Genomic DNA, 114,097 nt, shown 5'->3' on the forward strand with positions numbered 1-114,097 from the left:
AGCGGAGGCCGCGCGGTTTCATCATTAATGCTCCTGAAGGACAATAGCTCATCAAGCCCCACCGAAAGCCCCGGACCCGTCGCGGAGCCTGGGCTGGCGGGGGATGAGGCTGAGCGACTCCTCCTAGAGGTGGTTATGTGGAGAAGGAGCAATCCCTTCTCCCTCCTCCTCCTCCCCCCGCTACTATCCGCGGCCCGGAGAACTGCCGCTTGCCGCCATTGACACGCACAGATAGAACCCAAAGAAAGGCAAAGAGTCCTGCCCGGCACCGGCGCCGCGCCGGCCGAACCTGCGCCCGGGGAGCGGCGCGCGGAGGGCACCGGGCGCCCGGAGCAGGCGCCGCAGCACCAGGTGAGCCCGCCATGGCGGTGGCATTATTGTTCAGGGGGCTTCGGGGTCTGGAAACAAAACGCGCCGCGGGGGCAGCGCAGGGGCCGGAGAAATCCCCCTGCCCCTCCCCGCTGCCCAGCCCCTGCGGGCACTCCCCGGAGAGCCGACCCTTCCCGCAAAAAAAAAAAAAAGAAAAAGAAAAATTAATAAATCAAGCTGCCCAACTTGCCTTCTCGGGAAATAAAGGGGGGGGTTGCTAAAGAAGCGGTAAAATTCCTGGGGCCGGCGAGGAGCCGGGGGGTGGGGGGCATCTTGGGCGATGAGGGAGGGAGGAGGGATGCGGGGTCCAGTCGCCGGCCCCGGGCGACGCTGGACCCGAGGGAGCGGAGGGCTCCTGGGGATGCGGAGTTGGGGCGCAGAGGGGGAAAAGGGAGGCGCCCGGCCGCAGAGGAGGGTTAGTCCGGGGGCGGTGGTCTGCGCAGGGGCCGAGAGAGCCCGGGCAGGGCCGCTCTGGGGGCCTCCAAGGGTGCCCAGGTCGGGCGCCGGCTGCTCCGGGCTGACAATGGAAGGGGCGCAGAGGCGCCGGGTGGAGGGAAGAGACCGGGGTCCGGGGGCGGGCCGCGCCAGAGAAGGTCAGGCCGGGGACGCGGGCCCCGGGAGCTAGGGTCGGGGGCTGCCGCGCGGTGAGCGGGGCGCCGCGGGCGGCTGCGAGCCCCGGGCCGGTGCGGAGGAGGGTTCGGGGCCGGGCACTCCCCTCCGGTTTCCTTTCCGGGGCGCCCGGTGCCGACGCGCGCTGCGCTTTCCCCGGGAAATGGCGGCCCCTCCGCCGCTCGCTTGGGCAGTCCCAGGTTCCCGCTTTGCGCGGGAAAATAATAATAATAATAATATTTAGGGTGAAAAGGAATAAAAGTAAAGTGTCTACGACTCAGGAAAGGGCTGCGCCGGGCGCCAGATGCGGAGCGAATCGCGCGCGGGGCGGGGACCAGCCCTGCCTCCCCGGGCGCCCAGCCCGCTCTCCAGGAGCACCCTAGTTCCAGCCTCGCCCGCCTCCAGAATTCCGCCCGCGGGTGTCCTTCCCCACCTTTCCTCCTGGGGGCGCCCTCCGCTCCTGCCCTCTTTGTTCCACACAACAACGGCCAGAAGGGCCCTGAGCCTCTGAAGGGCCAAACGCGGCTGCGGTTCAGTCGTTTCCAGACCCTGATTATTCCGGGCCTGAAATGGGCCGCCACGGACTTGAGTTAGGCCTGGTCACTGCTGGGTTTATTGGCACTGGCCCCAGGGTGGGCGAAGGGATAAAAGGGACGAGGATAGGCTGAGAAACCACAGCGCGGGTCCCTGTGTATTTTAAGGGGGAGCATCAGCGACCACAGCCCCGAGGCCCTGATGATAAACTAAGGGCAGTTTGGGTTTTCCAACAGCGCTAATGAACTAAAGTATTAGCCTTTCCAGCCTTTTTCCAGCCCAGGGGAATTCAAAACCTGGCCTAGGTCTAAGCCCCCTGAGACCTCAGGGACCCATTCCCCAATCGGTCCAGCACAGCAAACGACTTCCTCATTTTTTTTTCATTTGTTTTTGTGTCAAAATGCAATTGTACCCTCACTGGGCTGCACAGTTGCTATTGAAACGGTTCATTAGGTGAGAGAAAAAGAAACACATTAAGAGCGAACATGTGTCTTCTTTTGTGTTGTTTCTTATTTAGGAGCAGTTCCTTTGTGAAACACAAACCAAGTTACATGTGATTCTCAATGAGTTCACCTTTAGCTGAAAGCTCTCTCTTAACCCTTTGGAAAACTCTTCTTATTTTCAAATTAATGTTCAGAACACCAAGATTTGGAACTTCACTAGTCGATTTTTAGAATTGCTTTAGCTCAAGATTATCATATAAATAAATATAGGCACTGCTTGGAGGGAAGTTTCTCTTGCATCACGTAATTCACACCTTTAAAACCCTTATTTCCTGTATCCACAATTTCCTTTAAAAATATGCCCAGTTCTCACTCTGGTTTTTCCTACCCTTTCACAGTTCCTCCTCACCCAGATCCATTTACTGCCATGCTTTGGACATTATTAATGGTTTCCTCTATTTCAAAACCCTATAAAAGAATTTACCTTCTTGGATCCAGAATGTTCCAAAGACTGTGACCCTGCTCCCTCACCATTCCATCTTGTCTAGTTCCCAGGGGTTTTGAGGCGCCTTTGGTCTCCTGTTTCCCAGCGGGTGGGACACCCTGCTAGCTATTGTCTGAGATAACCAGGTCTGTTTTCACTGCTTCCTGCCAGCAAGGCTGGAGAGAAGCCTGTCTTAGACAACTTTAAATGAAAGATATCTGTAACTTGTTCAGGGAGGAGGTATGTGCAAAAAAAAAAAAATCAACCAACTTTCTTAGAATTTTTTTCATTCTCAAAGTTAGATGCTAACTTGGTAAATGCTTTTGAAAAGTGTGTATTGCCCAGAGGTGAACAGAAAACTTATGGTTAGAGAGCATTCAACAAGCATTTGTGAAGTACCAGTTATTAAACCCCACTGGATGGGGGAAGAATTCCAAATATGAGGAGATCCTAGACCCTGCTTTCAGGGCACTTATACCCCCAAACCTAGGAAATAAACTATATATGAAGGTAAAAGAAGGGGAAAGGAGATTAAGATTGGCAAATTAATGGGAAAATGGGTACGTTTATATTCTGCTGACAGGTATATAAATTGATATAGCCTATTTGGAGGGAAGTTTGGCAGTGTTAATAATGTGCACATTCTATGACCCAGCAATTCCATTTCTCAGTATATATCGTAGAGAAGCAGGCAGGCGTGTACACATATTATGTTATTCCCTTCCATGGCAGAGTTTTGGTAATTTTGAAATTGAAAAAAACCTAATGGCCAGCAGTAGAGAATGGCTGAATAAACTCTGTACATCTTCTTGGAAATTAGTAAACAGTTAAAAGAATGAAGTATACCTATATATACTGAGACAGAAAGGTCATTGAGACTTATTATTAATGGAAAAAGCAAATTGCAAAACAATATATACTGAATGGTACCACTTTCATAAAAACAAAATAAAACCATGAATTTGTATAGGTAAAAATGCATACATAAATGGATAGGAAAGGTGTAGAACGAGACACCCACTAAAAGACAAGAATTAAGGCATTGTGGAGGAGTTTAGTCATATTAATCATACCCATCCGTAACTGTTGTTATAATATTTGAAATTTTACAACTTGGATTAATTTGTATGTTGCTTGGATAGCTAAACACAATTAATTTCAAAGTGATTGATAATATGTAATAAAAGCCATAATTAAAATGCTACAACAATTTTTAAAGGAAGAAGAGAATTCTAAGCTGGAAGGGAGGGCTTGGGCAAGGCTTCATAGATAATGTAGCAGGATTGGAGGGAAAGAGGGAGAAGAAACAACGCAGGAGACAGACCTAATGCAGATGCCAGGCTCTAGCTAGCACCTCCTCTTTCTTCTGCGTGATGATGTACATTCCCTCACAGGCTGAATCCTGGCCTGTCCTGCCTGCCCAGGTTCAGGCTGGGGCGTGAACTAAATGAACAGGTCACACTTGCTTTCATCGCTATGATTCTAGGAATACCTTAAGTTAGATGTAGAAGGAAAAAATGAGGACATGAGTCCTAACAGTGGTATTGGCATTTTGAAAAGGAATGTAGGGGGGACTTCCCTGGCGGTCCAGTAGTTAAGACTTCGCCTTCCAACCCAGGGGGGTGTGGGTTCAATCCCTGGTCTGGGAGCTAAGATCGCACATGCCTCAGGGCAAAAAAATAAAAAATTAAAAAAAATAAAACAGAAGCAATATTGTAACAAATTCAATAAAGACTTTTAAAAAATGCCCCACATAAAAATAAATAAATAAATAAAAATGGAAAGGAATGTGGTAGAAAGGAGGATGGGGATTGGTTTTCCTCTGGATACTCCATGAGATATGAACTGGGAAGTAACTGGAGGGGAAAGTGTCTGAGAAGGTGATCCATTCCCTCTCCCCAAATATCACAAAAGGAACCGCAAAATAGTTTGAAAACAAATAGTTAAGGTTGGTTTCACTCTCTCATTGAAGGAATATTTTTTTGAATATCAGATGTGTAGATAATACTATGCAAGGTGCCAGTGGGGATGAAACACACAACAAAGAGTATGAGAAACAGCCCCAGACCAGGGTTCCAGAAGCGGGGGTGAGGGGACCTGGTCTGGTCTCACACAGACTGTGTAGCCATGGTCAAGTCGTTCAGTGACCACCACCCTTCATTTTATTGTGGCGAAAATTGGGGAGGGGGTCTAAATGACTGATCACTCAGGTCCTTTTCAGTCTTAGGTTATGATGTTGTGAGATCTTATGGGTCTAACATTGTGATGATTGTGAATTCCCAGGCAGATGGGAATATGAGGTTAGTACAGGTTGGGCCCAAGGTGCCTTGAGGGAAACAAAAGCATTCCCTGCAGAGCATGTGGCTTTTGGTGTTCTCCCAGGACTAACGTTTCTTTTCCACCCCTTCACATTGCCTCCTAAAAGCAATGAAAGAAGCAGAAAGACATCACTGAGTTTTAAGCCTCATGTTATACATACATCCAGCACTGTACTATTATAATAGTCGCTTTTGAATCCAAATGTTAGCCTGCATTCTATGAAAATAGTCTCTAAACCTTTCTTTTGTGGAAATAAGTCATAATAGCTAATGCCTTCCTGCCTGCCAGGTACTATTCCAAGCATTTTGTATGTATCGGTAAGTTTCATTCTTACAACAGCCCTAAAGACAGGTACTGTTGTTATACCCATCTTGCAGAAAAGAAAAGAGAGGTTAAAATGTGTCCAAGGTCACCGCACAACTGATGGGTGGTAGACTTAGGACTCCCACGCCAGCAGTCTCACTCCACCAACCACATCCTCATGTGTGCCTAGCGAGAACAGGAGGTACCAGCACTCCACTGATTCTCAGAGTATGTTCTTTTTAAAGTTTTTTAACGTTATTGTATGCAGATTTTCTTTTAAAACTCTTCTTTATGTCACTATTTTACCTGACTGTGTCAATAAAAGATAAAGAGCATCAGATTGAACCACATCACACTGTACTGTAAACTGTCTTTGTCACGAAGTATTAAATAAGATAAATTTGGTGGTTTCTCTGAAGCCCTTACTGTTCATTTATCCATCTCACCATCCATCATACTTTGCCCGATTTATTTGACTGGCATTGCCAATTTGGACTTGGAATGGAGTAAGTGATTCAAGTCAAAATTCCCCTGTTTGACAGAACATGTATGGAAACAGGCATAGGACCACCAGCCTCGTACAGGGATGTTTATTTCAGCTGATTCTGTGATGCCACAAGAATTAAGTACGGCAACGGTATAGTTTAGGTCAAAATTGCAACACATGGTCTGACCAGAGGTTTGAAGGTCATTTCTGGATATGAGAGGTAGTCCTGATGATATAGTTTCGATGCCTAAATGTGGTTATTTCCATGACAACAGGGTAAAAATCTAACAGAATGAAATCAAACTTTCCGGGAAAACCCAGGCCCTGTGTTCTGGCCTCGGCAATGGTTCATACACAGAACTGGGTAACTTGTATTTTTGCTGCCTTCGCTGCTCAACAAAACCGTAACAGTAAATAGTGGTAGTAGACTACAATAAGGTAAGTTCCAGTAGCTCATACCATATACAACATAAACTTTTAGATCAGACGATAATTCACTGGGTTCCCCACCAGAGTGCTGAACTTCCAAATCGACCGGTCTTCCAGAATTTCAGTAAGGTGGTCATCCACTCAAGCATTGCCCCCTGCTTCTAAACTGGATTTTCACCCCTGGCTATTCTTTAGTAAACAATATAGATCATTGTCTTGGGGTGGAAAAGAAACAAGCCATAAACTCAGTAAGGTTTTTCAGGTCTGCTTTTTCTTCTCTGTGGTTATCATGGGTGATGCAATAGTGACTTCAAAGAAAAGATCACCGGCATATGATTTAATTCTACCTGACTGTTCCATTTCTAGGAATAAAGTAACAGATGGGGGTGGGGGGTCAGAAGGAGTGACATTTTAAGCATCTTCCTAGAGTAGCAACAACTTTTAGGTCAGAAAGGACCTCGGAGGTCCGCTAGTGCCATTGTTCTCCAGTGGAATCCCCTGTATCCTCAGTTGCCCAGCAGTACTGAATGTCTGGAAGCCCTTGATGGGTCAGGCAGCACAAGGGGCTGCAGACCACTCACTGATGGACTGGTCCACTCACCCACCCCCAAAGGAGGCTACATCCCCTTCCCTCCCACTGAGCAGCTCATCTGGGTTCAAAGCTAGTCCCCCTGCAAGGGCAGGTCACTGTTACAATACACCTCACTATTAATTTGAAACTATTCAATTTTAAGGAAACAGGATAGTATGCCCACTGTTCTGATTTGTTAATTCTCAAAAGAGCAAAAAGACAAAACCAGGCTGGACCCAGTGAAGGGTTTTCTTTTATTATGTTTTCCGTGAGTAAATAGATTCAGGAAGGCAAACTGGTTCATTTTCTTCTGGGATGTGTTACTAACTCAGAATCAAAGAGAATTCATGGTATTTTTATTCATTCATGTATACTCATTTCTCATCTAATTAATACCATAGGTGGCCAAATATATTTATATTAGAAAGTAACAGAAGGCTAATAACAAGGAATCCAAAAAAAAAAAAATTCTTAACTCTGGTTCAATGAAGACAAAATGTTTTAAGAGTCACTAGAGATAATTGAGGAATATAAAATTTCTTATCCAGAGATTGTATAAAACTCGGGGCTTCCTGGTGGTCTGGTGGTTAAAACTTCGCCTTCCAATGCAGGGGGTGCAGGTTCCATCCCTGGTTAAGGAGCTAGGATCCCACATGCCTCATGACCAAAAAACCAGAAACAATGTTGTAACAGATTTTTGCTTTAAAAATGGTCCACATCAAAAAAAAAAAAATCTTAAAAAATAAAAAAGTCACCATGTACTACAGTAGCAGCAGATAACCTAAGTCCACTCCACATCGGCTCCATCCCACGCTCTGTTCTCCTTCCCTTCTAAAACGTCTCAGACAGCCGCATATCTTCTGCCTCTGAATTATAAAGAATGTGCTGGCAGTTGATTTTCCTGCCAGATTATTCCAGGACATGACTTGAAATGCTTTTTTAAACGGGACTGATTTGTAATCCAATAGTATAATTTAAATAAATTGGGTTAATGCTTGGTTCTAACTTTCGTGGTTGGTTAATTTAGTTAATTTGATCCGTGTCATCTTGATGAAATTGCATTTGATATAGCTCTGTACATTATAAATTGTTAATGCGCTTTAACATATATGACGATAAAATTATTGACTCTTCTCATTCACTTAAAGGTGGCCTTGGAAGAAAATGGTTTGGAAAGTATTACTTGTGCAATAATGATTTGCCCTTGGAGTTCATAAATGGAAGTGTAATAGAGCAAGTGATTTAGCCAGCACTACTGAAAATGGTTTTTACAGCTACAAAATAATACTAATAAACTACTATTATTTTAATACAGTACTTATGGTAACACACCGAAATATGTTAGAATTTTATCAAGTATGAGACTGGGATGTTTTTTTCCTACCCTTTAAAAACATTTCTACATACAGTTAATGTATTTACATTGAATTCCCTTATGTCCTACCTAATTTTATTTCATCTCATTGTATTCTCCCAAAGGATAGTTTTGAAATGACAAAGTAAAGATGCTTATTGCAGGATCTGCTTTGTTTTTTCATAAATATTTACAATAGAAACTATTCTGAAGCACAGTACGACAGATTAGGGAAATATCATGGGAACTGAAGATGAATAAATTGAATAAATTTCAGCAATTTTAAAACGAATCCATTAGGGGATGACACTATGAATTTCATGTTTATAAACATTACAGAAGTTTGTTTTTAAATTTATTTCTGTCTTTCAAAAGCGAGAAGACCTTTTAGTTCTAGATTTAAAATAATGTATGGACAAAAACCACTACAATATTGTAAAGTAATTAGCCTCCAACTAATAAAAGTAAATGGAAAAAAAAATAATGTATGTATAAAAGTATTTTGATTTATATACTTCTGAAGGGAATGACCTCAAAAGAGTATTTAAAATAAACTATCTTGACAGTCTAGATCCTTCGTCAAAGTGGCTCATCAGCCCAATCAGACTACACCTGTAACACACTGGCCTGTAATTATTGCTGCCAATCTCAAGTGCTGACTGCTGTCTCTTTTTTATTTATTTATTTATTTTTTTGCTGTCTCTTTTTAAAAGACGGTTTGCTGAAGCTAAGGGAAAAAAAAGTTGTCATTTAAATCAGAATTGCTGGCGGCTGCTAACAGGCCATCTTGCCAGTTGGCTACTTTGTCTTGTTCCTCATCAGTTTGTATATAACAAAAACTTCAAGAAGTTGGGGCATAAAACTTAGTTTACTCTCGATCGGCTATTTATGCTTGAGAAAGAACTTATTTAAATTAAAGGAAGATACTGGTCTAAAAAGAGCTTCCCTGGTAGCTCAGCTGGTAAAAAAAAATCCCCCTGCAATGCGGGAGACCTGAATTCCATCCCTGGGTTGGGAAGATCCCCTGTAGGAGGGCATGGCAACCCACTCCAGTATTCTTGCCTGGAGAATCCCATGGACAGAGTGTTGCAAAGAGTCGGACACAACTGAGTGAATAAGCACACAGCACATACATTGTTCTAAAGAAACCAGATTATTTTATCTTTTCATGAAGGCAGTCAGTGTATTAAGTAAAGTTTGCTCTTTCTCACCAAGAGCAATTCACTCAATAAGGGCAAATGCTTGCTTAGGATGTTTTCTTTCCTTCCACTCCTCCCATCTGGGATTACAGTATAGTTTTAAATATTGTTTATAGGAATTCCATATGCTATAATTATGCAAATACAGACACACTGAATCTGATTCTACTAGTGAGTCTTATAATCTTTCTTTTTGATGTGGACCATTTTTAAAATCTTTACTGAATTTACTGGGCTTCCCAGGTGGCCCTAGTGATAAAGAACCTACCTGCCTGTGCAGGAGACATAAGAGACACGGGTTCGATCCCTGGGTTGGGAAGATCCCCTGGAGGAGGGCATGGCAACCCACTCCAGTATTCTTGCCTAGAGCATGCCATGGACAGAGGAGCCTGGTGGACTACAGTCCATGGGGTCAAAAGAGTTGAACGTGACTGAAGTGACTTAACACACTGAATTTATTACAGTATTGCTTCTGTTTTATGTTTTGAGGTTTTGGCCGAGAGGCATGTGGGATCTGAGCTCCCTGACCAGGGATCAAACCCAAGCCCCTTGCGACAGAAAGCAAAGTCTTAACCACTGGACTACTAGGGAAGTCCGAGTCTCCTACAATGTCTTGATAAGAAATTTTATATTCCTCAATTGTCTCAGGGCCAGTTAGTTTCCACTGACTCACCTGGTGATGAAAGTAAATCTGAATTTTTCAATATGCCATTCTTATTCAATCACAAAACTCTTGAGCCTTTCCTCTTTACTGGTATACTCATTTCTAGGCTAATTCCCAAGTGATGTTTGTTAAGATGTTAAATTAAAATGACACTTTTGATTTCCGGTCCTAAGTGATGAACTCTGAGCACCTGAGCTTTCCTAGAGCACATGCGCTTTTCCTCTGGAGCCCACAGAAATAATGGTAAAAGACGTACAAAGAAAATAAGCCCTTCACAGCCAAGCAGTGGAGGCTGGTGATGGTCATCAGCAAACGGGAGGGAGATTTCAGCAAGTTTCTTTCTGTGACTGAAAGCACATAGAAACGTGGATGACATCACAGAAAGAGCCACAGCTAAGAATAAAAGCAGGAGGGACCTGCCCTGAAGTTGGGCAGGGTGAAAAATGGAAAGTCATTGAAGGTCTGTCTCCAGAACAGTTAGGTGAATGGGTCTCTCTCCCTCCTCTACTTCTAATAGGGCTTCTGTCAACCTGGCATTTATCCTCCAAACTGACGATCTGAGGTTTCTTCTCTAAAGAAACTGAACAACTACAGAGCAGGTCTAGAATCTGGAGGATGGGTATGGCTCTACCAAGTAAAACTCTCATTCTGGCATTTGAGGGCTCTCAGTTCCTAACCAGGCACCCTAAGATGATGCCTGCTAATTGGCATGCCCCATGCATGTACCCTGAGTTACCAAACAGGAACAATGCCTACCAAACAGTAGTGTGGAAAGCTTTTCTGTCTGCTTGTAGTAAGCCTCCGTGCCCTCTGTGTCTTTCATTCTTAAATATGAATGCATGCCCAAAGATCACCAGACATGGTTGGAAAGCCAACATGAAAAAGAAATAAATGGGACAACTGAGTCGATAACCTCAGATATGCGGATGACACCACACTTATGGCAGAAAGTGAAGAGGAACTAAAGAATCTCTTGATGAAAGTGAAAGAGGAGAGTGAAAAAGTTGGCTTTAAAGCTCAACATTCAGAAAACTAAGATCATGGCATCTGGTCCCATCACTTCATGGGAAATAGATGGGGAAACAATGGAAACAGTGTCAGACTTTTTTTTGGGGGTGGGCTCCAAAATCACTGCAGATGGTGACTGCAGCTATGAAATTAAAAGACGCTTACTCCTTGGAAGGAAAGTTATGACCAACCTAGACAGCGTGTTAAAAAACAGAGACATTACTTTGCCAACAAAGTTCCATCTAGTCAAGGCTATGGTTTTTCCACTAGTCATATATGGATATGAGAGTTGGACTATAAAGAAGGCTGAGCACCGAAGAATTGATTCTTTTGAACTGTGGTATTGGAGAAGACTTGAGAGTCCCTTGGACTGCAAGGAGATCCAATCGGTCCATCCTAAAGGAGATCAGTCCTGGGTGTTCATTGGAAGGACTGATGCTGAAGCTGAAACTGCAGTTGCAAAGAACAACTGAACCGAGTCGATAAAATAATTTAGAGAAAGAAGATGATGTAAACACACCCCATAGTTTCAGAGAGATTGGAAGACATGGTGCATTCATTAAAAAAAAAAAAAAACAAGATGCTATGAAAAAGGAACAATCAAAGAACAAGAAAGAACGCTCGGAAATTAGCAATATGACTACCAAAATTAGAAATTAAAAAGATGGGACTTCCCTGGCAGCCCAGTGGTTAGGACTCCACACTTCCTGCAGAGGACATGGGTTCAATCCCTGGAGGGAACTAAGATCCTGCATGGGAAGAAAAGGAGTGGGGAGAGAAATTTAAAAGACCGAGAATCAGAAGGAAAAGGCTGAGACTTGGGGGAGCAATCTAGGAGATCCAAGACCTGGTTTACCGACATCCCATTAAGAGACAAGTAAAGGGAGAAGTGGGAGAAATGAAAGAGATGGGGGAAATAAGCAAATACATAACAGGAAAAATTCCAAGAGTTTTGAAAAATTTTCACATTGGACAGGCTTATCATCAAGTGCTGACACCTAGACACATCCTTGTAAAATTTTAGAACATGCAGAGAAAATTTAAAAGCTTGGGGGATTGGAGTCTACCAAACTTCTCTGTAAAACTGAATGCCAGAAATGATGACTCAATGGCTTCAAAACGTTGAAGCAAAATGACTTTGATGCTAGAAACTCCACCAAATAATAGTCCAAAGATCATAAGGACAATTTCATTTGTGTAAGAAAAAGTTTACCTCTTAGCACTGTCTCTGAACAGCAACATGAGGCAGATAAAAGGAAAACAAGGGAGAAAGCCAGTAAGGAGGAAGTCATGGCATCCAGGATGAGCTGGGGAGACAGCCCCAGGATGACCACTGGGTAAAACAACCACTCCACACTGGAGCCCAGGGCAGAGGGCTCCAGGAACAATGTCTCTGGGGGGAAAGTGCCCCCTGCAAACAACAGTGTGACCTAAAAGCTGGGTGACGCCCCAACCAGGGATCAAACCCAAACCCCCTGCAGTGAAGGCTTCCCCAAGGGCTCAGCAGTAAAGAATCCATCTGCAATGCAGGGGATGCAGGTTCAATCCCTGGGTCTGGAAGATCCCCTGGAGGAGGAAATGGCAACCCACTCCAGTATGCTTGCCTGGAAAATCTCATGGACAGAGGAGCCTGGTGGGCCACAGTCCGTAGGATCACAGTCAGACACAACTGAGCCATAGAGCACTAGTCAGTTGCAGTGAAAGCCCAGAGTCCTAACCACTCGGCCACCGGGGAACTCCCAAGGCACGTTTCTTTTCTGTCAACAAGAGCAAGATAAGTACCGTCAACCCTCATCATTCATGGATTCCATATGTATAACTCGCCCACTCACTAAAATTTATTGGTAACCCAAAAATCAATACTTGTGGCACTTTTGCAGTCATTCAAAGACATGCACAGAGCAGAAAAGGCTGACCTGTCCACTGCACACCTTCCCAGCTGAGATCAAACAAGGCCACACTCTGCCTTCTTCTTTCATCTTCCACCTTGTACACGAGTCTTCATCGTGGTCTATTTAGTGCCATGTTTTTCACTTTTGTGCTTTCTGTTAGTAACCTCACTGCTCAAAATACCCCCAAGTGTAGTCTTGAAGTGATGTCTAGTGTTCCTAAGGGCAGGGAGGCTGAGATGTGCCTTATGTAGAAAATATGTGTGTTAGATAAGCTCTGTTCAAGCAAGAGTTATTGATGCTGGCCATTTCAGTGTTAGTGAATCAACAATTCATATTACATAAGGTGTCTTTGAACAGAAACATACATCAGACAAGGTTGTGTGTTGATCCGTTGATGAAAATGTTGTGATCAGAGGCTCACAGCAACCCAACCCCGTTTCCCCAGAACAGTTGTTCACCACTCACTAATGCAGTGTCTTACCTACTTTATAGAACACGTTATAGCACATGGAACTCTGCTCAATGTTATCTGGCAGCCTGGATGGGAGGGGAGTTTGGGGGAGGATGGGGACATGTGTATGTATGGCTGAGTCCCTTTGCAGTCCACCTGAAACAATCACAACATTGTTAACTGGCTATACTCAGTATAAAATAAAGTTTGTTTGTTTGTTTTTTAAAGAACTACTGCACATAACAAGGATCAACTGTAATTACACAAATACCTCATTTTATTGTGCTTCACGAATATTGCAGTTTTTTACAAATTAAAAATTTATGGCAACCCTGCCTTGAACAAGTCTACCGGAGCCATTTTTCCAACAGGATTGACTCACTTAGTGTCTCTGTATCACTTTTGGTAATTCTCACAGTATTTCCAACGTTTTCATGATTATTATTTTTGTTATGGTGATTTGTGATCAGTGATCTTACTGATGTTACTGTTGTAGCTGTTTTGGCATCTTTTTAGCAGTAAAGTATTTTTTAATTAAGGTATGTACTTTTTTTTAGACATACTGCAGTGCTGTGTGCTTGGTCACTCAGTTGGGTCTGACTCTTTGTGACCCCATGGACTGTAGCCCGCCAGGCTCTTCTGTCCATGGGGATTCTCCAGGCAAGAATTTTGGAATGGGTTGCCCTGCCTTCCTCCAGGGGATCTTCCCAACCCGGGGATCGAACCCAGGTCTCCCACATTGAAGGCAGATGATTTTTCACTGTCTGAGCCAACAGGGACGCCCAAGACATACTGCTATTGCATGCTTAACAGACCACAGTGAAGGGAAAACATAACTTTTATATGTGCTGGGAAGCCAAAAAATCCGTGTGACTCACTTTATGGGGTTATTCTGGAGCTACACCTAAAGGAGATCAGTCCCGGTTGTTCATTGGAAGGACTGATGCTGAAGCTGAAACTCCAATACTTTGGCCACCTCATGCGAAGAGTTGACTCATTGGAAAAGACCCTGATGCTGGGAGGGATTGGGGGCAGGAGGAGAAGGGGACAACAGAGGATGAGATGGCTGGATGGCATCACCAACTCGATGGACATGAGTTTGAGTAAACTCCGGGAGTTGGTGATGGACAGGGAGGTCTGGCGTGCTGCGATTCATGGGGTCGAAAAGAGTCGGACACGACTGAGCGACTGAACTGAACTGAACTGAACTGAACACCTACAATATCTCTGAGGTATGCCCGTAGTAACTTGGGTGGGTGTATGGAGTGTCCTAGCGTTGGACCACAGAGAAGGAAGTGTGATGCTGGCATCCCACTCAGGTCTGACGGAAATGATATTTACAAAGCCTTCATCATGTAAATGCTGTTCATTGGCATTTATTTTTAAAATTTCACCTAGGGACAAAATTGTGATTACAGAACAAAATAGAAATGTAATTCAGAATAGTGGAAAATACAGAAGAGAGAGGTAGAAATAGGAAAGTAAAGTCGGGAGGTGAGGGCCAAGGAAAGATTGGGGGCCCCACATCCTCATTTTACATTGGGAAGGCTTAGGAATTAGTACCTAAACTTGTGTGTGTGAAAGTTGCTCAGTCATGTTCAACTCTTTGAGACCCCATGGATTATACAGTCCATGGAATTCTCCAGGCCAGAATACTGGAGTGGGTAGCCTTTCCCTTCCCCAGGGGATCTTCCCAACCCAGGGATCAAACCCAGGTCTCCCACACTGCAGGTAGATTGTTTACCAGCTGAGCCACAAGGGAAGCCCAGCAATACTGGAGTGGGTACCCTATTCCTTCTCCAGTGGATCTTCCAACACAGGAATCGAACTGGAGTCTCCTGCATTGCAGGCAGATTCTTTACCATCTGAGTTGTCAGAGAAGCCCTAAAGTTGATGGAGTCAGAAACGGGGATTGAAACATATTATTTAAAGTTTTCAGTGCAATCAGTGGTGGAAATAAAATTATAAACTTCTTTACCTTTTCGATTTATTTTTTTGTTGTGTGCAAGTATTATAGATTTAAAGATAAATTCAAAATTTTAAATAACTTCTTTAACTTTCTTGTTTTCCCTGCTTTAGGGAGACCCTGAGCAAGTCCTAATTATATGTTTCAGCTTATATAAGCTCACAGAGAATTTAGGGTCTCTGCCATTTTTTCACAGAGCCCAGAAAAGCCTTCCATTCCATTTATTAAGTGGTTCCATCTCAACAACTAATAAGTATTTCTGTCCTAACAATTTAGTCGGAGAAGGCAATGGCAACCCACTCCAGTACTCTTGCCTGGAAAACCCCATGGACGAAGGAACCTGGTAGGCTGCAGTCCATGGGATCGCTAAGAGTCAGACACGACTGAGTGACTTCATTTTCACTTTTCACTTTCATGCATTGGAGAAGGAAATGGCAACCCACTCTAGTGTTCTTGCCTGGAGAATCCCAGGGACGGGGGAGCCTGGTGGGCTGCCGTCTATGGGGTCGCACAGAGTCAGACACGACTGAAGCAACTTAGCAGCAGCAGCAATTTAGTAGCCATTTGAAAAACTAGTAACACATGAATTAGAAGAACAATTGCATCCCATTCTTAAATAACCAGGGATGAGTTAGAAAGAGGGGGTGTACACCTGTTGGACACTACATGATTTCTCACACCTTGGAATCAGATTGAACACCCCATTCTCATTCACATTCATTTTCACCCCACACTTGCTTATAATCACAACAGCCAATAACTCACCTTTGCAAAGATACAGAATCACCAAAAGGAAGATAGTACAATCTACCCTGAAGCACTGGTGGAACTACAATAAGCTGGTAGTTGTGGAGTCAACCAGAGTTTGACTATCACCGTAGTCCGCTTGAAAGCTGAGACATTCGCTGTTTTGTCCCAGGATCCCTTGGCACACAGTTTGAGAACCATGGCTCTAGCATCTTTAGAACTTTATTATCATCTGTCATGCAACTTCATTGGAAAATATTTGAGGCCAAAGGCCATGTATATTTTACAATATCTAATGTAGTTTCTTGTTCAATAATAAGTGCTCCATAAATACTTTCATTGAATCGATGATCTCATAGATTGTAAGATGCATGCTGACTTCTAGAGATTAAAAAAAAAATTTTAAGTGCATCATAAAATCAGTGAAATACAATAGCTATTCAAATAGGCTGGTGTGAGTTTATTGCCCACGTCTGAGTCAGTGCTGCAATTTAATATTTATCCTTGTGATACCTGTAAAGTCTAACCCATCGGTGTTCTTATGGACTTAAAACACAAACATAAAAATAAATCCTAAAACAACAGAATCTGATATGCCCTCGTCCCCAGCACAAACAAAACCAGTGGTGTCCTCCCAACCGCTGTGCTCCCAGAGGTGAAAGGCAGTGAGCAGGCAACACTCATGTTCCCTGCCTCTTCCATGAGTTTTATATTCCTCCCCTCCCTCAACTTAACATGCTTACAACTCTTCTATTCACTTTGCAAGTCATTATGAGACTTTATACAGTAGTCGTACCCTAGTCTTTCAGATGTGGAAGGAAGATATGATGCGGATCTGGCTTGTACCTGATCTGCTTTCCCATTCCTCTCTCGTCCCCCGCATAGTGTGTATAAGCACTGGAAGAGCTTCGTCCAGCCGTCTTCCTCCTTCAGTCCTATAAACAAACATCACACTGTAGTCCTTAAGCTCTGCCTAGATCTCATAGACAGAATGCCTGATGAACTATGGATGGAGGTTCGTGACACTGTACAGGAGACAGGGATCAAGACCATCCCCATGGAAAAGAAATGCAAAATGGTTGTCTGAGGAGGCCTTACAAATAGCTGTGAAAAGATGAGAAGTGAAAAGCAAAGGAGAAAAGGGAAGATATACCCATTTGAATGCAGAGTTCCAAAGAATAGCCAGGAGAGATAAGAAAGACTTCCTCAGCGATCAATGCAAAGAAATAGAGGAAAACAACAGAATGGGAAAGACTAGAGATCTCTTCAAGAAAATTAGAGATACCAAGGGAACATTCCATGCAAAGATGGGTTCAATAAAGGACAGAAATGGTATGGACCTAACAGAAGCAGAAGATATTAAGAAGAGGTGGCAAGAATACACAGAAGAACTGTACAAAAAAGATCTTCACAACCCAGATAATCACGGTGGTGTGATCAGTCACCTAGAGCCAGACATCCTGGAATGTGAAGTCAAGTGGGCCTTATAAAGCATCACTATGAACAAAGCTAGTGGATATGATGGAATTCCAGTTGAGCTATTTCAGATCTTGAAAGATGGTGCTGTGAAGGTGTTGCACTCAATATGCCAGCAAATTTGGAAAACTCAGCAGTGGCCACAGGACTGGAAAAGGTCAGTTTTCATTCCAATTCCAAAGAAAGGCAATCCCAAAGAATGCTCAAACTACCGCACAATTGCACTCATCTCACACACTAATAAAGTAATGCTCAAAATTCTCCAAGCCAGGCTTCAGCAATACGTGAACCGTGAACTTCCAGATGTTCAAGCTGGTTTTAGAAAAGGCAGAGGAACCAGAGCTCAAATTGCCAACATCCTCTGGATCATCAAAAAAGCAAGAGAGTTCCAGAAAAAAATGTCTATTTCTGCTTTATTGACTATGCCAAAGCCTTTGATGGTGTGGATCACAATAAACTGTGGAAAATTCTGAAAGAGATGGGAATACCAGACCACCTGACCTGCCTCTTGAGAAATCTGTATGCAGGTCAGGAAGCAACAGTCAGAACTAGACATGGAACAACAGACTGGTTCCAATAGGAAAAGGAGTATATCAAGGCTGTATATTGTCACCCTGCTTGTTTAACTTATATTCAGAGTTCATCATGAGAAATGCTGGACTGGAATAAGCACAAGCTGGAATCAAGGTTGCCGGGAGAAATATCAATAACCTCAGATATGCAGATGACACCACCCTTATGGCAGAAAGTGAAAAGGAACTAAAAAGCCTCTTGATGAAAGTGAAAGAGGAGAGTGGAAAAGTTGGGTTAAAGCTCAACATTCAGAAAACTAAGATCATGGCATCCAGTCCCTTCACTTCATGGGAAATAGATGGGGAAACAGTGGCTGACTTTATTTTTCTGGGCTCCAAAATCACTGCAGATGGTGATTGCAGCCATGAAATTAAAAGACGCTTACTCCTTGGAAGGAAAGTTATGACCAACCTAGATAGCATATTAAAAAGCAGAGACATTACATTGCCAACAAAGGTCCATCTAGTCAAGGCTATAGTTTTTCCAGTGGTCATGTATAGATGTGAGAGTTGGACTGTGAAGAAAGTTGAGTGCCGAAAAATTGACGCTTTTGAACTGTGGTGTTGGAGAAGACTTGAGAGTCCCTTGACTGCAAGGAGATCCAGCCAGTCCATCCTAAAGGAGATCAGTCCTGGGTGTTCATTGGAAGGACTGATGCTGAAGCTGAAACTCCAGTACTTTGGCCACCTCATGCGAAGAGTTGACTCATTGGAAAAGACCCTGATGCTGGGAGGGATTGGGGGCAGGAGGAGAAGGGGATGACAGAGGATGAGATGGATGGTGGCATCACCAACTCGGTGGACATGAGTCTGAGTAAACTCCGGGAGTTGGTGATGGACAGGGAGGCCTGGCGTGCTGCGATTCATGGGGTCGCAATGAGTCAGACACGACGGAGCGACTGAAATGAACTGAATTAGAACTTGTTTTCAAGGAGAAGGTAAGTAAATGTAAACATTTAATTATCAGTCTAGTGAAACAAGTTTCCCATTGCTGTAGTTCTTTTCTCTTTCCAGGAGTGGCCCTCCACAGAGATTCATATTCACAAGAGTAAGGAAACCTGTGTTCAAGTTTTTTAACTCCTGTATTACCAAGCCTGCATAGAGTCTAGGGTGGTCTGGAAAAGAAGGAAGTTAAAGGTTATCTTTTCTCACCACTCCAGGTAGAGTCCAGTGCAGGCTGGGGGACAGGGGGGATTTGGAAAGTAGGGTCTTCTCTCAAGTGGGCTGAGGAGGTTCTACCCTTCCTTCCATTTATGGGTCCCGGCAGGTGTGACCTATTAGCTCCCATGAGCCTACTGTCTGCTTCCCGAAGGATTCCTGGACGCCGTCTGATTCTTTCAACGTGCAGGGGCCTCCCAGCCCTCGAGGCCAGGAGTTAGGCACCTGGCTGCCAGCACAATGCAACTGGAGGGAGACCCCTTCCAGGGCCCGAGAGTGAGCTGTCATCTAACACTTGGAAATGAATTGTCCAAGGAGACACACACACTGACAAAACAAAAGACTTCACTGGCAAGGGGGTGGAGAACACAGTGTAAGGGAACCCAGGAGGGCTGCTCTGCACATGGCTCGCTGTCTCAGGGTTTTTGGTGGTGGGGGGTTAGTTTTTGGGTTGACTCTGGCCAGGCATCTTGCTTGTGCTCATACTTGGTCTGATCAGGGTTCTTTCTAGTGGGGCGGGCATCTCTCAGCCAAGATGGGTTCCAGCGTGAGGGTTTCTGGGAGGTTGGCAGAATATATCTCCCTCCTGATCAGGACCTCCTGTAGTGGGACTCGTAGTTCATGCAAATGGTTATTATTGTGCCTGGCCACAGCGAGTGGTTTTGGTCACTAGTTCCCTATCAAAAAGACAGGGCCTCAGACACAAAGATTCTCCAGTCCTAATAAAGCATGTGCAACAGTCAGCCTCACATTTAGACTTCAAATAGCGCTGCATCCCTAGCTCTAAGGCCCTTTTGTTGTTCAGTGTCCTCTTTTGCGACCCCATGGCTACATGGACTGTAGCCACCAGGCTTCTCGGTCCATGAGGTTCTTCAGGCAAGAATACTGGAGTGGGTTGCCATATCTGGAAGTCAAAGGAAGAAATACCCGATACAATGTTTGGGGTGATCCCTACATTTTATAGTGTTCAGCTTGTACGTTACTTCATTTGATCTAACCCTTGTTTTCCTTTTTGGCTATTTTATCTTCATGAATGTGTTAGGCATCAATTCCCTAAAGTCCCCTATTTCTCTTCTACTGCCAGTCCTCATTTCCAACTTATATGGCAATTTGTGACTCCACTTGGCTAATTCTGGGAGAGTCCCTGGGTGGCTTTATCCTGCACACATAGTCATTCCCTGTCTGTTTCCATTTGAGAAAATGTCCTGGGGGTGGGGGATGAAGGGGTCCTGCCCTTGTGGTGTTTGTGCTTCATGGGTTTTGCTCTCTGTCAGAGAGATCATGACCATCCAGCACATCTACTGTAGCCATAGAGTATATCCATCCTGCGATGGGCTTTTCAGGTGGTTTCCTTGGCAACCAGACCTACTAATCCTCCCCCTCCCCCAACTTACCAGTAACTGGAAAAAGCACATAATTGGTTTAGTGGAGTTACAAACACTAACACATCTTTATGCACCTGCACAGACTTTTAACTCTTTAGAACTCATTTCTTAAAGAGACTAAGCTTCTTTTCCAGAGCCACTGGAAAGTGCATTTCCAAAGATTGGAATGTTTTAAGATCAGAGGGACCTTCAGGATCAGTCAGTCACCTCCCTGTTTTACAGAGGAGGCCCACATGAATGACACATAGAGCTCCCATAGCTGGTCATGAAGAAGTGGGACCACACCCAGGGACTCCTGCCTGGTCCCCGGCTCTTTCCACTACACCAGGGGCCACCCCCATTCTGAATGTCACAAAGCTGTCCCTGAGAACAGCAACTGTTTAATATTATTTGGAGTGTTCCCTGTCCCCCAGGACAGTGCTGACCAGTAGGTGCTTCATACACTTACTAATGCCTGGCCTAAGTTTCTTTAATATGAATTGATGGTCATAATCCTGATATGCAGCTACTTGCTCCATCACAGGGAGGACAGCTGTAAGTGGATTTGTGAGAGTTTGCAGCAAATGCACAGAAATGTGGAAGTTCTAAAAACATTGATGCTGTCTTATCCTTGCACCTTCCTGGGAAAGAGATAATGTTCTTAGGCTATTTGCTAATCTTTCTCGTACTTAACTTTGATGAATACCTACATTTCTCGGTGGCAAAATGGCACATAAAATAGGAGTGCAGTAAGTACGTAAGAACATATGAAAAGAATGTATGTAAAGTATGTAATGAAAAATGCCTCTAACTTACATCATTTACCTCTGAGATAAGAGGGTGCTGAGAATGGGGTTTGTTGCTAATTCCATGGTTTTTATATAAAAACCCTCAGTCATACAGAGTAATCAGATACTTTAGAAAATTGAGCTCCATGTTCAGTCTTCCGTCTGGATTAAATAAATACCAGTTCTGTGTCTTTCATATTAGCCATGAGTTTATTTATCTAGCACTTTCCTTTTTTTTTTGTTTGTTTGTTTTTTGTTTTTTATTTATCTAGCACTTTCTTCTATCCTTGTTTTTTTCTTTCATTGACATCTTGGTTGTTGGCAAACCGACCGAGCCAAAATTTGTGTTGCCCCAACAGGTAGAACCAATTTTAATTTATTTTTGACCTTCTCATTATCCATCCCCAAAGAAAGGGGCCACTGGTTGCCCTTGGGCCAGAGAGGTTTGATTAACATTTTTCCTAGAAAACTTTCGTTTCCTTTTCTTTGGTCCTTCTTTTTTGTAATTTGCCTTTACTTATTCTAGCTTATATTCCTTTTTTTGGTTATAATACTCTCTCCACCAACAGGTTAAGCTGTATTACAATTCTCTGAATTAGTTTTAGCCTTACAAAGACTTCTTCAGAAGTATACAATTATTTTTCATCTTTGCACTAAAGATAGCTTCCTGAAATAACAGTGAATCATATACATATCTCTCCATGCATTGTACCGGAGTCACCTCTTTGTGCTGATTCTGAAGTTCCTCCCCCAATCACCCTGGGTTCCCCATTCCAAAGAGCAGGAGTCTGAGTTGCGCTATGGTTTTTCATTTGCTGTGTTACTCTGGATTAGCATATTCAATAAAACGGTCGAACAATGATTCTGGCCCGAGGCCCGGCCTCTTCTGGCATGTTTCTGTTTGCAAGGATACTACATTACTAGAGAATTTAGAAAAGTGTTTCCATCTAAAAGGTGCACATCAGCTCTGAGTTGTGGGTCAAAGCTAACCATTATGATAGGCATGGCCATATTAACTTTGTACTATTTATTAACAAGAGGCAGAAGCAAATCAGGGCAAAGAGGAACCATATTGGTTTGCTTGTTGCTGCTGTAACAAGTTGTCCCCCAAATTTAGTGGCTTTGAACAATACAAATTTATTCTATTACAGTTCTAGAAGTCAGAAGTCCAAAATCATTTTCTTTTTTAAACTTATTTAATTTTATTATTTCTTTGCTACGGTGGGGCTTCGTTGCTGCACATGGGCTTTCTCTAGTTGCGGTGAGCAGGGGCTGCTCTGTAGCTTGGGTGAGCTGGCTTCTCTGCGGTGGCCTGTCAGGTTTCAGAGCACTCGTTCTAGGAACGTGGGCTCAGTAGTTGTGGCGCATGGGCTTCGCTGCTCCTCTGCATGTGGTATCTTCTCGGACCAGGGAGCGAACCTATAGCCCCTGCATTGACAGACATACTCTTATCCAGTGGACCACCAGGGGAGTCCCAAAATCATTTCCAGTGAGTAAAATGAGGGTGTCAGCAGGGCTGGTTCTTTGGGATGCTCTGAGGGGAGAATCCATCTCCTGCTGTCATCCTGTCACTCCTCTCATCTCCCTCCCTTCTTAGAAAGACCCTTGCAATTACATTAGACCCACCCAGATAATCCAGGATAACCTCTCCCACTTAATCACATCTCCAGAGGGTCTTTGGCCATATGAGTGAGTGATAGTCGCTCAGTTGTGTCCGCCTCTTTGCGACCCCATGGACTGTAACCCGCTAGGCTCCTCTGTCCATGGGATTCTCCAGGCAAGAATACTGGAGTGGGTTGCCGTTTCCTTCTACAGGGGATCTTCCCAACCCAGGGATAGAACACGCGTCTCCTACGTTGCAGGCAGATTCTTTACCATCTGAGCCACCAGTGAAGCCTACTATGAAAAGACATTTCTGAGTATAAAGACAGAGCCACTTAAAAAGTATCAGCAGATACATGCCTGATAGCCAATTCACAGTTTCTGGAGATGAAGTGGATTTCGTTGGAGACTGACCACAGGACCACCGGGTGTCCCTCTCCTGAGTTTCTGTGGCCTCTCCTGCGGAGGCTGGGCTGGCTGGGTGGGATGGGGAGTTGTTTGTGGGTGGGCGTGCGGACACCCAGCTCCCATCTGCAGCACCCTGCAGTGGCGGCCAGGACTCAGCTACCTCCCCGGGGCTCTCAGGTGGGTCGCAGGTGCCCTGGGGCCACACCAGTCGCCCTTCCTCACCCTGCCATCTCTCCTTTCCAGCATCGAGTCAGTGCCCGGAGGCCACCTTGTAAAGCAAGCTGAGAGGGAAACTAAGGCAAGATGTCGGGCCGGAGCGGGAAGAAGAAAATGTCGAAGCTCTCGCGTTCAGCCAGGGCCGGGGTCATCTTCCCGGTGGGCAGGCTGATGCGGTACCTGAAGAAAGGGACGTTCAAGTACCGGATCAGCGTGGGTGCTCCCGTCTACATGGCCGCAGTCATCGAGTACCTGGCAGGTAATGTGAACACGCTGGGCAGGTAACCCTCCCCCCGACCCCTACACCCAGGCTGGGCAGGGGAGCCTTCATTCATCCTGTGGCTGTCTCAGGGTGGCTGTGGGCAGTATTGGGGTTTGGCTTGCCTCATTGACTAAAACTGACTCCTGCAGGCTTTACGGAAAAGGACAGAGAATCCACATGAAGGGAAGAGAAACAAAGGGACTTTTCTAGGCCACCCCAAGAGAGGTGTGTCTTGCTGTACACAAATGTAATACGTAAATTTCTGGGTTCCCACAGAAGACAAACTACAGGGAAGATAGGGGGTTGCTATTCATTTTGCAGGCGAGTTTTTCACTTTTACTTCAGGGTCCTCACTAAATGTCAGTTCTCCTGCTGTACTGAACTCAATGTCCAAAAATAATGGACTCAATGTCCATAAGTAATGCTGACCCCAGCATTGAAAGCATCTTCAGTTGGTTCTATAAAGCCAACAATATTTTAATTTTACTCTCCATTACAGAGGTAGTCCTCTGTCTACAGATATATTGGAAATAGTTTCCCATGTTGGTTGCTAAAATTATTATTATTTTTTTTTTTAGTGAAAGATGACATTCTTGTTGTGTGTGGTCTCTATCTATTTGAGGACTTTATATTTAGCTTTTTTGTTGTGGCTCTCTTATGTCTTAAACAGAAACCAAACTTCACAGTATCAAAGCATATATACATATATAAAATATATAAGTATAAAAATAGGTATGAAGAAATGTGATTAGTTCCTTGAGAGGTCATTTTAGCCATGAGCAACAATATCCCTGACTTTGCCCAAAGTTAACAGATTCTCCAGATACCAGGGTTAAATCCTGGTTAAGTCCATAGGGTTACAGAACAAACCTCCCCAAACTGTCTACCCGGGAAGCCGAGCTCCCTACAGCGGCAGCATGACCCAGCTTCTGTCACCAGATCCCTCTTTCCCTCCTGCTTCCCCTTCAAAAGGAGCCTCTTCCTTCTCTTTATCTACTCAGTCCTGTTCTGCCCTCTTGGTCCCCACTGCTCACCAAGGAACACTTACTGGCAGGAGGTTTGCTGTGATCCACCCATGGAAACTTCCTCCCCCTGGAGCTTCCATCAGGCAGACCTTGGCGTCTTGAGTCTTTATCTTCTCATGAAAAGAAACGCTGGTTCCTGAGCTGGACGTGTTTTGGGAGGATCCTTTAGGAGGTTGGAGAGAAGGGCAGGAGGGATCTGAAAGGCAAATCAATCAAGTGTGATACAGCAGTGCTTCTCAAAGTGGGGGTCACTCTGGGAATCTTGTGGACAAGGTCAGGGGTAAGGCCTGAGACTCTGCATTTCTGACACGCTACAATGATGCTGATGCTGCTGGTCTGGGGACCACTCAGAGGAGTGATTTTAGCCAGTCTTTCAGCAGCATGAATGCTTGTTTAAATGCAGGTTCCCGGCTGCACAGCCCGCACCCCCAGGGGTCTGATTCACTGGATCTGGAGTGGGACCCAGGAATTTGATAGGAAAAAATCTCCTGACTCAGAGGGAGAGGAGGGACTTTGAAAGTGCTGACTGAAGCTTTAAAACAACCTGTCAGGTCCGTATCACCCACTGATGCGGGAAGACCCTGAGTAACCCAGAGATGCCATAGCCTCCAAGCAGGGAGCCAGGGTTCCCTGAGGTTCTTCAATCCCAAGCCATGCATTTTCTACTTCAATACACTGCCCCATTGCAATGTTTGTATAATCAAAATAATTAGTACTTCCAGCGCCTCCATGTAGCCAAAGACTAAACTGTGCATAACAGAACAAAATTTGGCCTTTTCAATCACCAGTGACTCTCTTCTTTGGTTCACATGTGTTTGATGAGAAAGCTTATGTTTTCCTCTCCACTCATTCAACAAATATTGGCCAAGCTTCTACCTGTCAGTGCACACAGTAAGTCCTTAGACTTTTTCCTGGTAATAGCATTGGGCTGTTCATATGATTTTTCATTTATTTTGGCTTACAGCCACGAGACCCCATAGCAATGCATATTATAGCCTGAATGTCACACTCTGGACTTTGAGACAGCACATCCATGAAGAATGATGGTGTCTCAGAATATCACCCATTTTCTCATAGCCCTTCATTCACTCAACAGACATTTATTGAGCACCTTCTATATGCCAGGTGTGGTTCTAGATGCTGAAGATACAGCAGAGACCAAGGCAGACAGGAGTCCCTGCCTTGGAGCAGAGTGCATTCTGGAGAGAGAAACGGTCAACAAATGAGTGAGGTGCATGTGCTCTATTAGATGGTGATACATGCTCCAGGATGAATGAAGCAGTAAAGGAGTGAGGCTGTTCCAGGAAGCTGGGAGCTGAAGGGAGACCCACTGAGGAGCTGGCACCTGAAGGAGGCCAGGAAGGGGTGTGTGGGGTGGGCCCTCGGGGCAGGGGGAAGCAGGTCCTGGGAGTGTCTAAGATGAAGCAGTGTGGACAGAAGGCTGGGACTGCGGGAGGGGCTTGAAGGGTAAAAGAGGCCCGAGGGACAGTAGCTGGCCGGGGAAGAAGAGCTTGTCATGAAGGGTTTGAGCAGAGGTGGAGGGATCTGACCTTGCAGGCAGAGGAATATAAGGCCAAAGCAGGGAAAATGGAAGGAAGTTAGTTAGTTGCAGAGATCCAGGTTAGAGATGCGAGGCTGGGGAGCGGCCGGTGAAGCTTCTAAAGAGGGGTCAGAGTACTAAGGGATTTTGAAGGCAGAGTCAACAGGATCTGCTGACAGGTTGGACATGAAGTGTGAGAGACAGGAGGAGGAGCACCCGGAAGGATGGTGTTTCCAGTAACACTCCTTCCCAGGGCCAGCCTCCAGCCATCCTGGGTCAAATGGAGAAGATGAAGCGGGTCTTCTGGCTTCTCTGTGTCCTTTCCATCCCTTCCTTTTGTGCTTTTTTCCTCCTCTCCAAGCTCAGGCTGGAGTTGAGAGCAGGGGTTTAGATGTCAGTTTAAATCTGATTTCTCAATTTACCAGCTCCATTACCTTGCACTAATTCCTTAACCTCTCTGGTCTTTGGGTATTTTCAGAGCTAAGCTCCTTTAACTCTATTAATGAGCCACAATATATGTAAAATGTCTGATGCATAGGATGCACTCAATTAATGCTTATCCTTCTCCTTTCTCTTCTATAAAGAGCTGATGAAATCATTCAGGGTAAAGTGTAATGAATAATTCCATAAAGGTGGTTTATTTGGGGGCTGTATTGCATTTTAATGAGAAGGAGTGTAAGCCAAAGGAATGAATCATTACTGCAAGCCATTGGTGAATAAGTAAAAGGAGGATTTCTGTTGGCTGTTGTTTTGTTTTGTTTGGGAGAGGGGCATGAATTGACTTTGTTTAGAAAGGAGTTGAAAGTGTGAGAGTCTCCCGTCACCCTTGAAACGACCTTCAAAGTTCATGACAATACTGACTGAGTTTCTCCTTTGGATCAGGCCTTGAAAATACAAAGGAAAACAGACAGATGTGGTCCTGGGTTTACGTTCTAGCAGGGCCAACCAAATAAACACAACAAAAAAGGGACTTCTCTCGTGGTCCAGTGGTTAAGACTCTACACTCCCAATGCAGAGGGCTCGAGTTCAATTCCTAGTCAGGGAACTAGATCCCACATGCCTCAACTAAAGATCCCGCATATTGCAACTAAGACCTGGTGCGGCTAAAACAACAAAAACAAAAAACAACACATTAAGATGACATGCCTGTGGGCAGGGAAGCTAGAGAAGCTTTGGAAAGCAGGGGGAGGCTGCCTAATATCAAGCAAGGGCTGTAAAGACCTAAATCAGGTTCTCAATCCTGGTTTTTTAACAAATTGATTGATTTAAAATCCTGATGCCTAGATCTTACTCCAAAGATTCTGGGATAATTCTGGGCATCAGAATTTTTTTAAATTTCCCCAAAAGATTCTGATGGGCAGCCGTGGTGAGTAATTAGTAGGAGCTGGATAGACTCAGATGGGTTGATTATGAGGATGGGAAGAAATGAGAGGGAAAATCGAAGTTTAGAGGAAGTATATGGCCCCTTGCAGGACCTAGAGGCATTTCTGTGTATGTGGAGCAGAGCCGGGGAATGGGAAGGGTGAGGGATGAGATGGGGGAACAGGGGACAGGGCTTTTAGGCCACATGACAATGTGCACATTTTGCACACTCATGCCCCGGAAAGGCATTGAAGGCAGGAGGTGGCATACTGGGGCCCTTCAATATCCATAATATTGGATATTTGGATTGGAATATTGGATATTGGAATATTGGAAAAAGAATGTACAAGAAGCTGATAGGAACCTGAAACATCTTGTAGTTGTCTGAAGATTCTTCCATCACTACGTCAAGTAACACAGATGTTTCTCTTTCTTCATTTTATGAAGATCAGGGATCTAAACTTACCCTAAAAGCTAGAGGCACCATTTGTCCCCACTGGAATGGCAGGTTTTGCACCAGTTGTTGCATATGGATTATACAGATTGGAAAGCAGGGGAAATACTAAAATGTCTGTTCACCTGATCCACATGCGTGTGGCCATCCAAGACTTTGTTGTGGGGGCAATGACTCTTGGTATGTGCTGTTCCCTGTATCAAGAATTCTGGGCAGAATCTAAACCTTAGAAAAGGAGATGCCGTCTTGGTCTTGTTGGTGGTGCTTGCTTTAGTTAGATATCTCATATTGAGGTTATATGTTTATATTGAAAATAAATTGTTTGGGTCAGACAAGAACATGGTAATTTGAATATTGGCTTCCTTTCTTGCAGGCTTGATTTGTCTGGTGACCAAGTTACTGGTGACTAGTTCCCTAGCTAGGTCATTCAGGGGAGTCAGATCAGCACAAAAGAAACACGTCACTTTTAAATACACTTGATAGCAGTACCTGTCCACCTTCTTAAACTCTTCTGTTGAAATTAGTTCTAAAGAAGACAACATGCCAATCCTGAAAATGCTCCCAGTTGCTGCAGAATATCATATGCTTTTGATGTAATGAAGTAATCCTATTTACCCCAGTTAATTTAACTTTCTGACTGCCTTGTAGACTGAGTACTGTTTTTTTTTGTTGTTTTGGTTTGGTTTTTTTTTTTTGAGTACTGTTTTAAGGGCTGGTTGGCTCTTGAGGAACCCTTTCAGAACAGTGCATGGAGTACATTATAAACCTCCCTGCAAGTCTATGTTTTTAAACCAAACCTAAAAAGCTGGTAACAGAGCCACTTTGAAATAGTATTTATTTTAGAATCATAGTTGTAAACATGAGAATAATTTAAATTGTAGATCCCTTTTAGCTCTTTTGTAATTGCAGAATTATATCTTGCTGCTGTTATATTAGAATAATTTTAACTGTTATTTTGAAACAAATGTGTATTTTAAGTGCTAATGCAATGGTAAATGAAAAACACTTTTTAAATGTGTGCAGTATGTTTATTTTCTCCAAAAGAACCACCAAATAAAATGCCTATAATGGAAGTGATTGAGGAGCAAGCTGGTTTGGTCAGACATTATACGAACTTTGGTATATCACAGAATGCTTTTCTGTACTTGTGAAATTCTCTTGTCTAACTTGAATTTACATTCCATGGTGATAACATGGTAAATGTAGTGTTATTAAGTAAATGAACACACACACACACAAAGAATGTACAGCAGTAATTAACACACGTTGTAAATCAACTATACTTCAATAAAAAATTTTTTAAAGAAAAAGAAAAGGGTTTTTAAAATAGCATGTAAATTGGTGGGAATGTAAATTGATACAGCCACTATGAAGAACAGTATGAAGATACTTAACTAGTAATAAAACTACCATATGACCCAGCAATCCCACTTCTGGGCATATACCCTGAAAAAAACTATATTTGAAAAATAAACATGTACCCCAATGTTCATTGCAGTACTATTTACAATAGCCAGGACATGGAAGCAACCTAGATGTCCATCGGCAGATGAATGGATATAGAAGTTGTGGTACATATATACAATGGAATGTTATTTGGCCATAAAAAAGAACAAATTGGAGTCAGTTCCAGTGAAGCAGATGAACCCAGAGCCTGTTATACAGAGTGAAGTAAGTCAGAAGAGAAAAACAAATATTGTATATTAACACATATATCTGAAATCTAGAAAAAGGAGCTGATGAACCTATTTACAGGGCAGGAATGGAGACACAGACGTAGAGAACAGACTTTGGACACAGCAAGGGAAGCAGAGGGTGGGATGAACTAAGATAGTAGCACTGACATATATACATTACCATGTGTGAGATAGATAGTTAGTGGGAAGTTGCTGTTAGCGCAGGGGACTCAGCCTGGTGCTCTGTGACAACCTAGATGCGTGGGATGGGGGTGGTGGTGGGAGGGAGGTTCAAGAGGGAAGAGACGTGTATACCTATGGCTGATTTATGTTGATGTATGGCAAAAACTAACATAATCTTGTAACGCAAGTATCCTCCAATTAAAAATAAACTTTTTAAAAATAGCATGTAAAAATGCAAAGTCATATTTCACAAATCTTTGAAATTCATGAACCATTCTTTCTATTAAGTTAAATTATACCAAGAAATTATCTGTATTTTAAAGTCCATTTTAATTTTTCCTGGAGCAGATCCCCCAATTTAATAAAATCTATTAAAAATTTAAATATTTAACAAATAAAAATAAAATCTACACCACATGGGAAAAAAACAAAAGAGTAGGTGCTACTTAGCCAAAAAGAAGGTTGCACAAATTTTCAGGTGCTTGGGGAAAAATAGTAGTTGGCCTTCCCCAATTTCTCTGAAGTGGCTGCCTGGCCAACCCCAGGTTCACACATCATTATGAGTTTAGAGCCATATGCCATTTCTGGTCCCAACCTATGGGGGAGGTTGAACACTCTGGCAGCAAGTGCACGTTGGACTGCTTATCTAGAAGGTCCCTTCCACCAGAAACACCCACTAGCCTCTGAGAACGGACATCACATTCATAGTTCAGTTTATCAATCTGTACATCTCTGATGTAAGTGAGGAAAATGGACTGAAAAAGCAAGCCCAAATTCTGGAAAAGAATTTTGTATCCATCAACAATAGTTATCATGTAAATCTAAGGTATTGAGAATGAGTAATTTATAATCATCTTATGGTGAGAAAATATTCTGTAATATATTTTTAATTGACTGGACAAATAGGCCTTAAAACAGGGTTGAGTGACTTCCCTGGCAGTTCAGTAGTTAAGACTTCATGCTTTCACTGCAGAGAGCATGGGTTCGATCCCTGGTCGGAGAACTAAGATCCCACATGCCACTCAGCATGGACAAAAAAAAAAAAAAAAACAAGGTTGAATTTGAGGGAACTTCATGTAACCGAGAAACCTATCATTTACACATCATTTCCAGACAATTGGGTTTATCCATTTAACACCAATGGGTGAATTTAGTTCATAGCAGGAGAGATAAGAAAGCCTTCCTCAGTGATCAGTGCAAAGAAATAGAGGATAACAATGGGATGGGAAAGAAAAATTTCTCTTCAAGAAAATTAGAGATACCAAGGGAACATTTCATGCAAAGATGCGCACATTAAAGGACAGAAAATGTATGGACCTAACAGAAGTAGAAGGTATTAAGAATACATGGAAGAACTATACAAAAAAGATCTTCATGACCCAGATAATCATGATGGTATGATTACTCTCCTAGAGCCAGACATCCTGGAATGCGAGGTCAAGTGGGCCTTAGGAAGCATCACTACGAACAAAGCTAGTGGAGGTGATGGAATCACAGTTGAGCTATTTCAAATCCTAAACAATGATGCTGTTAACAGGCTTCACTCAATATGCCAGTAAATTTGGAAAACTCAGCAGTGGCCACAGGACTGGAAAAGGTCAGTTTTCAACCCAATCCCAAAGAACGGCAATGCCAAAGAATGTTCAAACTACCACACAATTGCACTCACACACTAGCAAAGTAATGCTCAAAATTCTCCAAGTCAGGCTTCAACAGTACATGAACCGAGAACTTCCAGATGTTCAAGCTGCGTTTAGAAAAGGCAGAGGAACCAGAGATCAAATTGCCAAAATCCGTTGGATCATAGAAAAAGCATGAGAATTCAAGAAAAACATCTGCTTTATTGACTACACCAAAGTCTTTTTGTGGATCACAACAAACTGTGGAAAATTCTGAAGGAGATGGGACTACCAGACCACCTGACCTGCCTCCTGAGAAATCTGTATGCAGGTCAAGAAGCAACAGTTAGAACCAGACATGGAACAAGGGACTGGTTCCAAATTGGGAAAGGAGTACATCAAGGCATATTGTCACCCTGCTTATTTAACTTACATGCAGAGTACATCATGCGAAGTGCCAGGCTGGATGAAGCACAAGCTGGAATCAAGATTGCTGGGAGAAATACCAATTACCTCAGATACACAGATGACACCACCCTTATAGCAGAAAGCGAAGGACTAAAGAGCCTCTTGATGAAAGTGAAAGAGGAGAGTGAAACAGCTGGTTTAAACTCAACATCCAAAAAACGAAGATCCTGGCATCAGGTCCCATCACTTCATGGCAAATAGATGGGGAAACAATGGAAACAGTGAGAGACTTTATTTTCTTGGGCTCCAAAATCACTGCAGATAGTGACTGGAGCCATGAAATTAAAAGACGCTTGCTCCTGGGAAGAAAAGCTATGACCAACCTAGACAGCATATTAACAAACAGAGACATTACTTTGCCAACAAAGGTCCATCTGGTCAAAGCTATGGTTTTTCCAGTAGTCATGTATGGATGTGAGTTGGACTATAAAGAAAGCTGAGCACCAAAAAATTGATGCTTTTGAACTGTGGTGTTGGAGAAGACTCTTGAGAGTCCCTTGGACTGCAAGATCGAGCCGTCAATCCTAAAGGAAATCAGTCCTGAATATTTATTGGAAGGACTGATGCTGAAGCAGAAGCTCCAATACTTTGGCCACCTGATGCGAAGAACTGACTCATTAGAAAAGACCCTGATAATGGAAAAGACTGAAGGCAGCAGGAGAAGGGGATGACAGAGGATGAGGTGGTTGGATGGCGTCACTGACTCAATGGACTTGAGTTTGCGCAAGCTCCGGGTGATGGTGATGGACAGGAAAGCCTGGCGTGCTGCAGTCCATGGGATCGCAAAGAGTCGGACACAACCGAGTGACTGAATTGAACTGAACTGATTTAGCACCAAACTTTTTTTTTTAATTTAATGATTTTTTAGTTTTTACATTTGGATTTTGAAAAGATCACTGTGGCAGCCAGGATCACACCTGTGGTTGTGCAGGTTGTACACTGCACAAGGACACACATTTAAGGTGGTAGCATTCACATCATAGACCTCAAAGAACTGTAACTTATTATGAACAATTCCAGCAGATGGCAGTAAAGGGTCTTGTCCTAATAAAATCAGGGAAGTCAAGCATCTTGAGGAAGGGGCATCTTTTTCTAGTTTGCACAAAGACGCCATCGGCCATTGGTGGACTTTTGGACATGGGTCTAGACGAAGAGAAAACTGGGGACAGAAAAACCACTCAGACAGCCACTACAATTATCGGGGCTGGAAGAGAAGAGAACTTTAACTCAGGTAATGGCAATAAGCTTGGGGAAGAGGGGCAAAGGTGTGTAAGACTGATGAGGCCAAGTGAAGAGAGGAAGGAGAGGTAGGGATGGAGAATGACTCCAGGTCTGTGTGGATGGAACTGCTAGTCCCAGGGGTGATGGGAAGAGCCTGTTTCTGGGAATGATTTAGATTTGGGGATGCAGTGAGTTGGATTTACCTGCAGAACAGCCAGGTGGCATCATGGCAGGGCTGGAGGTACAGAGCTGGTGATATGAGAAGAAGGATGGAAGTGGGCGCTGTGACTGAATGAGGTTTCCCCAGAAGACTGCGCAGGCTGAGCAGAGCAGAGCACCCAGACTGAGCCCAGGGACACCGCCACTTCGTGGGCAGGCGGACAGACGTGCAGAGGCGAGGGCAGGAGATAGTCCTGTGTTCCGTCTCAGATGTACTGTGGTATCTCCCATCTCCTGTGAGCTGAGCTGTCCATTGTTGGTTTAGATTGTGTACAGAATGAGAGGACACAGGCTCTTCCAAGAATAATGTGCGTGATGAGCTTTCCTGCATCCTTTTTGGCTATAGAAATCATTCTTTTTACTATCGGATACTCAGTTGTATTCCAGATGGTTACTGTGACTGGAAGTGTGTCTTGCGAGAAGTGAGAGGTTTGCTGTAGAAATTTCCAGACTTTGTTGGAAGTCTCCACCACTTAACAAATTATGATCTCCCCACAAAATTTGCAGTGAAACATTGTGTGCCATATAAATTCAGTTTTCCTATTGATTGCCAGTTCACACAAGGATACTTGTGTTCCCAAGATCAATAAAATCACTCAGGAGTGTAGCAAACTTATAGTTGACATGAATATATTTGTCATAACAACATTTGAAAATATTAATAATGATTAACGTTATTTCAAATATTTAAATGGTGAAATCTGGCCCCAGGAATGTTTAGGCTAAACATCCAGCAGAGAAAAGAACTTGTAGGTCCAGATTTTCTGCTGTGTATTGTTTTTTTTCTCTTTAAAGAAAAATTGTTCTACCTCTGCTTTTGCACTAGAGCACACAATCAAGCTTTTCCTTCCTATAAATTATTTCCGAAGAGTTAGTCCAAGAGCCCGGCTGCACACGGGCCAGCTTCACCTGTGGGCCTGCATTGCGCCTCCTGACAAATTGCTGCCTTTAGCCTCTTCCTGTGGCCACGTGCAACGAGGGCAGATTTTCCTTTTGAGAATCCAGTCTTTGCATCTGTCTGTCAAGCTGAAAATAACCTGACCTTTAGGGGCTTCCTGAAGGCTGCAAGCATGGGCTGCAAGCTTCCCATTAGCCCCGCCTCTTATACCGATGGTTAATTTGATGAACCCTGGAGAGGATCCTTAGCTGCTTCCTCTAAATGCTGCTGACAGAGGCAGGACAGTTATGGTCCATGATGCTAAACGAAATTCACCTGTTCAGAAGCTTAAAACTCAGAGGCCCATTTCCACCCATCTGGACAAAGGGGTGAGTGGAGTGCTCCTTCCTCCCAGGAATGGGGCCCCTAGGATCAACAGGTATAGGAAAGTCCTTTTAATTGTGCTCAGTGGGGCGTTATACATTTCAACCTAGAGTCATAACACAAGCCTATTTGTGAAGACGTTACAATGACACCTCTTTTGATGGGTTCCCTTTTGTATCACTTGATTGACTGACTGATTTTTTGGCTGTGCTGAGTCTTCTGAGTGGGCTTTTCTCTAGTTGCGGCGAGCAGGAACTACACTTCTTGCAGCGCACGGGCTTCTCCTTGTGGTGGCTCCTCGTGTTTTGGAGCACAGGCTCTGAGGCACTCGAGCTTCAGGGTTGTAGCACATGAGCTCAGTAGTAGTGGTTCTCAGGCTCTAGAGCCCAGGCTTAAGAGTTATGGTGCACGGGCTTAGTTGCTCTGCAGCATGTGGAATCTTCCCTGACCAGGGTTCAAACCAGTGTCTCCTGAATTGGCAGAAAGATTCTTTACCACTGAGCCACCAGGGAAGCCCCACTGGGTACCCTTCTTAAAGAAAAGTTGGGCAACAATCTGAAGGCAGCAAACCAGATATCTAATATGGCATTCATTCCAAATGCTCTTGTGTTCCAGTCCCAACAAGCCTGTTCATATTTTTCAAACTGCAGTGCCTCAATCTTTGATTCAGAAAATGCCATGACTGTGTAAATGAATTGTTGGTAAACACCATATTCCTTGCTTAATAACCTGGAAAAGATGTTGTGAGAATGAATTTGCAGTGATTTAGCGCTTTTCATTATGGAAATGCCATATAAATATTTAACTCTAATGCTTATTTTATTCTAATTTTTTGTTAATCACATTTACTTAGTTAATATGGCATATTTATGCCAAGTTTTTATTTTATTGCCATAGATTTTATGAATGATGGCAATTGCATGTGTTGTTCTATTTGAAATTAGGTTGATTGTATAAACTCATGCAAAATCGTCTGTTAATTTTAGGGCTTAGTATATATGCCATTGTACCAGCAAATCCCCTCAACACACACGCGTACACACACACACCTGCACACATACATACATATAACACATTCATGCACATACAGTTACCCCCACCCCCACATATAACACATTGGCACTTTGCCTCTTCCTCTAGGGAAGGAATTCTTTCTAGGAAAGGAATTTTTTTACATGCTCATTCATACTTTTGAAGGCAGACAAATTTGATTTAGCAAAACATTCTTCTAAAATTGAGAGAGAATGAAAAAAATAAATAAAACAAATGTGGAAGGAGAAAGCATTCAGGAGTATAAACCAATTCTATGGATTTTTAAAAAAAAATTTGACCCCCAAATTTTGATAGTATGTGAAATACTTTTGGGAATATTATTTTCTTTAGACTTTTTCATATTTTTCAAATGATATGTTTGCTAAAGTCAGAGCCATGGTTAGGTCCTGAGGGATATGTGAAAAATCCCTGGGGCCCAACAAACCTCCCTTCCTAGGTCTCAAAGGTATTCCCGGTAGGAATTCACCTTTTGGGTTGAGCAGTTCCTCACCCGCTGAGTATAAATCAGTTCTTTCTATCCACTTTCCTTTAGGACATAAGGGACCAGGGGCATCAAGTGAAGAGGAAGGAGATTCTGAAAGGGGTCTCAGCTCTCCTCAGAAATGGCCGCACACTGAAAGAAACTTGGGTTTTACGTTAGCGTCATGCTTTAATAAGGGTTAACTTCTGCTGAATGTGGCTTAAACAGGAGAGTTTCTTCTTCTTTCATACAGAAGAAGTCTATGGAAGACAAGGAGGCTCCGTAATCATAAGAGATTCTGGTTCCTTCTACCTTGTTGCTCTGTCACCCACAACTTCTTACTCTTGGACAAAGGTGGCTGCTCAAATTCCAGCCATCGTGTCCTCAGTCTGCCAATAAAGAGGGAAGAAGAGCACTGTCCTTGCATTGACAGATACTTCCCAGAAGTACCATACAACACGACTGCTTGCCTCTCATTGGACAGATCTTTGTCACATGACCACATTTATCAACAAGGGAGGTTGGGGAATAGTGTCTTCATTCCTGTAATTATGGGCTCAGCAAAAAATCAGAGGTCTATCTGCTAAGAAAGATGGGGGAGAATTAATGTCAAGGGACAATCTAGAAGACTTTGTCACTGGATCATATATCCGGTCTTGCTAAAATATCTTACATGTCTGTGACCTGAGTACTCTTCAGTTTTCTGGATTTCTTTCCAGGCCCAGACATAAAAATCGCAAATGAGTAAAAGTGATCAAACTCAAAGACCATTTCCAAAGAAAAGCTTGGAAAGCTGTGACCCCTTTCTAGATTGCCTATTAACCCTCCCTTGAAATTTCAGCGGAAATTCTAGAATTGGCTGGGAATGCAGCAAGGGACAACAAGAAGGCCCGGATAGCCCCAAGACACATCCTGCTGGCTGTTGCCAATGACGAGGAGCTCAACCAGGTACGTCTGAAACATTGACACCAGCCACCAAATGGGTTTGCCAAACACATTATTGCTTCTGGACCCAGCTGGTTAGAAATCCTTCCTGCTGTAGTGCCCAGTCACATTTACACTGAAACATTCAGATAGTATAGGATTGAGATTCAAAATAAAATTGTCTCTGGAATAGACTCCATTATACATTCTGAATCTTGCCAGAGCTTCGCTTCCTCTTTAAAAGCAAGCTCTGCATGTTGCTAGAGGAGATGCAGTACACACGTGTTCTCTTTACAGGTTCTTCACCTAAACTTTGTTGATGGTTTATTCTGATGAGGGCAGAAATGTCCTTCTTTCTATATCAAAACTAATCCTTTATACTTTAAAACTGATTCCAAAATCAAGTAAATTCCCACCCTCATCCCCCAACCAAAGATGTGTGAGGTAGCCGGTGGATAGTATAAGAACTTTCATTTATATTTATTTTCTGGTCTTATCTTTTCAACCTGTTTGTGGCTAAGAATCAGTTCCTGTTTCCAATCCAACATGAACTGATATTTTCCTAAAATAAAAAGTAATTACTAGAAAAATTAAGACAAAAATACACAAACTACCAGCCACAATTTTGTTGTTACTAGATCTAATAGATATAAAATAACTCTATCAACTTATTAGACACTTCCTCATGATTTCTGTACTGCTTTTGCCACAGATGGGTAACTAATAGCTTGTGGATGGGCCCTGGTTGCAGACCACACTTGGAGTAGCGCTGCTATAGAATGTGCAGAATGTATTAGTGTGGTAGTTCATGTTGATTAGTTAGAGTAAACAGATATCCATTGGGAGGTGCATGGTCAAACATATTTTACTGATGGAATGCATGATCAAAGGAGTGAGGAAGGTTGTTAACTGAGTCTAGCCCTTGCATTAACCTTTGAACCCCACTTTGTCAAGCTGTGCTCCTATGTCTGAAGCTCTTTATCCTCTGTTATGTCTGGAATTTCCGAGCTCTGGGCAATATCCCTGGTTCCACCCTGTCTATGCTTTCATTTCACTTTGCTTGTTTTGTTTTCTGTACAAAATTGTGGATTGCCTTGATACCTACAGAGAAAAGCCCTACCCGTGAGGCAGGGAAAACCAGTTAAATCGTGTATCGTGCACTTTCTTTGGAAAGCAGAGACCAGATTTAACACTTTCTTTGCCAACAGTTAGAATCGTTTTAAATCCAGAACCAACGTGCTCTTTGCTGTCTGAGCTCACACATCGTCTCTCTTCAGCTGCTAAAAGGAGTGACCATCGCCAGCGGAGGCGTCCTGCCCAGAATCCACCCTGAACTGCTGGCCAAAAAGCGAGGGACCAAAGGCAAGTCAGAAACTATCCTCTCCCCTCCCCCAGAGAAAAGAGGAAGGAAGGCCGCGTCAGGAAAGAAGGGGGGAAAGAAATCAAAGGCTGCCAAACCACGGACATCCAAAAAGGTAAGCCTACTGGTATCTGTGAGCCCCGGACACTCACAGAACAGGAGGGAAATTGAACCCTCCAAAGAGGAGGATGTGGCCAGCATCCCCAAAGGACTTGAGACTTGCCTCAGCTTGGTACCAGGGGTGGGTGGGGGGAAGAAATGATAGGAATGTCTGTGAAAAAGAATAAAGGTAGGAAGTTCTTGGCAGCCCAGTGGTTAAGACTTCACCTTCCACTGCAGGGGAGTATGGGTTTGACCCATCCCTGGCCGGGAAGCTAAGATCCCACATGCCTGGAAGCCAAAAAACCAAAACGTAAAAGCAGAAGCAATATTGTAACAAATTCAATAAAGAATTTAAAAATTAGCTACATCCAAAAAATCTTAAAAAAAAAAAAAAAGAGTCTTTGAGACCAGCTTAGATAATCATGCAGGGTCTACTGGAGATTTCCAACCCCCAAACATGGTGGTTTTCACGTTTCCAGACCCCTTCCACTGCCCCCACCAAAATCTTCAGTGAGAGATGCTGGCCTGGCACCCTACTTCCCACCTCCCCCATGTGGCATACTGACACATCTCTAGCCTTCCACAGAGAGTCATCCAAGTTCAGCCACTGGCATTTCAGGTGTTTGGATAACCTGATATGCTAAGTAGCTATAACTCAGAGATACCATTTGTGGAGTCATATTTTTCATATGCTGCCCAGTACAGCAACTACTAGCAACATATGGCTATTTAAATTTGTATTTAAATTAATTAAAATGAAATAAACCTCAGTCCCTTGGTTGTTCCAGCCACATTTCACATGCTTGACAGTACCGAGCAGCACAAAGGTAGAACATTCCCATGAGGGAAGGAAGTTCTGTTGGACAGCACTGCCCTGCGGGTTGCAAGTTTTCATTCCTCGGACCTCTGTGATGACTAAAAAGATGACAAAAGAGTTCATTTCTCGGCTGCTGTGCCCCAGGGAGTCCTGGGGAGAAGGGAGATTGAACAGTGTACTATGAATGACCCCAGCCTCCATAAGGTGCAGGTGTTGAAAAGAGCAAGAATAACATACCTGTGTCCAGGTTTGAGTAAGGACTGTGGATGCATAAGAATCCCTTAAATATACTTTATTTCTTGCAGTATGCTTTTTTTCCCCATATTGGTATCCCTTGCTTCCCTCCATCAAAAACACCTGGCCACTTCCTTTTATATCCAGTGGGGTGGTAACCAAGGGGAAGACTTAAAAGCTACTTTGGGCTTTTTCCGGATGATTTCTCATCTGTCCTTCTGATTTCTACCAACAGTCCAAACCAAAGGACAGCGATAAAGAAGGGACTTCAAATTCCACCTCTGAAGATGGGCCAGGGGATGGATTCACTATCCTGTCTTCTAAGAGCCTTGTTCTAGGGCAGAAGGTAATAAAGAAAGTTGTAATATGCTGTCATAAAGCACTACTGTTTACAAGCAATGATGCCACCTTCATCCATTCCTTCCCTGATACAACTTTCACTCTGGTCTTGTATTCATTTTTAAACTAAAAGGCTATGGCAATGTCTGCATTGTGAGGATAAACAAGCTCTTTAGTGCTGAGAATTCTTTATGCTGACATTGGCCAGCCAGTGGATCTTTCTGCTCAGTATCTTCCTGCTTCCCATGTCCCAGTTATTCCTGTGCTCACTGAAAAAATCCATAGCTAACTTTCTCAACCAGCCTTTGGGAGGCCTGCTTTACATGGTGTGATGTAATTTATCATAGAAAGAAAATAGAAAGATATGTCCCCTGAATATCCCTGGTGTTAGAAGTGAATTATTTGCCAATAATTCAGTCTGCTTGCCTTTCTAGGCTGCAGAAAGAAAACAAACTGGGTTATACATTTGAATAGTTTTCAGCAGCACAACAGCAGCCCCTGCCAAACATGCAGATAATTCATTCCCACAAGCATAACAGACAATTTATCTACTAAGTCAACTGGGGCTGCAATAAGACACGTGTGGAAAGAGTCAGTTAATCATATCTCAGGTAGCGAATGTTTGCAGCCTGACAGTGGTGGAACCTCTTTTGAAGCCATTGGCAAGAGCATGTTTTGAGAAGCGCATCAAAGTGGCGGGTTCCTAATTTATCACTGATGAAAGCAGGGGAGCAAAAGGTGGAAGTTATGTCTGCTCTAGGGGCTATCCGTGGTTATGAGATGATTCGCTTTCTCTCACTTAAATAGGGGAGCAAGAAGTTCTTGCTCAGGTGGGGAGATGATGGAGAATGGTTTCCATTCCACTCAGTTCATGCCCCTAGGACAGCATTTCACAAGTGTGGCTCCAGGGTCCCCAAAAGACAAGGTGGCCATATGTAGGCAGGTCAGAATCCCGGAGCCCATCACTTCTCTCCCACAGAAGTGGTTGGCTTTGCGTCCCTGCCCCCAGAGGTCTGTGCTGCTCTGAAAAGAATGCCGGGAACTGGGTAGCTTCTTGCAGGAGCTACTCAGAAACTACACCATCAAACACCAAGACCACCCAGACGAGAAATGAGGGCATAATCTATAGGGAGAAGAAAAGGAAGGGAGGTCCCATTCCTGTTCCTGGAAGGGGAGGCAGATTTGTTGCATGCTGCTAACCTCAGGGTGGACATCAAATCCTCTGAGCTCAAAAGAGCCTACTGAAACCACACACCCGGGAAACTTGAGATGGTCGCTCCATGTAGAGCCCTTTCTGTTGGCAGCCAGTGAAAGAATGCACAGATGTGAAGGTTTTCCATAGGACTTATCTCACCCAACTCTCCATCTTCTCTTCCCAATGCAGCTGTCTTTGACCCAGAGTGACATCAGCCATATTGGCTCCATGAGAGTGGAGGGCATCGTCCACCCAACCACAGCCGAAATTGACCTCAAGGAAGATATAGGTAAGACTTCTGAGACTTCAGGAGAAGTGCCTTAGAATAGCCACTGTTCTGGCAAGTTCTCGTGAGGCCAGTCTCTGCTTGGTGGACCCTGTCAATCAAACTCTGCCTTTGTGTTTAACTGAACAGCATTAAAGTATTGGGACGTCCCTGGGGCCTCAGACGGTAAAGAATCTGCCTGCAATGCCGGAGACTGAAGTTTGACCCAGGGATCAAAAATTAATTTTTTTAATATGCACATATTTTTTAAATTTTTATTGAAGTGTTATACAAAAACAGATCATTAGTGCACAGCTTGATGAATAAAACTGTGTGACCAGCATCGTGATCATGAAACAGAACCTTGCCAGCACCCCTCAAGGCCCCTTCATCCCTCGTCCCAGGACCATTCTCTCCGAGGGTAACCACTGTAATGTCCTGTTTTATTTTGTTTTGTTTTGTTTTTTTGTGGCTGCGCTGTACGGCATGCAGGATCTTAGTTCCCCCACCAGGGATTGAACCCATGCCCCCTACAGTGGAAGCACAGAGTCTTAACCACTGGGCCACCAGGGAAGTCCCTACCACTCTCCTGTCTTCTAATAGCATAGAGGGGTCTCATCTGTTTTAGATTTTATGTAAGTCATGCAGTATGTCTCCTTTTGTGTCTGGCTCCTTTAGCTCAACTTTGTGAAATCCAAGCATGTTGTTGAGCATGGTTGTAGTTCATTCATTTTCTTTACTGTGCAGTGTTCCGTTGTAGGAATATAAGAGTTTGTTGATCCAGTGTAGCCCTGGTGGCGTTGGGGCCGTTTCCAATGTGGGCTGTAATGAGTAGTGTTACTCTAAATGTTGTTGTGCTTGTTTTGGGTAAACCTGTACATATATTTTAAGCTGCAGTATTGAGAACACCACTGGTAAAAAGGAAATTGACATCTGGAGCAAGTTAGGCTGTCTGTAAGGCTATACACTGAATTATTTCACCAGTGGATTGCCACGTGTCCCACCAGTGGTACCAGGCTAGGTGGAGGAACCTGGGAAGGTAAGCTTCCAGACACTAGAAATAATAAGGTGGCAACTAAATGGTTACCATCTCACCCATTTTTACAAGACAGAAATGAGTAAAGAAAGGGTTTTGTTCCTGGGATACAGGGCTTGCTCCTGAGGTAGGTGATTTGGTGTGAATACTAGTAGCTCAGCCCTGGATGGCGGCACCAGGGGCCCCAGGCTGCCAGGCTCACCTGTGTGTCCCCCTTGGCATCAGAGGCCACTTGCTTTGCTGAAATGGAGATACGATAGCACTGCGTGGGGGAAAACACAAAAAACAAACAACAAAAGCTAGTATTACAGAGAAACAGGATTTCTCTTGCACACAGAGATGGTGAAAACTCCTCCACTCCCCAAACCCAGCCCAGGCTCTACCAAGGGCCCTCAACTCACTGCATTTGGAAAGACTCCCCCTAGTGGCTTAATCTTGAGCTCTGCCTTAAGTGTGTTCTAGTGGCTCAGTTGGTAAAGAATCTCCCTGCAATGCAGGAGACCCTGGTTTGATCCCTGAGTTGGGAAGATCCCCTGGAGAAGGGAATGGCAACCCACTCCAGGATTCTTGCCCGGAGAATTCCATGAACCGAGGAGCCTAGCGGGCTACTGTCCATGGTGTCACAAAGAATCAGACACAACTGGGCGATTAACACTTTCACTCTAAGTGTGTCCTAGCTTCTCACAAACAAAATAAGTTTATGTTTTAAAGTTTTACCTTCTTTTTCATTTCTACAGTATTTGCATTTTTATATCAGGAAAACAATAAAGATAGCTCTATTTTTTAAGTGGTGGGTAATAGTAGAATAGAAAAAACACTAGAATTGGAACAAAAACTCAAGGTCAGGTCCCAAACCCAGTAGAGGTTCTGAGTCCTTAATTTTTTAAAAAGATCATTAAGAGTTCATGTCACTGAGACTGCTTAATGAACAAATCAACCCCTAAAAAGGTCCTTTGAAGAGTTTGTGTCAATTGCCAACAATATAACTTGTACCACTGACTTACTTTGATAGTACTCGTAAAGGTATAACTTCTTCTCCCATTTTATTCCTCTCCTGTTTTTTCTTATGCTTCCTTTTTGCTTTCAAGAGGGATCAGTCTTTTATATCTCCAGTATGCTTTTCCTCTACAGTGGAGACTTCTTATTCTAAATGAAATACCAAGTTAAGAAATAAAGACCTAAGTTGAAAAAAAGAAAACCTTATTTATCAAACCCTAAACCTTAAAGTTATAAATACCTTTGTTTTCTTTGCAGACTTTTTTTCTTTTTTTTTTTTTTTGGCCACACCATGGGCCTCGGCAGTGAAAGTGCCAAGCCCTAACCACGGGACCACCGTGTAATTCCCTCTTTGCAAACTTCTGAGGCTTCTTTTTTATTGTTGTCTTTCTGGGCCATTTTTTAAATTTCTAATTTGGGAGTGAAGCATTCTGCATCTTCAGAGAAGCTTCTTTTCCTCTTCCCTGTTCTGACTAAAGGTCCTAGACCTACCTCAATAGCTTCTGCTTCTTGTGCTCTTGTTTCACATTCCACAAAGGCAAACCCCTTTGACTCTCCAGGAGACTTATAATGTGGTACAGTTACGGAAACAACATTACTGTATTTATTCTTTCAATCCAGCTGTGACTAACATTTTGGGGAAATAATTCCTATGATACATTAGAAGCAATAGTAAGTGAAATAAAATATTAAGTAATTCTTTAAAAGAAAAAAGTTTGCTAGAATCTAAGGAATGTTGGATAGAAGCACAGGGACCCCTGCCACCAGTGATCACTGGCAACCAGGATTTAATTTTTTAATTTTTAAGGTTTATTTATTTATTTTTGGCTGTTCGAGGTCTTTGTTGCTGCATGAGAGCTTTCTCTAGTTGCAGAGAGTGGTGGCTACCCTCTAGCTGGGGCACACGGAGTTCTCACTGCAGTGGCTCTCTTGTTACAGAGCACAGGTTCTAGACGCACAGGCTTCAGCAGTTGCGGCTCACCACCTCTAGAGCACTGGCTCAGTAGTTGTGGCTCATAAGTTTAGTTGTCACGCAGCATGTGGGATCTTCCCGGACCAGGGACTGAACCCTTGTCCCCTGCTTTGGCAGGCAGGATTTTAAGTGCTGGACCACCAGGGAAGCCCCATAACCAGGATTTAATTGCAAAAGTTGATTCCTACTTTCTGAGCACTTTTTTAAGACCTAGCAAAACTGTCAACCAGTGTAAATTAATGGCTTTGAAAAGGACAACCACAATGGCTTTCCGCTATTGTCCTTCACAGGTAAGGCCTTGGAAAAGGCTGGGGGCAAGGAGTTCTTGGAAACAGTAAAGGAGCTTCGCAAGTCCCAGGGCCCTTTGGAAGTAGCTGAAGGTAAGTGTGGAATTGGGTCATGTCCCCAACCACCTTCCCCTCTAGCAGGGCATGCTTCACACACATTCACTTCACAGAGCAAAACAGGCCACAACCAATCAGGAAGGTATTTTAGCATCTCTCAGATAATCAGAGCAGGCCCACATAGATCATTTCATACACCATGGGGACTATAAAGTGTCTGGATAGTTCGGGCCAATTTGCATCATCAGCTCACCCAAAAATGGTCTAGAATGGTTGGGTAACTTTCTGTGTGTGCAGAAAATACATGACAGAATTTACCATTGTGACCTTTAAACCTGTACAGTGCGGTGGCATTAAGTATCCTCAGTGCTGCTTCTCTGTCATCACTACCTAGTTCCCAGAACTTTTTATCACCTTCTGTAGAAACTCCACTTGGATTAAGTAGTCACATCCCTCCCCCAGACACTGACAACTACCAGTCTGCCTTCTCTTTCTATAGATTTGCCTCTTCTGGATATTTTATATAAATTGAATCGTATAATATGTGATCTTTTGAGTCTGGCTTCTTTCACTTAAAATGTTTCGAGTCTCATCCATACTGTAACTTGTATCAGTGCTTCATTCCTTTTTAGGGCTGAATTCATTTGTTTATCCATTCATCACTTGTGTTATTTCCACCTTTGGCTTCTGTGACTAGTTCCTCTGAACACCTGTGCACAGGTTTTTGTTTGTTTGAACACTTACTTTCAAAGGTAACTTTTTGACAAGTGGGTCCGACTTCAGATCCGTGTTCACACCTACCTCCAGGGACATCTAGTTGGTGCCAAGTTCTGCCCTGGGGTGGGGGCTCCAAGGACAAAGAAAACCCACTCCTGTCCTCCAGCACTGGACAGTCGAGAAGGAGAGACAGACACATAAGTGGGGTACAGAGAGAGAGCCATACTCTCTGCTTGGGGAGTTGGGGGAGTACCAGTGAGGATGCAAGATCTACTTGGGGGCAAGGACATTGTGGGCAGTAGGGAACAGTGTGTGAGAAGGCAAGGTCAGGAGCTGCAGGGAGGAGATGAGCAGCAGCCAGAGGTGAGCCTGGCCCTCGAGCTGTGCTAATGGTGTGGATTTGACTCTATGTAGACTAAGAGAGGTAACTTTGAAAATAGAAGCTGGGGAATGTCATGATCAGATTTGACTGCAAGAAAAGTTATAGGGCTACTGATCAAGAAAGAATGTGTGTCCTCACTTTACAGTCTGCACATACCTCTCGTCATATAATAGATAGAATTTCCTTTTTAAAATTTTGAGACATTGGACTTCCCTCATAGTCCAGTGGCTAAGAATCTGCCTCCAGTGCAAGAGGCATGGGTTCAATCCCTAGTCCGGGAGGATCCCACATGCCATGGAGCAACTAAGCCCTAGTGCTACAACTATCGAGCCTGTGCGCTGCAACAAGAGAAGCCACTGCAGTGAGAAGCAGGTGCACCATAATGAAGCATAGCCCTTGCTCACCACAACTAGAGAAAGCCCTCACACAGCAACAAAGACCCAGCACAGCCAAAAAGAAATAAAAATTTTAAGACAGAGGCACGCTGACATAAAACATAAGCATCCATGTAGACAGAGATAGGAGAGCTGCAAGCAGCAGCAGTGAGGGGACGTGGGAGCTGGGCTGCAGTTCTGGTAATATGGAGAGAAATCAGGAGGTCGCCTCTTAACTGCTGATGGAACCAGAGTCACCTCACACTTGGAAGGGATGCGAGCCAGGCTCCCTGGTGAGAGAAAGGGCTGGATGAAACTTCCAGCCCTTACAGGAAGCCAAGGTTCTGACCAACACCTTGGGCTCTGGCTTGTGTGAAATCCATTTTCTAGAGTAGCAGAAGTGCAGAGAGCCCCTCACCCAAGCCCAGGACCACGTCACCCACCAGCTGAGTGCCTGCATCTACCCCATCCCTTGTATAACCCTGAGACAGAGCCCTGAATCGTCTGTGTAAGAAAGGATCCTAACTGGGGTCTTGGGGAAGCACCTGCAAACTGCCTGATAGGATGGGAAGGAGAGAGAAACAGCTTCTCTACATAAAACGAGAGCCTCCAACATGCTTCTAACCAGTTCCAGAGGTAAGAAATAGGAGGTAGAGAAGCAGTATGTAAAAAGATGAAGGGACTTCCCTAGCAGTCCAGTGGTTAAGACTCCATGCTTCCACTGCAAGGTCACAGGTTCAATCTCTGGTCAGGGAACTAGGATCTTGTATCACGGGCCAAAAAGTTTAGAAAAATTAATAATTAATAAAAAGATGAAGAGTTACAAACTACTATGTGTGAAATAAATAAACTACAAGGATATATTGTACAGCACAGGGAATACAGCTAATATAGCCAGTATTTTATCATAATGTTAAATGAAGTATAATCTATAAAAATTCTAAAGGACTATGTTGCACAACTGAAGCTAGTATGTTATAAATCAACTATACCTCAATTTAAAAGAAAAAAAAAGAAAAAAGATCTTGACTGAGAATTTTCCAGAATGAAACCCTTGAGTCTTCAGGTTGAAAACATTGAGTATATTTAAAAAATCAAAATAAATCCAAAATCTGGCCTATCCTGGTAGCATTTCCAAAAATCAAGAGAAACCTGAAAAGCAGCCTAAGGACAGGCAGGGCATTTGTAAAGATGGTTCTCCTGCCAGCAGACTTGTCAGCAACAAAAGATGCTTGGAGACAGAAGTGTCTTCAGAGCACCAAGGGGGAAAACTGTGCACTAAGAAGTTCACATGTTATTTGTTATTATTCAACAGGGAGGGTAAAAGGTGCGGAATTTCAGATAGCAAAAGTTGAGAGTCAGAGGTCCACAGACTCTTGCTGAAAGGACCCCAGAAGCCTCAGAAGCCTCACAGGGAGAAACAGAAGTGAATCCAGAAGGAAGGAGAGGGGTGCGGGAAACAAGCTTGAGCTAAGAAAGCAGACACATCTGTACATGGCCCCGGGGCCAAACAGGAGTTATCTCCCTGGGAATAAGAGTTTCGTGTGGGTGCATCTGGAAAAGGGGAGATAGTTCATCAGGGTCTAAATTAGGCCATATTTCATTCAGTTTCAAAACACCATCACTTGTAAGATATGTCCTTATTGTAAGAAAGAATACATTTCCAAGATGGAGTGGCCAGTGGGAGACCCCACACAAAGCCTGGGCACCTTCAGTGTAACAGAAAGCAAAACATGGACCCACCATGCAGAAAGGGCAGCCAATACCTGTCTTGACCTTGGCATTGGGTAGACCAATGGGGAAAAGCCTCACTAGGGAATTTAAGCCACATGCTGGTACTCCTGTGGATTTGCGCGGTGGCCCCAAAACCTCAATTGGAAAGGTTAGTGGGACGTGACCCGGGTATGGTAGAGTCCCCAGATGACATAGAAGCAAATGCAACTTCCCTGTGGAAGAACTCATCTCGGTCCAAGCCCACAGCGATTATAAATGCGTCCAGATTCCAGCCGGGAAGCTGGATGGGAGAGGGGTGGGACATGGTGGTGGAAGTCAAGCAGATGAGCCTAGGGTGAGGCAAGTCAGAGGAAGCCAACAGGTGGTTCCAGCGACAGAGACAGAGGAAGGGGGATTGGCTTTGGGCGTGAGCAATGGCTCATGGGCACCTGTTGGACCTGGGGCTCCAGCAAGGTCACTGGCAAGCAGCTGATGAAAACTGCGGACAAAAATGGCTTGTGGGAGCCAGGGCCAAGCGGCAGCACAGAGAAGAGTACCAGGCCTGGGTGGACAGGAGGAGGAGGGGCTGCTGCAGGAAACTGAGGCAGGAGGGAAAGCACAGAGTCATGGAGACCAAGGATTAGCTGTCGCAGCAGCCTCCCAGCAGGACAAGGGGCCACCCTGCCATCCGCTTGATGGTGGTGACTCTGAAAAGGTGTTGGGCTCCCCTAAGGAAGGTCCTAGAGGCTCCTTGCAGCCGCTCTGCCATCTCAGAGCATGGTCCTCACCAAGTGAAGGTGATTCACCAGGGGACATCACATCTCATAAAAAGTATTAGTAGATGTTTCTACCAAATATCAGGGTCCCAAGCCCCAAGATCACTTGACCTTCACCTTGGCACCTCTAGAGAACACTAAACATTACAACTACAAGCGGAGGTTTCCATTTCCAGTTGCCATGGAAATGCTTTGTTTTGGGCTGACCTGCTATCATGGACTACCTTCAAAATCTAGTGTAGAGACTTCTCTGACGGTCCCCACTGCAGCGAGCCTGGGTTCAATCCCTGGTGGGGGAACTAAGATCCCACATGCCATATAGCACGGACCAAAAACACCAAAGAAACAAACAACAATAACAAAAAAAAAAAACGTGTAAATAGAGAGTGTCAGAGAGGATGAGAAGGCATGCCATTTTTTCTTGTTTCACTTAACACTACCATTAGGGGTACATTTCTCTTATTTAAAATGACTTTTAACATTAAAAAGAGTATTATTCAGCTGGTAACATGATCATATTTTAAACATATAGAAAATAAATCAACCTTTATTTTGTAAGGAGCTGGTTTGTAAGGAACTGAAATCTCCCCAGCATATAAGAACAGTGAGGGCCTCAGGGAAGTTGCCCCAAGCAGGCAGTGCCAATCCCCATGATACTGGGTTCCCTTGAACCACAAGGCCAATGGGAACATTCTGCTTCTGGTGTACAAATGTACATGGTCGGAGAGTCAACCAGTCATGCCCGCTGCTGCCTCAGTATTTATATCGACTGATTCCTTAACTCACTCCTTCACTAATCAGACGCTTGGCACCAGCCTGGGCACTGGGAAGGCAGGGCGTTCACAGCTGTAGCCGACAGGCGGGGGACACCCCTTGCGTTTGTCGCCACCCACCCTGGCCTCTGCAGCACTGTGAATGGACATCACTAGGAAACACAGCTCGTGTACTGGGTGTGCATCATACATTCCAAATAAGTCTTTCAAACCAACCCCACACGCTGCTCTGGAATGTAGCAGGCATATATTTGTTAGAAACGCTGCCATAGCAGCGTGACCTGCCCGAAGTCCCCCAGTCTCCCAGAGCCTGGCCACTGCAGGAGGGTGGAGGACCTTTGCTAAATCTGGTTCCTTGAGTGGCACAGAGCCCCAGCTCCACAAGGTGGGTGGCTTAGAGGCAAGCAGCAGGTGGCTATAGCCACGGACACCACCAAGGGGCCAGAGAGTGGCCAGTGGATCAGACCCAGCCACTCCTTTGGAGATTAGTGGCCACAGGGACTTAACCTGGAACTCCTCAATATCAGCTCTGGCCCTGACAGGAAAGAGGTTATAGGGAGTATGACCTGAAATTATGAGACCAAGCAGGCGTAATCTAACTTCACAACCTGTTGTGAACACCTGCTCCCTGCAGGCTCCTCAGGTATACAGAGATGATCAAAAGACAGTCCCTGTCCAAGGAGCTGTACAACATAGTAGAGTGGTTCTCAGTTTATGGAGGGTCCTCAAATCACCAAGCACAAGGCCTGCATGAGACTTACCAAGTCAGGATCTCAGATGGGGAGAAGAGAGAGGGCTTGTCCATTTTTAATAAGCCATTGTATTAGTTTCCTATCACTAGAAACTATTACAGACCTGCACAAATTAGCACAAACTTGGTAGCATCAAACAACACAAATGTATTGTCTTAGCTCTCTGGACATCAGAAGGCTGCAGTGAGTCTTAAGAAACTAAATTCAAGGTGCTGGCAGGGCTGGCTCCTTCTTAAAGCAGCTGTTCCTTGCCCCTTCCAGCTTCCGTTTGTACTAAGTTATTTCAGTCATGTCTGACACTGTGACTCTATGGACTGTAGCCCGCCAGGCTCCTCTGTCCTTGGGATTCTCCAGGCAAGAATACTGAAGTGGGTTGCCATTTCCTCCTCCAGAGGATCTTCCCGACTTAGGGATCGAACCCACGTCTCCTGCATTGGCAGGCAGATTCTCTACCACTGCACACTACTACCTGAGAAGCCCCATAGCTTTGATTAGGAGGCCAGAAGGCAGACCATGTGAACATCTGTGGCACATTGTCACATCTGTTTTCACTGTTTACCCGAAGCTTGTGCCAACTGTCAAAAGCAATTCTGACACGGCTCTTCCTCTCCTAAGGAGGACACAGGAGATTCAGCCTAACCCCCTGGCTTAAGGTGAAGACATAGGAAATAACCTATGGCATTTCTTTCTCCTGTCCCAGCCGCCGTCAGCCAGTCGAGCGGACTTGCAGCCAAATTTGTCATCCACTGTCACATCCCGCAGTGGGGCTCTGACAAATGTGAAGAACAGCTTGAAGAGACCATCAAAAATTGCCTCTCGGCAGCAGAGGACAAGAAGCTGAAGTCAGTGGCATTCCCGCCCTTCCCCAGTGGCAGGTGAGATGTTCTCTTCTGGGCAGGCAGCGGGGATGCTGGGTCACTTCATGCAGCCTTCTTCCTGGGAGCCAGCTAGCCCCCACATGGTCACATCCAGCGTGGCCATCCCAGAGGACAAAACCAAGGACTGCCAGTGGACGCCAAGCACTTTGACCAGGCGACAGAGTAAGAAACAGTTTCCCTCGTTCGAAACACACAGAGAAAGGTAGCTTCCAGGAGGAATGGGGGGCAGAGTTCCTTTTTGAGAGCTGGGTTCAAAGTCCACGTGCTCACCAGCTGTCCCCGTCTAGAACACAAACTGGGAAACACCAGGCTCAAAGGCGCTTGCTTCTCAAAGCGTGGTCCACCGACCAGCAGCAGGGAGCCCACAGAGTTAGGATGCAGATCTCAGAACCCCCAGGGGACCCCATGCTGCCCTGGGGCTGGGCGAGCCCTGCAGCAGAGGCTGGAGAAGTGAGAGGTCCTCATCAAGAACTTGCTTTCAGGGGTTGGAGAAATGATTGCTGTCTCTGCCACAGACCCCAACGGGGCGTGGGAGCAATATTTCAGGTAAATAATGAGGCTGTCTGTCCTCACATGTAGCATGGCCTCTCCCCTCACACTTACAGCCAGAGGGAGTTATTGCTTTAATTTTGAACACCCTCTCGAGAGAGAGTCCTCCATAGCGAAGATAATGATTTACAGTCTGAAGATGTTACAGCCGAGTCACAGCGGAAGGTGGAGAGGGAAGGAATGAGGCTTAGCTTCCTGACACAATTCTATCTCAACCTAAGCGGGCAGTGCTGGGTCTCCATAGCCTGGCCCGGAGGCGCTGCGGATGGAATTCTCTGCATACAACTGCAACCACTCACCGGGAAGTCCTGGGCTGGGACGTGACAGCTGACGGAGAAGAATTTTTATTAGGCCAGCCCATCCCAGACCCACCCAAGGGGGCCAAGGTTTCACCACGATGGTTGTGTCCCTGGCAGACAGCTCTCCTGTGGCATGCTTGACAGCTTGACAGCTCTCCTGGGGCTTGGGGCCCTGCCCAGAATCGTCACTGCTGAAATTGCATTGGCATATCCACATGGGTTAGTGAGAGGAAGGTGAAATGCATGAAACAGGAATTAATGAAGATGTGCCTCTTTTGAGCATACATTTGTGCCCTTTAATAAACAATCTGTTTAGCATGGAAACCAGTTTTGAGGGAGCTAATAAAAACTATACAGGCTTTCTGCAAGATCAGGTATTTTAAATCCTGAGTTTGTATTCTTTAAAGCTAAGCCAGACTTGAGTCAGGCCACATAGATTCAACCACGGGGCTCCTCACCAGCCAGCCCTAAAACCATGGTGCCTCTCTGAGCCAAGGTGGCACCTGTAAAGTGGGGACAGTGACCCCTGCCTGTCTCCTTCCCAGGCTGTCCCTCTTCTGGGGTCAAAAGAGATTGTGTGTGGACCCCCCTGCACACAGTAAGACCTTGAGTGACAGGAACAAGGGCCTGGTGCCGAGATAAGAAGGAATCACGTCGCCCCGACCCCGGGCTGAGGGCAGAGTTCCTTCATGGGCCCCAGAACCAAAGTGACATTGGCTCCTCTTTCCCTTTGGCACAGAAACTGCTTCCCCAAACAGACAGCAGCCCAGGTGACCCTCAAAGCCATCTCGGCCCACTTTGATGACTCGAGCGCATCCTCGCTGAAGAACGTCTACTTCCTCCTCTTCGACAGCGAGAGCATCGGTATCTACGTACAGGAGATGGCCAAGCTTGATGCCAAGTAGCCGCCCTGCGCCCACAGGCGGCCACCACACTCACCAACGGGAATCAGGAGGATCAGAGTCACAGGAGCGGGGTTTTATCTTTACAAGGAGAGAGGAAGGGTGACGGCAGGGGAGCAGAGGGCAGCTGAAAGGGAAGCGGGTAGCAGGAGCTGCAGGAGCAGGCCCTGCCCGTGGGAAGAGCCCTCTGCATTTCTATTATTTTATATTCTCGTTAAAAAAGAGCCTCAGTCCATAATTAACCAGGTCTCCACCAGGGTTTTCTTTCTATGTGTTTTCTTCCTGTTGTTTTAGAACTTTTTAAAAAAAAAAAACAAAAAAAAAAAAACAGACTTTGTTTAGATTTATAGCATTGACTTTTACACACACACAAAATCTTTTCAAAATTCTTAAAATCTTCTGTTTCTCCTTTTTTTGCAAGGGAAGAGGGCAGAAAAAAAAAAGTGACTTGGGCTTTGTTGGCTGTCTGTATTCAGTGATGGGAGAGAAGAAAATTAGAAAGGCATCTCACTGGTGCTTTTCTTTTCTGTCTTAGTGCCCCCACCTTTAACCCTATAATATCTGTAACTACTCTTAAAAAGATTTTGCTTCAGGCTTTTTTTTTGTTTTGTTTTGTTTTTTAAAGAAAATGAAAGGAAAAAAAAAAAAATAAAAGATCCAGTGTCTTTCTTACAATATATTCTTTTATTGCAACGTTGTCCTCAGTCTGAAGAACTGTGTCCCCATGGATGGACACTTCTAGAATGTTATAAATACAACAAGGTCTGTCACTACAGGACCGAGGCTCCCACCATGCCAGGCCCCAGGGCAGACGGCACACAATGGCTTGTGTTTCTCAGGCAGCAGGTCCCGCTTGCAGGAAGGGAGTCTGGTTGGTTGTGGTCCGCAGGAATGGAGGCCTGGGTGAGCCTCCATGGGGTGGCCATCCTTTGGGAGAGAGGCACAGTCTCTCTTAGGCATGGGCAATAGCATGGAACAGACCTGGGCCACAGCCCAGACAGGATAGACCACGAGACCCCAGTGAGGCTGGTATCCTAAGAATTCTGGTCAAGTACCCAGAGGTTAGCAGTAAAAGTAGGCAGCAAGAGACAGGGCAGGCCAGGACAGGGCCTGAATTTATTCAGATGAACTCGTCAGGCTCTTCTCATTAGGCTTATGGTCCCAAATAGGCTTATTCTGATTAGAAGTCCTCTCTCTAATAGAAGAGTCAACTTTTTATTTGTTATACCTTAACATCATTGGTGGCAGGCATTATTGCCACAAGGCTGAGCCTCCAGATAAGTGACATTGGGGTTGGTCAGGAAATCAGAGGAACAAAACCACAGGGTTCCCACAGGGTACCCCTGCTCCAGCATCAGCTAGAGATTTGTCACAAATTTGCCCATGATGCTAGCCTGGAAGCATTCAGGGGTTCCCCTGCTGAACCCCAATCTGTTCCCTGAATGTTAGCCAGATTGCAACCCATGAAAATGGTCACGCTAGCTTGGCTGCCTTTCCTTAAACACCCCCAGCAGCTGGCAGACCAGGCTTCTGTCTTAACCCTTTGGGTCTATAAAAACTCGCTGTCTGGTAGAATGGACTAACCAGGAGGGAAATTTCATCTAATGCTTCTTAAATATAACCTATGGTATATAATCAGGATCTAAAAATATAAATATATGTTTCATGAAGAATAAAGATGGTATGGACTAACAGTTTAAAAATCAGGCTCCTATTAACCTGACTGTTGCAGGATATACAGGCTTCCCCAGCCCCCATGTGATGGGAGAGGTTGGGATCCAGACCATCTCTCCATCCCAGCCCTCTTTCCTTAGCTGGTCTTGTTCAGGCCCTCTTTCCTGCCCTTACAGACAGGGAGATGCTTCCTGCCACCAGGAGAGGGAGCTCTCTCCCCTACTCAGAGCTCTGAATGCCACATACCGCGCGCGCAGGCACACACACACACACACACACACACACAAGCACACACACACACAAGCACGCACACACACACACACACACACCCAAGCCACATACCACACACACACACCCAAGCCACATACCACACACACACACACACACACACCCCCAAGCCACATACCACACACACACACACACCCCAAGCCACATACCACACACACACACACACACCCAAGCCACATACCACACACACACGCGCACGCCACATACCACACACACACACACACACACACACACACACACACACACCCAAGCCACATACCACACACACACGCGCCACATACCACACACACACACACACACACACACACACACCCAAGAGGAGACTGGGGTAGAGAAGGCAGGCTATGCCCTCCTCAGGACCAAGTGAACCCTTCAGCCAGCATGAGTGCAAGAACACCTTTCCAAACCCAGAAAGAGTTCCTTAGGGGGTGTCTTTTTAAACATTAATATCCCTCCCCCTCTCCCAGTTTCTGGTTTTCTATAAATTATGTTTCTGGTCGGTACGTCACAGGAAAAGAGCTTTTGCCCTTAGGCATTTGTCAAGTGGATACCATCTGTCAAGAAATCTGATCCCCAGGCGGCGGTGGTACCTGTCTCTTGCCCGGCTTCCCCATCAGGGTGGAGACTGTTTCATGGTTTTCCAGCTTGTGGAGACCAACAGGTCCCGGCTCTTGGCCAGCCGAACCATGAGCCGCCCCACGTAGAAGCCGCTGATCTGGCCCACGCCATCATTTCTCCCCATGGCCAGGAGGAACGTCAGTGAACCTGTGGAGCAGACATGCACACAATCTAGAATCCTGCTCACCGTTCATGGGCCTTCAACTCCCTGGGCACAAAGCCATCCCGGGGCCTTCAGTGTCCAGGCGGGGAAATGCATATGGCTTTCAGGAAGGTGGCCAAGTCCCCGACATATCTTCCTAGAGCTCTGGGTTGGGATTGGGGGTGTGGGGGCGGGTTCTATCCCCAACTTTCAGAGTGTGTTCTAGCGCTCAGGCATCCTAAAGTCCACAAAGGCTTCTCCGCATCTAACCCAAACTCTCTTAAGACTGTGCCACGTGTGGGGCTTCCTGACCTGGCTTGTAGGTTTTGAGGGGTCTCTGTTTCATGGAGTTGACAATGTTGGCCACGGCAACGTTGGCGTGGAGGCTGGCGTGATAGGCCATCTTGGGCTCCCTCACGTCAGCGCAGTCTCCGATGGCGTAGATGTGGCTGTAACCTTCCACCTGAAGGTACTCGTTCACTCTCAGAGCACCGTTGCCAGCCAGCCGATCACCTGCCAGGAAGAACCAGGCCGAAACCAAGATCCTGAGCTGCCGTGGCCACCTGAACCACAGTGAGGACTGGCCGTGGTGCTGGTCCAGCCACCCTCTAAAGGCACATCCTCAAGAGGCAAGTCTCCTTCCTGGTTTATTTTTGCCTGACCTCCCCACCTCAGAAGGCTTCGTGCAAAGGTGAGGTTACAATTCTAGGGTGGAAACTGGTCAGAAATATCAGAAAGGGTCACTTCTTACAAAGCACACGAGTCTCTATAAGTTACCATGATTAACAAGAATTCACTTACGATGATTAAGTCACAACCTAGGCAAGTCTTGGATTTCCTTCTGAATGAGGATCAGATTTTTTAAATAAATGCAGGACTTTAATAAATGATAAACTTTTCTTTATAAGGGACTTTAAACAATTTATCTTTGGAAATATAACATTAGGTGTTAAGTCCTGGGATCTCTGTACATTTTAAACCCTTGATCCCACCCCCAAACAGCCAGGACTAGTTTCTTTCTGGATCATTCTTTTCTGCTAGACACACAACAGGAGCTTCTTATCTAGGAAAGGTACTGGGGAGCATATGACGGGGACCTGGGGACACACCCACAGTGGGGCCTGAGAAGGAACCACTGCGTCTCCAGCTCACAGATGGAGCCGTGGGTCCAGCTCCCTCATCTCCATTTTAGTTCAATAGGTCAATGCTGAGCTTTAAGAACAAGAGGTTTCATTATCGCCCCCGTTCCTCAAGATGGTTCCAAGCTCAAGTGGCCAAATGTCTGGGTCAGGATTTGGGGAGAGCGGCACCTATGGACAGAGAAAGGCCTGACCCTGGAATTTCCCCTGCATCTGCAGAGAAAAGTTAACAGAAAGCAAACCCTTCTCTCGGAAACCTGTTTCCATCTCTCACCACTAGGGGGCGGGATCCGATTTTGGAAGAATCTGGTCACTTTGGGCACCTTGAGCTAAGTCACCATCAAAACAGCAGAGGGAAGCACAGCAGGAGTGGACCTGAACTTGAAGTTTGATGTCACCATTCAGAAGAAACCAAATGAGCTGTTGAGACAAGGTAGGGGTGGGGGGCAGAGTCCTGCAGGACCTTTCCAGGGGCTGGAGAGAGAAGAGGCAGCCTGCGGAGGGGCCCACCACTGAGCCTCCCACTTACCAAACGCGCTGCGGTAGGCTGCACTGTTGATCTTGATACCGTTGCAGACAATCACCAGGTTGGCGGCCACCTCCGTGCCTTTGTCCGTCTGCACCTTGATGCACTCGCAATACTCGTTGACGGGCAGTGCCTCCAGGTTGCTCACCCGCTCACCTGTCAGGGGAGGCTGGTTGACCAGGAGGCTGGCAGAGGGCAGGTGTGTCTCCGAGGCTGAGGCCCAAGCCAGGGCTGGCCTAACAGCTGGAGACTAGGGCGCTTTGCAGCCCCGAGAAGCACCAGCGGGACCCAAGGGGAGGCAGGTTCCAAGAAGCAACTTGGGGAAATGAGGTTGAGTTTCCCAAGAGGTTCTGCGAAAAGCTATTTGAGGAAACTGACCTCCTGAATGTGTACTCCACTAGCCCAGCCAGGCAGGACGAGCCCTCCAGGCTCACCCCCGTGAGGGGCAAGGTAAGTCGAGGGGCCCACTGTCCTTGCTGCCTGGAGGAGGGCTGTACAGCCACTTTCATGAAGCCCAGGAGCCAGGAGGGCTCTCACGGAGCAGACACCTCACCCTCCCAGCAAAAGGTGAGCGGGTTGGGCAGTGAACTGGGGGGTCACACCCCCAGAACAAGAGCCCCACCCTAACATGCTGGGTAGATCTCTCCCCTCCTGCTCTGGACAAAAGCCACACTCTTCACCACTCTCAAAAAGTGAAATTATTAGTCACTCAGTTATGTCTGACTCTTTGTGACCCCATGGACTGTAGCCTGCCAGATTTCCTCTGTCCATAGAATTCTCCAGGCAAGAATACTGGAGTGGGTTGCTGTTCCCTTCTCCAGGCAATCTTCCCGACCCAGGGATAGAACCTGGGTCTAGATTCTTTACCATCTGAGTCACAGAGAAGTCCCACCACCCTCAAAATACAAACCAAAAACACCTCTTCTCTCCACCAAAGAGATATCATAATTGAGGTCGAATCTTTTACGTGATTTTTAAACCATTCAACAAATGGGTCCCACCTGTACTCCGTCCAAAGCAACAGCCAGGACGGTGCTGCCTCCACGACACGGAAATCTGTCAGGACTGGGGCCTCGGCCCTGCCCAGACACACGTCCAGCAGGACAACGCGGCTAAACGGGCACGGAACAGAGAGCCTGGGGCTGAGCGCAGCCACCCTCACTCGGACTGTGGGCAGAAGAAACCAAGCCTCTGCCGGGGAGAGGGGCCGGGCAGGAGGGGCCTTGCACGTACTCAGCAGCAGCTGCACGCCTTTCCGGAGCAGGATCTCCTTCACTTCCTGCCGGACACAGGGCAGGAGCTCTGTGTCTGCGAGGGCCATCTGGGAGTGAATGAGAGTGACCTGGGGGCAAAGAACCACAGGGCAGAGAGAAACCACTGAGTCTCCCGCTCACACAGAGAGGACTGAAAACGCAACAGCGCTTCTCCCGCACCTCCTCCCAGCTTCCAGTTTACAGGTGAGGAATCTGAGGCCCCAGCGAAGTAAGTGGCCCACTGGCAGACCAGTTACAAGACAGTAAAGAATCCACCTGCTATGCAGGAGACCCAGGTTCGATCTCTGGGTCAGGAAGGCCCCCTGGAGAAGGGAATGGCTATCCAGTCCAGTGTTCTTGCCTGGAGAATCCCATGGACAGAAGAGCCTGGCGGGCTACATTCCATGGGGTCGCACAGAGTTGGACACAACTGAACAACTAGCACATTCACTTTCAGACCAGTTAATGGTGAGCTGGGCTGGAACCCATATCTCCTAGACTGGAATTCTTTCAGATGTGCCAATGCTTCTTGACACATACCTCACTGAGGGCCATGTGGAAAATGATTTTCAAGCATCCTTGGGCACTTACACAGTCTCTATGTAAGCCATCGACACTCTGTAAATCAGGCTGACATTTACACTAAAGCTGGTTCTAAAACTGGTGCTTCCAGACATGTCTGTCTGCTGCCTGGGTCAGTGCAGTGAAGTGGAAGGCAGCTTGTAGAGATGTTCAGAGCTTGGACTTTGAAATCAGACTGGCTGGGTTGAAATCCCATCTCAGATATCTACTCAGACACCTCCCAAAAACTTCGTAAGGTGGACAGTCCCACTCAGAGGGATTTTGTAATGATGAAATGACAAAGGAAGTAGGAAGCCCATAGCTCAGCACATGTACGTGTGTACTCAGTCATGTCTCTTTGGGTCCCTATGGACTGTAGCCCACCAGGCTCCTCTGTCCAGGGGATTTCCCAGACAAGAATACTGGAGCAGGTTCTCATTTCCACCTCAAAAGGATCTTCCTGACCCAAGGATTGAACCCTCATCTCCTGCATTGGCAGGTGGGTTCTTTACTGCTGAACCACCTGGGAAGCCCCAACTCAGCACATACTGACTCCTTAACAAAGGGTAACTACTATTACTCTTACCTGTCTACTAATTATAAACACATAAGAATTATACTGAGTTATTTACTACTTCAGACCAGTCTGTACCCCATAAATCAAAATTAATCAACTTCTACCTCAGTCACTCATAATAATTTCCAATAAATCATCAGAGAATAGCCATATAATTAAATGAGCCTATATTGATCTTACTTTTCAAAACCAACCTGCCTTTCCCTAGGGAAAAAGAACCAGCCATAGGCTCCACATGGCTCCCAGAAGCTGATCTGGCATCAGCTACAGGCAAGCTCTCGCCTCATGAATCCATAATCACTGATCATCACTCAGCCCTCGGAGAAGGCAATGGCAACCCACTCCAGTACTCTTGCCTGGAAAATCCCATGGACGGAGGAGCCTGGTAGGCTGCAGTCCATAGGGTCGTGAAGAGTTGGACACAACTGAGTGACTTCACTTTCACTTTCCACTTTCATGCATTGGAGAAGGAAATAGCAACCCACTCCAGTGTCCTTGCCTGGAGAATCCCAGGGACAGTGGAGCCTGGTGGGCTGCCATCAATGGGGTCGCAGAGAGTCGGACACGACCGAAGCGACTTAGCAGCAGCAGCAGCAGCACTCAGACCTACGTTGAGCCTTTAGAGCCTGCTCCCTTTCTCTCCAAGATGCCAGCAAGTTCTCTATCCCTCCATAAACAGGAGCAGAGCCACCCTCTCACAGGCAGGAAACAGTGCTGGCCAGTCCTTCCCCAGCAGGGGCTGTGAGGGGTGCACTGCAGGGTCCCCCTATCTGTCCAGGAAGAAGACTACTGTCTCTTATCCAGAAAAAGTGAAAGTGTTAGTCACTCAGTCACATCTCACTCTTGCAACCCTATGGACTGTAGCCTGCCGGTCTCCCCTGTCTGTAGGATTCTCCAGGCAAGAATACTGGAGTGGGTTGCTGTTTCCTCCTCCAGGGGATCTTCCTGACCCAGCAATCAAACCTGGGTCTGCTGCATTGCAGGCAGATTCTTTACCGTCTGAGTCACCAGGGAAACTCAGCTCTTTCCCAGACAAGACACCAATGAGGATATCTTTGACCAAGCTGGTTGTCAGCAAAAAGAGGTAATCAAAGTTTCTATCACAAAGGAGAAATTGCTGCAGGGTACACGGGAGTTAATCCTTTGTAATATTCCCCCCCTGGGCTTGATCCTCCAGGTTGGCCTAGAGAGCAGAACCTCTCACTGAACGATGGCATACCCTAGCTCTCCAGGAAGAATTCCCAGCAGAATGGGACTTTAGGGGGGGTCCAGTACAGAGAGCAGGAGATAAGAAACACGTGCTCCCACTTTATGTTAATGGGACTCCCTTCCCAGGCCCTGAGCAAATTCTGATGTTCATTAGACAAAAAAAGAAGCCCACTTTGGGGAGTTCAAAGCCAAGGTCACTGGCCTACCTCTTTCTCCGGGTATTCCGTTTTAATCTCTGCAGCCATCTCCACTCCTGCAGAGCCTCCTCCCACCACCACAATGGACTGTGAGCGCTGGACCTGGAGAAGCAAGAAATGTAAGCACACCCTCAAGTCCACCCCACCTCTGGGTCCAGACTAGGAAGTGGGTACCTTGACCAAGGAAGCATAGAGAACCCTTTCCAAGTTCAGGGTCCAAATATGCTTCCTGGGGGTCAGGCTTTTGCTGGGTGTCTCCCTGCATTTCTTACTAAGCTCTCACTACCTGCCCACCTTGCAGATGAGCGGATCTGTCTGAGATCATAGGCTAGGTTCTTAACTTCAAGTCTAACGTCTGCTCATGACTATGTGAGAAGTTCCCCAGGCCTCTCAGTGGCTTTGCAGAGAGGGAAAGGCCTGACCTCGGTCACACGGCTGCATGACCTTCTCCGGGTCCCCATGCCTCATCTATTCAATGGGGACAGACCCATTCCACCCACCTCTCAGGATCCCCGTGAGAACCAAGAGCATGGATCCAAGCCCGCTCTGTAAAACACATGCCCTGTACAAACAGGAGCCAACAGCTACATGAGCAGGTCTAGATGCCCATGTCCAGACTTCATGACAGGTCCAAAGGTCTTCTCCCAGGAGCCTCTTTCTGGTAACTCTGCATCTCTACAGTGCCTCTGCAGCCCCAGACACCTCCTGGGGGCTCCCTGCTGCAGCCCCTGGTGTCCCACAGCTGTTTCAGTCTCCAGGGCCCCCCCGGCTCTGTCCTCAATCCCCACCCCTGGCAGTGGGCAGCTCACCTGCGTCACCATGTCCTCATAGGCCTGAATGGCCATCTGCTGGCTGGAAACCTGGTTAAACTTGCCCGGGAAGAGCCCAGTGCTGCCCGTGGCCAGGATGAGATGTGAAAAGGATAGGGCCTAGGAGGAGCAAGGGAAAAAAAGGTGAGGGTAGAGCCTGGGCTTTGGTATCCAATCCCAGGCTCCACCAGGCAAAAAACTATTTCTGGGGAATAAGTAGGATTCTAGCTTCCAATGTGGAGTTAGTCTAGAATCTCCCTATTACTACCATTATTTTAGAAGAAACTTCCCCCATCCTGGCCAAAAGAAGAAAAAAAAAAAAAAGGGGGGGGGGGAGGAAATCCTGTTTGGAACGTAAATATTGGGCTGGCCAAAAAGTTCATTCATTCAGGTTTTTCCATAAGATGTTACAGATATAAAATTGACAAAGGCAGAGCTGCTCTGATGGGAGGGAGACTGGAGGGTCTGTATCCCACTCAGCTCCCCACTCCCCCATGGAGGCCTGATATGCCCTCAGGGACCCAAAACCACAGGATAAGGAGGTTCTCTATCACCATGCCAAGCAGAGGTTCTATAGTCTTAAAATTGATTCAAGGAGGACTGATTCACAAGAAACCACACACTCACTAAAGACAGGAATTGGAGCCCCTTTGTCCAACCCCCACTTAGCTTTGACTAGAGCAGAGGGCCAGGCTGGAGGGGACCCTCCAGCGGGTGGGCAGGTGGCAGCTCACTGATAGATTTCTGGTCCGTTGGGGATCCACCAGGCCCTGAACTTACGCCATGCTGAGGAGCCCAAACTCCAGGAGGAAAACCTCTGCACCCCTCCCCCACTGGGTGATGTGGGATCATGGCACCTACCCTTTGATTCCAGACAGCGAGGGGGCCTCTGGGCTGGGCAAAAAAACTGCCTGGGTCCACATGCTGGTGGAGTCTTTCCAGCTGTGGGGTCTCGGGCAAGCCTCTTAAGTTCGGGGTGAGCTGAGACTACTCCACCTCCCTCGCAGGGTCACGGTGGGCATTAAAGGAGAACACATGAGGCTTGAGACAGTGCCTGGCATACAGGGAGGGCTCCAAAAATGTCTGCGCCACTCTCCTGTGGCCGCTGGGGTCTGGCCTCGGCTCAGGAGGCATCTGCTATCTTCCAGGCACAGGGCAGGGATGGGGGTGCCTCGTCCCTGAGGAGACCAGCCCAGGTATCCTCCCACCAGCAACCACATCCCAGGGGCCTCCTGAAGTCAGCTGAGAACTGCCAGCCCCCGCTGGACTCACCTGGCCATCCTCCAGCAGCACCGTCTGATTCTTCAGGTCTATCCCGACCACCAGGCCCTGCCTGAAGTTTTCCTTGAAGGTCACCGAGTAGGAAATGAATGTCTTTTTGGCAAACCCTGAGGAAAGGATAGAAAGGAGGTCGTGGTATAAAGCTGGGCTGCCCACAGGAGGCCAGAATAACTCAGAACCCATCCTGAGCTGCATGACAACAGCGACACCCTTGGTTAAACGACCCCTGGGTAGCCACTACCCCTTAAAGCACTCAGTCTGAGCCCCAGGTCCTCAAGGAAGCTCACACTCTGACTTCTGGGGCCTTCATGTGGTAGCTGCTTAAGTGGGCAGGGACTTAAGATTCCCCAGAACTTGTCAATGGTGGAATTTGGGCAGCTTTCTGTAAAGGCAGAAAACCACGCTCTGACCCAGTAGTGAGGAGGCCACTATCACAAAGAAAGCCCCAGAGAGGGCCCCTTACCGCTCTCCACAGAGGCCCGGAGGGCTGCCACGTTGTGGTGGAAGGAGTCCTTCATGTCCACCAGCACAAAGGGGATGTTCAGCGCCTGCAGCTGGCTGGCGGCAGCAATGCCACCAAAGCCCCCACCCACGATCACAACGTGCACGGCTCCTGTGTCCATCGAGACCTGGGACCCCATCTTGGACTGGGCACTACTGGGATAGGAGGAAAGACCACATCAGATTCAGGGGGGCTCACGGCTGAGAAGGCAGAGGTGGGCCCACAGCAAAAAAGGCCTCAAATGCCAAGACTTGATCTTCTGAAAGCATGCAATCACCTTTCAGTGAAACTCCAATTTTTGTAAAATTTGAATTAAATTCGAAAGGAACAAAGGGTTTCCTAATTCCATCTCATCCTCCCAGCCCCCTAGTTCCCTTCTCCAAGGCATCTACTACCAAGTTTATATGAATCCTTCCAGAGACATTCTGTGCACCTACAACCATGATTATTTTTTTTTTTGCACACATTAAACAACTATTTTGCACTTATTTTCACTCATTAATATATTTATTCACTCACTTATATAAGTTAATGAACCTCTTGCTCTTCAATGTGTTCTGTGCTGAGGATGCCGTAGTCAGAGACAGACAGAAAGATAAGGCTTAGCCCTTGTAAGGGAGGATTTCAAACTCAAAGGGCCAGTGGACGATGTAGGAAGCTGGGTAGGTGCACAGTAATGAGAAACAGTGGGTATACCTCTGGGGAACTGGTAAGCAGAGGTCACATTAAAGGAACTAACAAAATTCTTTAAGGACCGCACTAAGCCGACAGGGGCCAGATTCCACCCAGCTCACAGGTCACCAGCTTCAGCCCCAGGTCTATGGAGATCAGTTAGCCAGTAAGACAACCAGCCTATAAAATAGGCTGCAGTGAGAGGCCATGACAGTGGGATCAGGAGGAGGGGGCTGCTGGAACAGAACGGGTACAAAGGAACTGCAGGGTGACATCCCCCAGGAGAGAGGGGACAGGAAGAAATCTCTGCTGAGAGAACAAACAGTGCTGGTTAAGGACCAAGAAGGAAGTCTGCGGGTGAGAAAGAGGCTGGAGATGTGCTGATCTTGAGGGCTCCAGGGAGAGGGGCAGGCGATACAAGGTCCTACTTGATGTCCAAGAAAGGGGACCTGCAATCAAAGAGAACATCTGCGAGGAAAGAAGGCCAGGTTTGCAGGCCAAGTGTGGCCCAGGCTCACACACACACACGTGAGTGCAGTGAGGAAGCAGACAGCAAGCTGCCAATAAGCGATGCAGAAGCACGTTCCAGCCCGCCTGGTACCCTCTCAGGCAGCACTGCAGGTAACTGGAAGGCCACCACTCTGTCCTGCATCATCTGTGTGGTCTGGGGCACAACACCTCCCCTCTCTGGGCCTTCATTTACCCTCTGTAATGGGAGGGGCCAGCCCGCAATGTCCTTAAACAGTAGTTTTCCAAGATACAGTGGCCCCCAGATCTTCCCACACTTATGGGGGCAGCTTATGGTTGGACCTCCAGGCACTGTTGCCACTGGTATTCAAATACACACTAATATCTCCTCTGGGGAAGTAAAAACCTGGGTGAGGGAGGGCAGATCTGGCATAGGAGATTGGAGGGAGTTTAACTTTGCCTCTCATTGACTAAACGGTCCCCAATGTATTGAAACTTATGCATTCTACCATTTTTCTTAATTACGACTTTTTTTTATTGAAGGAGAAATATCAATAACCTCAGATATGCAGATGACACCACCCTTATGGCAGAAAGTGAAGAACTAAAGAACTAAAGAGATGAAAATGAAAGAGGAGTGAAAAAGTTGGCTTAAAGCTCAACATTCAGAAAACTAAGATCATGGTATCTGGTCCCATCACTTCATGGGAAATAGATGGGGAAACAGCAGAAACAGTGGCTGACTTTATTTTTCTGGGCTCCAAAATCACTGCAGATGGTGATTTCAGCCATGAAATCAAAAGATGCTTACTCCTTGGAAGGAAAGTTATGACCAACCTAGATAGTATATTAAAAAGCAGAGACATTACTTTGTCAACACAGGTCCATCTAGTCAAGGCTATGGTTTTTCCAGTGGTCATGGATGGATGTGAGAGTTGGACTACGAAGAAAGCTGAGCGCAGAAGAATTGATGCTTTTGAACTGTAGTGTTGGAAGACTCTTTAGAGTCCCTTGGACTGCAAGGAGAACCAACCAGTCCATCCTAAAGGAGATCAGTCCTGGGTGTTCACTGGAAGGACTGATGTTGAAGCTGAAACTCCAATACTTTGGCCACCTGATGCGAAGAGCTGACTCATTTGAAAAGACCCTGATGCTGGGAAAGATTGAGGGCAGAAGGAGAAGAGGACGACAGAGGATGAAATGGTTGAATGGCATCACCGACTCAATGGACATGAGTTTGGGGAAACTGCGGGAGTTGGTGATAGACAGGGAGGCCTGGCGTGTTGCAGTTCATGGGGTCGCAAAGAGTTGGACACAATTGAGCGACTGAACTGAAATGAATTGCTTTACAATATTTTATTGGCCTCTGCCATATGTCAACATGAATCAGTTTTACAAATGAGAAACTGACAGGGCTGGGACCAAAACAAGCCCCCCAGCAGGTATTGTCACTTTTGTGGTCCCAGGCCCTCAGACAGGTTGTCCAGATATAGCCCGAGGAGTGTTCATCAGGCTGAATCTACCAACTGGGCCAGGACCCAAGAGGCCCCCAGGGACCAGCCAGGGACAGAAGCAGACCCCAGGAACTGAACAGGGCCGGGGAATGTGGCAGGTGGTCAGGCAGGCTATGGAAGGGGCACATTTCATCTGCCCCCTTCAACATGGCCCCCCTCTGTGCCAGCCTGCCCTTGGGGCCAGCAGTCAGTGAGGTCAGAGAACCACCCAGAGAGCTCTGCTTCCAAAGCCAGGAGGGCCATAGGACTAAGAGAGGCTACCAGCTTGTTGGGGAGAGGGGTCCACCATGGGCCACCCAGGGAAGCTTGAGCTGGAGCCTTGAAAAACAGCTGGGGCCAGGGGCCTTCATCATAGAGGAAATAGCTTAGGCCAAGAAGTCCAGTGGCAGGAAGGGAGGGAGTATGAAGGGTTCAAGGAACAGGTTTGGGCAGCCAGGAAAGCAGGTGACAGGGGCCAGCACACACAGAGGACTGTCATGTCAGACCGGTGTCTGGGCCTACAGGCTTCCCTGAGGTCCTCACAGGGAAGAAAGCCCCGTGAGCCCAACACAGGCTGGACGGGCAATGGGTTAGTCAAAGGAGTTGAACTCCTGCTCCCTCAGCGCCCCTGGGATCATTCACTGATTCCCCAGAGAGCAAACCCTGGCCTCACCCAACTAGGCACAGCCCTCGATAAACGTGAACTGATTCTCTAGTTGTCCAGGTGCAGAGTTTGGGGCCTGAGCACATACCCAGGCCCCAGCAGGGCTGCTGGAGCCGGGTTGGGGAGGGGAGGGGAGGCGTTTCTTAGCCACAAGCTGCCTGAGGCCCCTCTCCTGGAATCCGCCCTCCTCTCTCCTCCACTGACCCCTGACACACCCACTCGCGGACTGGGGGCCTGGCGGTGCTCCAGCCCATTCCACCCTTTCTCCTCAGCAGCCTCCCTTGCCCAACACTCTTGGACACCCGCCTCTCCCTTGGCTCGTCTGATGCCAATTCTCACCTGGCATCGGGGTGCCAAGGACAACTGGACTCCCCTCTGATCAGCCCTGACCTACTTCACCAGACACCTAAACCCTTGGCTTAAGCTACGGATCTACACTCCCAGACATACACCCTGTAGGTGCTCAGAAAGCAAGTGTGCAATTGGTGATGTTGAATTATAGGTTCTAACATAGTAGCAGTGCTGGGCAAACAGCCTCAACCAATGGGCAACTCCATCAATGGAAACCTCCACCAATGGGAGATGATAGGCTACGCTATTATATACCCATACAGTGGAATATTCTGGAGGCAATTTTACACTGGAAGAATTTTTACATGAAAAGTTTGTTCGTGGTTCATCCACACCCACAGATTACACAAGACCCAGAGAGAACCATAGCATAAACTATGTTCTGTGGGTGATTATGTCAATGTAGGTTCATCAGATGTGACAAACGCAGCACTCTGGTGTTGCATGTGTCAGACAGAGGGCGTATAGGAAATTTCTGTGCCTTCCACTCAGCTTTGCTGTGAACCTACAACTACTCTAGAAACATCATAAAGTCTTAAAAAAAAAAGCTTGTCCATGAAAAAGTCAGACAATAGAACAGCACATAGAGCCTGATCTCACTTGTGGACCACCAAGCACAGGCACCTAACTACACCTACACACATACACGTAACGATGACAACAGCAGGCATCCACGGAGCTTTCAACAACATCTTTGCATTTAGGAGAGGGGGTTCCTCTTCATTTTGGCAAGAACTTCAGGAACGTGCCCAAGATTAATCCTCGGCAGTCTGACCACATCTGCACTCTAAACCTAAATGCTAATAGTGCTTGCCAGATGATGTTTTTTTTACTTTCTTCTTTGAGCTTTTTTCCTCTTTTTTTTGTACTGTTTGAATATTTTTAAGTGAGTATAACACTTTACAGAAATAATAAAGTTTTAAAGGCAGGGCAGGCCTCCTACTACAATTTTCTAAATTGAGATATTTGGGGGATTTCTCTGGCAGTCCAGTGGTAGGACTCTGCACTTTCACTGCCAAGGGCCCAGATTCAATCCCTGGTCAGGGAACCAAGATTCCGTAAGCCATGCGGTGCAGTGAGATGTTTTTCATATATTATGAAACTCACTATCTCAGAGTGTACAACCCAGTGGATTCTAGTACATTCGTAAAGTTGTACAACAGTCACCACAATCTAATACCAGAACATGTTCATCACTACTCCCCCTAAAAAAGACTCCATATTCATTAGCATTCATTTCTCATTCCTTCCTCCCTCCAACCCCGAAATCATTAATCTTTCTGTCACTATAGATGTGCCTATTCCATACCTTTTGCCTCTGGTTTCTTTCACTTGGCATGATATTTTCAATATTCATCCAAGCTGTAACTTGTATCAGTATTTCTTTTTTTTTTTTAATGGCTGAGTAATATTCTATTGTGTGGAGAAACCACAATGTGTTTATTGTTTAGTCCACTGATGGACATTTGGGTTGTTTCCCCCTTTTGGCTAAAGTGAACAATGCTGCTATGAAAGTACAACTCTTTGTGTGAACAAAAAATTCTCTTGAGTATATACCTGTGAGTGGAATTGCTGGGTCCCATGGTAACTCTAGACTTCACTTTTTGAGGAATTGCAAACCCACCATCTGATTTTACTGATCATCAAGCCAAGAGAATGAGCACAGAGGATCTTAACTGAATCTTCCCAGATGCAGAAATGTTAGCATAAAAGAAGGTCCAAGAGAACAAATCTTAAGTGTCCAGTAACTCCTAAGTAATGCTATCTTTGCCCCTTCCCCAACACACACACACACAATCTGGTTTAGACTCAGATTTTCTCAGTAAATCCTGTTTCCTCTGCCAAGGACACCCAGCCTGATCCCAATGGGACTCTTCTCTAATAAAACAAAGGGCTTTCAGGAATCTACTGAAAAACACGGAAGTTAATTTAGGCCAAAGCTGTGAAGAGGTCATGCTTCAGAAGCCACACAGTGGGAAACACGTGGGCTCTGATCAAAGGGTGGATATCACCCCAGAATTGTTTCATAGAGATTACAAATAAAACCCACTGCTTTCTGAGCTCACTGGTTATGCCCAAGGTAGATTCCACAGCCATTTCCAGAGTGGCTGACCTGGATGAGAGGGCCTAGTGTGCCTGCATGCGTGAGTGTGTGCGTGCGTGCGTGAGTGTGTGCGTGCGTGCTAAGTTGCTTCATTCGTGTCCAACTCTTTGCAACTCCATGGACTGTAGCCTGCCAGGCTCCTCTCTCCAGGGAATTCTCCAGGCAATAATACTGGAGTGGGCTGCCATTTCCTTCTCCAGGGGATCTTCCTGACCCAGGGATCGAATCCGCGTCTCCTGCATTGCAGGTGGATTCTTTACCACTGAGCCACCGGGGAAGACCTGAGAGGGCCTAGAGAGTGACTCAACACACCATGAATATACCCCTCCCCACGGGGGAAGGCAAAGGGGTGGGTGGCCTCCCTCGCTGGACACCAGGGCCCAGGCTGAGAGTGGGTGCTCCACAGCCAGCTCCTCAGGAAACATATGCAGAACAAAACCCCAAAAGACCAGTTTCCGAAAAGGACTCAAAGTCTGAAGAGGGGGTTGTCGTTTCATGTCCCAGGAGAGGGCATTTTTGGACAGACAGGTTCCTTCATGTGTCGTATAGCCTCTGGTGCTGAAACGCAGGCCACACAACTTGTACAGTCTCCTGGGAGCCAGTCACTTTGTGGTTCCCTTAACATCCCCCCAGTCTGTGCCTGGACCCTGGCTTCCTCATTTCACCACCAGACACAGAGATCAGGCTGGCCCTGGAGCACACCTGCTCTGCCCAGCTCCTCACTTACCTGCTGGATAGTCCTGAGCAAAGGCCCGTCCACCTGGGCCTCATCTCCCACTCTGAAACGGACCCTCCAGATGAGAGGTTACTCACCTCTCCTTGGAGTTATTCACGCGCTCCTTGGAGGCCTCTGAGAGCTTGGGGCACTTACATACCCAAGGAGGCCTCCTTGATGTTTTAACACGTTTACATATTTTGAACACAAGGTGCAGAGCTGGGACACGCGGAAGCCCCTTCCCAAACTATGTCTGAACCTCTGCCCTGTGCCTGCCCTGCTGTGGGACCATCAACTCCCAAGGGCCTTGCCCCTCCCCATCTCATGGTACAATCAAGGGCCAGAGAGAGTGTAACCAGAGGGGAAAGACAGGGTGTATTTAATGGGTGCTTTGAAAGAAAAATGCCAGACATCAGGCACCAAAAGCCCCTCCCACCCGATCAGGAGTTCCTGGACCCCGCCGGCCCATCCGAGTTACTTGAGTCACCTCTGGCCTTAGTTTCCGGGAAAGCTGGAGCTCCGTGGAGAAGCGGACCTCCCAGTGCACCCTGGAGCCTATGGGCACTGGGTAATCCCCGCATTTTCCTCCTGACCCTGAGGCTTTGCTCCTGCCTTGTGACACCGGCTTCAATCCGCCCACGGCGGCTTCCACCATCTAGTTGCGACCCTCGCAGCCCTCCCGGGACGGGGGTTGGGGGAGGGTGTCTGTCTTACTTGGGAAGACTTAGGACGGATCTCCAGGGTAGGGGGTGAACGGGGTGACAGGCAAGTTTGCTCCATCCTCGCTGGGGCAAACTTCCCCCTTGACTTTTAGGGGACCTGGGGGCGGTGCAGGCCTGAACCCCGCTTCCCATACAGCTCGCCCTCTCCTCCCAAGGCCACATCGGGCACCCCGGCCCCCGACGCTGTTCCGGGCATCATGGGGCCCAGCAGGCGCGAGGGTCCCAGAGAGCTCGCCCGGCGCGCCCCTTACCTACCGGCGGCCTCTCGCCGCTCCGGCTCCCGCCAGCAGCTCCCGTTGTCGCCGCCCGGCCCGAGGCCCCGCCCGGGCCGGCGTGACTCGGCGCGTCCTCCCTCCAGCCTGGGCTGTGCCCCCGGCGGCCCCCCAGGGAACTGCAGCCGCCGGGAGTCACCTGGCCCAACCGTGTGCCCTTGGCCCCTGCGGCCGAGGCCGCCCGCGCTGCGCCGGCCCGGCTCCCCTGCCGGACCCGCTACCAGGCGTCGTTCCTTGGAGCGCGGGCTCCGACGCGGGCTGTGGGACCCCGGCGGCGCGATCACCAGTCTTCTGCCCTCGCTTAGGTAACAAGTTGAGCACCTAATCCATGCCTGGTATTGTGCTAGGCGCCTGTAAAACAGACAGGTATGGTTTCTGCTTTCCTCGAGGTTGATACTCTGGGGAAAGATACTAAACTGCAAAAAAAAAAAAAAACAACAACAACAACAACTATATATATCACTAGTTGCAGTAAGAAAGATTGGGGGCAAGAGAAGGGTGCCAAGGCCTCTCTCCAAGGATAAGTTAGCCCTGGGCAGAGGGGAGGCAAGTGTACTCCGGGTGTGCAAAGAGGCAGGATAAAGAACTGCCAATGGGAGCATTGCAGGGGAGGTTGGGGACAGAGCAGCCCAGCATGGCAGGATGGCACAAGCTTCCAGGCCCTGGTGAAGACTGTCCAGGACAATGGGGAGGCACTGCCGGGTTTGTTTGTTTGTTGGGTTTGTTGTTTGGGGTTTTTTTGGGGGGTGGGGAGGGATTGTTTTGGTTTTGGTTTATTTTTGGCCACAGCATGAGGGATCTTAGGAACTCATGCCCCTGCAGTGGAAGCGTGGAGTCCTAACCACTGGACCACCAGGGAAGTCCCACTGCTGGGTTTTATGCAGAAGAGTGAAGTCTGAGTTATGTTGGGGGGTGAAAAGATGGGGGAATAGAGGGCTGCTTGAAACTGGGGGAACTAGGTAGGACGAGAGTCCAGGGGGAAGAAGAAAGCGGTTGGACTCAGATCTGTCAAGAAATGTACTGAAGCAAACTGGAGGTAGGATCGAGCCAAATTGGTGACAGATAAGCCATCTTCTGGAGAAGGAAATGGCAACCCACTCCAGTGTTCCTGCCTGGAGAATCCCACAGCCAGAGGAGCCTGGCAGGCCACAGTCCACAGGGTCACCAACAGTCAGACACAACTTAGTGAAACGATTAAGCCATCTTCATCTATTTGATGCAAATAGCACTTACACGAAGTGTTGTAGAAAAGAGTCGATGGAAACAAAAATAAAGAAAAGATTCAGTGAGATCATTTGTGTGAAGCGTGTTCGTATGTTGCCTGGCACGCAGCAGCAGTGAGTACAGAGCAGCCATTTATTACAGCTTTTTGATATAAGGAAATGAGGTTGCCCAAGGCTATGACACAAAACATTGGCAGCTTCCTCTCTCCCAGCCAGGTGCTCTTTTGAATAGTGCCCTTTATTGCCTTGGTTTTCATGACTGTTTATGCTAGAAGTAAGCATTTCTGTACCTTTTCCAAAAGCTGTGGTCAGAGGTCTTGTTTTCAATATTCCTGGAATAGGGAGTGTTGTGAGCAATTCCATCTAGAAGATGCTGATACCCAGAACCATCTCAAGCTGGAGAAGGAGCTGGCATCCTCCTATGAGCATCCCATGCTCATTATTAGCCCACACACCTCAGGCTGCATCTGCTGGTCCTTTGGAATCCTCACATCTCTTCCCATACAGCTGGCACCCTGCCCAGTGAGAACATGGGCTGAAGAAAAGAATACAGGCAGAGGCATGGGAGTCTGTGTCTTCTTCTCTCAGGCCTTAAGGTCACAGAAGAGCAACTGTGCCAGAGTGTGGGGTGCAGAGAACCCATAAGCCCTGCCTATCCCACCCCTGCCTCTTAGGGATGCATCAGAGAGCCCTGAGTTGGCTTTGATGTTCTGGGCTCAGTGAGCCTTCGTTTGTCCTGGGCTTTGCAAACTTCCAAAAAGCTTGTATCTCCTCGTAGTCCTCCTGAAATCCCTAAAGTGGTGCGTGTGTATGTGTGTGTGCACACATGTGTGCATGCACAGTCATGCCCAACTCTTTTCGACCCAATGGACTATGGCCCGCCAGGCTCCTCTGTCCATGGGGATTCTCCAGGCAAGAATACTGGAGTGGATTGTCATTTCCTACTCCAGGGGATCTTCCTGACCCAGGGATCAAACCCATGTCTCTTGTGTCTCCTACACTGGTGGGCAGATTCTTTACCACTAGCACCACCTAGGAAGACCTAGAGGAAAGTGGGGTCGGGGGGTGGTTAAACTCTGACACTGAGGATAACAACCACCATTGACTAGCTCTTTGGGGCAGAAACCTGGCTTTGCTGGACTTTGAGTCCCCAGCGTCTGGCACTGACCCCAGCACTTGGTTCCCTCAGAGTTCACTAATGTTTGCTTAAATGATTTAAAAACAAGTTTACTTATTTGGCTGCACTGGGGCTCAGTTGTGGTATGCGGAACATGGTGCACACACTCTCTGGCCATGGAACTCCTGCTCAGTAGTTGTGGTGCACAGGCTTAGTTACTCTGAGGTATGTGGGATCTTAGTTCCCCAACCAGGAATCGAACCCAAGTCCCCCACATTGCAAGGCAAATTCTTAACCTCTAGACTACCAGGGAAGTCCCTGCTTAAATGATTCTTTTTAATTAAGATATAATTCACATACCATAAAATTCACTTTTAAAATGTAAAACAATGGGGTGAAGGCTATGCAAACCTCACCATTATCTAACTCCAGGATATTCCATTGTTTAGTTGCTAAGTCGTGTCTGACTCTTGGCGACCCCATGGACTGTGGCCTGCCAGGTTCCTCTGTCCATGGAATTCTCCAGGCAGGAATACTGGAGTGGGTTGCCATTTCCTTCTCCAGGGGATTTCCAAACCCAGGAATCAAACCTGGGTCTCCTGCATTGCAGGCAGATTCTTTACCTACTAAGCTATGAGGGAAGCCCAAAATGTTAGTTGCTCACTCATGTCTGACTCTTTGTGACCCCAAGGACCCATAGCTGTCCATGGGATTCTCCAGGCAAGAACACTGGAGTGTCATTGTCATCCCCTTCTCCAGGGGATATTCCTGACCCAGGGATCAAACCCGCATCTCCTGCACTGCAGGTGGATTCTATACTGCCTGAGCCACCAGGGAAGCCCAGGATATTTGCATCACTCCAAAAAGAAACCCCATACTCAACGAGCAGTCCCTCTCTACCCCTGCCTCCATCCGGCCCCTGACAACCAGAATGATTCATATCTGATGAAACAACCCTACCAGTACTCCTAGAAACATAGTAACTAATATTTGTTGAATACAAACTAAGTGCTTTGGATAGCTTCTCAAATTTACAAGTGGGTCCTCCAAGGTAAGTCTTATTCATCTCCACTTCACAGATGAGGAAACTGAAACTCAAGCTAATAAATCAGCAAAATCACACAGTTAGTAAAGGAGAGGAGCTGGGTCTTAGACCCTAAAATCAGGGTATTATCCCTAAGGGAGCCAGAGGTCACTGAGCAGGCATAGGAGAGACTCAATGGTGAGTCACACAGGCATCAGAAATTCACTGGGCACATGCCCCGGCACTGTGGGAAAGAGAGAGGTGAAGAAAACCACCACAGCCTGCCCAGGGCAGGGACACAGCCCTGGGGCTTGGGAAGGTCAAGGAGAGTTTTGTGGAAGGACTGGACCGAAAAGGGTGAAGTGAATTCCAATTGGCAGGGTACAAGGAAAGGACTTATTAAATTTGCAGCACAAACCTGAAGCTGGGAGGGAGGAGAGAGAGGCATGCAGTGGCCCATGCTGGGTTTGGGGCGTGGCTTGCAGAGCTGGTATGGCCCATCTCCGAGGACCTGACCCACACCAGGAAAACTAGGGAAAGTGTCATTGTCATTCAACACCTTCTTGGCAACCAGGGAACACCTTGATTCAAGAGAGGGGAGGGGGTCCCACTGGAACCCTCTTGTCCCCACATCACTCCTCTCTTCCCACTCAACGGTGTACATATCTTTGGTGCTGAAAATCAAGGCTCCTTGCCTAACAAGGGACTTTTGTCTTTAAATTTCCAGGTGCCGGAGGGACCAGGGAGATACAATTCAGATGACCTAACGTTGGTAGTTCGATGGAACCTTAATGATTAATAGGGGGACTTCCCTGGCAGCCCAGTGATTAAGAATATGAGCTCCCAATGCCAGGGACACGGGTTCAATCCCTGATCAGGGAACTGAGATCCCACATGTTTCATAGCACTGCCAAAATAATTAGAAAAAAATGAAAGATGGGAACCTTGAATTAAAAAAAAAAAAAAAGAATTAGTAGGAGCATCAGGCAGGTTGTCTAATATCCCAGAACCTAAGAGGAGGACGCACTGCTGGCTCTCAGCAAGGCCTGAAGGCATACATTCCCTGACAGCACCAGGTGTCTCTACTGCTGACTCCCAGGGCTGGGAGGAGCGCCATGGTACTGGGAACAACTCAAGGGCCCAGAGAAACAGAAGCAGTATTCCCACTTGAGGAAGGGACAACTCTTAACTTTATCTGAAGAGCCTGGTTAGTTTTAGTGAAATTCACAGCCCTCAAACAACGGGGGGAGTCCCCCAGTTTCTTCTCTCCCTCGAAATGTGGTTTGGCAGAGTGCTCACAGCTAGGGGAAGGCTATATTCATGAAGCTAGGTTCTACCACTGTGACAAGCAGACCCCCCAGTCTAATGGCTCAAATACAACAGAAGTGCATTACTTGCCTGGGCTTCAGTACCAGGCCGGTGGACTGGTTAGTGAGGCTGCCCATTCCACACCATCATCCAGGGACCAGCTAAAGGGGCTGTCTTCACCAAGTGGCCGCCAAGGTGTCTTTTAAGGGGTGTCTCCATCCCAGCGGGTGGGGTAAGGGCACAGAAAAGGCCAGGCCTGGCAGCAGCGTCCCTCCCTTCTGTGCTTTGGAACTCATGGACACACCCGACTATGGGGATGGCCAGGAGACGCCGCCAGTGTATGGGCAGAAAGAAGAGAGGAAACAGATCCCGGTGTCTGCCCTGCTGGCCAAGTCTTAGCCTCTCTGGTTTACTTCCTGTGATTCTTCTTGTCCTTTCTCAGGCTCCTGCAGGTTCCTGCTCTTAATCACTGGTAGCCTCAGGCTCTTCACTGCACCTGCTCCCAGAGAAGTCCCAGATGAGAAAACGATGGGCTCAAGCAGATATTTGCTCTCTTGGACATTTATTGAGGAAATCTGATGATGGGGCATGTGACAAGGAAATCTAGAGGTAAAAGGTCATGGAGAGAAGGGCGATAAAGACCAAATTGTACTAACACGGGAGGAGAGACTCAGTGCCCAGAAGGCCAGAAGAGAGGAAACAGAGCAGAGAGGGATGCTGAGTCATCACTCATACCGAGTGGGCCCTAGAGCTTCCCCAGGTCAAGCAGCTTTCCAGCACCTGTGCCGGAGCGTCTAACACTAAACTGACTTGTATTTCGGTAATATGAGTGAGTCTTTGTTCCTAAAGCAGCACTAAAACAAGATGCAGCTTGGCAGGGCCAGCCAGCTCTCCACAAAGGTTGTTCTCCCCTTCTGTGGCACAGGGGGCCTGCCGAGGAGCATCTGCCAGCCAGGGACTATAGTGCCCATCTCCCCCACACCACTTTGCTGCTGGCTGGGGCCAGATTCTCATGGAAGGAATGTGAGCAGGAGTGATTATAATGTCACTTCTGGGCTGAAGCAGTTAAGAAGCGAGGGTGACTTTCTTCCCTTTTTACTAATGAAGTAAAAAAATCACGAGGCAGGCTTGTGCAAAGCAGTAATGGTGGCCTGTTTAAGAGCAGCATCAGAGCAGAGTGGCAGGGACAGCCTGATGGGGTCAGAGGACTGGCTACATGCAGGGGGTGGAACAAACAAGTCAATATATTGAGGATAACGGAGCTGTGTTTCTCACTGAAAGGAGGGAGGTACCAATATGAAAAGGGGACAGCTAGAATGAACCTTGTGGTATTGAGCTTGTCGTTTCAAACTGCAACTGTCGGTGTTAACTCATGGCTTACAATGTATAGAGACAGAAATAAATACAGATGTAAGTTCTGTCTACTGAGAGGGCCTGGGAGCAGCAATACCTGAGGGAGAAGCACACTTAGTACCTAGATATTTGTTTCTAAATACCATTCTCTAACTTGAAAAAGGACCTGAGAGAAGTGACTGATTCCAGGGAAAGTACAAGGTGAGTCTAGAACATTATGCTTTGAAGGAAGTTCTCAAAAAATGATGGAAAGGGGACTTCCTTGGTGGTCCACTGGTTAAGACTTCTTGCTCCCACTGCAGGAGGCCGAGGATTAATCCCTGGTCAGGGAACTAGATCCCACATGCCACAACTAAGTGTTCATATGCCACAAGTAAGACCTGGCACAGCCAACTAAATTAATTTAAAAAAAAAAATGATGAGGAGAGGCCAAAAGAACACAGAAGTTAGTTTGAGGGAGTTCCCACCAGCCAATAGGGACAATTTGAGCATCAAAATAATGACAATAATAGATTATAATCCACTGATTAAAATACAAATCCATGATTCTACAAAAACGTAGTTAAACAGAGAGAAGGGAAAGCTTTTACTTCAATAGAATGCCAACGAATAAATGTAGGAGGAAAAATGAAAACAAAAGATTACCATTTGGTAAACATTAAAGTTATTTAGTCAAGGGACATCAGGAGGTGATAAGCATAGTAGATGAAACTGGGTGAGGAACAATATTTTTACATAGTCTTCAAATATTCCCACGCAAATATCTACTAATTACAAAGGAAAAAGAAAATGTATAGTGGAGAAACCTAGCAGGCATCATCTTAGTCAAAGGATCGATATTATCATCTGTAATTTGACAAATAAAGATCATGTGACACCCAGTAGGAGACAATGACAAGACATCACTAATGTGATATCCCAAAGATGTACATCCTGAATTTAACCATGTGGAAGTAAGGACAAACCCACACTAAGACACGTTCTACAAAATAACTTCAGGAAGGTCAAGGGCATCAAACTCAAGGAAAGACTTGGGAGCTGCTCCACGTCAGGGTAGGGAGAGAGCCATGGCAAGTGAGTACAATTCATGATCCCAGATGAAGTCTTTTTGTCACAGAGATCACTGGGGCATTTGGCACAGGTGGTAAGGGGTATCTGGGGGAAGGGTGTGTCGGGAATCTTGCTACTCTTCTGTAAGTCTGAAACTGTTTCAAAAGAAAAAAAAAATTTTTTTTAAAGAAGCCGGAATATCTTCTCCACTCTCTCTTGCCCCATCCACTAGCAGAATACAGACGACCTGCTAGAGTCTGAGGTCCAAGGCCCAGTGATAGAGCTGTAGGAGGGAAGGAGTTTGGGTCCCTTAACCCCAAATGCATGACAGCTACCCATCCCCAACCTTCCTGGTCAGGTGCATGACTTTGGACTTTCTATGAGCAATAAACAAACTTCTATTGCCTTTAGCCACTGAGCTGGGGGAAAGGGGACCTTTTCCTGCATTATCCTAACTCATAGGACTTACTCAACAGCCTGCTCTGCTCTCCACTTGAGGTCCCACAGACACCCCAGGGAAACATCTTGTCCCTAAACTTGCCAGCCGCTCATCACTTTCCTGGCCGGAGACCCAGCACTGCTTGACCCTTCTCGTTCTCTGCATCGCCCCACCTCGTTCTCTGTATCGCCCCACATCCAGTCAAGCCCACTTCCTGTGTCACGCGGGAGTTTCTCCACGCCCACCAGGCCTGCCTCAGCCATCTTCCCCTCACCAGGGCCAGTCACTGGTTCCCTAGCCTCCATTCCAATCTTTTCTGCATTAAGCATGGCAAGACATATGTGTGGTTCCACAATTCCTTGTCCCAGCCCCTGCTGCCCTCAGCCTGGACACCCTCCCTGTTTGCAGCCCGTCTGGTAAACACCTAGTCTCCCCTCAGGGTTCAACTCGTGAGTCACCTGGATGAACCCTTGCTCGATCCTCCATCCTTGGGGCCCCTGGACAGTCTTCCATCTGAACAGGGCAGACAGGCCCTGCTTGCTCCACTAATTGGGGTGGTGGTTGGGGGGGCACACACTGTCTCCCCAGCATAGCCTGAGCTCCTTGGCACCCACACATGCTGGAATAAATCCTCTCCCCTCCCACTCGCAGCCAAGTCAGACCCCAGCCCTCCCTTGCCACCCTGTTAATTCACTACAGGCTTTCATTCAAGCTATTAAAACATTTGCCCTCTGGCCCCATTCCTAATCCACACAGAGAATGACTGTCTCCGGAGTGTTCTGTGGTTGCCCAGAGCTGGCATTCAACAGATATTGAAACAAAGTACTCAGAGCAATTCTCTCCGCTTAGATTAGAGCCCCACCCCATTTCACTCCTGCCCCATTTGTTCCCAAATCGCATTCAACCTGTCAATGATTTAACAATTATTTCTTGATGGCTGGCACACACAAGACCCAGGGCACGCAGTACATGTTCCTGACCCCAGGGGTTGGTCTTAGCTCCTAGGGGCCACCGTGGCCTTGTTCAGTTTTGAACTCCCCAACTCCTGCCCGTCCCTGGGCCTGGCACAGCTAGGCACCCTGTAAACATCTGCTACCAGGCCAAGACCACTACTAACCCAGGTCTGCAAGCCCATCCAGGGTTGACTGGCACTACAACCAGCTACAGGACTAGTCTGACAAAAGATTGTCCTGTGAGATCAAACCCCACTGAGACAGCAAGACAGAAAGTGTGTACTTTTGTGCCTGGAGCTTTCCTATTCCCCATTCAACTCTTGAAACAAAGAAAGAAAAAAGAATCTGACATATAAGGACCCACCCCTTGGGGGTCCTGTTTATTCCTGAACCCCAACCAGACAGCCCAGCAAGACACATTCCACCCCTCCACCCCACCCCAGATCCCTGAGGCCCATTTCACGGGCTGGAAAACTAAGGCACTGTGTCTGAGTGCCCCAGAGGTCAGGGCACCTGACATACGAAAAGCTGGGAGTCCTGGCTTTCAGGGATGCCACCGCAGGTCCACGAAACAGGACGATGCTCTTTTTCTTGCACCTCTGGTCTTTGGAGCAGAGCCCCTCTGCTGAGGTTTTCCGAGGAAGCCCCAGCACTCTATCAGCCCCATTCTGACCGAGGGCAGAGAGGAGCCAAGGCCCCAGGGAAGACGCTGCTCCAGGTGGCCAGCGATCATCAGGTAACAGGGGACAGACTCGAAACCAGGACTGGGCCTGTCTTCCAGCCAGCATCTGTCTGTCAGGATCAGGGCTGTTGTACGGCTGTCCTGGGCTCCCCTGAAGGGAAGGAACAGAAGTGAGTCTACTGTCAGGGGCAGAGAGAGAAAGCACCCCCAAACGGGCTGCCCGGTAAGAAATCCCTGGAGGCTAAAGAGAAGTGTGGTCCAGACTCCAGAGCTGAGCAAGGCGGGTAGTGAAGGGGAGGCAACTGGGCTCTGGGGGGTCCCGTCGGGATCCCGAGGCCGCCAGCATCAGCACCCCCCACGGCATCAGAGGGCTGCTCTCCCCGCGAGGGGACGCAGCTTCAGAGCTTGCTCCGCGGGGCCTCCGCTGGGGGCCGCTGCAGCCTCCACACCACCCCCACTGGCGCGGAGGCGCGGTCCAGCTGGCGGAAGCCGCCCAGGCCGCCTGTCCGGCTGTACTGCCGCAGGGCCGGCTGCAGCACCGTGATGGGGACGCTGAAGTTCAGGTGGGGGTATGTGGCCCCCGTGTTATTGTCCCGGGTGTTGCTGGCGACGATGCCTGTTCAGGAGACAGAGAGGAAAAGAAGGTATGAGCGAAGGCGCAGGGAAGCGGGGGAGACCCACCTCTATCCTGGAGGCCCTAGGCCTGTGGGGGCGGGGTGGGGGCGGGGGGGGGGCGGTGCTGAATGCCCCTCATAGTAACAGACACCAGGCTTTGACATAGGCCCCTCACGCCCCAGTCCTCCTTCCTGGCTTTACTTTCTCCCTAACACTATCAGTATCTGACACACTATGTCTCACTTATTTTGTTATTTTTCTCTCCAACTTCTGTTATCTTTCAGCTCCATGAGGGCCAGGCTGCTGTGTTTTGTTCATAACCTCCCCAGGACCTGGAAGAGTGCCTGGCAGAGTGGGACCTCAACACATACTTGTTGAGTGAATGAATAAATGAATCAGACTCACACATAAGACTTGGGGGGCCGGCTCAGTGCATGTGTATGAATTTTTTGAAGACAATTTTAGGCTTACAGAAGTCTTGCCCAAATAGTGCAGAGTTCCTGCACATCTTGCACCCAGCTTTTCCTTATGTCACCACACCACATTGATCAAAGTCAAGAAATCAAGCTTCGTGAAATGCTATTAACTGAAGTACAGAACTCACTTGGATGGACCAGGGTTTGCACTAATGCTGTTTTTCTGATCCAGGATCTCACATGGCATTTAGTCATCATGTCTCCTAGGTCTCCTCCTATCTGAGTCACTTCCAGTCTCTCTTTATCTTTCACAGCCTTGACACTTTGAAGAGTACAGGTCAGTTATTCTGTAGAATGTCCCTCAATTTGGGTTGACCTGATGTTTTCTCACAATTAAGACTGAGGTGATAGGGCGTGTCCGGTAGTCCAGTGGTTAAAAATCTGGCTTACAAAACAAGGGACACCAGTTTGATCCCTGGTCTGGGAAGATCCCCTATGCTATGGGGTACCTAGGCCCATGTGCTACAACTACTGAGCCTCATTTCTCCTACACTTATTAATAGAAATTCTTCCATAAGGGAAAGCTATACTTTGTCTCCTTTTTTAAATTCATTCAACATTAACTTATATTAGTATAGACTCACAAGTATGCATTCTTTTCTTGGGTTACAATTCAATACTACTGCTATTTGTTTTGTTGCTCAAATTGTTCCAACAGGAGCTCCTTCACATCAGCTCTTGGGTTTTTCAACATTTGACATGCTCATCATTTTGTTTTTCTTAGTTTCCTTCCTTTCCAGCACCACAAAGCAGCCCTGGAATCAGTCAGTTCCTGGTGCTTTTTATTAGAGAATGACTCTTAGAAACCAAGATCTGGACTCTCAGCATGCTCATTGCAACTGGAGTGTCACCGGCATCTAGCCCCTCTCAGCAGACCGAGAGAAGAGACCTATGTACATACACACACACACAAACTCATGCATACACACATGTATATTTATCTCTGTATCCACTTATCTGTATACATCTTTTAGAAGGTCAACCAGTATATGGGAGAAAGATGGAAAGCAGACTAGGATGAATGTACCTAACTGTATTTCAAATGAATCACATAACCATTCTGAAGGGGAAGGAGCTAATCTAAGAAACTTTGGCAAACAGCCTTTTGACTGGACACTTTAAGGCTAAAGAATGGTACTCGCTCAAATATTGTCTTCTAGTTGGTAAATCTGTTTCTCACAGGGATGCGGTGAGGAATTCTGAAAGTACTTTTTTTGTACACTACAGTTGAAGAAATAAGTAAATCCACTGCAGCTAGCAGCAGAAAGGCAACGTTTCTCACTGTGGGAGAAAGCAGTCAGAAACAAGGGAAGGGGAAGGCTTGCATGGACCCTGTGTGCTGGACTGTGGGTGGAGGTATCCATATAGACTCATGGTTGGCTTTTTTCTAAACAGATAAACAGATTAAAAAAAAAAAAAAACTTGAGTTAACAAAATTTTTAAATTGAAAGATTTAACAAACACATTTATTAAAAAAAAAAAAAGAGTTCATACTTCCTTGTGAAAAACTGTAAAGTCAGCCAGTGTTAGGCCCACATATCTTTGTAATGAGGCAAGAATGTGCTAGAGTTGAGTGGTATTCACCCCGTTTCTCCTTTGCCCTCCACTCACTGAAGATATTCACTCACTCACTCATTCATTCACTCTTTCACTTTACCTGCCCAACCTCTGTAGGTTTTTCAGTTTGTGACCCTTGGACTCATCCAACTACTGAGTTTCACAGATCAAATGATATTAAGTGACTTACCTAAGGTCGTGGAGTGCCTTAGTGGCAGAGAAAGGACCAGAACTCAGATCTCTTCCCTCCAAGCCCATCATCCATCCTTTCCAACCTCAGAAGCATAACAGTCTGAAAACCTTGGCTAATTACCCCTGGGCATAAGGCCCATCATCTTTCCAGACAGTGGGTGGCTCCCAGGGCTGGCCAATGAGCACTCGTGGGTGGGACTGAGGCTCTGGCCAGGGGAAGGCTGGGAGAGAGGCAAGGAGCTGGTTACCCAGGAGGTCCCCGGAGCAGGCAGAGAAGAGAGGTCCCCCGCTGGAGCCACCATGCACGGCACACGTGGTCTGCAGCATCACCGGTGTGTCATCCACCTGCACCACAGCCGACAGGATGCCCGAGGTCACCGAGGGCCCGCAAGCCTGGCCGAAGACACCGAAGCCCACTACACTGACCGCCTCACCTGCCAGGGAAGGAAGGAGGGTTAAGCTGGGGAGCCTCCTCCGTCCGGCAGGACTCACACACTCACCAAGCACCCCCGCTGGTCCTCTCCAAATTTCCAAACCCTGTCTGCCTTTCTAGTTTCTGCTCAGATGCCTGTTGCCTCCATGAGAAGTTTCCCCAGGCCCCTACAGAAAGAGGTCAGGACCTCCACTGAGCTCCCAGCCCTGTATCTGCTCCATCGTTTCTCTTCAGCCCTCATTCCCCTTCTGGACTGGGTAGTCACTTTTTAAGATTCCTAGCATCTAGCCAGGGGCTCAACACATGTTTGTGGAATTAACACCCAACTCCTGGGACTACAAAGTCTATTGGTGAAAATAAAATGCTGACAATGACCACAAAATGGGCACCACCGTCCTTCACCAAGTGCTTTACAGGCAATATCTCAGCCAGTCCTCACAAGACCTAGGAGTAAGTAGCATTATCCCCGTTTTACAAATGTGGAAACCAAGACAAAGAATGTTAAGTTGCCTGTCCAAGGACACAGGGCTAGTAAGCGGCAGAAGAGATGCCAATGCAGTGAGCTAATAATCCTTGTTACGTTCTAACAAATCACATCCACAAACCAAAACATCTGGCACTTCTGTGGCAGCATCACAAGGCCTTTTACTCAGATCACGCCACTGGAGCCTCACAGACCAGCCTGCAGTGTTATGAGGAGTCCTCAAGGTTCAGCACCTCCACACCACACTGCTGCAGGGCCTCAGGAAAAAGACATGCTTTACCTTTCACTGGGAATTCCACCTCCCCCCCCAGCACCACGGGCATGCTGAGCACAGCAGGGAGGCCTCTAAGAGCAACTCCAGCCAAAGCACTGTGACCAGGATGCAACAAGGTGCCAACTTGACTCGTTACTCCAGCAGGGGTGGGCAAGGAAGCTGACCTGGGGGGCTGGCCCCTGATCTGTAGGTGCCCAACACCGATTTTCCAAGGTCCTTTCCAGACCAAAGGGACACTTTCTTCATACCTTCATGGAAATGCTCAGCAGGCACAGGTATAGGGACACCATCTAGGTCCTCCTCCAGGCTCACAACTGCTATGTCATAGGGAGACGTCTCCTGGGTGGCAAACACCACATGTCCCCAGATTACGGCACTCCTGGATACAAGAGAAACAAAATGACAGGTTAGTTCTCCCAACCTTTAGCACTGAGTGGAAGCAAAATAATGAGTAACAGTAAAAATCATGAACTTGGGACTCAAAAGATTTGGGGTCAGCCCTGGAACATACCCGCAAGCAACCCTGGGCACATCTCTTAGCTGTGTTGTGGAATTTCCAAACACGCTTTACCAAGTGCAGAGTACCTCTACATACAGATTCCTGCACGTTATCATGATCACAGACACCCAGCACCCAGGGAGCACTGCGGGCCAGGCCTGGTGTTAATGTTCTATGGACATCATTTCATTTAGTCCTCAGAGCAGTCCCATGAACTAGGCACTGGTATTATCTCCATTTCAGATGGTGCTTTTGAGGCCCAGAGAGGTTGAGTAAATAAATATATCTCACAGTCACACAGTTAGTGGGAGGAGCCAGGGCTGATTTTCCCAGGGTCTTCCTTTTCTGCCTCATTTGATACCAACAATCCTGTCATTTAGTGGGACAGACATGATACAATTTCATCCTCTGGGTCCGTGTTTATACAGATGCTAGCACTTCTACAGCTCTTACTATGTGGCAGTAAGAAGACTTTATATGTCAATTCCTGGGAAAGCAGCTTAGACAGATTAAGCACATTGCCCAAGATTATGCATGGCTGCCTGATACACATGCTGCAGGAATAGCTTCCGGTAGACCTGGTGGGTTCCCTAGGACCAGAGTATGTTGGGGTGGGGGGTGGTGGGAGGGGGGAGGAATTGAGGACCACACACAGAGGAAAATTCTCAGCATCAGTCTTCCCTATACAGTCATGGCCATGCTGTTGATTGTCAGAGGGGATTCCTATGCAAAGCCAGGCTGGGTTAACCTTGGAAGTTCAGTAGAGGCATTTGGGAAGATCTGGGCTGAGAAGTTGGGTTGGACCCCATACAGGAGAACAACAAGCATTAACACCAAGGTGCTACAGTGCTTTGCTTTGGCCTAGCTAAAGCACCTGGAGTTACAGAAGAAACAGAAAGAACATGTATTAGAAAGTCAAGCCAAGAACCCGAGGCTGCCAACTCCACTGTCAAAGCAAGTGAAACTACATGACAGCAAGAGTGCTTTCCTTGCAGAGAGGGGACAAATGACTGTCTGAAGTCCTAAACTGGCAGCCAAGACCACCCCACAACTGTTCAAAATATACCTATTTGCCTGGGCCCCACTCGAACATTCTTTTTTTTTTTTTTCCCATTTATTTTTATTAGTTGGAGGCTAATTACTTTACAATATTGTAGTGATTTTTGCCATACATTGACATGAATCAGCCATGGATTTACATGTCGAACATTCCAATTAGGTGGAACCCCATATCTGTCATTCTGATCCAGAAGGGATGTTCTGGTTAAGATCTAAGAGATAAACCAAGTAAGAGTAACAGGCTCCTCTCCTACTCCAGGAGGATGGCACCCTGGGCGCCTGGCACTTCACTAGGCATTCAGGGGAAAGAGAACAGGGTTAGGAAGACTCCATTCAAGGGCCTCTGGTGTGTGGGTGCAAGGCTGAGACAGGGCAGTTGCCCAGAAGGAATTCAGACTGGGAGTGGGAGCTCAATGATGCTTAGCCAGGGATGCTGAACACCACCACAGACCTCCAGAGTTATTTGGCATCTTGCCCAAGTCACATTCACCCTCTGCCAGGAGGCACAAAACTCCCTACTCTGGGGTTCTGAGTAGCAAGGATGAGAGGAGGGTCCCAGGTCCCTACACATAGTGCACCACCAAGGCATAAGCCTGAGACCAGAAGGCCTCCGTAATCCTCAGGATTGTGACCTGAGGCCTGGGATCTAGACCTGACAGCTGGTGAGGGAGTGGCGTGCTGGCAACCTTGAGAGCCTTACTTGGGGGTGGTGGAGCGCACCAGGACCCTGGCCGTCTCCCGGGGGGCCACATGCCGGCAGGTTACCACGAGACCGGGTGCCACGACCACTCCGGAGCCCCAGACAGAACCACACTCCACCAGCACGGCCGCAGCTACCCAAGGGGGCCCGGGGTCTCGGTATCGGAGGGGCAGGCCCCACGGGGCGCCCATCTCAGGCGGTAGGAGGGTGGCCAGGGCGGCAGTGTCGGGGTGAAGGCCGCGGAGGGCGGCTCGGGCGACGTTGAGCAGTGGGGCGGCGGCGCAGAGCAGCGTGAGGCCCACCCACTCGCGGGCCTTCCAGCAGAGAGGTGCAGCCACCAGCGCCACCAACGCCGCCGAGGGCCGTGATGTGAACACGCCTCCGCCCTCCGTGCCTGGCAGGCAGCGGGCATCAGTGAGCAGCAGCGGGCCGGCCGAGTTGCTGAGCACGCCGCGGCTGAGCGTATTGAGAAAGATGTCCGGGCAGAAGGCCCCGAACGGGGAGCCGCAAGCCAGGAGCGGTGCGCCCTTTGGCACGTCCCCGAGAGGCGCCACGGCCAATACCGGCCCTCGCTCCTCCACCTCCTTCTCCGGCTCCGGCCGCACGCGAAGCAGCGCGAACCACCCCAGTGCTCTCAGCTGGCCCTCTTCCTCCTCCTCCGACACCTCGTCATCCGGTGCGGCGTTTGCGAAGCGCCACTGCTCGGCCTCCTCGCCGCCGAAGAGGTGCGAGAAGTGGCCCCGGAAGGCCGGGCAGCTCAACAGCAGCAGAAGCTCGGCGGGGCGCGGGGGTTGCAGTGGTCGCCCGTGGGGCCGGGCGGGCGGGCCGGGCTCCAGGCCGGCGCACTGGGGCGTGCACAACCCCGGGCGACCCCGCTCCGCGCGGCCTGCCGGACTTGCGGCGGTTGGACCCCACTGCACGTGCAGGCGCAGGTCGTCGCCGCAACTGTCGCCGGGCAGGAAGGAGGCGCTCGCCGCGGTCAGCGCCCCGCTGCCGGCCCGCAGGAAGGGGGTGAAGATGCCCCCATGGCACAGCACCAGGCCCGGGCGACGGTTCAGGATCACCCCGCTGCAGCTCCACGAGCCTGCCTCGGGCTGCCCTGCCCGGGAGGCGCTCACCACGCAGCCCGCCTGCTCAGCTGCCCTCATGGCGGGCCCCCACTGCCGCCCCATGGCCTCCGGGACGGCACACCGAAGGCTTCCCGGAGAGTTAGCGAGCGAGCGAGCAAGGACCACGACCGGAACCAGCTGACCCCACGTAAAGCTGGAAGCGAGAGGTGCAAGCACTGTCCCAGGGCTTCCTCGTCAGGCCGGATTGGCTAAACCCCATTGGCTGGGCAAGGGGCCGAGTCCTGATTGGCTGCTGAGATTGACCCCGCCTCTCCCCGCCCTAGACCGTTCAAGTCACCTGCGCAACGCAAGCGGAAGCTGTAGGACCGGAGGACAAGCCCCGGAGGACGAGCCCCGGGAGAGTGACTGGAATGTGGCTTTTACCGGGAGATAAGGGCGTGCTGGTCCCTCAGAGCCTAGTCTCGTCTCTGTTCGCTGAGCTGCAAGAAAGGGAATACAAATACGTGCTGCCGTGCGTAGACTTGCCCAGTCCCTAATAGGTCCTGTCAGTATCTGCCCAGGTGTAGGAGACATCTGACCTCTGATCCCTGGGATAAGACGGGCAAAGAAGCCGTTCAGTACTTTGAAATTTTGTAAGTAAATCGTACAGCAATCCACTAGGAGATAATAGAGCTCGTAAGATTACAACTCGGGTCTTTTGATGCCAAAGTCCACACTACCAATCTCATGGAAACTGGATTTGCTCAAAATAAAACTGGCCTTCAAAACTTTGATAAACAGTTGTTGTTTAGTTGCTAAGTAGTGACCGACTTTTTGTGAACCCATGGACTGTAGCCCGCCTGGCTCCTCTCTCCATGGGATTTCCCAGGCAAGAATACTGGAGTGAGTTGCCATTTCCTCCTCCAGGGGATCTTCCCCACCCAGGTCTCTTGCATCTCCTGCATTGGCAGGCAGATTCTTTACCATTGAGCCACCAGGGAAGCCCAGGATAAACAGTAGCTGAAGTCAAAGTTTTAAATTACACAACCCTGTAGTTGGCAGTATACACATTTCATATAAAGACATTTATATGGTTTATAGGATTTACCTAGGTTAGGGGTTCCTTTTTCTGTAAAGGGTCAGAGTGTAAATAGATCAGGGTTTGTGAGCCATATATGTGTCTCAAATACTACGCTCTGCTGCTGTAGCGTGCAAAAGCTAAAGGAGTGGGATGGCTGTGTTCCAATAAAATTTAATTCAAAGAGTTTGAATTATTTGTAACTGTAGCATGTCACAAAATTGCACCTGTTTTCCCCTCACAGGTCATACAACAGGCAGCACGCCAGATCAAGACCACAAGCCATCCCAATGAAGTCACCCTGAGGGCAGAGGAATATGAACAAGTGTGCTTTGGATATCCCTGAAGCAGACACCACAAGCTAGACATTTTGTGAAGGTCTGTTTATCACACTATCAACTAAAGTACACATTAATTTTAATGAATTATTTTAGTATATATTTATGCAGCATTAATGAAAAACATTCAACTACTACATTACATAACCTTTCTAATCAATTTTTTAGTAAATTAATGCTGCTTGGTTTTATCTGCAACACAATACAGGGTAATGTTCAGTATTTCCAGTCACACAAACCTGTTTGAAAATGGGAAATGATCCATTATAGTATGAGGCAGGACTGAAATCAGCAGTTTTCCCATAGCAGGTACTGTCTTCTTTTAGTTCTGTGACACAGAAGATGGCTTGATCACAGTGAAATCTGACTATCCAACTTCCCAGCAATTAAGAAAGTGTTTCTCTCTAAAGTCCAGTGATTCTCCCTTAATGACCCTCAAGCCTCCAGCATGAACTGTTTGTATCAGGTTTTTCCCTATTTACGACACATCACAGTCGAGTCCTGACCCCCCGACTGCTGGGTTCATTGACTCAGCCTTTAATTTTCATGCTCTGACTCAAGTAGCACAAATAAATTCATATATATGTAAAACCCATGCCATCATTTCACCGTATGTTTCAAGCTCAAGATGTCTCCAGTAATTTAATACTCAAAAACAACCTGCTGCATTTTGCTTCCCACTCTAATTTTATTCCAGTATTTAAATTTTAGAACCTTATTTGGGTTTTTTAAAAGCAAAGCTTCCTACAAGCCTAGTAAATGCTCAAGCATAGGTTTCATTACTTTTCCTATTTTGCAAAATGTAGCATTTAACTGAATCTCTCCAATTTTATATCAAATGATGAAACCAGCTAAACTGAACCCAGCCCCTACTAGCATGTTAATATATGAGATTTTGTACAAAAAGTCTGCCATGTCCATCCTGTTGCAGAAATAACCACCAATCCTGGGACCACCATTTATTGCAAGACTCTCAAACAGTACCTAATTTATTACTTGTAGTGGAATGTGTAAACTACCCTGGTCTTTCTACACACCCACACCCTGCATCCCCTCATAGCAAAATTTGTCTCTCTTATCTGTTGTATGTTCATACTCAGAACAAGCCAATGCCAAAAAGGAGCGAGATAGCAAACTTGTTTTAACTTTTTATTAAAACGCTTAAGATACAGATTGACTCTCTTGTAAATGACTGTTTTACTTTTCCTGAAATAGGACATATACGCACTCTGATAAAACAGAATGAAAAGTCTCAATTCACGGGAGTTCCTGTACAAAGCTCTGATCCTAACTGTTAGGAGACAAGCTCCTCACAGCAGCTTCTTTCCTCTATTTTATTATAGGAACTGTGTTTTCTGTGGGGGAAGAAACAGACAGGTGCCACTTGATTTTTCAATCCCAACTCTTTCTCCGGTGGCCAAAATAAACCACTTTCACAAAGAGCTGCCCTGTGTAGAATCCATAGTTTTCTAGCTTGCTAAAATTTGACTAGGGACAAAAAGAAAAAAAACAATAATAATAAGAAAACTAACACTGAAGCAATCACACCTCTCATATCTCTGGATAGAGAAGTATGGGTTACCTTTAGCCAAAGGAAATCAAAAGTATGCAATTTAACTACCTAGTTCATTCACCATTAGCTAGATTTGTTCACTTAAGGCTTTAACCCCTTTCCAAACCAGCCATGCTTGCTAATAAATGAAAGACTTGTTCTTCCCAGCTTTATGCTTCATTGAGCCTCTGCATTTGGTACCAAGCTGTGAAAAAGTATGCTTTCCCAACAGGTCAGTACTAAAGACTAACGATGCGACATCCAACTAAAGAAAAATATTCTCACCCCAGGAATGTGTTATCCACACTTTCCATGCTCTCACATTAAAAGCAAGAATCCACTGAATTTAGTTCAGTCCTCTGCAAATAAGCCTCAACATCACAATTTTCAGTTCTGAGAAAAATACCTCTAATTTTTCATTAAAGAAGATATATTTCCATATGAAGACCATCTCTTATCCCTTCGTCCTTTACTACAAGGGTAAAATATTGGTTAAGATCATGAAAATCCAATTTCACACGTGGCATTAGGAAAATGGAATGCCATAAAAATAACCCTCATCACACCGCTGGGGACGCTGAGACTTTTATACCAGGTGCTAACTGACAAGTGATGCTGGCTCAAAAGGAACAGCTCAACACACAGTTCTTGGATTAGAATTTCCCCAGGTTATTTCTGGCCTGGAGAAAGACAATTTCATAACAATTCCCACCCACCCACCCACCCACCCCCAAAATCTGGAAAAGTTACAGATGATAACTTTTAACACCAAAAAAATCCTGATAACCAATACAAAAAAACAGAGTTCATGAAGAGTCCAATAAAGAAACCAAACTCTGCAAGTGGAGTAAATCTTTCCTAGATTCAAACAAATGCTACAATATCAGATGTCGAAGTTCTCAACTCACAGAATTCAGAGTCCTTAAGCTATTATCTGCATCCTGTGTGACTCTCCTATTGAGAAAAAAAATGTCCTCTGGAATTTGCAAAAATGACTGAGATACACCTGCAGTATCTGACAACATGGGAGATGTTCTCAAATTTTTCATGAGGTGAAAGTCACTTTTTACAACTGAAAATGAAAAAGGTGCTACAGAAAGAAATGAAATTTTAAAACTGCATAAAAGCAAAGACTGGCTGAAATTGGTAACTTATTGAGTGAAGACAGTAACAATAACCCACACTAGAACTAACTCCTCTGCAGTGACCCATCTATTATCCATGCTGGGATGAGACATGACCGGAGCCGACCACAGTGGAAACCAGCCTCAGCTGAGAGGCTGGGGTTCTGCTCTTTCCGAGTGCTCTGTGCACAGGGGGGTGCCACCTACCAAAGGCAGCCAGGGAGACGGGGAGCCTCTCTCACCAGCCTGCTGCTCACTTAACTGAGCTCTGGACTCCAACGTGTATCTGTGCATTAATTTTATGAAATGTCTAAATGCCATTCACTAGATTAAAAAAGAAAAAAAGAAAACTCTGGACCAAGTATATTGTGAACTTAAAAAAGTTATGAGGAGGGTCACCAATTACATTAACAACACTTTCTTTAAAAAATAGAATCACTTTCTTTTGAAATCAACCACAGTGGTGAGACGTGTTTTTCTTTCCAGGTGGCCCGTGACGGCACACAGCTCTACTCGACAAATCCTGCCACCTCCAAGTCCCGGGGTGCTGAGCTGCACCAGCACGTGGGGCAGCAGTACCTCCCAACAGTGTGGAGAAGAGCACATGTCACCACTGGGCGATGAGAGAGCAGACAGACTCTTGGCTTCTCAACGCCAGACACGGTCGGAGAGCTTTCCTTGTTCTATTAGAAAAGTTCATGAGGAAGCTGTGAATAGGATCAGTCCAGAGAAGTAAAACTCTTTTATTTTCACTGTCCAAACATCAGTCAATATACTGGGAGAGCCAGCGGAAGCCCTCGCCGTATCCTTGCCTCTTGAGCACACTGCACATGAACACTTCCATGGGGCGGGCATTCAGCTCCTTCAGGGTCACATTCCCCTAGGGGAGGCAAAACCAAGATGTTAGCATTCCATGTGGAAAAGCTTGCAAGGGTGATGACAAAAATCACTTTCTCCATCCGTCAGAAGCAAATCTGAGCCAGAACTAATTACAGAAATGTGGTCAAGGCCACTGGGGTTCGTGCTTTCAGTAGAGTCCTACTCCCAGATTCTCTCACTGTGAAGCACCTTTGCTTTGAACACACCAACTGGTTCGTCTGGAAAACTATGGCAGCAAACCAAGAAAAGCATGTTCTCTTACGGACAAAAAAGGTCCAGGATTTCTTAGAAATAAGCACATTCTTATTAATACAAGCATTCAGAAATATATATGAATGACAGTTTATGTCAAGAAAATTAAAAATTCATGTGTGTGTAAAATGGAAAGCTAAGTTAATGAAAAGAAGTATTTCTAGAAAGAACTATATAACCAAAAAGAGGCAAGACTAAGGAACCATGCAAGAAAGTCAGGAATTTATAGATTCCAGAAAAGGAAATTTTTAAAAATTAAATATACCAAACCTTATGCTGAAAAGACCAGGATTCCTATAAATTAGAGCTTATCTGGATTTTTCTCTCACAAGCATACTTTCCTGCAACAGGATTCTACTGATGTGGAAGATGTGGGTTCTATTCCTGGTTTTATCACTGACTTGCTGTGTAGACCAGAACCAATCACTCTTAGCTTCCTCATCTCCAAATAGGGGTAACAGTCCTACCTCTCTCAGCAGGGAGCACAGCGAATAACCCAGTACTCTGATTTCAATGCTTAGAAAATGATATAAACGAGCACTCTTCATAACCTAAAATTTCCAGTCCAAAAAAATTTCTAGCTAAAGACTCTTTCAAATACCTGAGGAAAACTCTCATTAGAGAACAGTGGAAGAAAGAACATGCTCCAGTCTTCACAGTCTACAAATCACCTCTACTAAAACAAATGTTAAGCCCAGTTACTTTTAAAAGACAAGTAAAATCTAGATTGTAAAACATGAATGTTTCAAAAGCTGTGAGTTGCCTTTATAATGTATCTGCTGAAGATTTTTTCTCTTACCTTTCCTGTGGTCTGTCCATAAAGCCCAAATATCTCACGGAGTTTTTCTTCACTGATTGCATCTGTTCTGTCAATTTTGTTACCCAAGATAAGGATTGGCACATTGGATATTGTCTCATCTGTCATTAAAGCCTAAAGCCAAGATTTAAAAAAAGAGCTGGGTGAGGAATCTATAAAAATTTACCCAAAGCGTCAAAACAATTATAATGTAAAGTTGTGTCTATTTGTAAAGCAGCAGAACCTTAACTCTGAGCTAAATCACTCAACCACAGACCATCTGCAGCTCTCCACTGAGCATTGTCCAGAAAGAACAAAGCTCTGGCTACAGAGCCTCAAAGATGACTAAAGGAATCCCCAAGTATTCACTAGATGCCCCCATGTGCTATCCCCAACAATGACAGGAAGACAAAAGAAAGGTAAGACACATCCCTGGCTCGAGAAATCCTCACTCTATGCTCTCATCTCTCAATAAAGCAAGGCAAGTGGATGATTAACTGTCACAATGAATAGGAAGAGAATACAAATACTAAAAGACATTCAGGAAAATAAAACAGTGATGTGGACTTAAGCAAAGTCTTAACAAAGATGTGGAAACTAAATTGGACTCTGAAGGATGGGCAGGGTTTGGATAGGTACAACCCAAAGAATGAAGAAGATAAGCAATGGCTTTACAGTAGGAAGAGTTCATAAAGCCATATGGAGTATCACTTGGCTGGATTAAAGCATTTATGATGACGTGTCTTGACAGAGTAAATAAGTTGGGATGGTATGACAAATATTATGGTACCAGTCTGAGAAGTTAGCTGCAATAGACCCTAAATCCAGGAATTATTAGATAGAATCTACACTTCCAGTACAATGAATTCTCAAATAGTATCTATCTGTGGTGCTCAGGTAAGGGATGATGATCTAGCCTAAGATAGCAACACATACTGAATGTGCAGCAAGCATTCCAGAGAAAGTGAAGAGACTGATGTCTAAATGATAAGACAGACAACACAGGAGTCAAAGTTGGCAAAGATTTCAAGCCTGGGAATCTATTTCACTGATAGGAAGAGCTAGGAAAGGAGGGAAGAATTAAAAGGATAAAGGGAAACCCACTGTGAATATCTCAAGTACCAAGAAATGTTAGACAAAATCAGAGTAAGGATGTCATTCATTCATTAAATAGTAACAAAGTGCATATTATATGCCCAAGGCTTTACTAGATATGGGGGTTTCACAAAGAAATAAGACAAGATCCCTACATCTAAGTTCCAGTGGGAGAGACCTAAGAAAATCAGTAAAAACAACAGATGCTGGTAAGATGGAGAGTCTAACAGTCTGAGAGGTCAGAGAAGGCTTCTCAGAAACAGTCATACCTGAATTCTGGGATCTCTTAAAGGACATTTAGAAATTTACGAGCAAAAGGGGGAAAGGGTCAGATGAGAAAACCAGGCAGAGACAGTTACTTCTGAATATTCAAGGGAGGGCAAGTTGTTATCTATGTTTGGAATGTAGTTCAAGGTAGGCAATAGAAAAGCTGAAGAAACAAACAGAAGAAAGATTATGAAAGAACTTATGTGCTATGCAAAAGAGCTGTAGATTTTATCCCCAGAATATTAAGGAGGACAAAGACAAGTAGTATGTGGCAGGGTGTTGTTGAAATCTATAGTAATTCACTGCATGTCCAGGTACAGGATGTGGAAGACGAATCGTTCCATTCTGGGAGTACAGAATTGGTAGGCAGAGTTTCTAATAAGTAGCATTATGTATGAGGTTGGAGCTCAAGAAAGATTTAAATAACAGAAACCCATTTGGGGGTCACTGGCATGATGGGTTGCAGATGAAACAATGGGAGAAGCCTGGACCAACCTGGGAAAAAGTACAGACCCTGGGGAGCACCAAGATTTAAGGGCTAAGCAGGGGAACAAGTGCTTGTGCCAAGAGTCAGAGAAGTATCAGCCAGAGAGAACACCAAAACCAAGAATATACAGGGGCGTTTACACAGAGAGAGAATGACAAGTGCCAAGGGGTCAAGTAAGGGAAGGATTTTAAGACTACAGCTTCAGATTCAACAAACATACTTATACCAGAAAGAGGTTCAAATTGCCAGGAACAAGAATGCAGAGAGTTATAAATCAAAGAGAAAGAAGAGGCACAGAGTGACACAGTATGGATTACAAAGGCAACACTACAGAAATTATCAAGACAAGAAAAATGCAATGTTGAAAAAGGAAAAAAATCTGACATGAATCCTAGTTAGTATCAAACAATGCATGTGATCAAAACTAAAGACAGAACAGCCTGTTAAGGTCTGGGAAGTCACTCAGTGACAAACGTCAGGCAGGTACAACCTGAGAACACAGATTCAAAAACACAAAGAACTCTAATATCTCCTTTAAGGTTTCACTATGCCAACACATCATAAACAGTGAACATACGTGATGCATGAAAGGGAAAGACATTAATTATGCTGGGAAAATGGCATTAACTGAGGAAATGTCCTGAGCAAACCGCACATAGAATCAACCTATGATAAATTTAAGCAAAGTTAATTTACTTGTGTTCAAGCCAAGTTTCCTCAAAACACTGAAAAATGTTTTTGATTTTAAAACACTTTCTTCCTGTAGCTACGACTTTTACCAAATGTTAACTGTAATGATTAAGTATTGGCAGTACTAAGTTGCATTTCTTAAAAGAAACAGAGGCCAAGAAAAGAAAAAGAAAATATAAACATACGTTAAGCTCAACTTTGGATTCCATAAGTCGGGGATGATCTGCACAGTCCACCAGAAAGACAATCCCATTAATTGCTGGGAGGTAATTTTTCCAAACCCGACGTGCTAAAAGACAAAGTTTGCAGTTGCATCAATTTAAAAACATATATGCTGAATATGAATAACCTAATGGTCTATGAAGTAAGCAAATTCTGGCCAGGTTTCAATAGCATTAAACTCTGTACAGATTCTCCAAGTCCTAGCCAGTATTAAATCAGAACAGAGGACAAATAAACTGATGGTCTGTGAACTGAATCTGATTTATTCAAATACTAAAATCAGGGTTTTCTGCCTGATTTTCTGAAAAAGTACAACATCTGGCAATCCCATGCCTATCAGTCCACATATACTGGGTGGATAATAATCAGTTGGAACTGAGTGGTGGCTGCCCCTTTACATGCGGCCTCAGTTCTTCAGTCTGTCAAAGTTTCCACCGCCTCCTACTGTCTCACTCCCAATTTCACTCACTTAAATGACCTACCCCACCCCAGAGCCATTTTAGTTTGCAACTTCTGAGTTAGAGTATCAGGATGCAAATTATTTATCCATATAACTCTAGTCCCAAGTTAGTTCCTAACTAACCAATTTGTAAGTGTACTGACACTTTCATCCACTCAGCCCACAGGGAGACTGGGCTTTCCAGGTGGTTGACGTTTCCAGGCCAGTTACCTCAGTCTCCTCATTTAACCCAGTGTGCCTTATAAATTTCAATTTTTGGTTTATAACATGATGTGACAATGATCTGGGAAGCAATGCTTTAACTGTATTATAATTTCTAAGCCATTCTATGGGATGATTAAGGAAGCATTTCTACATCAAACACTTAAGCGGTTACCTCTGAAGAGTGGGACTGGGAAGGAGAAGTTGGGGGAATTTCACTTTTACCTTTCAGATTTGTAAATTCACTGTATACTGAATTTGCTACATTAAGCCTGGACTACTTTTATAAGTTAAATTTTTAAGTTATACCAAAAAAAAAAAAAAACCTCCATATATAGAGCATCTCAGTAATGTGTGTAAAATGTAGCAAGGTTATTATGGAAAAAATGTTTCTGTTAAGTAAATTTTCCTCAAACAAAACTATGAACAAATCGGGTTATATCCCAATAAATCCATTGTAAGTTGAAAATCTCCTAAGTCAAAATGTATTTGATAAACCTTCCAAATACAGCTTAATCTAGCCTACCTTAAAAGTGCTCAGAACACTTATATCAGCCTATAGTTGGGCAAAATACACAAAGCCTATTTTATCATGTGTTGACTCTCTGATGTAATTCATTGAATACTCTATGTTTGTATGAAATATTGTATGAAAAAAAGAATGGTGCATGGGCACAGAACGATTTTAAGTGTATCAGTTGTTTACTCTCGGGATCAGGTGGCTGACTGGGAGCTGCCCAGCATGATGAAAGGCTATTTATCATAAAGTCAAAAATCTTAAGTTAATTCATTGTTAAGTTGGAGACCATCTGTACATAAATGCATTTCCTTTTCTACTCTATCAAAACCTGAAAGCTAAATTTATCACACCAAATAATATACAATTCCCAATTCAGGTATCTAAAAACACCTCCTCCTTCTGCATTCTCCAGATGGTCTCAGTTCAGCTTACAACTATTTTATCTCTGAATTTAAATCTGTAAGTAGTTACCAATACTTCTGAAAGAAGCAGAAAAGATACCATGCACAGTTCTCTACCCAAATGAAAATGATACAAGCTGATTACAGGAAAAAAGGAAACAAGATCACCTGTAGCCCTCCATCCATACACAGCCACTGCTGATGTTTCTGTACGTGCTCTTTCAGTCACTTCTCTGTAGAGGTATTTTATGTGCTGATGATCATTTTACACATATGATTTTGTAGGATATAAATATTACATGAATAAGATAAGTGTAATGTTAATGAAATCACTGACGATAAAGTCATGCCAAATGTAAAGTGGGCATCCATCAGATAAGGATGCCCCAAATTCTGCATAAACACCAGATAGGAATCTGGGAACCAAGTGGACATAGGCTGAGTAAGGCACTGAGAACAACAAGGCAGAAGAAAATGTTCCACCAACTGCCCCAGATGGGGAGAATACACAAAGTATCAGTTCAGATCAAAGTGATCACAGATAGTCACTGTACTATTTTTGCAACTCTTGACAAATTTAAAATGACTCATAAATTACAAATAATTTCCTACATACACTCCACTGAATAAATGATAAAAAAGAGACATGATTAAATTCAACATGTGATACTGTACTGGATCTTGTTTAAGAGAGGAAAAACGTTTAAAGGAGCTTACCAGAACAAATGACAAAAAAAGGCAGTATACGCTATAGAGTAGATAAATAAAACTTTCTGGGTTTGACAATTATTATGATTACGTAAGGGAATATTCATGTTATTAGAAAGCAATTTAAAAGGTATATATGAGACTCTGCTTTGACAAGGGGGAACAAAATGATCCAGAAGCCTACATCACCCTTCCACTGAATCATCTCTTACCTTGCTCATGCCCACCAAGATCAAAAGTTGTAAAAGTCATTCCAGCAATTGTCAGCTCTTCTGATGCTGAAAAATAAAGGAAGGAAATAAACTTCTCCATCCAACAAGGCCAAGCTACCAAAATTATAATCCAATACAAACGTAGAACCTAATGAAGCTTTCACTTTGTAAAGAAAAGGATACAAGGGTGAAAATACTCTTCAATTATATTATTTTTTTTTTCTTCAATTATTTAAAAAAGCCAAATCTCTTTTTCTCCAAAGTGTTTGCTACTCCTTAGAAGTCGATATGGGAGATGTGTCCCATGGCAGGACTAGTGAGAACAGATAGTGACAAAGTTCCAGAGGTCTTTAGATTCATGGGTATTTGACTTGAGCATATCCTATAGATAATTTTTTGTCAAGTCTTTTGGGGATTCAGTAAATAAAAGAACTGCATCAATTGGAGATCCATCCTCCAACCCTGACACTGACCCTCAAATACCAAAAGGTCACCAGGTATTTTCAAACCTACTTGGATGTAATGTTGGAACATGCTGGCCCAGTCTGTCATCTTTGAGCATGTGTAGAAGAGTGGTTTTGCCTGCATTGTCCAAACCCAAAAATACAAGTTTTCCAGATTTCTTGTAGAGTCCTAAAAAGGAAAATAATAATAATAATAGCATAACTAGCTCCTATACAACAAAATCTACGTATATTTAAATTGTTTCAGGAAATGCACAGCATTTGAAATGTGTATTTCAAGGAAATGGCTTTACCTAGGAACTGGAGCACACTGCTGAAGCCATTGTAGATCCACTCAAAGATGAAAGACATTATTAATGCTTACTCCCTGTATAAAATAGGAAAGCAGCAAATATTAGCCTTCTGAATGCTGGTACATTTCTGGAGACGTTAACTCTCATTTGCTGGCCCTCATGCATGGTTATAGCTCCACGTTTTGGAGCCTAAAAAAAAACAAAAGGATTTTGCACCCTGGAGGGAAGTCTCTGGGGTACTCAGATCTGCATAAACTCCTAATTTTCTATCAGTTTCCAATCTATGATACTCAGAGGACTAGGCGTTAAAGATATACTTTCCTCTTTCACTGTATGACTCACTTCTCCAGGCAGCTGCTCATTCATGTTCTCTAGATACACCACAGCTGTCTACCAGTTAATAAAACTTCTAGGAAATCAGCCTCATCAATAATCTGGATCAAAATGTCACACTGATGTGCTAACTAGAAAACAACAATAAAAGGCATATTAACCTGAATGAAAAACATATTAACCCATTCTTGTAAACAACTCTAAAAAACAAGGTCACTAAAATCCTACTAGCTGGCACAATTTGCACTGCTCCATTTACCAATTCTATCTCTTCTTAAACAGTATTATTTAACCTCTTTTATAGATGTGTCTCAAGTTAGAAAAAGATGACAGCACTATGTTGGAGAGCCATGAAGAGATAAGAGAGTCCAATCATAATGTGAATAATTAAGACCCATATTTTACAAATATGGACTTTCTTAAAATAAGAAAATTCATTCACGACATAGAGGTAGGTTCCTACCCAAGTACATACCTCAATACTGATATTAACATCACTTTTTCTACTGTTTCCCATAAGCCTAGACAAAACAAAGATGACCCAAAGCTACTAAAAGGTGTACATATACTGGGAATAAGCAAGAGGACCTCTAAATGTAACAGAATAGAATCTAGAGCCAATGGTGAGTGTTTAGTTTTCTCAGAGTCAGCATTTCCTGATCACACTGAATTTTTGCTGCAGCACCTCAGATTTGGTGCAGAAAAACGAATGATCCCCCACTTTCACTCCTCTCCAACAGCAAGAACACCTGAACGCAAGGCTTTATACTAGACGTGGCCAACTGCTATCAAACAAATTTCCCGAAGTTTTATTTTTCTTAAAAAAGTAAAGGTTTACTGTAAAAGGGTTAGCTACAAAAACCTACCTATATTCATTTAAAGAATGAGACAGTATATGTTAATTTTCTTTTTCATCCAATTACTGTTTTTGTTTTGGTTTCTTTATCAGGCCTGTGGCCTGACCTGTAAACTTTCAGGACTGCTTAGTGCTTATCTTCTACGGCTTACTATACACAGGTGGGTCAAAAGAAGCTTGGGAGTTTGGGTAGGGGTGGAGACTGACAGAAAAGCTTTTATACAAAGATACTAAATAAGGATTTTTTTTTTGCCTTCTTCAGCAACATCAAAATATATTTTGGTAGAAAAACCAAATTTAGTATGTTAAATAATAGTTTTGTCTGGAAACTTAGCCTCTAAGAAGTCCAGTGACTTAAATACACTTACAAAGTTCCTGTGCTTAAGTTTCCACTGTTGGTAAGCAAAAGAACAATGTGACTCTCCTCAGCAATCCTACCAAACCAGTCATCTTCCCTATTTTCTTTCTCTACCACTTGAAGAAGCACATCTCACTTTAGAAAGCATGTCTCACTAAGGTCACTCCCACTGATTTCAACTTTAAAACCCAACACATATATCCATTTGTACTACACTGGTTTGCAGTCAGTACTTTATAGACATTTTGTAAAGTATTTACCACATCATTATAGAAGTGTTCCCAACTAGATAAATTCTCTGGAGGTGACAGAATGGCAGAAAATTCCATTTTAAGGAATGTTTCATAATTAACTGAACTACTTTAACTTTCCAGTTTATTTTCACTTGATATCCCTGTTTGAAAAATCCTATAATTCTTCCCTCCAAAATGAAAGGTGATGTTAAAAAATAATAAAACCCCTTATTGGACCCAAAGAACCTCACAGTAGTGCTACCCAAAGAGGAAACGGCTCTGATGGTGGCTCCATCCTTGAGATCTTAGGCTTTGCACCCTCGAGTGAGTAGTTTTTCAGTTTATAAGGTGCCTGTACATGCATCTCATTTCAGCCTCACACTAACCCTAGGAGGTAGGGATCCCTGGCTTTATTTAACAAGATTAGGGCGCTGATGGTCCCAGATTAGTTAGCTTAACCAAGGGAGCTCAGCTGAAAAGGTAACAATGCCAAGACTCAAACCCTCCTCTTTTAATGCCAAAGTCAAAGCCCTTCCTTTTAATATCACATAAAATTCCAATGCAAATCACAAAACTGCTTTAAAAGAAAATAAAACTTTCTTAAACCACCAATTACACCTATGATAATCCAATGTTTTCATCCTTACAACTCATCACAACTTTTAAACCATAAGTTAAGTAACTAGCACTTTATTTCTTTTCTAGCCTTGATCCACTTTACCACCTTATGGCATCTTATGGCAAATTAGCTTAAGGGCTCTACCTACCAACAAAAGCATTACCAACGTACCTAAAATTTGCAAATTTAAGGACGGATGATTCAAATAAATAAAGAGCACCAGACTGACGATCAGTCAATAAAAAACCTATCCATCACTTATATTGCACATACTCGTTACTCATATATGCTCCGAGCAACTTTAAGACACTATTTCAGACAGATTTGGGATAGCAAGCAGCTGGCTTTTGGCTAGGAAACTCTGCTTAGCTGCAGGGTAAATGTCTAAGGTCAGCCCCACTGCAAAACTCTGTAAAGCCCCGTCACAACTTAAATAGATGTACCGAAATAAAAGAGAAAAGACAAGAACAAGGGAGAATACTAACCGAGATTTTTTCCCAAGCACTTAAGAGAGGGAAAAAGAGGGAGGCGGAAGAAGAAAACACGGGGTTCAACCCAGGACAGCAGATGATAATACACGGCTGAAGTGGGGGTGGGGAGAGCCCTGGACTAGGAGCCAGGATATCTAGTTCGAACGGTCACACTTGCTATCTATGGGGTCTTGAGCAATTCACTATGCCTCTACAGGCCTTAATCTCTGTATAAAAAGGATAATTATCAAGGACTTCAATCCACCCCACCGAGGGCTGAGAATCATCCCAGACAGGGGATGTGAAGCCGATTCGTAAACCGGGACGCACAGTAAAGACAGGAAAACTGGTATCCTGCCCAACAGCTGCCAAGACCCCCGAGCGAAATGCGGATAGACCCAATACCCGTGAGGCCGGCAGGGAACCGAGCAGACCCGGCCAAGCCGGCCCGTCCCCGCCCAGAACAAGCCCCGCGGCCCCACAGAACCGCCTGCGTGTCACTTCCTCCCCCAATCTCGCCTGCGCCGGCCTCCACCCTAACCCCCCTGCCCGCCACCTTCGCGCCTCCGGCCCCAGCTCCTTCCTTCGCTGAGGCCCCCAGACTCACGGCCCAAGGGGTTCCTCCGGCGGCAGCAGGCGGCTTGGACCCTCCCTCAGAGCACAGAGCCCAGCAGCACACGGGACCGCCAGCTACTCGCCGGATATACGTAACACCCCCTCCCCGGAACTTCCGGGCGCGTGCTCGTCCCCACCCCTTCGTAGCGTCACGGCGCTTGGCCGTCCGGTGCCGCCCTACCAGCGACTGGGGCCGCGGAGGGGCGGGCCACGGTGTGACGAATCGCTCGGGGGCGGGCTCTGCCTCTCGTAGGGAGCTCGGGATGCGCGAGACGTGGCAGCGCTGCAGCCCAAAGGGTGGGGTGGGGTTCTGGAGTCTCGCAGCGAAACTAGGCGCTCAATCTCGCGGCTGCAGATACGAGTGTGTGTTTTTCTAGACGCTCGGGGAAAGTCAGAAGTGGCGATCAGCGGGTAGGTAGGTTCTCGGAAGGAAGAGTTGACCTGAGAGTCCTCGACCTAAGATGGATTTCCGTAAGCTTCAGCGTTATGTTAGTTTCCTGGGAGAACCTGTTTTCTAGAACAGCTAATATTCATTGAGTACTTATGTTCCAGTTCACTGAGCACTTTGCACGCCTCGTCTCATTTGACCCTCGTCACAGCCCTGTGAAGCCGATACTATTGTTATCCCCAGTTTACAAATGAGAGAATCAAAGTTCATAATACTCTGGTAACCAAACCCAGGTTTATAACCTAAGAAGTGGCAAAGCACTTCCAAACCAAAACATTGGTTCCTGTTATACTGTCATTCACCTGCATTTCCCCATTTAATTATAAGGACAGCCCTATGAGATTGGTATTATTGCTCTCATCTTACAGGTAAGAAAATTGAGTCATATGGAAAGATGAGTGATGCTTTTGGATGAGAAGTCACAGTATAACGATCTCAATTTTCTGTAAGTAAAATTACAAATTTAACATAATTCTTATAAAAGTGCAAATAGGATTAATTAAATTACCCTGTTTGTTCCTAAAATTCACATGGAAAAATAAACAAGAATAGTCAGAAAACAGTCTCTGAAAAAGAACGTCGAGGGGGATCTAGCACTCAGATATTAAAACATTATCAGTTCAGTTCAGTCGCTCAGTGGTGTCCGACTCTTTGTGACCCCATGGACTGCAGCATGCCAGGCCTCCCTGTCCATCACCAACTCCTGGAGCCTACTCAAACTCATGTTCATCACGTCTGTGATGCCATCCAACCATCTCTTCCTTTGTCATCCCCTTCTCCTCCCGCCTTCAATCTTTCCCAGTATCAGGGTCTTTTCCAATGAGTTACTTCTTCACATCAGGTGGCCAAAGTATTGGAGTTTCAGCTTCAGCATCAGTCCTTCCAGTGAATATTCAGGACTGATCTCCTTTAGGATGGACTGGTTGATCTCCTTGCAGTCCAAGGGACTCTCAAGGGTCTTCTCCAACACCACAGTTCAAAAGCATCAATTCTTCTGTGCTCAGCTTTCTTTATAGCCTCAACTCTTTATAGTCTCAACTCTCCTGGAATAGAGAAGGTCTTTCTGTTTGTGACTGAAAATCCAGAAGCCATGAAAGATTGATAAATTCAACCACAGAAAAATTAAAATACCTTGTATGGCAAAACAGCAATAATGATGACACCATAAACTCAAAAGATTGATAATAAGTTGAGAAAAAAATACATCATTGTTGTTGTTGCTGTTTGTCACCTAATCATGTCTGACTTTTTTGTGACCCCAGGGACTATGGCGTGCCAGGCTCCTCTATCCATGGTATTACCCAGCAAGCATATTGGAGTGGGTTGCCATTTCCTTCTTCAGGGGATCTTCCTCACCCAGGGATCAAACCTTCTTCTCCTGCACTGGCAGGTGGATTCTTTACCACTGAGCCACCAGGAAAGCTGTAGGCAAGTGAAAATTTTATATGAAAAAGATTCGTTTAAAAAATAGGTAAAGAGAGAATCATATGATTACCAGGGAAAGAAATGTAAATGGCTCTTAATCATAATAAACTTAAAATATAGGTTACAGAAAATAATAAAAGTTAATAAATTTAAAACTCAATGAGATGCCATCTATTTAACTTATAAGCAAAGTACATAATACGAAATGCTAGGCTGGATGAAGCACAAGCTGGAATCAAGATTGCTGGGAGAAATATCAATAACTTCAGATATGCAGATGACACCACCCTTATGGCAGAAAGTGAAGAGGAACTACAGAACCGCTTGATGAAAGTGAAAGAGGAGAGTGAAAAAGCTGGCTTAAAACTCGACATCCAAAAGACTAAGATCATGGCATCCAGTCCCATCACTTCATGGCAAATAGATGGGGAAACAATGGAAACAGAGACTATTTTCTTGGGCTCCAAAATCACTGCAGATGGTGGCTGCAGCCATGAAATAAAAGATGATTGCTCTTTGGGAAAAAAGCTATGACCAACCCAGTGTTTTAAAGAGGAGAGACATTACTTTGCCAACAAAGGTCTGTCTAGTCAAAGCTATGGTTTTTCCAGTAGTCATGTATGGATGTGAGAGTTGGACCATAAAGAAAGCTGAGTGCTGAAGAATTGATGCTTTTGAACTGTGGTGTTGGAGAAAACTCTTGAGAGTCCCTTGGACTGCAAGGAGATCCAACCAGTCCATCTTAAAGGAAATAAGTCCTGAATATTCATTGGAAGGACTGATGCTAAAGCTGAAGCTCCAATATTTTGGCCAACTGATGCAAAGAAGTGACTCGTTGGAAAAGACCCTGATGCTGGGAAAGATTGAAGGCAGGAGGAGAAGGAGATGACAGAGGAAGAGATGGTTGGATGGCATCACTGACTCAATGGACATGAGTTTGAACAAGCTCTGGGAGTTGGTGGTAGACAGGGAAACCTGGCGTGCTGCAGTCCATGGGGTCACAAAGAGTCTGACACGACTGAGCAACTGAACTGACTGACTGAGATAACATTTTCACTCAGGTTGGCAAATGTCAGCCTGTTTACTGGTGCAAAGCTATTGTCAATGAAGGCCCTACCGAGATGCCGTTTGGAGAGGACCTGAAAGACATCTGGGGGTAAAATGTTCCAGGCTAACAGCAGAACATGTGCAGAGGCCCCAAAGAGGAGTGTGCATGGCAGGTTCCAGGAACAGCTGGGAGGCCAGCATAGCCAGGCAGGGTGTCAAGGGAAACAGTAGCAGGAGATGAGGTGAGAAAAGTGTGGGGCAGATGGTTAAGAATTGGGAAGGTTCTGAGACTGCCTAAAGAGTTAGCCAGGCACACTTCCATGGAAACTGGCAAACATGAGACTCCTGGGGCAGAGACAGGATTTTATTACCTCAACCAAAGCAAGTAGCATGAGCTTCATGTTAATATGTTTTGCACTTGCCCCCAACCAAGTCCTTCAGGGGTGATGCAGAGCAGCCCAGAGTAGGTTTGCATCACAGCTGAAGAACCCAGAGCTTAGGAAACCCCAGTCTTTCATAATAGACTGCAGGCAAACTTGGCTGACTTTTGACCCAGATAGAGTATTACACTGGCCAGCAGAGAGACCTATCCCCTGCCCAGATGGAGACTCTCTTCCAAGGCTGTTCTTTATCTAAACATCCTTGGGAAAAAAAAGATAGTTGAAATAAAGGCCTCTAGTACCTCGGCTACAAGAAGTACAGAAATATGAGAGATTCATGGAGAGTTGTCTGTCAATAGGGGCAAACCTTTAGAGCCTTGTAGGCCACTGTGAGGATTTAGCTTTTATTGTGTGTGATCTGGAGATGGAAGGTTTTTGTTGAGGAGTTTTATGTAATTCTCCTCCCCATTGTAGTCTTATTCCCATATGCGTGCTCAACATTAGAAAGAGAGGAACTCAGAAACTAAAATGGAGACTGAAATGCACCTGTGTTAGTCCAAGTTTTCCAGAGAAGAAGCAATAGGGTACATAGATCTGTATAAGTGGAGACTTATTAAGGAGCAGGCTTGCTTGGTGATGGAAGCCAAGAAGTCCCACGATCTGCAGGCTGAAGAGTCAAAAAAGTTGGTGAAATAATTCAGTCTGAGTGCGAAGGCCTGAGAATCAGGGGGCTGTTGGTGTAAGTCTTGGAGTCTGAAGGCTGTGGAACAAGGAACTCTGATGCCCAAAGGCAGGAAGGTAGATGTTCCAGCTCAAGAAGTGAGAGAGATTTTGCCATTCCTTTGTGTTTTTGTCCCATTTGAGCCTTCTGCAGATGGATGATGCCCATTGACTGGTGAGGGCACATCTCTTTACTTTGTGTACTGAATCAAATGCTGATTTCTTCCAGAAACACAGACACACCCAGAAATAATGTTTCACCAGTTATCTAGGTGTTTTTTAGTCAAGTCGACACATAAAAATTAATCACTTACTGAAATTGTCAGCATGGAGGCCATGAATGACCTTGATACATGCAGTTTCAGGGGAGTAACAGGGATGGATGCTGGACCGGAGTGACCTAAGGAGAGGCCAGGAGGGGAAGAAGGGGGGAAGTGACCCTAGACAGTGCCATTTGAAATGTGGCTATGGAGAGGAGAGACCAGGGAGCCAAAAGGGCATGGATGATGAAAATTAGTGACTGCTTCCTGCATTGAGGATGGTAAAAACTGGAAAACCATCTGTGTTAATACATAAAAAGTCATTCAACTGAGAAGAATGTAAATGTTTAGCCTTTTATTAGCCAGAGGAGTTCATATAATGCTAATTAGAAAAATCATTCTGAAAGCAATCAATCTAAAATTTGAGGAGGTAAAAGTCTTAAGATTTCTAAATGTTTCTCTTTAACATAATCTAGAATTTGGAAAAAATTTTCAAGAGCATGTGCACATTTGCAATTTGGAAAAAATCTTAATTCTTAAGCTAATTGTATGTTCCCAATGTGTATACTGTTGGCGGGAATGTAAAATTGTGCAGCCCCTATAGAAATCAACAGGGGATTTGCTCAAATATAGGAAATGCAATTACCATATGATCCAGCATTCCACTTCTGAGTATATAACTTGCAGAATTGAAAACAGAGTCTCAAAGAAATATTTGTACACTGATGTTCCCAGCAATAGTGTTCACAACAGCCAAGAGGTGGGAGCAACCCAAGTGTCCATCAATGGATAAATGGATAAACAAAATGTCATATTATTCAGCCTTAAAAAGGAAGGAAATTCTGACAAATGCTACAACATGAGTGAACTTTGGGGACATGCTAAGTGAAATATGCCAGTCACAAAAAGACAAATACTATATGATTCCATTTATACTAGGTACTAGTATAGGTACTGAGAACTAGAGTTCTCAGATTTGCAGACAGAAGGTAGAATGGTGGTTACCATGGCCTGGGAGGGGGCAAGAATGGGGAATTATTTAAGGGTTACGGTGGCACTCCTGCCAATGCATGAGACACGAGTTCAATCCCCGGGTGGGGAAGATCCCCTGGAGGAGGGAATGGAAATTCACTCCAGTATTCTTGCCTGAGAATCCCATGGACAGAGGAGCCTGGCGGACTACAGTCCATAGGTTCACAAAGAATCAGACACAACTGATGAGACTTAGCACACACATAGTTTCAGTTTTGCAAGATGTAAGGAATGCTGGAGATCTGTTGTATAACACTGTGAATGTACTCAACACTACTAAACTATACAGTACACTTAAAAATGGTTAAGATGGTAAATGCATGTTATGTGTATTTCACCACAATTTTAAAAAACATTTTTTTCTTTCACTTGGTATCCCTAGCACCTTCGTCTTTCTGTGTCTGGTCTGACTTGGCATTTCCATTTTTTTCAGTTACTCCCATTCTTTTTGGGTCCCTTTTCTCCCTTCTTTACAGGGGTCTTTTTCAGGCTTGGGTTCTGTCTTTGGAGGATCAGGTTTAGCAGATAATCTTGCTCCTGTTCATATTACAGAGTTAACACTCACAACATGCTCTCTTAATACTAGTAGAATAATTAATAGTAGTTTTTAACTAGAAAGCATTAGTTGAGGTCCCCAAGAAGTATTAAGGATACAACAAAATAAAGATTCCTTCCTTACACTGAGGAAATTCCAACCACCTCCATACATGCAGAAAAGAAAAAAAAGCCTGAATATGGAAGCTTTTTTTTTTTTAACAAAATTAACTATCCTATGATGATTGACTAGATTTAGTAAAATGTTAAGTTAGTGTTCTCAGCAAACTCCAGAAATACACATTTTAGTTTGTGAATGCCCAATTATGGTCTTATCTTGGTACATAAGTATTTCCCTTTAGGAACCAATGAAAGAATTTGTATTTTGGATGAATTCATTCAATACTTATGAAGTACATGATATGTGTGAAGACATGTGCTAGGTGCTAGAAATACAGAGGGAAGCAAAAGAGATAGAGCCCCTGACCTCATGAGGCCTCGTGAGGCTTCGAGTCTAGTGGCACTTGGAAATCACCTCCTAGATTTTGAATGGCCCCACTGGAGGACCCTCTAGCACCTCCAGAGAGCCTTGGACCCTGCTTCGGCAATCACTACACAACTTGGTACTCCCCTCCACTGCCTCCCATGGGGCACCCAGCAAATGCTTGTGGAACATGTCCAAATGACATACCATACCAAGACCACTCCAGTATTTATAGAGCAGTTATGCATTCAGTGAGAGCTTCCCTGGTGGCTCAGACGGTAAAGCGTCTGCCTACAATGCGGGTGACCCGAGTTCAATCCCTGGGTCAGGAAGATCTCCTGGAGAAGGAAATGGCAACCCACTCCAGTATTCTTGCCTGGAAAATCCCATGGACAGAGGAGCCTGGTAGGCTACAGTCCATGGGGTCGCAAAGAGTCAGACACAACTGAGCGACTTCACTTCACTTCTATGCATTCAGTAAATACGGTTGGACGTTTCCTAATGAGAAGGGTATGGTGGGGAGGGAGAAATATTATCAAACAGGACTGCAGATCACCAGGATTCCTAGAATTCCTAGAATTCTGTACCCATTAGAGAAATAAGATAATAGTTGTTTCCAGCTGTAAAAAGTGTTGGTGCCTCTCAAGTTTCTCCTAAAGCCCAGGGTCTCTAGAGAGTCCTTTTATCACCCAATCCTTGCCTACCTCTCTTGCCTGCCCCTCTTCTATTCTCCAACTTGTAACCAGCATTCCAGCTACCTACAACATATTAGATTTCAGAAACATGTCATGCATGCTTAAGAATGTGTTCAGCAATACATCTGTATTACCTTTACACCAGTTTAAAAGAATTAGGTAGCATGTAGGATTTTCCTCGTGGTACATTAGATAAGAATCCGCCTACCAATGCAGGGGACTTAGGGTAGATCCCTGGTCCAGGAAGATTCCACATGCCGTGGAGGAACTAATCCTGTGCACCACAATTACTGAACCTGCCCTCTAAAGCCCCTGAGCCACAACTGCTGAAGTCCATGCACCTAGAACCTGTGCTCTGCAACAAGAGAAGACATTGCAATTAAGAGCTTCACACTGCAACTGGAGAGTAGTCCCAGCACTCTGAAACTAGAGAAACCCTTCTTGAAGCTACAAAGACCCAGTGCAACCAGAAATAAAATAAGTAAATAAATTTTAAAAAAAGAATTAGGTAGCATCCATATGGAGAAGGAAATGGCAACCCACTCTGGTATTCTTGCCTGGAGAATCCCAGGGACAGGGGAGCCTGGTGGGCTGCCGTCTATGGGGTTGCACAGAGTCGGACACGACTGAAGTGACTTAGCAGCAGCAGCATCCATAAATAATAACATGAAATTTCAAAATGTATATAATAACTATAATCCCATACATACTTAAAAATACTAAATTGTGTATTTATATTCAGATATATGTGTGTAAAAACATGAAGAAAAATCAAGAAAGATTCATGCTGAACTGATAATAATGGTTAATCGTTAAGAAGGGAGTGAGATTGACAGCAGGCATGGAGGAATTTATCTGTATTTTTTTGAAATTTTAACATATAAAAATTTGTGTAATTTAAAAAGTAAAATACATTTAAAAATACATTAACAGTATATTAAAAGGACTGTACACCATGATCAAGTGGGATTTATCCCTGGGATGTAAGGATGGTTCAATATCCACAAATCAGTCAGTGTGATACACCACATTAACAAATTACAGAATGAAAATCATATCATCTTAATAGATGCAGATAAAGCTTTTGACAAAATTCAGCATCCACATATGATAAAAATTCTCAACAAAGTGGGTATAGAGTAAACAAGCCTGAACATAGTAAAGTCCATATATGATAAACCTACAGCCAACATCAAACTCAGTGGTGAAAAGCTAAGTCGCTATTGTTCTTTAGTCACTAAGTCGTGTCTGACTCTTTGCCCCCCCGCCATAGGCTGCAGCACACCAGACTTCCCTATTCATTATCTCCTGGAGTTTGCTCCGATTCATGTCCATTGAGTCAGTGTTGCTATCTAACCATCTCACCCTCTGTCACCTCCTTTTCCTTTTGCCTTCAACCTTTCCCAGCATCAGGGTCCCTTCCAATGAGTTGGCCCTTTCGCATCAGGTGGCCAAAGTAGTAAAGCTTCAGCATCGGTCCTTCCAGTGAATATTCAGGACTGATTTCCTTTAGGATTGACTGATTTGATCTCCTCACTGTCCAAGGGACTCTCAAAAGTCTTCTCCAGCACCACAATTCGAAAGCATCAATTCTTTGGCATGCAGCCTTCTTTATAGTCCAACTCTCACATCTGTACATGACTACTGGAAAAACCATAGCTTTGACTATATGGAACTTCTTTGGCAAAATGATGTCTCTGCTTTTTAATAGACTGTCTGGGTTTGTCATAGCTTTCTTTCCAAAGAGCAAGTGTCTTTTAATTTTATGACTGTAGTCACTGTTCACAGTTATATACGACCCCAAGAAAATGAAACCTGCAACTGTTTCCACTTTTTCCGCTTCTATTTGCTGTGAAGTGATAGGACTGGATGCCATGATCTTAGGTTTTGAATGTTGAGTTTTAAGCCAGCTTTTTCACTCTTCTCTTTCACCCTCATCAAGAGTATCTTTAGTTCCTCTTCACCTTCTGCCATTAGAGTGATATTATCTGCATATCTGAGGTTGTTGATATTTCTCTCAGCAATCTTGATTCCAACTTGTGATTTGGCATTTCCTCTAAGATTAGGAACAGGACAAGGATACCCACTAGATGAAATACATAGAGCCTATAGCCTCTGGCCCGACACTTAGGAAGTATTCACAAATGGGAGCTATCATCATTGCTGCTGTTGCTGTGGTAGATGTTTTGCTGGGTTATCTCATGCTGATCTAAAACGCCATGAGAAATTTTTCCTGATCTCTGAGACTTATGACTACAGCATTAGTTTCAAACATAGGGGTATGTTTGAATCACTGGGGAAACAGGTCAAAAATCAGATTCTGGGGCCTAGTCCCTCCCAGTCCTTATTCAGTATGTCTAAAGATATATATACATACATATACATATATATATATGTATAAATATATATAACTAGAAGCCCCCTGCCACTAGTTGTGCTGAGCACTGTCCATTGGTGTCCTTCTCCTACTTTATTTGATTTTCTTAAAAAAAATTTAAATTAAATCTTATACATGCTTTTAGAAAAACAAACCAAAGAGTATCAGTTCAGTTCAGTTCCAGTCGCTCAGTCGTGTCAGACTCTGCGACCCCATGGACTGCAGCACGCCAGGCTTTCCTGTCCATCACCAACTCCTGGAGTTTACTTAAACACATGTCCATTGTGTCAGTGATGCCATCCAACCATCTCATCCTATGTCATCCCCTTCTCCTCCTGCCTTCAGTCTTTCCCAGCATCAGGGTCTTTTCAAATGAGTCAGCTTTTTCACATCAGGTGGCCAAAGTATTGGAACTTCAGCTTCACCATCAGTCCTTCCAATGAATATTCAGGACTGATTTCCTTTAGGATGGACTGGTTGGGTCTCCTTGCAGTCCAAGGGACTCTCAAGAGTCTTCTCCAACACCACAGTTCAAAAGCATCAATTTTTCGGTGCTCAGCTTTCTTTATGGTCCACCTCTCCATACATGACTACTGGAAAATCCACAGCTTTGACTAGACAGACGTTTATTGGCAAAATAATGTCTCTGCTTTTTATTATGCTGTCTAGATTGGTCATAACTTTTCTTCCAAGGAGCAAGGATCTTTTAATTTCATGGCTCCAGTCACTATCTGCAGTGATTTTGGAGCCCAAGAAAATTAAGTCTGTCACTGTTTCCACTGCTTCCCCATCTGTTTGCCATGAAGTGATGGGACCTGATGCCATGATCTTAGTTTTCTGAATATTGAGCTTTAAGCCAACTTTTTCACTCTCCTCTTTCATTTTCATCAAGAGGCTTTTTAGTTCTTCTTCGCTTTCTGCCATAAGGGTGGTGTCATCTGCATATCTGAGGTTATTGATATTTCTCCCAGCAACCTTGATTCAACCTTGTGCTTCATCCAGTCCAGCGTTTCTCATGATGTACTCTGCATATAAGTTAAATAAGCAGGGTGACAATATACAGCCTTGACATACTCCTTTCCCAGTTGGAGCCAGTCTGTTGTTCCATGTCTGGTTCTAACTGTTGCTTCCTGACCTGCATACAGATTTCTCAGGAGGCAGGTCAGATGGTCTGGTATTCCCATCTCTTTCAGAATTTTCCACAGTTGGTTGTGATCCACACAGTCAAATGCTTTGGCGTAGTCGATAAAGCAGGAATAGATGTTTTTCTGGAACACTCTTGCTTTTTCAGTGATCCACAGATGTTGGCAATTTGATCTCTGGTTCCTCTGCCTTTTCTAAATGCAGCTTGAACATCTGGAAGTTCACAGTTCACATACTGCTGAAGCCTGTCTTGGAGAATTTTGAGCATTACTTTGCTAGCATGTGAGATGAGTGCAATTGTATGGTAGTTTGAGCATTCTTTGGGATTGCCTTTCTTTAGGATTGGAATGAAAACTGACCTTTTCCAGTCCTGTGGCCACTGCTGAGTT

At 45.6% G+C, this 114,097-nt stretch overlaps 4 protein-coding genes, 1 long non-coding RNA gene and 1 pseudogene across 9 annotated transcripts; 3 read left to right on the forward strand and 3 right to left on the reverse strand.

Moving 5' to 3' along the window:
- Positions 1–283: 283 nt before the first annotated feature.
- Positions 284–53,505, forward strand: LOC133070625 (core histone macro-H2A.2). Its single transcript, XM_061163013.1, has 9 exons — positions 284–351; positions 23,441–23,672; positions 37,058–37,164; positions 38,418–38,615; positions 39,889–39,999; positions 41,377–41,476; positions 44,748–44,837; positions 50,989–51,163; positions 52,754–53,505. The coding sequence occupies exons 2-9, from the start codon at positions 23,501–23,503 to the stop codon at positions 52,917–52,919; spliced, it is 1,119 nt and encodes a 372-aa protein (XP_061018996.1). The 5' UTR covers positions 284–351; positions 23,441–23,500; the 3' UTR covers positions 52,920–53,505.
- Positions 27,594–28,286, forward strand: LOC133070563 (HIG1 domain family member 1A, mitochondrial-like; annotated as a pseudogene).
- A 74-nt stretch (positions 53,506–53,579) lies between the features above and the next one.
- AIFM2 (apoptosis inducing factor mitochondria associated 2) lies at positions 53,580–71,227 on the reverse strand. 4 transcript variants are annotated; one of them, XM_061161706.1, is made up of 10 exons: positions 71,137–71,227; positions 63,654–63,847; positions 63,182–63,297; positions 61,910–62,029; positions 61,110–61,202; positions 58,537–58,645; positions 57,307–57,459; positions 55,951–56,151; positions 55,469–55,643; positions 53,580–53,843 (listed from the first exon to the last, which is right to left on the reverse strand). In XM_061161706.1, exons 2-9 carry the CDS (start codon positions 63,829–63,831, stop codon positions 55,492–55,494), a joined length of 1,122 nt encoding a protein of 373 aa, XP_061017689.1. In that variant the 5' UTR covers positions 63,832–63,847; positions 71,137–71,227; the 3' UTR covers positions 53,580–53,843; positions 55,469–55,491. The 4 variants fall into 4 exon arrangements, with proteins under 4 accessions (XP_061017689.1, XP_061017690.1, XP_061017688.1 ...); XM_061161707.1 differs by having other exon boundaries at positions 71,133–71,220; XM_061161705.1 differs by having other exon boundaries at positions 63,654–63,844; positions 71,137–71,202.
- A 6,448-nt stretch (positions 71,228–77,675) lies between these two features.
- TYSND1 (trypsin like peroxisomal matrix peptidase 1) lies at positions 77,676–87,894 on the reverse strand. Its single transcript, XM_061161709.1, has 4 exons — positions 86,592–87,894; positions 84,582–84,712; positions 83,391–83,576; positions 77,676–80,918 (listed from the first exon to the last, which is right to left on the reverse strand). The coding sequence occupies exons 1-4, from the start codon at positions 87,761–87,763 to the stop codon at positions 80,701–80,703; spliced, it is 1,707 nt and encodes a 568-aa protein (XP_061017692.1). The 5' UTR covers positions 87,764–87,894; the 3' UTR covers positions 77,676–80,700.
- A 101-nt stretch (positions 87,895–87,995) lies between these two features.
- Positions 87,996–89,630, forward strand: LOC133070066 (uncharacterized). Its single transcript, XR_009696067.1, has 2 exons — positions 87,996–88,293; positions 88,963–89,630. It is a non-coding gene; the product is annotated as an uncharacterized LOC133070066 (long non-coding RNA).
- A 2,448-nt stretch (positions 89,631–92,078) lies between these two features.
- Positions 92,079–103,287, reverse strand: SAR1A (secretion associated Ras related GTPase 1A). Of its 2 annotated transcripts, none has more exons than XM_061161711.1 (7): positions 103,156–103,287; positions 99,680–99,753; positions 99,436–99,555; positions 98,923–98,988; positions 96,384–96,487; positions 93,663–93,794; positions 92,079–92,612 (listed from the first exon to the last, which is right to left on the reverse strand). In XM_061161711.1, the coding sequence occupies exons 2-7, from the start codon at positions 99,735–99,737 to the stop codon at positions 92,496–92,498; spliced, it is 597 nt and encodes a 198-aa protein (XP_061017694.1). In that variant the 5' UTR covers positions 99,738–99,753; positions 103,156–103,287; the 3' UTR covers positions 92,079–92,495. The 2 variants fall into 2 exon arrangements, with proteins under 2 accessions (XP_061017694.1, XP_061017695.1); XM_061161712.1 differs by having other exon boundaries at positions 103,105–103,247.
- Between the last annotated feature and the right edge of the window lie 10,810 nt (positions 103,288–114,097).

This window comes from Dama dama, chromosome 15 (assembly GCF_033118175.1).
Source record: "Dama dama isolate Ldn47 chromosome 15, ASM3311817v1, whole genome shotgun sequence".
Taxonomy (NCBI): Eukaryota; Metazoa; Chordata; class Mammalia; order Artiodactyla; family Cervidae; genus Dama; species Dama dama.

What these genes read in the sequence shown, in the direction of transcription:
- AIFM2 (XM_061161706.1), bottom strand. Translation starts at nt 63,831, where the DNA reads ATGGGGTCCCAGGTCTCGATGGACACAGGAGCCGTGCACGTTGTGATC. An exon ending in CCGGGCCTCTGTGGAGAGCG is followed by an intron (nt 63,298 to 63,653) that starts GTAAGGGGCCCT and finishes TCCTTTCCTCAG; the next exon opens with GGTTTGCCAAAAAGACATTC. An exon ending in CGGAATACCCGGAGAAAGAG is followed by an intron (nt 58,646 to 61,109) that starts GTAGGCCAGTGA and finishes CTTTGCCCCCAG; the next exon opens with GTCACTCTCATTCACTCCCA.
- SAR1A (XM_061161711.1), bottom strand. Translation starts at nt 99,737, where the DNA reads ATGTCTTTCATCTTTGAGTGGATCTACAATGGCTTCAGCAGTGTGCTC. An exon ending in TGTTCCAACATTACATCCAA is followed by an intron (nt 98,989 to 99,435) that starts GTAGGTTTGAAA and finishes TTTATTTTTCAG; the next exon opens with CATCAGAAGAGCTGACAATT. An exon ending in TCTTGGTGGGCATGAGCAAG is followed by an intron (nt 96,488 to 98,922) that starts GTAAGAGATGAT and finishes TTTGTCTTTTAG; the next exon opens with CACGTCGGGTTTGGAAAAAT.
- TYSND1 (XM_061161709.1), bottom strand. Translation starts at nt 87,763, where the DNA reads ATGGGGCGGCAGTGGGGGCCCGCCATGAGGGCAGCTGAGCAGGCGGGC. An exon ending in GTGCGCTCCACCACCCCCAA is followed by an intron (nt 84,713 to 86,591) that starts GTAAGGCTCTCA and finishes TCTTGTATCCAG; the next exon opens with GAGTGCCGTAATCTGGGGAC. An exon ending in TGCTGAGCATTTCCATGAAG is followed by an intron (nt 83,577 to 84,581) that starts GTATGAAGAAAG and finishes CTTCCCTGGCAG; the next exon opens with GTGAGGCGGTCAGTGTAGTG.
- LOC133070625 (XM_061163013.1), top strand. Translation starts at nt 23,501, where the DNA reads ATGTCGGGCCGGAGCGGGAAGAAGAAAATGTCGAAGCTCTCGCGTTCA. An exon ending in TGACCTCAAGGAAGATATAG is followed by an intron (nt 41,477 to 44,747) that starts GTAAGACTTCTG and finishes TGTCCTTCACAG; the next exon opens with GTAAGGCCTTGGAAAAGGCT. An exon ending in CCGCCCTTCCCCAGTGGCAG is followed by an intron (nt 51,164 to 52,753) that starts GTGAGATGTTCT and finishes CCTTTGGCACAG; the next exon opens with AAACTGCTTCCCCAAACAGA.